This window comes from Pangasianodon hypophthalmus, chromosome 9 (assembly GCF_027358585.1).
Source record: "Pangasianodon hypophthalmus isolate fPanHyp1 chromosome 9, fPanHyp1.pri, whole genome shotgun sequence".
NCBI classification, from domain to species: domain Eukaryota; kingdom Metazoa; phylum Chordata; class Actinopteri; order Siluriformes; family Pangasiidae; genus Pangasianodon; species Pangasianodon hypophthalmus.
In genome coordinates, this window is record NC_069718.1 from 2,526,729 (window position 1) to 2,648,624 (window position 121,896).

Below are 121,896 nucleotides of genomic sequence, written 5' to 3' on the forward strand. Positions count from 1 at the left end.
GTATGGAGTTAAAAGCTTTTTATAGTTTCTTTCTTTTTGTTTATGTGAAGGGAAAGTAGTTCTGTTTTTTTAGACTTGAGGGTTGTGGAGGGTTTGGTTTATTGTATGGCTTTGCTTACCACCAAAGACATGGCTTTCAGTTAATTTACTGATGTAGTGGAAGTAATATCTTTCTGTCTTATCTCTTTGTGGTTTGGGTTTGTCTTCTCTCCTTGTAATTCCACTAGGGAGAAAAATAGAGCAGAACTCTGGAATCTTTTGGAATAGGTGTATTTATACTAAAATCATGGACACTTTAATCTCACACATGTTAACTCCATTCAGCTAATGATGTGACTTCTGATGGAAACTGCTCTGGTTTACAGTAACAGGGTGAATATTTATGCAATCATAACCTTGATGTCCCCCACTTAATCCTTTAAGGCACAGGTTCCCAATCCTTATCCTGGAGTATCCCCTGTCCTGCATGTTTTAGAGCTTTCCCCTCTCCCAACACACCTGATTCAACTAATCAGCTAATTGACAGCCCTTCCTGAGTGGGTGTGTTAGAGCGTGTGAAACACTAAAACGTGCAGGACAGGGGCTTCTCCAGGACCAGCGCTGGGAACTTTTGCTTTAAGGCACAATCTACTGTCAATCAATTTCACTGTATTAATAATGTCAGTAAAATATCTTGATGGCAGTCCATTGAAAATGATTAAAATAAGCTGCTAGTAACAGCTGACTTTCAAACAGAAACAAAACATGCAAAAATACACCTAATGGTTTACATTCACTGAAATCTTTTTTTTTTTTTTTTTTTACAATAAGAAAATGTCTAAAATGACATACTAGGTTTGTTTGATGATATGCTCTGTAAGAGATATTGGTTCTGTTTTGCTCATGGACTGAATTAAAATATCACTTGTACAAAATGAAATAACACAATAACAGCTGAAATGAAGATGGTTAAGACTTTACAGAAACTATACAATTTAGTTAGTTGATTTAGTTTGTGTCATTGTTTGATTCTGTTTTAGTTTGATGCAAACTTAAGTTCAAACTAAATTCTTTTTTAATTAAATACATATTCTTTGGTAAGAAGATCATTACTAAGAGACAGAGAAACAGATAGCAACAAGACATTTGAGGACATTCCGGCTAGCCAGCCTGAACATCCAGATGAAACAGTTTTGCTGGGATTCATTTTAAGTAAACATGTTTATATGATACACCTTAATCCAGCTCTGAGGTCCAGGGACTTCATGATTTGTCTCAAGTTGCTTGAAAAGGGTGTGTGTGTGTGTCTACTAAAATAAAATAAAATAAATAAATAAATAAATAAATAAATAAAAATCCTTGTCAGTGGGCTTCCATGGACTTCTACAGTATATAGCGTGTGGCTGAACTAAGACCCTTGTGTGTTCAGAAATTTCCTGAATTCTCCTCCATGTAGTGCTACAGAGCAGTAAACTCTTTATATCTGAGTTGATTTAATGTTAAAGTGATAATGGAGAAGATCAGGAGGATATCCTATGTGTTGGTTACTACACTTCTGAAAGTGGTTTCAATTTCTTACACATATAAACACACGCGTACACACACACACACACACACACATGCAGCACAATCTTAAAAATCTACTGTCAACTATTTCACGGAGGGAAGTGTGTGTGTTGTAAGTGTACATGGGTATGAGAGATTAAACAGCACAAGACAGGCAAAGAAAAAAGATAGAACAAAATTTGAGCAAAGACAGAAGAATGTATAAATACACAAGAAAATGGATAAATTCAAAGCAGGTCTTCAATGAAAAATGGCGGCATGGAGTTGAAAGCCTGGAGCTAAACTAGCATTAGTTTGTGACATACTGTTACAAATGACATTATATTTCACATGAAAAAAGTTTCCCCTAGGTTATCACTTTCAGACCAGCTCAGTTGTTTCACTAAAAAAATAAAGTGCTTAGTTAAAATATAACTTTATAATAATAAAGATACTTTTTATCTGATATATTTCATTGCTAGCTTGTGATCTTCATGTACTTTTTATAATGAGGCATGCATTTACATTTAAAAAAACAATTTTAAACTAAGGCATGCATTTACATTTATTTGTTTTCCAAAGGCTTTAGGCAGCTTGCCAATCAATCTCGCCATCAGGAGCACAGGAATGAGGGGATTTTTATAACTCACTTCCATCAGCCTGTGGAACACAGGTGTGTTAAAACAAAAAAAAAAAAAAAGAAACTGGTTGAACAGGTCTGAAACAAACACAATGTTAGTATCAAGCATCTAAAAATACACACCTGCAAGGGCGCAACATTCTGATTCTTCAAAATTAAGAGTGTTTTTATTTTAGCAGTGATACAATATAAGCAGTAATATTTATCTTAGATTGTATGTACTCTTCATCTCAATGACGAATATGTGTAAAGAAGAAGACAGGATGTTTAACGCAGCAGAGCTCCTGAAGCATGTTAGTGTTTAAAGCAGAATTGGTTTCCTGTAAAGGGTGTGATGTGTGTTACATGGTCCTGTACACACCGCTGCCTTCATTTGTTCTTTCACCACTAACCTGATCACAAATGACTAAAAGATGGGTTGGAAAATCCAAAAATATAGTGCATATATACATATATATATATGATGTGTTTCTTTTGGTTACATTCCATGTCGTTTTTAAAAGAAAAATTTACTTGCCTACCCAACAGAACTTTGTGCTCCTTTTTTTCTTTTCAGGATATACTTCAACAATTGAAAAGTTTAATTCCAAATTGCAGTGTATCCATTTTGCACCACAATTCCCCTGATGCTCAGTTCAGCGTCACTCTCAAACAATAAAAACACATTTGCTATACATCCAGTAACTCTTCAGTCTAAAATAAAAACACTTAAAACTAAGGTTTTAAAATTAATGCTCCAACCATTTTTGAGTTTTTTTTTTAATTTAGTTGGAGTTGATCTGATGGTGAGTTAGAAAAAGCTCTCAGACACGGAGAGTGAATTATAAATAAATTATTAGAGCCATGATTGAGTGGTGATTTAATGAACAGGCCCATTACGCATTTATAATCAGAGCAATAATTATGTATGGTTTAGTCAGGTGACTAATTAACTTTTGCAATGAGGAAAATTTTAAATAATAAAAAACTGTTGAAGGGCAGAAATTCCTAAATTCAAAATAAAAAAGCAAAATGATTAGTTCAGTGGTTCAACAGTTAATAAAACATGACATCTCGCATTACTTTTCCCAACCTAATGGAATCCCATTAGGTTCCCAACCCTGCCATCTAGAGCTGGGCTCTACAGGGTATAAACACTTCAACACACACACACAGTATTCAATGTGTAAATTAGAACTACAGCTTTACATAACCAAATTTGAGGGAAAATACTATCTAAATATATCAAACAAAAAACCTTTTATGCAATGTTAATCCATGCGGGTACACAGCATCAGGTTACAATGAGGAAGAGATTTTAATCACAGGCTGGCTGTGTGTGTTTTCTGCTTGCTGGTGGGTTTTTATTTGGAGAGATATTGCACTGAAGTAAAGACTGAAGTAAACACATGTAAGATCTTTTCAATAAAGTGATAAATAAAACCACATGAAAATAAATGAATTGTGAAATCACATGTGAAAATAGAAACATATGCACTACATGTGAAATTGTTAAGCGTAAAGTGAAGTGTCTAAAAATCAGGAGTATTATCTCACATCTAATTATTCTTGTGATGTTTCTATAGATAGAATGTGAAAGTGGCGTCTCAGACACCAGATGGAAGGCAGAGACGCCTGAACTCAAAATCGTCCTGTTAAAGCTTATGGAAACTTCAGATTAGATTCTACACAAATATGAATTTTTTTCTTTTTTAAAGGTAAGACCTGATTTGAGAATACATTTATGTTTCCAGCAGGTAAAGGAGAAATGGGGTTAAAAGGTAGCTAGGTTTTATTTTAGAGTGAGTGACAGTCTGGGAATAGCTTCACAAAAAATAAAAGGTTGAAATCGTTTTTTTTTCTTTATGTGTAGCCATACATTTCTTTCTATTAAACCAAGAGCACTTTGTTCAAGTTTGTTGAATATCGATTTAACTGCAGCGTGTCACGTAATGGAGGTGAAGACGGATGCAGTTGCAAGTAAACTGTACTTAACTTCACTTTCTGGCTGTGAATGAAAGTCTCTTTTAAAGAGTCTGTGTGTGTGTGTTCTGGGGAATGTAGCCCATGGCAGCCATGTTTGTAGCCACGTTGCCTGCTGGGAAATGGAGTCCTGACAGAGTGGAACCTGCTTTATGCATTTGATGGATGAAAGTTCCATGTATAATTTCAGGTTGCATTTGAGCCTGATATCGTCCTTAAATTTTTTACAGAGCCTTGGAAAGATGATGAAGAAAAATTTTTTTAATTAATGTACATAAATAAATGTTATCTATTTATATAAATGGAGCTTCAGTCTCCATTTATATAATGAAATAAACTATATACTGTAGCTAAATTAGCAACATAATTATAGTATACTTTTAGCTTTTAAACTTTAGCCAGCATAATGTTACTTGGTGCTGAAGTCACCAACCATCAATGATATTGTTATAATAAAACAAATATAAGATTTGTTGTCAGCTGTAAGGTCACTTTTATTAAAGACTGCTTTTGTTTGTTTTAGGATAATGGACATCACAGCTTCCTTCCTTTACATCTGTGTCTTCATCACCTCTGTGGGTAAGTATCAGTTTCTGTAAAAGAAATGAGACATCAAGACTCCTACAGTACATGAGAGTGTTGCTGAAAAGCTGCTTAAACTTCAAATATAATTTATATATTTTAAACCCCCTCTCCTCGGCCACCCCCAGACTCCCCCCATACAGGCCCTAAGACCTACAATGTATCAGCCAGAGTGGGAGACACAGCTATCCTGCCATGTGAACTGAGTGATGTGTCCAGCGAAACACATGTTAAATGGGATGTGGGGACTAAGACTGTGTTTGAGGGGGGCATTGAGGAGTCAGATCCAGGCAAAGGATATGAGGGCCGTGTGGATGTTCCTAAGGAGAAGCTGCGTGAGGGAAACTGTTCCTTGGTGTTGAAGGATGTGAGAGAATCTGATACTCATTTCTACAAATGTAATCTGATGGTAACCGATGAAACGGGATCAAAGCAATGGAAACCCATCAGCAAAGTTCATCTCTCAGTCGAGGGTAAGTGAAATATAGCCACATCACCCTGGCACATATCAGAAAACAAAATGGAAATAAAGTTTGGAAAAGGTCTAAGCTCGGTGTGTAGTAAAAGTGTGTAGTGGGCAGTGTTAAGATAGCTCAGTGGTTAAGACGTTGGCCTACTGATTGGAAGGTCATGAGTTCAAGCTGCCACTGTTGGGCCCTTGAGCAAGGCCCTTAACCCTCAACTGCTCAGTTGTCGCTCTAGATAAGAGCATCTGCCAAATGCTGTAAATGTAGTGGGGAATGTGTGTTTTTCATCCAGAATGCACTCAAGTACAGTGGAATAAAAACTATTTCTCATGTAATTTATATTTATTAGTGAACTAGCTGTAAAAGGTAATAAGCTAACTGCCATAGCTAGCAGGTTATTTCACAGAAGAAAGAAGAAATGTATGTTAGATGTATAGAAGGAATCGCTGGCCGCATAAAAGCAGTTCTGTTAACTTTCCATAGCAGTTTTCGAGTCTGAGCTGGCCAGAAAACAGTTTCAACAGTAATGTAACAACAGGCTAACTTTCCTGGCTAATGTGTGTAGCTGCTTTGGTGACTGATAATGGGGTACAGTTCACATCCACGGCTTTCAATGACTTTCTCATAAATTCATAAAGTCAGTACCCAGATTCAGTCCTCATCTAAGAGTCACATGAGCTGATAAAGTACTGATATGGGTTTTAACCCTATAACTCTTATAAATTTGATATCTATTAGGGATGTTCTGATCCAATCTGAAGGACTGTCAAGTGTTGGTATTGAAGCTGATCCAGGCACATTCTGATTGATCAGGATCAGCTATTTTATGTCCTATCCATGAGCAATCCTTTATTGATGTTATTTTACATCACTGTGTCATTTGGTGTCATTTATGCAACTGTCATATAAGTCCACAACTTCCACAACTTGCAGCAGTGGAGCACGTTATCAGAAGCGCTCCAAAAGTAAAACATCTGCAGTGTGGAACTATTTTAATGTAGAAACGGAAAACAGCACAACAGCCACATGCGCTGTATGAAATGCCAATACAAGCAACAGAGGTGCTTTAAACACAACCAATATGATACAACATTTGAAGGAATACGGCAAGTTCCCGCAGATCACTCAAGAAAAATCCTTCACTAAAGCAACAAACACTGGAGGATGTTTTCAAAGAGACGTTTCCTCTAAACAACACCAAGGCAAGAGAAATTACAGAGAGTTTAGCTGAATTTATTGCTCTATATGACCAGCCAGTCTCTGTTGTAGTGAATGGAGGTTTTCATCGCGTTCTGGAGCTTTTGGAGCTGCAGTACGTCGTCCCGTCTCAACATTACATTTCACTGCCATACCGGAGCTTTACAATAATGTTCATGACCACCTACGAGATTGTGTTGCAGATGTGACTGCAGTCAGTTTTACTACTGACATTTGGACTTTAGATGTTCACTCAATGTCAATGCATAGCCTTACTGCACACTGGATAGACTCCAGTTTTAATTTAAAATGTGCAGTGTTGAATACGAGTCAGTTTTGAGGTTCTCATACAGCTGAGTATGTAACTCAGGCAACCGAGGAGATGTTGAATAATGTGAGAAATAGACGTGCAGTGGGGTCACGTTATTTTGAGGCACAACACAAGATATATAAAAAAATAAATAAGAACAATTAAAGTATAGCTGTGAAGATAGGTGGTTTTCTTAATGCAGAGTTATTTGAGCTCAAGTATATCTGGCCTTAGTGTGTATTATTCATGAAAATATAAAAGTATCAGATCAGGACATCCCTAATATCTATCAATTTATCTGTGCAACAGAGATTGGTAAAGATTGTTGTTTACTCGTTAGCATGTGTTTGGTGTCCTCTAGTGGCTCTTCAGTGAAATCCAAATATGTCACGTGTGTTTATTGGTCATTTAAAATGACTGAAGTGACTGAGACGTGTTCATTTTCCAGTGAAAGATTGCTCAATCTGAGAAATCCATGACAGGAGTAAAATCAGTCTTTTTTTTTTTTAAATGAATAATGTGTATTTGTTAATAAATTGATTCTATGTAACCTCACTAAATGCAGTATTTATACATTTCTATTTAAATATGAAGAGTAAACACAATATTCATTATTTTATAATTAAAACAGTAGTATTAGATCTTATAAGTATAATTTATTATTGTGTGTTTTAGATGCCACAAAGGTTCACTGTCCTGGACATGCTGATTTTAGACAGAAATGCATTTTTGTGGTCGATTTTAGTATAAATTAAAATAAATTTATGGATAAATTGTTGCTCTAGCGTAGTAGTAATTTCAGTACTCTGTGCTGTGGGGAAAAATTACCTTGGGAAAATTGTTTAAAAAACTGACATCAAATATGACACAACAAAAATTTCAACTTTGCAAATGGTTTTTGTTACACACTGGGACCAATTATATTTTTAATTTTTAAAACTTGGAATTTTTCTGAACTTTTTGTGTGTCAGGATTTATAGAGTTCAGATGGGCAGAAAAAAACTGGAAATGAAGAGAATTAGATAAAACAGATTGAAAATGCAGGATAGCACTGGGAGAAACACAGAACTGTATTATTTGTAAGACTTTTGATTCAATTCTTTTTCTTTTTCCTTCAAAGAAAAAACTGAAAAGAGGAAAGATGAAACAACAGGTGAGTAAAGATCAAACCCAATTTAAATAAATAGTGAGGATCACAATTTATCTTTGACATTTTATCAGATAAAACGTTTATCACATTTCCACCAAGACACCATTTAAGATTTTATTTAATAATGTTTAGAATAAATCTTTTCTGTCTGTCTCCAGGTGAAGCTGGAATAAATTGGTCTCACCTGCTGATCCTCATCATTTCCCTCTTTATGTGTTTTCTCTTCTCTCGTTGAGGAAACATCAGCGTGATGAAGTACAGAGACTTCTGTGAGCCCAAGAGATCCAGCTTACAGAATAGATCTAATTAGCTTTAAATAGCTTTAGATTTAAATAACTCATAACAGGTGGTCACTTGTCCTGTCTGCTTTGTCTATTCTTAAATATATTTGTTATAATTTTTAGTGGAGGTGTGTAAAGTTTTTTGTTTGAGTTGGAGGCATTTATTTGGTCTCCACTGTTTCTCTACCTCTGAGCAGGTGGCAGCTTCCTTACACTGACCCAAATACACATCTTTAATTTACAATCTACAATTTAATGTATCATCCAAAATATACTGCAAAGGAGCCTCTCAGCTGGTTCCACTGGAAGAAAATAATGATGTTGGAATGGTCAAGTCAATCATCAGACTTTATAGAAAACTCAATAGAAAATTTGTGCAATGAACTGAAGATCAGGAATGATGCCCCGCTGGCGGGAACCTCCAGAATCTTCAAGATTTAAAGACTGTCTGTGTAGAAGAATGGACCAAATCCCCACCTGAACACTGTGAGAGATTAGAAGTGTCCTGAAGCTGTCATTGCCAACAAAGGCTTCTCCATCAAATATTAAATAAATTACAGTTACTGTGTTCAATACTTTTTTCCTGCGTCATTCCACTTTATTGCACATAACATGAATTGAAATATTACAATTTCTTTAGCTGTGTAGTTTTATTAAGTTAATCCCAGTGTCTGGTCTATATTCATGTGACTAGCTGCATTGGAAATATGTTTAATAAATAAATTGTTGATGTGTTGAACACTTATTTCGCCACTGTAAGGAGATTATATTTATGCATACAGATTACATCTATTCTCACAGAGTGTGATTGTGTGTTAGACGATAATGACAAAACCTTGTCGACATGGTGGTGATAGATTAAAAAACACACTTGCTTGTTACTGCTTGTAACAAAATGTCTGGAGATCTATTTTAGTCAACGTTGCATGTCTGAAAGTGAAAGTAAGTTATCTTCTGTAAACCCTGCCATTTCCTGCTCCCTGAGTAAAGGTTCACAGTGTGTTATCCATTATGGCACACACCGGGCGTCGCTGGGAAAAATTCCTCCCTGGCTGAGGTAAGACCGACATTCATTAATGAAATGGAATGTTTTTTTTCTTAATAATATTAATCTATTGAATATGTGGCATAGGTGATTACCACAGAAAATAATTTTGACATGTTTTCTGGTAAAAGAAAAGAACAAGAAACTTGTTTACTCCCAATTCACTGATAAAGGAAACCTGTTAGAGCAGTTTATCTGGACTGAATAAAAATCTGTGCACTTTTCTCTCAATACTTCAACATTCTTAGTTTCACAAAAGGGTTTCTAGATTATAACCTTTTACTAAGAGTGTGTGTTGTTGTTCTCTTTCGGCTGCTCTCATTAGGGGTTGTCACAGTGGATCGTTGGTCCGTGTATTTGATTTGGCACAGTTTTTCCACCGGATGCCCTTCCTGACACAACCCTCCCCAGTTTTATCCGGGCTTGGCACTGTCACTGAGAGCTCTGTGGCCTAACCACTAGTCCTCCACGGACCTCTTTTACTAAGAGTCTATAATTACTATAAAAAGAGATGGGAATACTTTTTCATAGGGAAGAATGCCTGGTCAGATTCTGCATAATAGTGCATAAATACCAGAGATCATTAGGAAACTATTCTCCAGTTGCAGCCGGAAAGATCTGGAATCCAGCACAGTTTGGTGGTCCTTCCCAAAGACATCTGTTTCAACTCATTAGTTAAATACTAGGTTTAGTTGGTGTGTTATAGCAGGGATATCATAAAAATGTTCTCCAAAATCTGTAAAATCCAAATATGTAAGACATGCCCATGCTGAACTGAGAAGATGTAGAAGATAAAGTGTGTACACAAAAAGTCTACAGAAATAATATAAAGGATTTTTTTTTGTAGCTCATCGTATTGTTTAGATTTTGCCCCAACAATCTGTGCTGGCTAATTTGTTTGTTAGATAATGTAAATGGGACACCTGTTCTGTAACATAAACAGGGACATGCCCTTTTTTTTTTTTTAACAGATCTTAGATTTTATAGGCTGTTTTTTTTTTTTTTTTTTTTCGCAAAACAGATACAAAGGGGCCAGAATTTTAATCCAGACAGAAATGAATTGACCACTTCAATTCAATTCAATTATATGACATTGTCACAAAGCAGCTTTACAGAAGTAAATGGATTCAAAATATATTGTAAATATGTGAATTTATCCCTAATGAGGAAGCCAGAGGTGACGGTGGTGAGGCAAAACTGCCTGAGACAATATGAGGAAGAAACCTGGAGAGGAACCAGGCTCAAACAGGAACCCATCCTTATCTGAGTGCAACGGATAGTGCGATTATAAATAAATTTCTTCTATTATTGTGTACTACATGGACAAATAGTGCAGTTGTGCAACCAGTAAATTCATCACAGTTTTCGCAAGAAGTCCGGTTGGTTAAAATCTATCCCCTGTCCACTGATGGAGTCCTTAGTATGAAGGTTTACTTTTTTAAAGAATCATTTAATCCTTAAATTAATCAATAATACAATAACTAATGGTTTTATATGAATGTATAAATAATATTATAACAATAATAATGTAACAAACCTAGGGGCTCCTCAGTGGTGCAACAGAAACACATTCATCCTATCGTGTCCTATCCTGATGAGTCCAAGGAAGCAAGATTGGCCGAGCCCTCCGGGTGGAAGGGCCGTACTCTCTTTTCCTATCAATCACAGTGACACTAGCCAATCATGGGCATCTGTCAGCTCATGTGTGAGGAAGATGGTGGATACCGTACCGCTTTCCTCAGAGTGCGTTATGCCTCCCAGTGACACAGCATGAGCAGCAGTTCAAAAAGAAACGTGTGGCTGGCTTTACAGAGGAAGAACTTATTTGCCTTCATCATCCTGAGTTAGATGCTGTCATATGATAGGTGAGAGATGATGGGTGGGTGGGAAATGGCCAAGACTAAATTAGGAAGAAAAAAATTAATTAATTAAATAAATTAAACATAATTAAACAAAACTGTGACTGGAGAAAGTGTGCAATAATGACTCATAAATACTCTCTCGCATGCTAACTCACATTACATATTACAGTCAGGTACCGTATGTAAAGAATATGATCAACACTATGATCACAGCGCTGCTTAGAGTTGATTATTTATACCAGCACTAAGTGGTTTATTCCTTACATCAAATGTCTAAAAAGACAAACTTGCCAGTGAGGCGGAATTAAGTCCTTCAGCAGAAAAAAACTCTAATCACTGAAAAAAACCTTTAGATTAGATTAGATATTTATATTTTATAATAATTATTATTATTATATATTTATATTTTACTAGGTCAAAGCCCTTTGGTGTCATGTCAGCACTGGTTTTGGCCACAAAACCTGTCTTGTGTTTCAATAATTAGTAACTCTGTTTAAGGTCTCTGAGTTTCATTGTCAAGTTTTGTCACGTTTCACCCCAGTTCTGTTTAGTCTCCTGTATGAACAGTAGTAGACCACATTGTTCTTGCCCTTATTCTTGTTTTTTTGTGAATGATTCTTGTTTCTTTTTTGCTTGTGTTTTCTTTTTTTAAAAAAAAAACCTGCACTTGCATCTGCCTCCCTGAATCTGACATTTGGATTGAAATTTAAAATTAATTTATTTGTTTATATAGTTGTGTTATCGCATGTGTATATCAACTGGTATTTATCCTAAATTTCGAATAAAACTAATGAAAGATGTTTTTTTCCATACAGTTTTAGTCACAAGTACCAGTGATGCTGTTGGTTTGAATGATCATAATCACATAAAAGTAATAACAACCCTGTGTGAAATCAGTCAGCTGTACTGTCACTTTTGCTAAAGCATGCCTTTGTTTGTTTTAGAAAACCTGCAGACATTACCTCAGTGACATCAGTAACGTCATGGACATCACCACTTCCTTCCTCTACATTTCCACCTTACTGACCTGTGTGGGTGAGTTTCAATTCCTGTAAAATAAATAAGACATAAATATGACCCCTAATATTACAGCATTGCAGAAAAGGTGCTAAAATTTATATTTTAAATGCCCCCAGACTCCGCGCTTGTCCACTCTCGGATCACTGTATCTGCTCGAGTGGGAGACACAGCTGTCCTGGCTTGTAAACTGAGTAATCCGTCCAGACAAACGACAAATGTTAAGTGGCGCAACAAAAATGACACTGTGTTTGAGCAGAGCGTTGAGGGTACGTATCAGGGCAAGGGATATGAGGGCCGTGTGGACGTTCCTGAAAATAAGCTGCTCAAAGGAGACTGTTCCTTGGTGTTGAAGGATGTCAGAATCACTGATGCTGGATTCTACAAAAGCTACATGGTGATAGAAAAGTCAAAAAAATGGCAACCTGTTAGCAGTGTTGAACTCTCGGTGGATGGTAAGTGAAATATTTTCAGTCATACAGCCTCAGACTCATGTCAGAAAACTAAGTTGGAAATAATTAATATTTTAAGCTCATTGTGTAGTTAAGGTGTGTAGTGGGGCAATGTGTGTTTTTATCCAGAATGTTTACTTGCCTTTAGCATCAAACATCATGCATCGAATAGAATGTATTTTCTTAATATTTGTATTTTGTTTAAACTCTATATTAAGTCACATCAACCTGGTAACTATTTGGTGAACTAGCTGCTTAGCTTTTGTAGCAGAAAAAAGATATAAGGAAATAAGGTAATAATCCATTAGACCTAACACAAAGCAATGACCTTGTGCACTCAGTTCTTATGGCCTGATGAGTTCCATGCCAAGTGGCTGGAGGATTCACCAGCTGACATTTGCAGCATGATGCACACCTGCTAACATCGCCACAAATGCTCAGCCAATAGCAATAAGAGGCCCATGAGATGGTTCAATGTCTTATCCTGTCCTAAATGCCTATCCAAGGCATTATGATGAACTTCTTGAGAAAGCATTTACCTGCAGCTCTTTGGCACCAGCAATGGGGTGCTTTTTTCCTTACCCCTGATAAGCAAAAAATATGCATAGGACAGTGCAGTGTTTGGCTGGATTGAGGAAGAAGAGGGTCGGATTGGAGCCCGGACTCAGGGAAGAGGTTTAGCAGGGAACATTCCTTGTTTCTAAGCAGCAGGAATGGGAGGGGGCTGTGAGGGAGGTAGAAAGAAAGAGGGAGAGAGAGAGAGAGAGAGAGAGAGGAAGAGCCTCTTGCCCACACATACAGCACCATGTGGTCCACTGCCAGCTGGATCACCTGCGTGTCGTTGGCAGGTGGCATTGGACCCATTTCAATGTTCCCTCCTGCAATCGTGAGATGATCTGCTCCAGCAATGCTGCAACAGGCTCAGGAGGACGTCCTATAGGGCTTTGGACTGCGCTGCCACCAGGGCCTCAATGCACCGGGCTTGCTCCTCGCTCCGGTCAAGGATGGCCTGCTGCTGGACCTGGTGTAAGATGGCTTGGGACTTGATGATCTCATTTAGGGGTGAGGACTTCATGATAGAGTATTCATCGCAGATTCCCATGGCGTCTGGCACCACTGTGACACCCTCATCGGCCGGAGGAGAATGAGGGTTAAATTTTTTGTCTCGGCTTTTCAGCATGGCAATCAGCTTGATTCCCTGAAATAATAAATGTAAACAAAAACATCAAAAATTCACACGTGCACACCCCCCACCCACCCATACACCATGATCAGAAGGACTTTTTCAGGGGAAATTGCTGAACCACAGATTCTCACTGCTTGGCTTCCTTTTCTCTGCAAGACAAAAAAGGAGCACCATTAATCAGACATAGGTGTACGCTCATTCATGAAATTAATGTTATCCACTCCTTCTCCAAGACCCCGTCCTCCATTCACAAGTGGCACTCAACCATGGCACCACACAAACATAAACGTGTTGTGTGTAAACAAAATCACGTGAAAATAAATATCGTGCAAATAAATCATATGCAGAGTATTGGAGCACAGATTTTAAACATGATTTATTTATGTTCTTTTTTCTCTAAAGGAAAAACTGGAGAGAGTTCAGATAAAAAATTGGCTTCCTCAGGTGAGTGTATATCAAACCTTATTTAAGTATTTCCTTTGCTTTGCTGTACAGCTCCTTTATGGGAAAATTGCACACGTGATTACGTGAGTGATGACACATGACAAAACACATGAAAAGTAATGAATCATGTGTAAAATAATCACATGAATATAAATGAATTGTAATCACATCAAATGTCAAAAGAAATGAAGCGTGTGCAGAACAAAGGTTTTTTCTCTTTTTTCTTTAAAGACGAAACTGGAGAGAGTTCAGATAAAACGTCAGGGTCCTCAGGTGAGTGTATATCAAACCTTATTTAAGTATTTGCTTTGTTGCACGCCTCACTTACGGCAAAAAATCACACACAGTTATGTGATTATGTGAGTGATGACATAGGTTACACACTGAAATTGCACACAGGAATAATGTGTGATAAATAAAACCACACCTCATGGAATATATGAAGCAAAAAAAAATCACACATTATTTCTGAAAAGAGAAACAAAAACATAATGATGATTAATATGAAAAAGCTACATGTAAATTTCACATGCAAATCGTGTGATTATTTACATGTGAAGTGCATGTGTATTTTCTGTAATTTATAACAGACATGGTTCAATAACCCTATGAATTTCTGAACTTTTGTAACCAAAAAAATCTATATAATGACTATGTTTTGAAAGCTACAAATAGATCTATGATTTCATGTCACTGAGAGTGTAATATTTAGAACAATGAATTTCTGTCTCTGCAGATTATGGCATAAGGAACCATTACATCATTATTTTTCCCGTCTTCTTGTCACTCTGTCTCTACTGTACACGTGTGAGGTCTTGGATTAGAAACCTTAGATGTTGTCTGACTATTAATATTTAGTAGTCAACTAGGAATTCAAAAAGTAGTAGTAGTAATCATCTTTTCCACAGTTAAAGCAAAAACTGTTCCAGGATGTCACAATTTTTAGGCTGTTTTTATTTTGCAGTAAACAATGTGCCAAACCACACTTTAGTTAACGGCCACACGCCATTTACACCTTCAGTGTTTTTAGGCTGCACTGTAAACAACAAATGTAAATAAATCAATACAATAAATGTGAAAAATAATAAATCTGTGTATAATGTTACACTGTTTAGTGTACCAATTCTTAAAATGCACTCGTGTGGATAAACTGGCAGCTTAGATGAAATCTGAAACTGAGCGTGCAAGTAGTGAAGCTCATGTCTGTCCTTCCTTGGATGGAGGATGCAATGTCTGGGATGTTTTTCCACCATGTTCAACTCCTGAAAATGACTCTGGATTGGCCTTTTTGAGCCAGCACATGCTGCTGATCTAACTCTAAACTAGCTGAATGAGATTGGATAGTGATGTGCAGCCTGCACTACTTTTACACAATGTGCTCGCTAAGATCTGTGGTATTGAGGGCTGAGGTAAAGAGAAGTAAATAAATACCTGTATCATATGTATTGAGACATTTTGTGTGTTTGGACATGAGTGAAAATACAATCATAGCATATATGTGATTTATGGTGATGATGGATCCCAAGATGGCGAACCAGAAGAAAAGTACAACTCCCAGTGTGCGGTGGGAGTGACATCATCAGTGATCAGGACAGAGAAAAAAAACCTTTTTAATAAGAATCATTTATTTACATAGAATCACTCAAAGTAATAAAAAAAGAGAAATCTCTAAAAACTTAGATGTATGTTTTATGTATTAAATTTTTTTGAAGACCACAGGAAATGTTTTTTTTTTTGTTGTTGTTATTTGTTTGTTTCTTTCTTTCTTTCTTTGTACTCTGTGATTTTTTGCGTAATTGCTATGCTGCCTGGTTCTGGGACTTTTTGTTAATTTTTTACGCTGTTTTGCAATTAATAAAACACAAAATAGATGCAAGAAGATTCTTTGAGATACTGAATTCATCAAGAAATTCAATAAAAGCCTACTTCAGAATATCTAATACAGCACCTGAGTAAATTTTATCACTTAATTTTATCGCTATTCTTCAAATTAGTGGGAACCTTAGTTTCACCTTTTTTTCCGGGGCCAGCGACCTCCGATGCAAGTCGATATTGAGAGTGAAATTACAAACTATAGCACAGATGGTTTGTTTGATATACAGCTGGACAATATCTTCTTTTCACCTTTATATTAGTTTAACTATGAAACCTTTGCTTTTAATAGCCTAATTCTCTTTTACTCTTAGCTTTATGTGCTTTAAAATGACATAAAGGAAATTATAAAAATGAAATTATAAAGAATAAGCACACAAACTCCACAATAACACATAAATTAATACAGTTGATATGAATGGAGCTCAACAGGGACCTCGTCAATCTGCTGGCATAAATCCTTCCTTGAAAAATCAAGGACTTGTGTGCTCACAATGTCTATAAAACAGCCTAGTTCTTTTTACCCTTAAGTACTTTAAAATGGCATTAAAATACAAACAGAATAAACAGGAACACCACAATAACACATAAATCAATAAAGTAATCAGTAAAGTTCCTCATTTCGAACAGGACCCAACCTCTTCAGTGATATGCCAGATTAAACCTGCTCTTTAAAGAGACCCTTTATCCCCAGCAGGCTGTTATCTCCTGGGAGATGGTGATTTTCATCACAACACAACGACAGTCTGTAAATAATAGGAAAACATACTCAGCCTAAATCAGTGATCTCCAAACAGGCTCTCAAGGGCATGTGTAAGGCAAATATTTCCTTCAGCACTAACAGTCCCTAGGATCTAGAACAGTTTTCCATTTAACATTAGCCGTGATGGCATTATCCCTCTTTTTAAAGCCCACCTTAAAACTTTTTTTATAAAAGTGGCTTCCCAAATTTCTAAGGGTTTCATCCATATTAATAACAATAACAATTTTTTTTTCCTCTTTCAGCTGCTCCCGTTCAGGGTTGCCACAGGAGATCACCTGTCTGCATATTTTGATTCTGGTACAAGTTTTATGACAGATGCCCTTTCTGACGCAACCCTCCCCATTTTCCAGGCTTGGGACCGGCAGTGAGAGAGAGGAAAGACTCAGTATGGTTTCCGCACTGAATCAGCTGATGAGCCCGGAAAATGATCACGAGAATTGAGACCGAAAATTTATTCCGAAATTTAATTCCACAGATTGAGGCGGAAACTAAACTGTGGATTTATTCCCAAAGATTGAGGCGGAAACTAAACGGCGGATTTATTCCCGAAGATTGAGAGTGAAATTGTGTGCTCTAACATGAACATGAGTGAAGGTGAGAGGAGGAGCGAAGGAGAACTCTGGCTCAACGGGAACTCAGGTAGGCTTGGCTTTCATTCTTGTCTCCAGTGTTTGCAGTCGTTTAGTGGAGGGACTGAGGGAGATAGAGAGAGAAAGAGAGAGAGAATTTTAATGGCAGGAGATGGAAAATAAAATTGGACATAACAGCATTATGAGTTTTCAGGAGAGAATCACAGAAACACAGACTAAGATGACTGAAAGGTGTTTAGTTTGTTTTTTATGTTTATGGCTGTAAATAAAGCAATATGAAGCGCTTTAAGTTTTTTGCTTAAAAAGTGACGGAAATGCTTTTAGCTGAAATACTTTACTGGATCCAAAAGTTATTTTTAAAAAATTGTTGTTGTTTTTTTCATTCATGTTTAGACTGTTAGATTTTTACTGCTTCTACAACGTTGAGGTTAAATTTTTTTGATGAGTAGAGCAGCAGCATCAGTACACGAGTGAACATGAACATGATCTCGATTGTAATTTGGATTAATCATAATCTCATAAGCACATCAACCATGTGTGAAAGTCTGTCAGCTGTAATATTTGTCACGTTTGCCTTCATTTCTTTTAGACAATCTGCAGACACAACTCCAGAGAGAATGGATTTCACAAAGTCTGTTTGTATCTGCATCTTGTGCTTCATCATGTATGTGGGTGAGTGAGCGGCTTCAATAAAACGCATCAGACTTAAGCTTTATTACATAAGTATGTTGAGTGAAAAGGAGTCAGACTGATCCACATGTCGATATTTTGCTCCACAGACTCCCCCTCTGTAGACTCTCAGATCACTGTACCTGCTCGAGAGGGAAACACAGCGGTCCTGCCATGTAAATTACACGTCACTACTGCCCAAGCACTACATGTCTCATGGAGTATTGGTGATGAGGTTGTGTTTGAGCGATGCGGTGAGGAGACATTTCAGCGATCAGGATATGAAGATCGTGTGGACGTTCCTGAGGAGGAACTGCTTAAAGGAAACTGTTCCCTGGTGTTGAAGAACATCAGAAACACTGATCAGGGAATCTACACCTGTTCACTGATGACAGGACACAGGAAGAGATCTGCCATGACCAACAAGGACTTCATCCAGAGTGTTACACTCCTCCTAGATCAATAAATTAATATTGGAGCTTTAACGTTTTATCATATTTTGTACCTGCAACGCCATTAAACTCTGATTGTTCAAAACTAAACAACATTTTATTTATTCATTTTATTTCATATTTAATTTCAAGTGCACATTCGCTTCATCTCAATGATGATCATCAAGTGTAAATAACTGAAGATAGATAGATAGATACATAGATATTGGGGAAATGATGAGTTAAGCAGAAATAATTTTAACAACTGTTACAACCCCAATTAGTCTAGGGCTATGTGGGGAATAACACTTATTTCATTACTAAAAAATCTCAGATGTGTGTGTGTAGTCAGGGACCATCAACAAGTAATGCAAATCTACCAGCTGATTTATTTATCTATCTATATAATCTATAATCTATATATAAAAATGTAGCTACTTAAGTGGAAGTGTGTGTGGTGCCAAGTGATAGTGATAGTATTTACAAATTATTTACAGTAACAAGACACAAAAGGGGAAAAGGGACGCGAGCGGCACCAAAGGAAAGAAATCAACAAAAAACAAGTCGATCTAGTTCCAAGCCCTCTAACCTAACTATAACAAAAGATAGCAAAATAAATCTTCAACGTCCAGGACGCTCTAACTAACCTACTCTATCTATCCCAACCAAAGCGTACAGAGGGTGGTGCTCGCTCCTAACCTAATGTGTCTAATACAGAGAACGGAATTCCTACGTGCTGTACAATGTATGTCACGTGACTTACTTACCCGTCCACTTTTCCCCAACACTAACAAAGTCACACACCAGCTAACGAACACTAAGTTTAACTACACCTAAACAAGTGACTAGAACAAAGCGGGGGAAACACGGACCAAATCACATACAAGAACAAAAAAACACAGTAAGGCAGCGGAACTGGAATGAACAAAATAGAGGTACAACTGGGTTTTGTGTTAACAGCCAGAACAACAACTTCCGCATGAATGAAGGGTTGCGGGTTTTAAATAGGCGGGGTCAGAGGTTTATTGGTGGTCGAGGCAAATGACATCAGCGGGGATCATCGAGACGGACAGGAACGTTATCCAATCAGGCAGTGCTGCAGAGAGCGAGAGAGAAAGATGATTATTATTATTATTATTATTATTATTATTATTATTATTATTTACAATTGTAATTTCATGATTTTACTACTCATACACATTTTCCTTTTATTTAAATACCACATTTATTAAAAGGTTAAGAAACTCTTCATCTACATGAACACTACAGAAACATGATTTCCAAAAGTTCACCTGAACTCTAAATGAAGTTAAATGTGAAAAAACTTACACAGCTTTAAGTTTCAGCTGATATGTTTTACTTCAGACTTTTTCAGTCTTGACAGACTCAGTAGAAAATTCCAGAAAATGAATCCTGACAGTGAGAGAGACTCTCTGAATAAAGCTCAGTGAACTGAACCAAAGTGAAGGGAATCGACTCACTGAACGCACTGAATAAGCCGAGGAGCCTGGAAAATGATCACGAGGACTGAGACCGAAAATTTATTCCGAAAATTTATTCCGCAGATTGAGGCGGAAACGAAACTGCGGATTTATTACCGAAGATTGAGACCGAAATTTTGTGCTATAACATCAACATGAGAGGAGGAGCGAAGGAGAACTCTGGCTCAGCGGGAACTCAGGTAGGCTTGGCTTTCATTTTTGTCTCCAGTGTTTGCAGTCGTTTAGTGGAGGGAGGGAGGGAGGGAGGGAGAGAAATGTGACTGAAATGCTTTTAGCTGAAATACTTTACTGGATCCTACAGTTATTTAAAAAAAAAAAAAAAAATTTCCATTCATATTTAGACTGTTAGATTTGTACTGCTTCAACAACGTTGAGGTTAAATGAGGTTAAAAGAGCAGCAGCATCAGTACACGAGTGAACATGAACATGATCTCGATTGTAATTTGGATTAATCATAATCTCATAAGCACATCAACCATGTGTGAAAGTCTGTCAGCTGTAATATTTGTCACGTTTGCCTTCATTTCTTTTAGACAATCTGCAGACACAACTCCAGAGAGAATGGATTTCACAAAGTCTGTTTGTATCTGCATCTTGTGCTTCATCATGTATGTGGGTGAGTGAGCGGCTTCAATAAAACGCATCAGACTTAAGCTTTATTACATAAGTATGTTGAGTGAAAAGGAGTCAGATTGATCCACATGTCGATATTTTGCTCCACAGACTCCCCCTCTGTAGACTCTCAGATCACTGTACCTGCTCGAGAGGGAAACACAGCGGTCCTGCCATGTAAATTACACGTCACTACTGCCCAAGCACTACACGTCTCATGGAGTATTGGTGATGAGGTTGTGTTTGAGCGATGCGGTGAGGAGACATTTCAGCGATCAGAATATGAAGATCGTGTGGACGTTCCTGAGGAGGAACTGCTTAAAGGAAACTGTTCCCTGGTGTTGAAGAACATCAGAAACACTGATCAGGGAATCTACACCTGTTCACTGATGACAGGACACAGGAAGAGATCTGCCATGACCAACAAGGACTTCATCCAGAGTGTTACACTCCTCCTAGATCAATAAATTAATATTGGAGCTTTAACGTTTTATCATATTTTGTACCTGCAACGCCATTAAACTCTGATTGTTCAAAACTAAACAGCATTTTATTTATTCATTTTATTTACATATTTAATTTCAAGTGCACATTCGCTTCATCTCAATGATGATCATGAAGTGTAAATAACTGAAGATAGATAGATAGATAGATGCATAGATATTGGGGAAATGATGAGTTAAGCAGAAATAATTTTAACAACTGTCACAACCACAATTAGTCTAGGGCTATGTCGGGAATAACACTTATTTCATTACTAAAAAAATCTCAGATGTGTGTGTGTGTAGTCAGGGACCATCAACAAGTAATGCAAAACCACCAGGTGATTTATTTATCTATCTATATAATCTACAATCTATATATAAAAATGTAGCTATGTAAGTGGAAGTGTGTGTGGTGCCAAGTGATAGTGATAGTATTTACAAATTATTTACAGTAACAAGACACAAAAGGGGAAAAGGGACGCGAGCGGCACCAAAGGAAAGAAATGAACAAAACAAAACAAGTCGATCTAGTTCCAAGCCCTCTAACCTAACTATAACAAAAGATAGCAAAATAAATCTTCAACGTCCAGGACGCTCTAACTAACCTACTCTATCTATCCAAACCAAAGCGTACAGAGGGTGGTGCTCGCTCCTAACCTAATGTGTCTAATACAGAGAACGGAATTCCTACGTGCTGTACAATGTATGTCACGTGACTTACTTACCTGTCCACTTTTCCCCAACACTAACAAAGTCACACACCAGCGTAACGAACACTAAGTTTAACTACACCAAAACAACTGACTAGAACAAAGCGGGGGAAACACGGACCAAATCACATACAAGAACAAAAAATACAGTAAGGCAGCGGGACTGGAATGAACAAAACAGAGGTACAACTGGGTTTGGTGTTAACAGCCAGAACAACAACTTCCGCATGAATGAAGGGTTGCGGGTTTTAAATAGGCGGGGACAGAGGTTTATTGGTGGTCGAGGCAAATGACATCAGCGGGGATCATCGAGACGGACAGGAACGTTATCCAATCAGCGGATTTAGTCCCGAAGATTGAGAGTGAAATTGTGTGCTCTAACATGAACATGAGTGAAGGTGAGAGGAGGAGCGAAGGAGGACTCTGGCTCAGCGGGAACTCGGGTAGGCTTGGCTTTCATTCTTGTCTCCACTGTTTGCAGTCGTTTAGTGGAGGCACTGAGGGAAAGAGAGAGAGAGAGAGAGAAAGAGAGAGAGACTTTTAATGGCAGGAGATGGAAAATAAAATTGGACATAACAGCATTATGAGTTTTCAGGAGAGAATCACAGAAACACAGACTAACATGACAGAAAGGTGTTTAGTTTGTTTTTATGTTTATAACTGTAAATAAAGCAATATGAAGCGCTTTAAGTTTTTGCTTAAAAAGTGACTGAAATGCTTTTAGCTGAAATATTTTTTTTTTCATTCATATTTACACTGTTAGATTTTTATTGCGTCAACAACGTTGAGGTTAAATTTTTTTCATGAGTAGAGCAGCAGCATCAGTACACGAGTGAACATGAACACGATCTCGATTGTAATTTGGATTAATCATAATCTCATAAGCACATCAACCAAGTGTGAAAGTCTATCAGCTGTAATATTTGTCACGTTTGCCTTCATTTCTTTTAGACAATCTGCAGACACAACTCCAGAGAGAATGGATTTCACAAAGTCTGTTTGTATCTGCATCTGGTGCTTCATCATGTATGTGGGTGAGTGAGCGGCTTCAATAAAACGCATCAGACTTAAGCTTTATTACATAAGTATGTTGAGTGAAAAGGAGTCAGACTGATCCACATGTCGATATTTTGCTCCACAGACTCCCCCTCTGTAGACTCTCAGATCACTGTACCTGCTCGAGAGGGAAACACAGCGGTCCTGCCATGTAAATTACACGTCACTACTGCCCAAGCACTACACGTCTCATGGAGTATTGGTGATGAGGTTGTGTTTGAGCGATGCGGTGAGGAGACATTTCAGCGATCAGAATATGAAGATCGTGTGGACGTTCCTGAGGAGGAACTGCTTAAAGGAAACTGTTCCCTGGTGTTCAAGAACATCAGAAACACTGATCAGGGAATCTACACCTGTTCACTGATGACAGGACACAGGAAGAGATCTGCCATGACCAACAAGGACTTCATCCAGAGTGTTACACTCCTCCTAGATCAATAAATTAATATTGGAGCTTTAACGTTTTATCATATTTTGTACCTGCAACGCCATTAAACTCTGATTGTTCAAAACTAAACAGCATTTTATTTATTCATTTTATTTCATATTTAATTTCAAGTGTACATTCGCTTCATCTCAATGATGATCATGAAGTGTAAATAACTGAAGATAGATAGATAGACAGATAGATAGATATTGGGGAAATGATGAGTTAAGCAGAAATAATTTTAACAACTGTTACAACCACAATTAGTCTAGGGCTATGTCGGGAATAACACTTATTTCATTACTAAAAAAATCTCAGATGTGTGTGTGTAGTCAGGGACCATCAACAAGTAATGCAAAACCACCAGGTGATTTATTTATCTATCTATATAATCTACAATCTATATATAAAAATGTAGCTATATAAGTGGAAGTGTGTGTGGTGCCAAGTGATAGTGATAGTATTTACAAATTATTTACAGTAACAAGACACAAAAGGGGAAAAGGGACGCGAGCGGCACCAAAGGAAAGAAATGAACAAAACAAAACAAGTCGATCTAGTTCCAAGCCCTCTAACCTAACTATAACAAAAGATAGCAAAATAAGTCTTCAACGTCCAGGACGCTCTAACTAACCTACTCTATCTATCCAAACCAAAGCGTACAGAGGGTGGTGCTCGCTCCTAACCTAATGTGTCTAATACAGAGAACGGAATTCCTACGTGCTGTACAGTGTATGTCACGTGACTTACTTACCTGTCCACTTTTCCCCAACACTAACAAAGTCACACACCAGCGTAACGAACACTAAGTTTAACTACACCAAAACAACTGACTAGAACAAAGCGGGGGAAACACGGACCAAATCACATACAAGAACAAAAAACACAGTAAGGCAGCGGAACTGGAATGAACAAAACAGAGATACAACTGGGTTTTGTGTTAACAGCCAGAACAACAACTTCCGCATGAATGAAGGGTTGCGGGTTTTAAATAGGCGGGGTCAGAGGTTTATTGGTGGTCGAGGCAAATGACATCAGCGGGGATCATCGAGACGGACAGGAACGTTATCCAATCAGGCAGTGCTGTAGAGAGAGAGAGAAAGAGAGAGAGAGAGAGAGAGAGAGAAAAGGGGAGAGAACAAAACAGAAAAACACGCGAACATACCCCAGAACGTAACACAGCGGTAACTGATGAAGGAGAGAGAGAGATGAAAGAGAACCGGTGCTAGAACCCAGCAGCACGTTTAACGCAGCAGAGCTGCTGAAGCATGTTAGTGTTTAAAGCAGATTTGGTTTCCTCTAAAGGGTGTGATGTGTGTTACAAGGTCCTCTAAATCACATTCTCATCACCTGCTTCAGGATCTGAACACACTGCTGCCTTCATTTGTTTTTTTCACCACTAACCTGCTCAGATGTTCCTCATTACACTCACACACTATAATAAACAGCAGTATCATCAAATATTCTGCTATTAAAAGGAGCCAAAGAACAGACACAAAATTCAGCATCTTCATGTACCATCATAGTTTTATTACCATTACAGCTTTTACTTTATTTACACTGGGTTAAATAGTACATTTCACACATTTTACACCATATGAACATCCCAGTTTTATTACATTTCAGCAAAAGTCAAGTTAATATTATTATTAATAATGAGAAAATGAGTGTATTCAGACTTGAGTTAAGTACACAGTGAGGATTTAATATCATCTATAAATAAAACACAAACTCCATCATAAGTCGAGCGCAATCAGATCTCCTTTATTATTATTATTATTATTATTATTATTATTATTATTATTATTATTACTATTTACAATCGTAATTTCATGATTTTACTACTCACACACATTTTCCTTTTATTTACATACCACATTTATTAAAAGGTTAAGAAACTTTTCATCTACATGAACACTACTGAAACATCATTTCCAAAAGTTCACCTGAACTCTTAATGAAGTTAAATGTGAAAAAACTTACACAGCTTTAAGTTTCAGCTGATATGTTTTACTTCTGACTTTTTCAGTCTTGACAGACTCAATAGAACATTCCAGAAAATGAATCGTGACAGTGAGAGAGACTCTCTGAATAAAGCTCAGTGAACTGAACCAAAGTGAAGGGAATCGACTCACTGAACGCACTGAATCAGCTGAGGAGCCTTGAAAATGATCACGAGGATTGAGACCGAAAATTTATTCCGAAAATTTATTCCGCAGATTGAGTCGGAAACTAAACGGCGGATTTATTCCCGAAGATTGAGACCGAAATTTTGTGCTATAACATGAACATGAGTGAAGGTGAGAGGAGGAGCGAAGGAGGAGCGAAGGAGAACTCTGGCTCAGCGGGAACTCAGGTAGGCTTGGCTTTCATTTTTGTCTCCAGTGTTTGCAGTCGTTTAGTGGAGGGAGGGAGGGAGGGAGGGAGACAGAGAAATGTGACTGAAATGCTTTTAGCTGAAATACTTTACTGGATCCAACAGTTATTTTAAAAAATTGTTGGTTTTTTTTATTCATATTTAGACTGTTAGATTTTTACTGCTTCAGCAACGTTGAGGTTAAATTTTTTTCATGAGTAGAGCAGCAGCATCAGTACACGAGTGAACATGAACACGATCTCGATTGTAATTTGGATTAATCATAATCTCATAAGCACATCAACCAAGTGTGAAAGTCTATCAGCTGTAATATTTGTCACGTTTGCCTTCATTTCTTTTAGACAATCTGCAGACACAACTCCAGAGAGAATGGATTTCACAAAGTCTGTTTGTATCTGCATCTGGTGCTTCATCATGTATGTGGGTGAGTGAGCGGCTTCAATAAAACGCATCAGACTTAAGCTTTATTACATAAGTATGTTGAGTGAAAAGGAGTCAGACTGATCCACATGTCGATATTTTGCTCCACAGACTCCCCCTCTGTAGACTCTCAGATCACTGTACCTGCTCGAGAGGGAAACACAGCGGTCCTGCCATGTAAATTACACGTCACTACTGCCCAAGCACTACACGTCTCATGGAGTATTGGTGATGAGGTTGTGTTTGAGCGATGCGGTGAGGAGACATTTCAGCGATCAGAATATGAAGATCGTGTGGACGTTCCTGAGGAGGAACTGCTTAAAGGAAACTGTTCCCTGGTGTTCAAGAACATCAGAAACACTGATCAGGGAATCTACACCTGTTCACTGATGACAGGACACAGGAAGAGATCTGCCATGACCAACAAGGACTTCATCCAGAGTGTTACACTCCTCCTAGATCAATAAATTAATATTGGAGCTTTAACGTTTTATCATATTTTGTACCTGCAACGCCATTAAACTCTGATTGTTCAAAACTAAACAGCATTTTATTTATTCATTTTATTTCATATTTAATTTCAAGTGTACATTCGCTTCATCTCAATGATGATCATGAAGTGGAAATAACTGAAGATAGATAGATAGATACATAGATATTGGGGAAATGATGAGTTAAGCAGAAATGATTTTAACAACTGTTACAACCCCAATTAGTCTAGGGCTATGTGGGGAATAACACTTATTTCATTACTAAAAAATCTCAGATGTGTGTGTGTGTAGTCAGGGACCATCAACAAGTAATGCAAATCTACCAGCTGATTTATTTATCTATCTATATAATCTATAATCTATATATAAAAATGTAGCTACTTAAGTGGAAGTGTGTGTGGTGCCAAGTGATAGTGATAGTATTTACAAATTATTTACAGTAACAAGACACAAAAGGGGAAAAGGGACGCGAGCGGCACCAAAGGAAAGAAATGAACAAAACAAAACAAGTCGATCTAGTTCCAAGCTCTCTAACCTAACTATAACAAAAGATAGCAAAATAAATCTTCAACGTCCAGGACGCTCTAACTAACCTACTCTATCTATCCAAACCAAAGCGTACAGAGGGTGGTGCTCGCTCCTAACCTAATGTGTCTAATACAGAGAACGGAATTGCTACGTGCTGTACAATGTATGTCACGTGACTTACTTACCCGTCCACTTTTCCCCAACACTAACAAAGTCACACACCAGCGTAAAGAACACTAAGTTTAACTACACTAAAACAAGTGACTAGAACAAAGCGGGGGAAACACGGACCAAATGACATACAAGAACAAAAAACACAGTAAGGCAGCGGAACTGGAATGAACAAAATAGAGGTACAACTGGGTTTTGTGTTAACAGCCAGAACAACAACTTCCGCATGAATGAAGGGTTGCGGGTTTTAAATAGGCGGGGTCAGAGGTTTATTGGTGGTCGAGGCAAATGACATCAGCGGGGATCATCGAGACGGACAGGAACGTTATCCAATCAGGCAGTGCTACAGAGAGAGAGAGAGAGAGAGAGAGAGAGAGAGAGAGAGAGAGAGAGAGAGAGAGAGAGAGAGAGAAAAGGGGAGAGAACAAAACACAGAAACACGCGAACATACCCCAGAACGTAACACAGCGGTAACTGATGAAGGAGAGAGAGAGATGAAAGAGAACCGGTGCTAGAACCCAGCAGCACGTTTAACGCAGCAGAGCTGCTGAAGCATGTTAGTGTTTAAAGCAGATTTGGTTTCCTCTAAAGGATGTGATGTGTGTTACAAGGTCCTCTAAATCACATTCTCATCACCTGCTTCAGGATCTGAACACACTGCTGCCTTTATTTGTTTTTTTCACCACTAAACTGCTCAGATGTTCCTCATTACACTCACACACTATAATAAACAGCAGTATCATCAAATATTCTGCTATTAAAAGGAGCCAAAGAACAGACACAAAATTCAGCATCTTCATGTACCATCATAGTTTTATTTCCATTACAGCTTTTACTTTATTTACACTGGGTTAAATAGTACATTTCACACATTTTACACCATATGAACATCCCAGTTTTATTACATTTCAGCAAAAGTCAAGTTAATATTATTATTAATAATGAGAAAATGAGTGTATTCAGACTTGAGTTAAGTACACAGTGAGGATTTAATATCATCTATAAATAAAACACAAACTCCATCATAAGTCGAGCGCAATCAGATCTCCTTTATTATTATTATTATTATTATTATTATTATTATTATTATTTACAATTGTAATTTCATGATTTTACTACTCATACACATTTTCCTTTTATTTAAATACCACATTTATTAAAAGGTTAAGAAACTCTTAATCTACATGAACACTACAGAAACATGATTTCCAAAAGTTCACCTAAACTGTAAATGAAGTTAAATGTGAAAAAACTTACACAGCTTTAAGTTTCAGCTGATTTGTTTTACTTTTTCAGTCTTGACAGACTCAGTAGAAAATTCCAGAAAATGAATCCTGACAGTGAGAGAGACTCTCTGAATAAAGCTCAGTGAACTGAACCAAAGTGAAGGGAATCGACTCACTGAACGCACTGAATAAGCCGAGGAGCCTGGAAAATGATCACGAGGACTGAGACCGAAAATTTATTCCGAAAATTTATTCCGCAGATTGAGGCGGAAACGAAACGGCGGATTTATTCCCGAAGATTGAGACCGAAATTTTGTGCTATAACATCAACATGAGAGGAGGAGCGAAGGAGAACTCTGGCTCAGCGGGAACTCAGGTAGGCTTGGCTTTCATTTTTGTCTCCAGTGTTTGCAGTCGTTTAGTGGAGGGAGGGAGGGAGGGAGGGAGAGAAATGTGACTGAAATGCTTTTAGCTGAAATACTTTACTGGATCCTACAGTTATTTAAAAAAAAAAAAAAAATTCCATTCATATTTAGACTGTTAGATTTGTACTGCTTCAACAACGTTGAGGTTAAATGAGGTTAAAAGAGCAGCAGCATCAGTACACGAGTGAACATGAACATGATCTCGATTGTAATTTGGATTAATCATAATCTCATAAGCACATCAACCAACTGTGAAAGTCTATCAGCTGTAATATTTGTCACGTTTGCCTTCATTTCTTTTAGAAAATCTGCAGACACAACTCCAGAGAGAATGGATTTCACAAAGTCTGTTTGTATCTGCATCTTGTGCTTCATCATGTATGTGGGTGAGTGAGCGGCTTCAATAAAACGCATCAGACTTAAGCTTTATTACATAAGTATGTTGAGTGAAAAGGAGTCAGACTGATCCACATGTCGATATTTTGCTCCACAGACTCCCCCTCTGTAGACTCTCAGATCACTGTACCTGCTCGAGAGGGAAACACAGCGGTCCTGCCATGTAAATTACACGTCACTACTGCCCAAGCACTACACGTCTCATGGAGTATTGGTGATGAGGTTGTGTTTGAGCGATGCGGTGAGGAGACATTTCAGCGATCAGGATATGAGGATCGTGTGGACGTTCCTGAGGAGGAACTGCTTAAAGGAAACTGTTCCCTGGTGTTGAAGAACATCAGAAACACTGATCAGGGAATCTACACCTGTTCACTGATGACAGGACACAGGAAGAGATCTGCCGTGACCAACAAGGACTTCATCCAGAGTGTTACACTCCTCCTAGCTCAATAAATTAATATTGGAGCTTTAACGTTTTATCATATTTTGTACCTGCAACGCCATTAAACTCTGATTGTTCAAAACTAAACAGCATTTTATTTATTCATTTTATTTAATATTTAATTTCAAGTGTACATTCGCTTCATGTCAATGATGATCATCAAGTGTAAATAACTGAAGATAGATAGATAGATAGATAGATAGATAGATAGATAGATATTGGGGAAATAACCTAATGTGTCTAATACAGAGAACGGAATTCCTACGTGCTGTACAATATATGTCACGTGACTTACTTACCTGCCCACTTTTCCCCAACACTAACAAAGTCACACACCAGCGTAAAGAACACTAAGTTTAACTACACCTAAAAAGTGACTAGAACAAAGCGGGGGAAACACGGACCAAATCACATACAAGAACAAAAAAACACAGTAAGGCAGCGGAACTGGAATGAACAAAATAGAGGTACAACTGGGTTTTATGTTAACAGCCAGAACAACAACTTCCGCATGAATGAAGGGTTGCGGGTTTTAAATAGGCGGGGTCAGAGGTTTATTGGTGGTTGAGGCAAATGACATCAGCGGGGATCATCGAGACGGACAGGAACGTTATCCAATCAGGCAGTGCTGCAGAGAGAGCGAGAAAGATGATGATTATTATTATTATTATTATTATTATTATTATTATTATTATTATTTACAATTGTAATTTCATGATTTTACTACTCATACACATTTTCCTTTTATTTAAATACCACATTTATTAAAAGGTTAAGAAACTCTTCATCTACATGAACACTACAGAAACATGATTTCCAAAAGTTCACCTGAACTCTAAATGAAGTTAAATGTGAAAAAACTTACACAGCTTTAAGTTTCAGCTGATATGTTTTACTTCTGACTTTTTCAGTCTTCACAGACTCAGTAGAAAATTCCAGAAAATGAATCCTGACAGTGAGAGAGACTCTCTGAATAAAGCTCAGTGAACTGAACCAAAGTGAAGGGAATCGACTCACTGAACGCACTGAATAAGCCGAGGAGCCTGGAAAATGATCACGAGGACTGAGACCGAAAATTTATTCCGCAGATTGAGGCGGAAAGGAAACTGCGGATTTATTCCCGAAGATTGAGACCGAAATTTTGTGCTATAACATCAACATGAGAGGAGGAGCGAAGGAGAACTCTGGCTCAGCGGGAACTCAGGTAGGCTTGGCTTTCATTTTTGTCTCCAGTGTTTGCAGTCGTTTAGTGGAGGGAGGGAGGGAGGGAGGGAGAGAAATGTGACTGAAATGCTTTTAGCTGAAATACTTTACTGGATCCTACAGTTATTTAAAAAAAAAAAAAAAATTCCATTCATATTTACACTGTTAGATTTGTACTGCTTCTACAACGTTGAGGTTAAATGAGGTTAAAAGAGCAGCAGCATCAGTACACGAGTGAACATGAACATGATTTCGATTGTAATTTGGATTAATCATAATCTCATAAGCACATCAACCAAGTGTGAAAGTCTTTCAGCTGTAATATTTGTCACGTTTGCCTTCATTTCTTTTAGAAAATCTGCAGACACAACTCCAGAGAGAATGGATTTCACAAAGTCTGTTTGTATCTGCATCTTGTGCTTCATCATGTATGTGGGTGAGTGAGCGGCTTCAATAAAACGCATCAGACTTAAGCTTTATTACATAAGTATGTTGAGTGAAAAGGAGTGAGACTGATCCACATGTCAATATTTTGCTCCACAGACTCCCCCTCTGTAGACTCTCAGATCACTGTACCTGCTCGAGAGGGAAACACAGCGGTCCTGCCATGTAAATTACACGTCACTACTGCCCAAGCACTACACGTCTCATGGAGTATTGGTGATGAGGTTGTGTTTGAGCGATGCGGTGAGGAGACATTTCAGCGATCAGGATATGAGGATCGTGTGGACGTTCCTGAGGAGGAACTGCTTAAAGGAAACTGTTCCCTGGTGTTGAAGAACATCAGAAACACTGATCAGGGAATCTACACCTGTTCACTGATGACAGGACACAGGAAGAGATCTGCCATGACCAACAAGGACTTCATCCAGAGTGTTACACTCCAGCTCTATGGTGTGTTAGTACAGAAGAATTTTCTTGATCAGAGTATGATGTAATCCATCAGGTCAAAATAATCAAATCAAAGTGAAATTATCCATCAAGCCCTAAGAATGACTTTGAAGTGCATTTTAAGATGGAGAGAGTGTCACTTTATGTTAAACCAGTGTTTCAGCATATTACTAATCGATTATATCACGCCACAGTTTAAACGAAGTTACAGAGACAAGGAAATAATTGTGGTGAGAGGTCAGGGACGTGATTAAAAGAAAAAATGAGAAAACTCCACCTAATGAGATCATTGTTTTAGAATTGTATTCAAGCATGAGCCACACCAATGTAAATCAGATGATCTAGACATCTCAACTTTGTTGACTGCTTCAATAAAGTCTAATTTTTTGCATCCAAAACCCTTTGACTTTGGAAGGTTATTTTTCTTTATTCTCAACTGAGAAAGTTTTCCACAACATTAGTCTCAGTAGAGCAGATGAGCTCATTTAATGGCATCATTATCTATCTATCTATCTATCTATCTATCTATCTATCTATCTATCTATCAGAAAGTATAGGAAGTAAAGAACAACGGGGAAAGTACTGAGCTCATGGCATAGAAAAAAGCTGTTGATAAGGGTCCAGTACTTCCCAAACCTACAGTAGATACTCTATGTTCACAAAAGCAACAAGTCTCTTGTGCTGCCTGTAGTTCGTCCCTTGTGGGTGTGTTGTGACTGCTACTGTAGTCACTTGTGCGTGTGTAGTGACTGCTACTGCAGTCAGTCGCTTGTGGGTGTGTAGTGACTGCTACTGTAGTCGCTTGTGGGTGTGTAGTGACTGCTACTGTAGTCGCTTGTGGGTGTGTAGTGACTGCTACTGTAGTTGCTTTTGGGTGTGTAGTGACTGCTACTGCAGTCAGTCGCTTGTGGGTGTGTAGTGACTGCTACTGTAGTCGCTTGTGGGTGTGTAGTGACTGCTACTGTAGTCGCTTGTGGGTGTGTAGTGACTGCTACTGCAGTCGCTTGTGGGTGTGTAGTGACTGCTACTGTAGTCGCTTGTGGGTGTGTAGTGACTGCTACTGTAGTCGCTTGTGGGTGTGTTGTGACTGCTACTGTAATCGCTTGTGGGTGTGTAGTGACTGCTACTGTAGTCGCTTGTGGGTGTATTGTGACTGCTACTGTTGTCCCTTGTGGGTGTGTAGTGACTGTTACTGTAGTCAATTGTGGGTGTGCAGTGACTGCTACTGTAGTCGCTTGTGGGTGTGTAATGACTGCTACTGTAGTTGCTTGTGGGTGTGCAGTGACTGCTACTGTAGTTGCTTGTGGGTGTGTAGTGACTGCTACTGTAGTTGCTTGTGGGTGTGTAGTGACTGCTACTGCAGTCCCTTGTGGGTGTGTAGTGACTGCTACTGTAGTCGCTTGTGGGTGTGTAGTGACTGCTACTGTAGTCGCTTGTGGGTGTGTTGTGACTGCTACTGTAGTCAATTGTGGGTGTGCAGTAACTGCTACTGTAGTTGCTTGTGGGTGTGCAGTGACTGCTACTGTAGTTGCTTGTGGGTGTGTAGTGACTGCTACTGTAGTCCCTTGTGGGTGTGTAGTGACTGCTACTGTAGTCCCTTGTGGGTGTGTAATGACTGCTACTGTAGTCGCTTGTGGGTGTGCAGTGACTGCTACTGTAGTCGCTTGTGGGTGTGTAGTGACTGCTACTGCAGTCGCTTGTGCGTGTGTAGTGACTGCTACTGCAGTTGCTTGTGGGTGTGTAGTGACTGCTACTGTAGTCACTTGTGGGTGTGTAGTGACTGCTACTGCAGTCAGTCGCTTGTGGGTGTGTAGTGACTGCTACTGTAGTCGCTTGTGGGTGTGTAGTGACTGCTACTGTAGTCGCTTGTGGGTGTGTAGTGACTGCTACTGTAGTCGCTTGTGGGTGTGTAGTGACTGCTACTGTAGTCGCTTGTGGGTGTGTAATGACTGCTACTGTAGTTGCTTGTGGGTGTGCAGTGACTGCTACTGTAGTCGCTTGTGGGTGTGTAGTGACTGCTACTGTAGTCGCTTGTGGGTGTGCAGTGACTGCTACTGTAGTCGCTTGTGGGTGTGTAGTGACTGCTACTGCAGTCGCTTGTGGGTGTGTAGTGACTGCTACTGTAGTCGCTTGTGGGTGTGTTGTGACTGCTACTGTAGTCGCTTGTGGGTGTGTAGTGACTGCTACTGTAGTCGCTTGTGGGTGTGTTGTGACTGCTACTGTTGTCCCTTGTGGGTGTGTAGTGACTGCTACTGCAGTCGCTTGTACGTGTGTAGTGACTGCTACTGCAGTCGCTTGTGGGTGTGTAGTGACTGCTACTGTAGTCAATTGTGGGTGTGCAGTAACTGCTACTGTAGTCGCTTGTGGGTGTGTAATGACTGCTACTGTAGTCGCTTGTGGGTGTGCAGTGACTGCTACTGTAGTTGCTTGTGGGTGTGTAGTGACTGCTACTGTAGTTGCTTGTGGGTGTGTAGTGACTGCTACTGCAGTCCCTTGTGGGTGTGTAGTGACTGCTACTGTAGTCGCTTGTGGGTGTGTAGTGACTGCTACTGTAGTCGCTTGTGGGTGTGTAGTGACTGCTACTGTAGTCAATTGTGGGTGTGCAGTAACTGCTACTGTAGTTGCTTGTGGGTGTGTAGTGAGTGCTACTGCAGTTGCTTGGGGGTGTGTAGTTACTGCTACTGTTGTCCCTTGTGGGTGTGTAGTGACTGCTACTGTAGTCCCTTGTGGGTGTGCAATTACTGCTACTGTAGTCGCTTGTGGGTGTGCAGTGACTGCTACTGCAGTCGCTTGTGGGTGTGTAGTGACTGCTACTGCAGTCGCTTGTGCGTGTGTAGTGACTGCTACTGTAGTCACTTGTGCGTGTGTAGTGACTGCTACTGCAGTCAGTCGCTTGTGGGTGTGTTGTGACTGCTACTGTAGTCAATTGTGGGTGTGCAGTAACTGCTACTGTAGTTGCTTGTGGGTGTGCAGTGACTGCTACTGTAGTTGCTTGTGGGTGTGTAGTGACTGCTACTGTAGTCCCTTGTGGGTGTGTAGTGACTGCTACTGTAGTCCCTTGTGGGTGTGTAATGACTGCTACTGTAGTCGCTTGTGGGTGTGCAGTGACTGCTACTGTAGTCGCTTGTGGGTGTGTAGTGACTGCTACTGCAGTCGCTTGTGCGTGTGTAGTGACTGCTACTGCAGTTGCTTGTGGGTGTGTAGTGACTGCTACTGTAGTCACTTGTGGGTGTGTAGTGACTGCTACTGCAGTCAGTCGCTTGTGGGTGTGTAGTGACTGCTACTGTAGTCGCTTGTGGGTGTGTAGTGACTGCTACTGTAGTCGCTTGTGGGTGTGTAGTGACTGCTACTGTAGTCGCTTGTGGGTGTGTAGTGACTGCTACTGTAGTCGCTTGTGGGTGTGTAATGACTGCTACTGTAGTCGCTTGTGGGTGTGCAGTGACTGCTACTGTAGTCGCTTGTGGGTGTGTAGTGACTGCTACTGTAGTCGCTTGTGGGTGTGCAGTGACTGCTACTGTAGTCGCTTGTGGGTGTGTAGTGACTGCTACTGCAGTCGCTTGTGGGTGTGTAGTGACTGCTACTGTAGTCGCTTGTGGGTGTGTTGTGACTGCTACTGTAGTCGCTTGTGGGTGTGTAGTGACTGCTACTGTAGTCGCTTGTGGGTGTGTTGTGACTGCTACTGTTGTCCCTTGTGGGTGTGTAGTGACTGCTACTGCAGTCGCTTGTACGTGTGTAGTGACTGCTACTGCAGTCGCTTGTGGGTGTGTAGTGACTGCTACTGTAGTCAATTGTGGGTGTGCAGTAACTGCTACTGTAGTCGCTTGTGGGTGTGTAATGACTGCTACTGTAGTCGCTTGTGGGTGTGCAGTGACTGCTACTGTAGTTGCTTGTGGGTGTGTAGTGACTGCTACTGTAGTTGCTTGTGGGTGTGTAGTGACTGCTACTGCAGTCCCTTGTGGGTGTGTAGTGACTGCTACTGTAGTCGCTTGTGGGTGTGTAGTGACTGCTACTGTAGTCGCTTGTGGGTGTGTAGTGACTGCTACTGTAGTCAATTGTGGGTGTGCAGTAACTGCTACTGTAGTTGCTTGTGGGTGTGTAGTGAGTGCTACTGCAGTTGCTTGGGGGTGTGTAGTTACTGCTACTGTTGTCCCTTGTGGGTGTGTAGTGACTGCTACTGTAGTCCCTTGTGGGTGTGCAATTACTGCTACTGTAGTCGCTTGTGGGTGTGCAGTGACTGCTACTGCAGTCGCTTGTGGGTGTGTAGTGACTGCTACTGCAGTCGCTTGTGCGTGTGTAGTGACTGCTACTGTAGTCACTTGTGCGTGTGTAGTGACTGCTACTGCAGTCAGTCGCTTGTGGGTGTGTAGTGACTGCTACTGTAGTCGCTTGTGGGTGTGCTGTGACTGCTACTGTAGTTGCTTGTGGGTGTGTAGTGACTGCTACTGCAGTCGCTTGTGGGTGTGTAGTGACTGCTACTGTAGTCACTTGTGCGTGTGTAGTGACTGCTACTGCAGTCAGTCGCTTGTGGGTGTGTAGTGACTGCTACTGTAGTCGCTTGTGGGTGTGCTGTGACTGCTACTGCAGTCGCTTGTGGGTGTGTAGTGACTGCTACTGTAGTCACTTGTGGGTGTGTTGTGACTGCTACTGTAGTCGCTTGTGGGTGTGTAGTGACTGCTACTGTAGTCGCTTGTGGGTGTGTTGTGACTGCTACTGTTGTCCCTTGTGGGTGTGTAGTGACTGCTACTGCAGTCGCTTGTGGGTGTGCAGTAACTGCTACTGTAGTCGCTTGTGGGTGTGTAGTGACTGCTACTGTAGTCAATTGTGGGTGTGCAGTAACTGCTACTGTAGTCGCTTGTGGGTGTGTAATGACTGCTACTGTAGTCGCTTGTGGGTGTGCAGTGACTGCTACTGTAGTCGCTTGTGGGTGTGTAGTGACTGCTACTGTAGTCCCTTGTGGGTGTGTAGTGACTGCTACTGTAGTCCCTTGTGGGTGTGTAATGACTGCTACTGTAGTCGCTTGTGGGTGTGCAGTGACTGCTACTGCAGTCGCTTGTGGGTGTGTAGTGACTGCTACTGTAGTCGCTTGTGGGTGTGTAGTGACTGCTACTGCAGTCCCTTGTGGGTGTGTAGTGACTGCTACTGTAGTCGCTTGTGGGTGTGCAGTGACTGCTACTGTAGTCGCTTGTGGGTGTGCAGTGACTGCTACTGTAGTCGCTTGTGGGTGTGTAGTGACTGCTACTGTAGTCGCTTGTGGGTGTGTAGTGACTGCTACTGTAGTCCCTTGTGGGTGTGTAATGACTGCTACTGTAGTCGCTTGTGGGTGTGCAGCGACTGCTACTGCAGTCGCTTGTGGGTGTGTAGTGACTGCTACTGCAGTCGCTTGTGCGTGTGTAGTGACTGCTACTGCAGTTGCTTGTGGGTGTGTAGTGACTGCTACTGTAGTCACTTGTGCGTGTGTAGTGACTGCTACTGCAGTCAGTCGCTTGTGGGTGTGTAGTGACTGCTACTGTAGTCGCTTGTGGGTGTGTAGTGACTGGTACTGCAGTCGCTTGTGGGTGTGTAGTGATTTCTACTGCAGTCGCTTTTACGTGTGTAGTGACTGCTACTGCAGTCGCTTGTGGGTGTGTAGTCACTGCTACTGCAGTCGCTTGTGGGTGTGTAGTGACTGCTACTGTAGTCGCTTGTGGGTGTGTAGTGACTGCTACTGTAGTCGCTTGTAGGTGTGTAGTGACTGCTACTGCAGTCGCTTGTGGGTGTGTAGTGACTGCTACTGTAGTCGCTTGTAGTTGTGTATTGACTGCCACTGCAGTTGCTTGTGGGTGTGTAGTGACTGCTACTGTTGTCGCTTGTGGGTGTATCCTTTTTTTTAAAATTCTGATGTGAAAAGATAAGTATCTGCCACCAAGGACCCAAAACGTATAAACTACAGCCCACAATTTATACACCACTTTTGTTGAACTAATTTTAGGTAGGAACTATTGCTGTGAGTAGGGAACTGAAGAATTGTTGGATCATACACACCACAGGATTGGTTTGAGGAATCATTCAAGCCGATTATTTGGATTTGACACTTTAACTCATCATATCTAATTTGCTCAGAATAGAGAAAGTTTCAGTTTCACTTGTCACTGAATTCACGATTCCATATTGCAATAATATTCCAATAATTCAATATTATTATTATTATTATTATTACTATTATTATTATTATTATCATCCTAAAAGTCAGGGGTGCTGCAGCCCCCTCAGCATCCCTCCTTCTGCATCCTTGCATGTTTGGATTTATCCTTTGCAGGAAGCACAGCGTAATAGAATAAATAAATCCATGTCATGATAGCTGTGATGCATAGAGACAAAAACATTATTAATCTATTAATATTTGTAAATATTCAAGTCGAATCGTGATCATCTAATGAACTTCACTTGTGCTGATAAAGCAATAAACGACCACGAGGAAGTGGAAACCGAAGTCGACAAGAGTGTGTTAACAACAGGATTGGAATATGGAGGAGATTTATGATGGTGCTAAAACAGAAGGTTTAAATATGATTTTTTTTTTCCTTTTTCATCTAAAGATAAACCTGAAGAGAGATTATATAAAAAGTGGCCTTCTTTAGGTGAGTGAAATTTCCTTTGCTTTGCTGTACTCTCATTTATGAAAAAATGATACACATTTCACATGTGATTGTGTAAGTAATATGTGATTGACCCATTAAAAACACATGAATACATGTGAAAAAGAAAATTATATGTGAAAATAAATTAATAACATGTAAGCGATCACATGAGAACATAAATTATATGAAAAAAATCACACATGAAAACTAACTAATTATGTGATCATATGGCAAAAAATCATGGTTTCTAAGATTTCATATCACTGAAAGTGTAATATTTAGAACGATAAATTTCTGTCTCTCTACAGATAAAGCCTTAATGACTAGTCCTTACCCACTGATCATGGTCATGTCTCTCCTCTCATGGTTACTTCTCTATCTCTTCTGCAAGAAAACATCAGTGCATGCTCTCTGTGTAGAAGCCCAAGAGCTTCTCACGTGGTCACTAACGAAAGGTCTTAAGAAGGAGAATTAAGACATTTAAATAGTTTTAATAATAACTTTTAATAAGTTTTAAGGATAACTTTGCAAAATAATGAATCTGTGTATGATATTATAAAAAATGCACTCCTTGTTAAAATGCACTCATTGATTCTGAAACTGAGAGCGCAGTGTGGAAACTCGTGTCTGTGCTTCCACCCTTCCTTGGAGGGAGGATATCTACAGAAACATCTGGGATGATTTAATGGCATGTTCAACTCAAGCCTCTGAAAAAAAAAAAAAAAACTATTTGAGTTGATGTGCTGCTGGTCTGACTTTAAACTAGCTGACTGGGATTGGATAGAGACGTGCAACCCGTGGCTCTTTTACACAGTGCTGTTACGAAGGAATTCACTGCAACAGTGCACCGAATTTATTTTAAAGGACAACACAAATAACTGTTTGGCAACTTCCTTCAAGAGAGAGACTACCCAGGTTCTTTGATGGGGTCTTCTAAAAGGTTTCCCAAGCGGACATTAACAGAGGTGTGACACAAAGATGACAACAGATGACATCTGCTGTTTTTTAAACATTTTTAAACAAGTTACTACATCACACAGGTTGTTTTTTACAATGTGAAAAGTTACAACTAAAAAAGTTTGATCCAAAGATGGCGAACCAGATGAAAAAACTACAACCCCCAGTGTGCATCAGTGACTGCGCCCTTTGCAGGAGGGAAGAATGAGACAAAGGATGTTTCTTTAGAATACTGAATTAATTCAAAACGTGTAAAAAAAAAAATTACAAACTTTGTTTTATAGCTTAACCAACTAATCAAAGTGGGAAAGATAAGGAGATTTTTGTGATTACACCTATCCACATGGATTAAATCTAGTCCTACGATCCCATAGTGCTCTCTAATGCAGTGTCTTGTTTTCAGCAGGGTCTTGACATTCTAACACGGTGTGATTTCGTATTAGCTTAAAAATACACAGTTGCTAAACCTACTTATTCAAAAACAACACAGTGGTGTTCTTCAGCCTACCTGGTGATAATGTGAAAGTGAAAGTAAATGTTATCTTACATAAAACCTGCCATTCCAGGCTACCTTGTGGAAGAGTTCACATCACATCCTCCATTTTGATCATTGCTGGATAATCTTCCTTCTCCAACGTAAGACCAATAACATTTAATAGAAAGGAATATTTAAATTTCTGAAGAATATTATTCTACTGAATCTGTAGCATATGTTTGATTACCACAGAAAATCATTTTGACATGTTTTCATGTAAATTAATAGAACCGCAAACTTGTTTACTCCCAATTCCCTGATAATGGAAATCTAAGCGAAGTTGATCTAAACTTAAATCTAAATCTGTGCACTTTTCTTTTGATAGTTCAATATTCTTAGTTTCATGAAAGGGTTTCTAAATTGTAACTTTTTGCATTTTGAGTGTATAATTAATTTCAGAGATGGGGCTTTTCCAGTCATAGAGATCTGGAGTCCAGCACAGTTTGGTGGTTGTCCTGCCCAAAGACTTCTGTTTCAACTCGTTAATTACATTCATGCCAGGTTTAGTCAGTGTGTTAAAGCAGAGAAATCACAAAACTGTGCTCCAAAAGTTGTAAATATGCAAGATATGCCCACATCAAACTGAAAGACATGTTGTTGAGAAGGTTCAAGTGTGTACGCACAAAAAAAAGTTTGTATAATGGATTTTTTAGCTCATAGCACTGTTTAGTGGTAACTAATTTTTTTTTTTCTCCAATCATCTGTGCTGAGTCCTAGCTGATTTGGTTGAGACAAAATGTAAATGGGACGAGAGTTCTGTAACATAGACAGGAACATGCTCAACATCAAGCCTGTTTTTTTGTAAAACATACAGAAAGGTCAGAATTTTAATCGAAAGAGAAATAAACTTCTTAGCATAATTAGTTAGCGAGACAGCTGAAGATTGCCATTGACCTGTCCATTTTGTGTCATCTTCAGCTGAAAACACATCTAAACTTATTTTTTTAAACATCTGACCATGTTCCTCTTCTAAAGAATCATTTTGTCCTCAATGTGAACAATCATATTTATATTGGTTTTCTTTGAAGGTATGAGTAATGTAAAAAAAAACAAAACTGTGACTGGAGGAAGTGTACAGTAATGACTGACTAATTATGTAAAGAATATGATCAATGCTTTCATTTATACCACAGCACTGCTGAATTCTGGATTGTGATTGGTTAGAAGGTGTTGATTAATTTTCTATAACAGCAGCTCTGCAAGTAGTGCAGCAGCAAATCACAGGTTTATATTAATGCACTCGTTGTAATATGTTATCGTTTCTATAGCAAAAGCTCATTCACAGGGATGTGTATGTCAAACGCTCCACAGAAAAGGATTTAAAATGTGTGTAATCATTGATATGATAAAGATTTTTGTAAGGAGAAATTTTCAGGACAGAGGAGTTTGCACTTTTCTGGTTTCTCTGTAATGTGACAAGCTGGATTTTTGTCTTATTAACTTCAAGAGAGAGAGAAAAAAAGACACTCTGGTGAGGGAACAACTGTTTTTAGCTGCTATAACATAAGTGAGAACAAGAACTAGCTTGTTTCCTGGATGTTCTGCAACATTAAATGTAACTATAAATGGATAAAAAGTACAATAATTTAATAAATAAAAAATTAATTTATGTCAAATTTCTGTGGTGTAAGAGGAATAAAACACTTGGGGATGTGTTCTCATAGGAAAATAACATTGGGGTTGTAAGAGCTGAGCCCTTCAGCAAAACCATTAATCCCTCATTTGTTTGGTGAATGAGCTGTTGCTTGTACTTCTGAATGTGTAACTTTAATAACTCTATGTGAACTCTATCAGCTGTAATGTCACTTTGACTAAAGCCTGTTTTTGTTTTAGAAAATGGACATCACCACTTTCTTCCTTTATATGTCTTTCTTCATCACCTGGGTGGGTGAGTTGCCTTTTTCTGTAAAATAGACAAGATATTCAGACACAAGATTCCTAACAAGAAAAAAAATTCATATATATTCGCATTTCCCTGCAGACTCTCAGATCTCAGTAACTGCTCGAGTAGGTTCCAAAGCCGTCCTGCCCTGTGAATCGAATAATGTGTCCAGCCAGACATGTGGTGTTAAGTGGCGCACCAAAACTAAGGTTGTGTTTGAGCGATTGGATAAGGATATTTATGAAGATGTGGAATATAAGGGTCGTGTGGATGTTCCTGAGGATGAACTGCTTCAAGGAAACTGTGCCTTAGTGTTGAAGCACATCAGACTCACTGATGCAAACGTCTACTACAGCCTCCTTTTGAAGAGAAAGAAAAAGAGAACTCTTGGTGTTTTAATCAACAGTGTTGAACTCATAGTCGACGGTAAGTGAATTAGCCACTAACTGTAGCAGATATCAGAAAAGTGTTAATAAAATATATATGGAAAGGTCTTGAGCTCATTGAATAGAAAACGCTGTTGATAAGGGTCCAGTGTTTCCAAGTGACTCTACGTTCACACTAGCAGGTGACAAATCTCTTGCTAGAGCTAGAATAACAGAATGATAAAATAAATTCATGCATTTTTCTTTTTCCTTTAAAGACAAACTAGAAGAGAGGTCAGATAAAAAATCCACTTCCTCAGGTGAGTGTCCTGCCTAATTTTAATATTTCCTTAGCTTTGCTGTACAGTGAACATAGACATGTGAGTCAGTAACATTACAAATCTCCATTTATCTTTCAACAAAACTATATATGACATTTCTAAAGCTACTGAAAGATCTACAATTTCATGTCACTGAGAGTGTAATATTTAGAATGATTAATTTATGTCTCTCTCCAGGCAACACCTTACTGAAAGGTCCTTACACATTAATTGTGTTCTTGTCACTCCTTTCCTGGTTACTCTTTGACCTTTTCTAAGAGAAAACGTCAGCGCCAGCTCTGACTTCCTCATATGGTACCTCATGATGAACTGGTCTTGAAGGAGGCTTCTGACTGTAATGAACAGGACTTGGGAGATGTGTGAGGATCCCTTCACAAGAGGTCAACAATCCAATATCATAAATCCACAGGACAGTCTGAGATCATACACAAATCAAACCGAACAGAAATCACAAGCGCAAGACAAAGAAATCCACAACATAGCAAGGGTCAAAGCACAGCACACAAATACTAGAAAACAGTTCAGAACTTACACAATAAGGTGAACTTACACATTCTAAGGCTTTGATACTGTGTGTGTGTGTGTGTGTGTATTTTATATAGTCTATGAACAGGAAATGAAGTGGGATAAATGAAGTGTCCTAGAACTTTGCGGAAGGGCAGTCAAATGTCCCTGACTGATGTGACAATGACATTTTAAAAAAGTTTTAAATAAAGGCAAGACCTAAGATGTGAAGATAAATGTGCAAAATTCTAAACCTGTGCATCATGTTACACTATTTAAAGCTATACTAAGTCTTAAAATGCTGAAACTGAGACTCCTTATAGCGTAATGATGATAAAATAATAAAATTGCTGATTCTGAAATTAAGAGTGTGCAGCATGGACATTTTATCTACATTTTATTTATTTATTAAGGACAAATCCAAAAATAACTAAGGGAGAAATTTCTCCAGAAGCGAGTGGGATTATAAATATAGGGAGACACAAACATTATTCAGCTGATGTCACATGTTACTTGAGTTCACAACTGTAACTTCAGGACATAACATGAAATGCCCTTTTACTCATATCAAAAATGAAAAATGTGTGAATTGTATGTAATTTTTTTTTTCAGAAGGGTTTACACTGCTCATTGCTGAGAACAGATATGAATAAGCATGGAGTTTACATTGTTAACCATGATCAAATATTTTAAGTAAAATATTTTCCTCATCCTACTGGTACAGCTCTATAATCAGGTGCAGGCCATGTCAGCCTGGTAAATGTCTGATTCCTGTGTATATCACTCTGTCCAAATCTGATGAGTTTCTATCAGCGGGTTCTCTCATGTGTGTAAAAGTGGCATAGTGCAGATTCATTCCCTACAGAGAAAGAAAAAAATTATACAATTGATTAACTGCATGTAATAATATTATCATTTCAAGTGGACTTATTACAAAGTGACAGTATAAACAGAGCTTGGTGCTTGATTGAATTGAACATTTTCTGTAGTGTTCTTGCGACCCCTACTGGTGTGGAGAGCTGTTGCTTGTTTGATCCTGTTTTCTCTTGTTTCATGAATCTGATAAACGATTAGACTATGTTTAATTTAGAAATGTGTTAGACAGTGCAAGAGTTTTACATATTAGCCAAACATTTGTGACAGAAATGATGTTTGTAACTTACATTTGTTCGGAGTTTGTGTTGAACAAGCTCGCTCATGCCCCTTTTTATTTTTATACTAGCAGACTATGAACATTGTCATGTTGCTCTCTAATGAAGCAGAAATCTTAGATTGTGTGAATCTAAGAAGCCAATTTATTATTATTAACATCATTATCTAATTGAATATTAGGTTAAACATTCACAATCATACACATGAGATTATGAATTTAAAAAAAAAATAAGAGAGTACAATTTAATCTTCTCTGTTTATCCTGTATGTAAATCTACACTAGTTAAGATCTATAGGTTTTAAACTCCTTATGGAGTTTATATATGAATATATAATTAAATATATATAAATTATGGTTTAAAAAAACAAAAAGATTGCCAAGAAATGTCAGTACTTAAATCTGCAGGCAGAACTGTCTGGGTGTGTCACATCAGGTAATGATTGACTGGTGAGTGATTGATTGAATGATTGATTGGTCTCCATGGCAACATAAATACCTGGTAAAGTTCTTAAAAAAAATAAGTAGAACTGACAAAGCACAGATAGAAGTAGAAGTTAATTGTAAAAGTGAGTTATCAGAGGCTTTAAGCTAAAGTGTGTGGGCTGTAAATCTGGCATCTATTTACTTTTATGTATTTCTGTGCTTAACCAATAACAACTGTTAATAAATCTGATTTTCTGTTTTGCTACAGAGCAGTTAAGGAGCTGAGAAGTTCCCTGTAGTGGCACTACTGAGTAAGAGTGGAGAAACATCTCCCAGGATTATAACCCTGACAGTTTACTACTGGATCCTCATTAAGATATTTCACATACAGAACAGCTAGTATTGTTAAATATGTTTCTAGTACCTTCTCATCTGAATAAGTGGTGTTGGTGTCACTGCAGCATGTGTGTGATGATAGTAACTTTCCTGAAAGAGAAACACCAAACACAATTCACTCTGACAGTCGAAACATCAAAAACAGCTGTTTCAATTCAATTCAATTCAATTTTATTTATTGCAAATTTATCCCTAATGAGCGAGCCAGAGGCAAAGGTGGTGAAAAAAACTCCCTGAGACAATATGAGGAAGAAACCTTGAGAGGAACCAGACTCAAAAGGGAACCCATCCTCATCTGGGTGCAATGGATAGTGTGATTATAAATAAATCCCTTCTATTATTGTGTACTACATGGACAAATAGTGCAAATGTGCAACCAGTAAATTCATCACAGTTTTCGCTGTTTGTGTTGCGTTCTAGGAAAACCCATCAGATGTTACTGATGTAGATGTGGCTGAATTCTGGCAAACAGCCAACAATGATGAAAAATCAGGTTTTGCTCAAAATTGGGGTTTTCTGCCTATAACACACTTTGGCTGCCTAAAGCTGTTTTAATTGCTAACTTGCTAGATAGGTGTATCAGTGTCACCCTTGATAAATAAATCCCAGCTGTTAAATTGTCTGCAATACACACACCATCACTGACACTGCAAAGATACAGTGGACAACGCGGTAATGTTTAAATGCTAATAAAAATATGAGAAATTGATCCAACAGAACAGAAGTGAGTAGATGAATGATTATATAAAGTGAAGAGATGACAGTGTGGCTCGTGTTCAAATGCTGTGGGTACAGCTGAAGAGACTGCTGTGAGATACTGTAATGTGTGTGTTAGAGGAAGGACACAATGTGTATGCTTAAAGTGTTGTTTATTTGGGTATGTGCAATAGTTGTCACCATTATTCTATGTATGGGTCAGAACAGGAAGAAAAAAACAAGGATAAGCCATATCGAAAAAACAGTCAGGGTCTAAACCAGGAAGTATGCCAGTAGCAACAGGAAACAGAACTCTGAAACTAGCAAACACGGTTCAGAATTTATATGATACAAACGCACAAGAAGACCATGAAGATACAGGAGGGTATAAAATTAAAACACAAACTAATCAAGGACGGAACAGGGAGCACACGAGTACAATCGGGATATACACCAGTCACAAGACAGGCCGACACATGACACAAATCAATACAAAGGCACATGACCATGTAAACCAGTGGTGGGCAAACTAAGGCCCCCGGGCCACATACGGCCTGTTAGGCTGTTTAATCTGGCCCTAAGGACTGCATTCATTTCGCCTTTTTCCTGCAATACCCGGCGTTTCAGTTGATTCCACTAGATGGCGCACTCCAAACACTACGACCTTTGCTAAAGCCGAGTCTATCGTCTCTACATACAGATATTCATTCTTCATGTTTACCATTGCATTGAGCCCTAATTTAACAATGAATGGACCAAAGAAAAGAAAAGTCGACAGGGAGTGCTGAGTTTTTAATAAGGAGTGGACAGCTAAATATTTTTTCACAGAAGTCTGATCAAAGGCCGTATGTCTTATTTGCCAGGAAACCATTGTGGTTTTCAAAGAATACAATATCAGCCACCACTTTTCCACCAAGCGTGCTAACTATGCTAGCAACCAGTCAATGCAAGAAAGGGCGGCCTGAGGTTAGCCTGAGGTTAGCAGCCTGAGGTTAGCAGCCTCAGCAAAATATTTTTTTTCTGACAAACTATTATGCATTAGTCAAGCACCAAGGCAAGTTATTTGCCGGCATTAAATTTCTTGTGTCCAGATAGCAAAAACAAATTTCACGACTCGACGTATAGAAGTAATTGACGAAGACTTGGCCAGCGAGTTAAGTAAAAAAGCTGAGTCATTTAAGTTCTGTTCGTTAGCACTGGACGAAAGTAACGACATAAAAGACACCACTCTTAATTTTTAACAGAGGGATTAATGACAACTGTGAGATCATGGAGGAGTTTTTGGCAATGGAGTCCATGAAGGGGCCAAAACGAGGAGTGGACTTGTATAACAGGGTGTCTGGTGTCATCGAGAGGCTGAAGCTAACATGGTGTAAACTTGCGAATGTCACCACAGATGGATCGCCAAACTTAACAGGAAAAAACGTCAGGCTGCTGAAAAGAATCCAGGATAAGATGAAAGAGGAAAACCCAGAGTTTGACGTAATTTTCCTACATTGCATAATCCACCAGGAAGCCCTGTGTAAGTCTGTATTGCAGCTTGATCATGTAGTGAAGATAGTCGTAAAACCATCGTCAGTTCATTAAATTCCGTGAAGAAACTGATGCTGATCACCAGGACTTACTTTACCACTGTAATGTTGTGGTTAAGTTTGGGGAAAGTACGTCAGCGAGTGTGGGAGCTCAAAGGGGAGATAAGCTCATTTTTGAGTTAATGGGGAAAGCCGATGGTTTTCCTGAGCTGAGTGACACAGGTTGGCTTTGTGATTTTGTGTTCGCTGTGGACATATTGGCACACATGAATGAAAGATCAATTTGTGCATGAAATGTATACACATGTGAAAGCCTTCAAAGCCACATTGACTTTATTCTCAAGACAAATTTCAAACAAATCATTCGTTTCCCCACACTAGCGACGCTGAAAGAGGCCCCTCAACCTGCGAAGAAATACAGCAAATCACTGGACGACCTGCACAGAGAATTCTGCCGTCGATTCTCTGATTTAAAAAAAAATTGAGAAGTGACTTCAGCTGTTGTCATGACCCCTGTCACTGGACTGAGAAACAGCGCCGCAGGAGTTGCAGTTGGAACTGACAGATCTTCAGTGTGACTCCGTCTTAAAGGAGAAGTTCAACTCCCTTAAACTGGACGAGTTTTATGCTTCATTAAACGAAACCAAGTTTCCAAACATCCAGCGGATGGCACAGAAGATGCTGGTGTTGTTTGGCTCTACCTACGTGTATGAGCAGACATTCAGCGTAATGAACATCAGCAAAACACACCACAGATCCCAGTTAACAGACGAACACCTGAGATCTGTCCTGAGAATTGCCACAGCTACACTGACACCAAACTTCGATGCGCTGGCAAAAAAGGGTGACCAACAACACTGTTCCCACTGAAACTGAATAAAAGTTTTCTTTACTTTTTAGGTAATGGCTTTCACATGTAATTTATATTAGTTCATCCCCCCCATCTGCCACTGGCCTGGCCCGTCTGTCAAATTTTAAAACCCAGTGTGGCCCTTGAGTCAAAAAGTTTGCCCACCCCTGATGTAAACACATGGAAGGAGAATCAACACAAAACATGAACAGAGCACACAGAGATGGGGAATTTTTCACAGGTACATGAGAAACAGGAAGCATTCCAGCTCAGAAAAGTCTGTAGTTTTCAAAAAGTGTCCAATTTTCCCCATGTGAAGGGCTTTCCCAGATCGCCACAAAATGAAACTGAAATTCATCTGAATATCCTGTTTACATAAAACGATTATGAAGTGCTATATATTTAATACGAAAGGTCACCTGTGTGCTTCTAACACACCGTGCTAATCTACACCTCTATACATTCTTCACTGTCACCTCTACAGTTTTCAGCAAAAAAAACACTCAGTTTTTGGACTTGTATTAATAAAAAAAAAATGACCAAATGATAGAATGAAAAGTATAGAAATATTGTTAATATCAAAACTGAAATACTGATGAAATGTTGGAATTTTTGGTAGTGGACATTTGGACCTGACTTTAATTTTGTTTAAGAAAATCAGAAAATCTAATTATTTCTAATCCATAGTGTAAGTCACTGCTTTGCTATATTCACTGTGAACTTTACAGTGTTGGATATGTATCTTCAGTACGTGTCTGTTATCTACTCCTACACTCAAGTGTAAGTGTTTCTAGGTGAAGGAGCTACACAGGAAGTTCGATAAATAGGGGAAAGGGAAATCTATGTATTGATTCTGACTTGCATTAACGTAGACCTATAAAGTAGTTCTCACCTTGCACTCGGGAACTGAACACACAGATGCAGAAGACGTTCATTAGGAATGAGATGGAACACACACATGTTAGGATTATATTTGTAACCTGGTAGCGGTCCAAATATACAGATGAGGCAACAGCTTCCTGATTTCTGTTGTCTGAAAGAGAGAAGCACAAACGACGGTGCTCATTTTTGTGAATTTGCAAGCATGCTGATTGAAAATGATTTCAGTTTTTTTTTTATTGTTGTTGCTAGCCACAATAAATGTGTTTCCTAAATTTTAAATACAATGCCTTGTGTCTGATGCATGGAATACTTTCAATCTTGGGGTCAGCTGACTTTTGTCTGGGCTTTCAAGAGATTTTTACTAACTGTTTATTCAATGTAGTAAATGAAATAGTAGTAAATGTGATTCATGGCCTATTTTAAATTAATAATTAGCTAAAATAACTGTCTTCAAACTGTATTTAAAAGGTCAGATTTACACTAGATTACAGCAGTGACGTGTACAACATTCAGTCACAGTGGCCTAGAAACCCTACAAAATGCAATATTCATGCTATATTCCACTATGTATATCCATAATCTGAACAGCACAAGCTGTGTTTCAGGCTGTACCCTACTGTAGGAAGTGCTGTAGTAATGCATGCAGTAATCCAGTAATGCATATTTATAATATTTACAGAATTGTGCATGTTATATTTCCGAAAGCACTGCCGGAAAGCCCAGAACTGAACAGAAATATTACATGAAATGCACGACATGACTCTGTGAACCATTAGCTAGCAGCTATTTACAGTCTGCAGGGTTCAGTGCACTTATTGGATGCAGGTTGCAGCAGGTTGTTAAAAGCAGAGAAGAGATGTGCAATTTTGATTTCATCTCCTGACTTTGATAAGCTGCAGTGTGGTGCACAAGCCTAGTTCTCTCGAAGTGTCTGCAGTTGTGATGTCTTACAGTACGGAGTAAAACTATTCAGCCTTTAAAATAACTTCACTGGCCACAACATGTTGAGAACGCCTGCTTTATGTTAAGTGAAACTGCATGAACATGCAGCAACAGGTCCATCTGAGGCTAAATCATGTGTATCCATCAGATAAGCCCTGTTTAACCTGTACTGTATACATTATTTCTTTGTTAAGAAAACATGAAAGTTATGTTGTTGTTAAGAGCCTCTGTGTGTGTGTGTGTGTGTGTGTGTGTGTGTGTGTGTGTGTGTGTGTGTGTGTAAGAGGGCAGCCAGCAGAGGGAGCAGCAGAGCACAGTGAGAGCAGCTGTTCCAGAGAACTCAGTCACCCAGAACTGGGTGATTACCGGATTGCCTGCACCTGCCAGGCAGGATACTTAAGGCCAGCCTATCAGCTTACTCCTTGTCACACCTTTGTAGAGGGGTGACCGGTACAGTATGTCAGGGCTTTGCTCGAGAGTAAACTAAAAAGGAAACAAAACATAAGAAGCAGAAAGAGAAGAAATTGGAAAAAAAGAAGAAGAAGTAAGAAGCAAGGCTAAGTAAGAATTAATGACAAGATACAAGACAGAATTGGAAAGCAGAGAAACCTAAAGATAAAAATATTTATGATGTTGGATATCTCACTCACACACACACACAATATATATATACAGTGTGTACGTATGTATGTATGTGTGTGTATATATATATATGTGTATATATATATATATATATATATATATATCTTTTGATATTTTATTTGTCCCAGTTAAATAAAGAGGTTTGCTGTGAGTATGCCATTTTGGCATCTCCTGTTAGTCTGTTCATTCATTGGCAAACAGCGGTTTATACTCTGTGATTAACTGTCCCATTACAGCGTGCACTTTCAGTTTGAGTTTCAGCTCTAAACCTCCCTCTAGCACATTCTCTAATTTAACTAAACTGACACAAATACAACTATGCCGAATAATAAAATAAAGTATTGGCACCCACCTGTAAAGTTCAGTCTGATGGGTTTCCCAAACTGAATGTGTGTTGAGGTGTTTTGACCTCCACAGTAATAAAATCCCAGATCTGTCTCTCTAACTCCGATAATCACTAAACCACCATCTTCAGTTACATCAAAGTGACTGTCATCGACAGGGCTGCTGGGGGAAAAGTGTGTATCCAGTTTCCCTTTTTTAGCAATTATGAGAAGTTTCACCTCCTCAGATTTAAGTCGATACCACAATATGTTAAAATAATTAGGGATGTTACAGCGCAGGGTAACTTTTTCACCAGGATGAACAGATATGACATCTGCTAAAGTGATCTGAAGAAGACTCAAAGTGAAGACACCTGAAAGAACAACACCATGTTAAGATTCTGAATGTGACACTGTGGCTGAAAACAATGTGCTAGTTTAAGGTGTCATGACTCACAGTAAAGTATCAGCTGAATGCTATTATTATAGAGCTAGAATCCACATATGTTTCAAATGAATTAAGTTTTCCATAAAAATCCAATCTGATGTGATTGATTCATGGAGTGGATGGCATTACCAATCAAAGAGTTTGCATTCTGTAGCACATGATATTTAGCTAGCAGGAGTAAGCTAGTTAAGTGTTCCTGGTTACATCACAGTTTTGCCAAAATGCACACTATGGGTCTGTGACTAAAATTGGGTCAAGTAAGGAACGTTCCTTACATTTAGAGTCAGGTTATGCAGTTGCTTATGTGTTGTTCACACCTATGTAAAATTTGGCAAACACGTGAGTAGAAGCTAGTAGTTGTGTCTGAGGTCTGAATACTGATGTGTGTATTTTGAGTATTAAATCCTCACTGTGTCTAATTAACTTTAATACTACCCTAAGTGTATTATGATAAATAACTACGGTGTTCCTTTTTCGTAATGCTACTTATTATTTGGCATGATCATTATTCCTTAAGGTTAGCTATTTTTCCTGCATAGAGTTACACACAATAATGAGCATGACTCAAGTTGTATGAAAAGATAAGAATGTTAAGGTTAGGGTTGGGGGCGGGGTTAACTTAGCATACCTTTTCTTACAGTATAATTTGTACAAAATTTTATAAAAATACAACCACATTTTGCTTGTTTGTTTGAATTAGCACCTCAGATTAGTATTTCAGATTCACAAAGCACCCCAAAAGCATCTGATATCCATAGTGCTGGATTTGGATTCTCCATTCAGATGATTAGTTTTCTATAACAGCAGGTCTGACAGTAGTGCAGCCGCAAATCACAGGTTTAGGCCCCGAACCCCCAACTGCTCCCCGGGCGCCACAGCAACAAAAGGCTGCCCACTGCTCCGGGTGTGTGTTCACTACTGTGTGTGTGCACTTGGATGGGTTAAATGCAAATCACAAATTCCGAATATGGGTCACCACACTTGGCCACATGTCACTTCACTTCACTTCACTTTACTTTATATTACTGTGTTCGTTCTAAAGCTGTAACTTTAAGTTTTCCGACATCTTCAGGACAGAGGAGTTTCTGTGTGCCAGCTTTTTTATTAATTAACGTTGTTACTGTTGGTAAATCGCTATGGTATAAGAGGAGAAAAACACTTGGAACATGCTAATATAGGAAAATAATCAACTTCAGAGGGGTAACAATAATAAAGCTTCATCACACCACACCAAAATAATTGATGATTATTTTCCAATAACAGCACCACACACAGCTGTACAGTAATAAAATGCATTTTTGTCAACACTTAACACAGAACATATTTGTGTACTTACCAATCATCAGCTGTATAAACAGGAGCCTGGCCATTTCTTCTCTGACTGACAGAGAAAGGTTACTGTTTCTACAGGGTCGTGTTTCAGCTTTAAATAACCACAAACCCACACATCCTGCCATTTCATATAAATGGTTTCGCTGTCACAGCTTTTTTTTTAAAACACTCACTCAGCATGTAGGGTGCTGATAATTCCTGTAATCAGTCATCTTTTCACTCAGTGTTTCTTCATCCTTGTTTATTGTGTATATTGACCACATTTATTCACCAGTCTTGTCTTTTCATGTCTAAAGTAGCCACGATTTTATACAGCCAGTAAATAAATGAGCTGTGTGTTATAGACTGAAGCACTGACAATGTAGAAAAATCACATGGAGCTCAGTGATTGAAGCTTCTGTGCTACTGACTGGAAGGATGCGAGATCAGATCCCAGGGATTTTGGATAAAAGCTGCAGAATTTGGCTTTCAATTTGTCTTTCTTTATTAGAATTGATTTAAAATGTATTTATCAATTTTCTTACAATTTGTTTTATTATACACTGCTCAAAAAAATACTAAGGGAACACTTAATCATTACGGTATAACAAAGTCAGTGAAACTTAGAGATATTAATCTGTCCAGTTAGGAATCAGAAGTGATTGTGAATCAGTTTCACCTGCATTGGTGCGAATGAAACAACAGCAAGACAACCCCCAAAAGGGGAATGGTTTTGCAGGTGATGGCCACAGACAATTGCTCTTTTCTTATCCTTCCTGACTGATTTGTCTCTAGTTTTGTGTTTTGTTAGGGCCCTTGTCACTACTTGTAGCATGAGCCAGTACCTGCAACCTAATCGGGTTGCACAGGTAGTCCAGTTCCTCCAGAATGGCACATCCATAGTTTCAAGAGCATGGAGGAGATACCGGGAGACGGGCCATTACACGAGGAGAGCTGGACAGGGCCGTAGAAGGGCAACAACCCAGCAGCAGGACCGGTATCTCCTCATTTGTGCGAGGAGGAACAGGAGGAGCACTGCCAGAGCCCTACAGAATGACCTCCAGCAGGCTACTGGTGTGCATGTTTCTGACCAAACTGTCAGAAACAGACTCCATGAGGGTGGCATGAGGGCCCGATGTCCTCTAGTGGGACATGCGCTCACAGCCCAGCACCGTGCAGCTCGACTGGCATTTGCCAGAGAACACCAGAATTTGCAGGTCTGCCACTGGCGCCCCTTTCTCTTCACAGATGAGAGCAGATTCACACTGAGCATATGTGACAGACATCAGAGTCTGGAGATGCCATGGGGAACGTTATTTTGCCTGCAACATCATCCAGCGTGACCGGTTTGGTCTGGGGAGGAATATCTTTGGAGGGTTGCACAGACCTCCACGTGCTAGCCAATGGTACCTTTACTGCTGTTAGGTACCAGGATGAAATCCTCAGAGCCAGTGTCAGACCTTTCTCTGGTGCAGTGGGCCCTGGGTTCCCCTTGGTGCATGACAATGCCCGGCCTGATGTGGCCAGACTGTGTAGGCATTGATGCCATTGACTGGCCCTCATGTTCCCAAGACCTGATTCCAATTGAGAACCTCTGGGACTTTATGTATCGGAGCATTAGAAGCCACCAAGTAGCACCACAGACTGTCCAGGAGCTCACTGATGCCCTGATCCAGGTCTGAGAGGAGATCCCCCAGGACACCATCCGCCATCTCATCAGGCGCATGCCCAGACATTGTTGGGAGTGCATACAGACACTTGAGGCCATATACACTACTGACTTACATTATGAGTCGCCATGATGAAATTCATGCAGGTTGGATGAGCCTGTAATTTCAATTTTTTACTTTGATTTTCAGTGTGATTTTGAATCCAGCCCTCAGTGTGCTGATGACTTTAGCTTCCATTGACCATTGTAACATCATTTTGTTCTCAACAAATTACACAATGTATATAAGTAAAGATTTTCAACTTGAATATTTCATTGATTTAAATCACACTTTGGATCTCAGTGTTCCCCTAATTTTTTTTTGAGCAATATATTTAGAAAGTATATCCAACATTTTAACTTTGAAAGTTAAGAAATTTGTTCAATCCATTGCAAATCTTCTTCCTAAGTCTGTCAAACACTAGCAGTCTGGATCATGGTCTGTATGTACAATATTTTAGACAATAACTATTATTCTTTAACCAACTTTCAGTATTGTGATGTGTAGTTCTTTGCAAAAGTCTTAGGCATTCTAATTATTATAACACAAATTTTGCATTTTTATGTTTATTTTATGACTTCTGCACTATTGGTTCAGTTAAAAAAAAAAAAAAAAGATTTTTTCTTTCAGATTTCAGATTAAAAAACAAATTATGATGTCTGTCAGGGATTAGCTGCAAAAACAGAAGCAGTCAGAGGCTCATGAAGAACTGCCGGTTTCCTTACAAAACTGCACAGTGTGTACCGGAGACTACTGATGCATTTTTACACCAAACATTTTTACTTTGCTTATTACTGTTTATGTTAATGTACAAACATTTAATTTCATGATTTTGGAAGGCATCTTTGCTTTACAGTGTTTTTTCAATTCAATTTTATTTGTGTAGTGCTTTTAACAATGGATATTGTCACAAAGCAGCTTTACAGAAATATATAAATTCCAGATATAAATTTTAAATTTATCCCTAATGAGCGAGCCAGAGGCGACGGTGGTGAGGAAAAACTCCCTGAGACGATATGAGGAAGAAACCTTGAGAGGATCCAGACTCAAAAGGGAACCCATCCTCATCTGAGTGACACCAGATAGTGCGATTATAAATAAATCCCTTCTATAACTGTGTACTACATGGACAAATAGTGCAATTGTGTAACCAGGAACTTATGAGCAACTTAAGTATGAGCATCAGAGTCATTTCTGAATTGATTATAGTTTTAACTTAAAATCTATTGTATTTAACTGAACTTATTAACTGTTCGGTGATGAAGACTTGAGTGCAAATTGTTCTTAGCAACTGCAGTCTGAAGGCCAAGCAAGAACATTCTCTTTAACCATTTCTTTACGTGTGCCTAAGACTTTTGCACAGTGCTGCATGTTATTTTTTTAATGTGAAAATTGAATTTGATATGCCAAATAAAGCCTACAGTGAAGGTGTTTTAGTTGTGATTACTGCTGTTGAGTAGTATCTCAGACCAAACAACACAGAAGAATAAAGGTTTCTGTGTAAAACCGGTACTATTGATTACAAATTCCTGAATGTGTGAAAGTTAATGCTATTCTTTATCATCTTCATGGGTGAAAGCACATCTATGAAGAGAAGCAGGTCAGCTTGTCAACCTTAGACGTCATGTTTCCATGACGGGGGCTGTTTCTTTCATGGACACAAGGGGCTTTCCAAGCTGAAGGGGGTGTGCTTGAAAGACTTCCTGTTATGCATGTGGTCGTGGTGGTAGTGGTGGTGGTGGTGGTGATTTATTCATTTTAATAGGAATTTTTGAGAATTTCATTAAACACTATAAATTAATTTTATCTACAGTGAACAGTATGTGTGCTTATGGTCAGGCTCTTTTTAGGATGAAGATAATAAACTGATTCAAATTATGTTAATTCTTAAATGTGTGTTTATGCTCCTAGCTTCACTGATATTGAGCTGATGCCTACACATAAGCAAACTAAGTGTGTATTTTTAACAATGTTATCTCGGGGGAGGGAAAGGTTGTAAATTAAATTCCAAAATTTGATCACCTCATTGTGGCACCATTGTTGAAGCGATCAAAAATTCCTTCAAAATTTAGCATCTTGGATATCTCTACAGCATGCTGATCAAATGTGCTTTTAATCTGATAAATTCCCTAGGAGGTGTATTTAAAAGTTTGATACCTGTCAAATCACCAGAATGACAACTTCCTGTTGGGTGGAGTTATTGAATGTGATTGCTTTAGGTTTGCTTTATAAACCTCACTTCCTCCTGCCAGTTGGTGGCGCTATGACAATGAATCACAATTGGCATGTGACTATTCTCCATCATTGGAAATAAATTTGAACTTTAGGCCACATTGCATGATGTGCATTATGCCAGACTTCCTTTTTGTGTGCCTTGACCTCTTAATTGATTACCTTTCCATGGCAAGATAGTTAAAAATATCAAATTTCCTTGTGATTTATGATTGGGGACATCTTGATTATCATTTGGTTGAATCTGATGAATCCTCTAGGAGGAGTATTTAAAAGCTTGGTACCTGTCAAAATGCACAAAATCCAAAATGGCTGATTTCCTGTTGGGCAGAGTTAATGAATGTGATTGTGATTGTGAAATTTGTTCTCACATTTGTTGAACATAGTTGAAGACATATACCCACCAAATGTGGTGCATGTTGGTGAAATCGGAAGCTCATATTTAAGAAAAATGTCAAAGTAGGGAGCCATCAAGCCCTAGGCCTACACCTGGGTCCAATCTTTTGCCAAACCCTGATGGCTAGCACTTCTGATATGGTGAAAAATAATGAATAGGCCAAAAACAAGAATGTCCTTCACAACACTGGTGCTTGGACCCTAATAACAATGTGCCCATTTTTCCCTTGGAAGGTTCGGCTGTAGCTTACCACAAAATATTCATGACCAGACATTTAATGTTCCAATTAACTAATTACAGCCCACAATTTGTTTAACCCTCTCTCCTAATGAAGTAACTCTTTTTAAGTATTGGTATTAATTGTGGCTAATTACAGACTGAAGTAATTTCACACATTCACAGATCTATTAATAGGCTATATGATATGAATGAAATATAGAATGAGCTATAGAATGTGTTGTCTAATGCACAATAGTGTTTGCTATATTGTTAGAAGACCAAGTCAACCAAAAAAACATGGTGAGAAGGTGTTTAGAAACCACCAAGATTTCCTTGCCAGTGATGATTACTGTCTAATGAGCCTATTGAGATTTCCAGAAGCCATTCTCTTGGAACTACATGCTGAGGTTTAGAGAGTACGATGTGCAATTCCTGTCCACTTACAGGTCTAACCAAAGCTTGGATTCCTGGCAAACGGATGCTTCCAGAGAAAATTACACACATGTGTAGCGGGACAGACAGTGCTGTGTTTTTTTCCTGCATTTTAATATGCTGGAATGCTTGAGTTGCCCAATCACAGCGTTTTGTGAGAGTATAAAAGGGGACTTGAAGGGGACTTTTGTGAGCGTATAAAAGGCACCGTTGCGTATCGGAGACGCGCCCATTCCGGTTTTTCCCCCTTCTCCAAGTACCAGTTGTTTGGCTAACTAGTTAGCATTGAGATGTGTGCTTTAGGTCATTAGTTTTGTCGGATTTTAGTTCTCTGGATGAGCATCGTGTTGGTTGGTGGTTGCCTTCCTCCATCTCTCTTTCGCTCAGTCCTGTGGTTAAGTGCCCTTGGATGTTTTCTTGCGTTCGCGTAAATGCGTGATTGGATTTATGACAACATGAAGGTATGTGAAATGACTGCTGTGTACTCTTGTGTAGTCTTTTTATGCAGTGAATGATAGATCCTTTTTTAAAAAAAAAAAAAAAGAATAGATGGATTTGGTGTTTAATGAAGCCCGCGGGGTAACATTGGCACTGCTGCTGTATCTGGAGTTTTCTGTCATTAAACTCGCTTCTCGACGCGTGGCTTCTCGCACATGTCCCTCAGCGCGTGCTTGCTTTCTGGTTGCTGCACGTGTCTCTTCTGTATTTTTAGTTTGTGTTTTTTTTTCTTTATAATTGTTGTTTGTTTGCTCCAGAGCTTGTTGTTTTGCTTTGTGCAAAATTGCACTTTGGTTGTGTTTGCTCGGTGTGTGTGGTGTTCTGTTTAAACTTGTTTTCAGTGTGTATAGCCTATGTACATTTGTTTGTTTATATTTGCTGTTTACTTTGTTTGCTGCATTCATCTGTTGTGTCTCTTTGTTTTCAGTTAGTGTTTGGTATTTATTCTGTTGTATCTGCTTTACGTATATGGAGGTGGTGTGAGTATCTACCTCCATTTTGGTGTTTCTAAACTACATATTTAAGGTTTTATTATTTATTTTATTTTTTTTTTGGGTTGTATGCTTTTCTTCCTTTGGTGTGTGTATTTGGAGATTATTTGTTTGTTTTTTTTGTTGCAGGAGCTGAGGCTTCCAGGCAGGCCGCTACTCGACCCTAGTGTGCGGTGGTGGGATTCCAGCATGGGGTGCAGTCAGGGGCGGAGCCAGGGGGTGGCCAGGGGTGGCCACGGCCACCATGGACATAATCACGGCCACCCTGCTCATAATTGCATTTTTAAAAGACGAAAATAACTTCTCAAATACTGATCTAGGAGAACCTCGATCATGTCTACAATAATGTTTGGACCGTGAAACTCTCGCGACACTCACCAGCACTGATAGGCATCACGAGAGCTTCCAAGAAATAGCACGGTTTTCCACCTTTCTTTAAAAAGTGGGAGATGAGGAGTAAGTTACAGCGCAGCCTCGGTTCCTGGATCAACTTCGAGTGTCTGAGCGCAGCACATCCTATCAGGTGAGTTATAAAATCAGAAAAATGATTTTGATTTGTTTAAAGATTGTGAAAGTGTCAATTCAGCACAGTTTTATCAATGTCCTGTGTAAACAGAAGTTAGGGGGCAGTTAGCTTTACATTAGCTGACTTGGATGCCTAGAACACCAAATGAAAAGCATTCTGGAGAGGAAAGTGCAAGCTGGCATACAGAAGCCCGCTTGTATTGTAGATTTGATTGTGCTTATTGAACCATATAAAGAGGTGTTCCATGAGCTCTTTAGGTTGGCAACAGCAGTTCTGGACATACCTGTGAGTACAGCTGCATGTGAACGCACCTTCTCTACTCTCAAGCTGGTAAAAAGTTACCTGCGATCAACCATGAATGATGATGGACTGAGCCATCTGGGTGTCTTAAGCGTCGAGTCCAGACGAGCCAAGTCTCTAAACCTTGATGAATTTGTGAATTTCTTTGCTTTAAACCACAATAACCACAGAATCCAACTAATGTAAATTGTTTGTACTAGTAGTACTAGTGTCACGGATGTTGGAAATAGCTTGTAAGTTTGCTGAAGTTTTATTGTTTGCACTTTTAATAAAATGCATTTCAGTAGCCTGCATAATTGACATTTTCTGGTCATTAAATAGTTTTTTCAGCAATGGGAGATGAAATTCACTTTGAACCCAGAATTCATGAGTTTTATTTGATCAAATAGTTTTGGAAAACATGAGGGTGAATTATGACTATAAATTTTGTGCGAATTTAAATTAATTTGAATTAAAATTAAAGTTTTGTAGCAACTGCATGTTATACCTCATTGTGATTTAGGCACCTATAATACGTTTAAAGATTTTTAAGGTTGGATGAGTGCCATGTTTGTTTGCGTAAATACATTTTCTGTGCCTCCCCAGAGGGGTGGCCAGGCAGGGGCCAGCAGTTACTATGAAAAATCCCTGGCTCCGCCACTGGGTGCAGTGTGTTCACGCTTGATCTTATTTGTGTGTGCGTGTTTTGTGACCTGTGCACTGGGTGGTAAGAGTGATTATAGGAGCTTGGTGCTCATTAGCTAGCTTACTTGCTATTGGTAAGCCTCGGTCTCCTTTCATGTGTTCGTGTCTCATATTTATCAGTTGGGTCCTACAGTCTTTTAATGACTTTTAAATAGTGCTAGATTGTTTATTATAAAGTCTTGTATTTAGTATTTACGTCTCTGCCCTTCCTTTTTTTTTTTTTTTTTTTTTTTTTTTTTTTTTTTTTTGAAACCACATACCTGTGATCTTTTGCTGGTAAGTAATCTATGATTACCATGATTTCTCTGTTTAACAGGGTGGCATAGTCAGCTACATCTTAATTTGTTCTTTTTGAACTTACCACTCGCCACACATGCACATACTGCTGTTGTCTAGATTCCAGTCAGTAGTGTGCATGCAAGGTTTTATAAATCTGATCTATTTTTGTGCATATTTTCACTCTAAGCAAAGTTTTAGAAATGATGCCCCAGATTTGAAAGAAAAATGCATGCTAATGAGCATAGACTACCTGTGCTAATACCTGTAGCTCCACCCCACTATGTCAGTATAGTACTAGTACACACATTTTATATATGAACATTAAATTAATGAGTCCTTCAAAATAGCACTTGGATCTGGATTAGTCACTTATTAACTGGCAGCCAGTAACAGACTTCACAGATCAGAGCTAGTCTTGGAGGCTGTTAATAATGAAGTGGTTAAGAATGTAAAGTTTTTAATTAGGAAATGTGATGAGATAAAAATGCAACATGGTGGTACAACAGGAAGTGGTGCCTCACAGCTTCTGAGCTTGGGCTACTGCCTGTGGTCTGAGTTGGACTTTAACCTGCTTCATTCAATTCAATTCAATTTTATTTGTATAGCACTTTTAACAATGGACATTGTCACAAAGCAGCTTTACAGTTAGATTTATCTTTAAAGCTTTACTTTACAAATAAATGGATTTAAAAAATATATTGTAAATATGTGAATTTATCCCTAATGAGCAAGCCAGAGGTGACACTGGCAAGGAAAAACTCCCTGAGACAATATGAGGAAGAAACCTTGAGAGGAACCAGGCTCAAAAGGGAACCATCCTCATCTGGGTGCAATAAGGATGTAAATAAATCCCTTCTATTATTGTGTACTACATGGACAAATAGTGCAATTGTGCAACCAGTAAATTCATCGTAGTTTTTGCAGGAAGTCCGGGTGGTTAAAATCTATCCACTGTCCACTGATGGAGTCCTGAGTACGAAGCTGCTCGTGGCAACTGCAGCCCCAAAGCCACTACAGCAATCACAGTCCCAAGCCATTACAGTACAGTACAGCTCCCCATATGTGATCCCCAAGCAGCACCATCTCCACAGCCCCCAAGAGGCACCATCCCCAGCAATCCAAACAGTTCTTCAAGCCGTCCATATGGGGCCCCAGCAGCAGCGAGCGAACTCAACCGATGAGAACTCCAACCAGAAGTAGGGCATCAGGATGGGTCAAGCAGCAAGGAGGAGCAGAAGGGGTCAGGATCACTGGCATCTCAGAAGTAGCATGTGTAGCTCGACAGAGAGTGAGGGGGAGAGAGAGAGAAGGAGAGATTGTTGGGTAAGCTTTTGTCCTCTAATGGTTAAGGACAATGTACTTTGCATGCAGAGTGCAAGCAGGGACTCCGGCAAGACTAGCTATGACAGCATAACTAAAAGGGAGAGCCAGAAGCTAACACAGACATGAGGGCGCCCTGGGACATAAGGCAGCCAGCCACTCCACCGTCGACAAACCTGAGTGAACGTGTGAGAGTGGGGGGGCGACAGGATCCAAACATCCGAGTTCACCACAACACACTATGCCTGTGAACCCTCCAGACCTGCCCCTGTACCTAAGAAACTTTTCACAAAAGGCTTGACTAAACAAATGTTTTCAGCCTAGACTTAAACACTGAGACTGTGTCTGAGCCCCGAACACTAAGTGGAAGGCTGTTCCATAACTGTCTTCATCTTGTCTCACCAGTTCTGATGTACTGCCACGTTCTGGTGACTAATTACCCCCACAAACCTGCAGAGGAAAAAGCAACTTCTTTCTCCGACCATTCAAACACCAACCCCTAAGCCCTCGCATCTCCCACCCTCCCCACACACCATTCTCCGAGAAATCAAAACTGAAACTAAAGCTGAATGAAAATAGGTTGTTAAAGAACCCCTCTCTCACTCTCACTCACACCCACACACAGGCAGACAGGCATTTTCTCTCTTCTCCAAGGTAGGAGTTGAAGCTATCAGAATTATCTAATCTAATTAAAGCTTTTTAAAATAAATGAATAGAAATGTGAGAGCTGGTAAGAGTTTAGCTTGCCATTAGATGTGATGACTTTCATGTTTCTCTCAGAAATGAGAGAATATTTTACAAAACTGATGCTGTAATTCCATTTCTGAGTTTGATCCTGAGCTACAGTGCTGTTTTTCAAATCTGTGTATAATGTACAAAATAACTGTTTTACTCTACTTACTGTACTACTTAAATCATTCATTCATTCCTTCCAGTCTGCACTTTATCCTGGCAGGGTGGTGGTGGATTTGGTGTGTAGTACAGCAGTGTTTCTTTAACTCCCTCAATAATGTTGCTATGAAATAAAGCATAGCAGACTGAATTATCTTAGAATGTGAACGAAAGGCTCTACCTACAGATGTCACTGCAGCATCCTTTTAAAAAATTCAAGATATTCAAGAAAGATGTAACTTTATCTGGATCTGAGCTGAGTGTTTTGTGTAATTGCTGTAAACTCAACATTATATTTTTAATTTTTTTTTTGTAACTAAACACATTTATTCTTTTATGTAAAGTTTGGAATTGGGAATATTATTTTTTCTTCATGCATAATGGAACTGAAAGTAACTTTACTCTAGGCTATAAATAAAGTGCAGTAATAAGAGAGGGGAAAGAGAAAGAGAAAGAATGAAAGAAATGAGGGCAGAATCTAAAAGTGAAAGTGTCACTGACCGGAAAGTACAGTGGTTTTTACTAAACAAAGTTTAAAAATAATCTTACCTTGTTTATAATGTTATCTTGTTTGTCATCCAATATACGATCTGGCGTGCATGATCGTAATGTAAACTGGGTAATCTTAGATGTGCAATGCAGACAACCATGTGAAATTTGATCAGCTGTAATGATGACACTCTAATCATGGCTTTCTTTTGCTTATTTTAGAAAATCTGTACCTCATAGTCAATCATCATGAGCTCCCTGAGTTATATTTGCATCATATGGTTCTCCAGTGTGGGTATGTGTCCACATTCAGTAAAATAAGAGTGACTTATGCCTCCAAACATGAAATAATTGATTAAAGGTGCTTAAATTGTTATCCCCCCCCCCAGGGTTCCTCCGAGCAGACTCTCAGATCATATCAGCTCGAGTGGGTTCCACAGCTGTCCTGCCGTGTGAGTGGAGAAATGTCTCCATCCAAACACCGAATGTTCAGTGGAACACAGCTTCTGAGATTGTGTTTGAGAGAAAGGGTGTGCAGTGGTATGAGGGTGAGGGATATAAGAACCGTGTGGACGTTCCTCAAGACAAGCTGCTTAAAGGAAACTGTTCCCTGGTGTTGAAGAACGTCACACTCACTGATGCAGGCATCTACGAGAGCTTCCTGTCTGTGAAGCGCACGAAGAGAGCCAGCTCTACAAGATGGATTTTAGTGCAGAGTGTCGAGCTCTCAGTCAATGGTACGTAGATATCAGAAAACCACAGTGCTGCTGAATTCTGGATTCTGATTGGTCAGAAGGTGTTGATTAGTTTTCTATAACAGCAGCTCTGACAGTAGTGCAGCTGCACATCACAGGTTTATATTAATGCGCTTGTTCTAATACATTGTCGTTTCTATAGTAACAGCTCATTTACAGGGACTTGTACAGCAGAATCTTCACATAAACAGATTAATCGTTGTAATCGTTGATATGGTGAAGTTTTTGTAAGGAGATGTTTATGTAACATTTGTGGAAGGAGTCTCCAGTGTCAGCGCTTTGTAACAGTCAGAGGTAAAGCTGTAACCTTAAGTTTTCCGACATCTTCAGGACAGAGGAGTTTACACTTTGCAGTTTCTCAATAACATAAGCTGCTTTTTTTTTTTTTTTTTTTTTTTTTTTTTTTTAAATACACGATTGATTTTTCCAGAGAAATTAATAGTTAGTTAATTTATCGTTCATAGTGTCTTCCTTCTCTTCTGGGAGGAAATATCAGAGGAACATTTTTTGCATTATGATCATGTTTGTGCTCTTGTAATTCCTGATGAAGAGTTTATTAAAAACTTGATAAGTTCCAGAACGTAAAAGAACTAAAGCATGATTTAAAAGCATGTCATGACATCACATGTGCAGTTTCAGGGCATAACATGAAATGAAATGCACCATCATGTTTTTCACAAAATTTATCACATTAAATGTGTGGGTTTTTTTTCTTTTTCTTTTTCTTTTTCCCTTCCCCCGTAAGAACATATGTTCTCGCTCCTTCACCTCACAAATATCTAATGAACTTCACTCAGGCTGATAAAGTTTATAAACAGAAAACACTGAGAACAATACAGCAACTCAGGGCAGGACCTGGAGGAGAACTTCAGAGTGTCTCAAAAGTCTCCATACACAGGGGAAATTAACACTTTTCAGCAAAATGTCTTCCAATATGTTTCATACTTGGTTTATTGTGTGTGTGTGTGTGTGTGTGTGTGTGAATTTTGGATTGATTTCTATACGTCCTTCTTTTGTCAAAGACATTCTCATGGCTGGATTGGGAAGCTGTCGCAAGGTTGCGATTGGCTTTAACAGGAAACATGGGGAGCACATCACACACCACACTTTTGCTGAACTTAACAAATTCAAAAAGACTGGAACTGTTGCGGACCAATCAAGAAGTGGACGTCCAAGAACATCCACTGATGAAGACACAACCGACGTGGTGCTGGAAAAACACAGTCCCCTGTGTACAGAGACTTTTGGGACACACTGTAGATAAAGGAAGATCGGTTGTATAATGGTGTTAAATAGAAAATTGATTTTCTTTCTTTATTTTCACCCAAAGAAACCCCTGAAGAGAATCTACAGGAAATTTCAACTGCCAGAGGTGAGTAACTATTAATTAATTGATATTTATGTACTTCACTTAGAAACTGCAATAATGTTCACTTCACTCTGAAATGGCAATTTTGGTCAAACATGTTTTGGATTTTTGAATAAATTACTATTAATCTGTAACATGTCTACTCTTAAACAGTAGAACAAAAAATATCACACACTAACAGTGAAATGTGTTTCAGTTTTTGTTTGTTTGCTTTTTTATCGACCACCACATTATCTGACACTTAGCATCTTTGAAGAAGGCTTTATGCTCCGCCCCCTTCTTAATCACATTATGATGCACACATCCATTTCCTTTATAAGCCACAATAAGTAGAGCATCATTAGGAAGAGTACACATGTAGATCTGTGATCATATTAAGATGATGAAATGTTTTAATATTCTTCTTTTTCCTTTTCTACCTAAAACACCTGCAGAGAATTTTTACCATAAGCTAATCGCCACAGGTGAGTGTTAGGAGATTCTACAACTCCCAGCATCAGGTGTTTGTGGTAAATTTATTTATTTTATTTATTCATTCATTCATTCTCTCATTCTCTGTCTAGATGCTGCAGGAGTGAACTGTCCTCGACCACAGATCATCCACTTTTCCCTGCTTTCATGTTTACTCTTCCTTGGTTTCGGTGTGGAAACATCAGTATGGTAGTTCTGAGTTGTGATCATGTTTGTGATCCTGTAAAGCCAGGGAGAGGTTGGTGATGAGAATTTCGAGAACAGAAATATTTAGGCATGACCAATGAATGTGTATGAAAGCAATGTATGTGTTTTACAGTCACATTATTACATACAGCTAGATATTAAATACATTGTTAATGTAAGAATAGAATATGAAAATAAGTTGTACAGAATACAACTTGAACACTACTGACACAAAAATCTTACAGGTTTAAGAACGACTGAATTTCAGTGATTAAGGTGAATTAATTCTGAGGAAAAGCTGAACTTCTTGAACAGATCATCACCTCTGGCTTGTTCATTAGAGATCTACTTCCTCCTCTATTTGTAAAGCTGCTTGTGAGGATGTTTATTGTTAAAATTAAAATCACTACACTGGTAAATAACAGACTTATTTTGCACAGCTCAGTAGCTACATGGAGCTTCTTGGGCCAAGTAGCGTGTAATGTGAACAGGTATATTGTTGCTTGAAGAGTCAGTGTTTTGGAATTTTGCAATGTGACTGTCGAATAAATCTGAAATAAACATAATTTCTGTCCATGGGTTGCATCACAATCTAAATACTCTTCGTTGTTATTGTTAATAATAATAACAATATTTTTTTTTTTTTTGTATTGTGGAAGAAGTACACAATCTAACAAAGCATTGTCTATAAGAACATTTGAACCTTCACACTTGGTACTACAGAATAACCGATTTATTGAAAATACATTTTTATAATAAATTATTTTTTTATTTATTTACAGCAAAAAAAAAGTTAGCAGTCACAAATATACACCAAAATTACAAATATATAACAACAACTTTTATCATGTTTAGGAAAGGGATCAATTCCTTCATTTAAAAAAAGAAAAAAAAAAGTGCACTCTATAGTGAACACTGTCACCGATAAATATAGTGTATAACAAATGATTCATCCCCTTTATAATTTTCCCTTAGGAAAAATAGCACTTGGAATGATTTCAGAATGATAAAACGTACTTAAGAGAGCACTTAAGGAATTTTTATCTTAAGAATAATGCACTATTGAGATGATTAATTAAATATAACATGAAATGTGAAACATGCTGTGCTGTATTTTAAAGAATGAATGCTGTTTCAATATGAATGCTTTTCATACTAAACGTTAGAATGAATGAATGCTTTGCTTTCATCACAGTATTTCCATCTTTGCTTTAATGTGTGTTACATGTAACAGTGAGAGGAGGGACAGGGCCATCATCAGCAGGTGAGGAGAGTTCATTCCTGCGTCATCTGGAAAGAGACAGATTCATGGCTGTGAATAGACAGGCTTCTCATTTCTCAAGGTTGCAAGCGATTAGTAGTTTAGTTGTGAGAGAAATGAAGTTGTGCAGGATTTCTAAAACCTCACAACACGCAGAGCAGCCTGAGGTTTAATGTGCATTTACCTGTCGCAGGTGGTAGTCTTGGTGACTTATCAGGCACTAAGATGGAGAAAGAAAAAATAAAAACAGAATTAAACCATTGTAATCTAGAACAGTGCACAGGACAGGATAACTAATTCATCTAGTCAGTCAGATAACTGTGAGGAAGTCATCAAGCTAATATGACTCTGTCATTTAAAATAAACAGACTAGATACGTCATAAAGGTCAACTTCATTTAGATTGGATTTTTTTATTTTATTAGCTGTACAGCTGTATTGGGTGAAAAACACTAAATTGTGTTGAGCAGAGATTCTCACCCTGAACTGAGAAACACTGATGTTGCCATTAAACTGGTCTTTAAGCTTAGTACCTTGCCAAAGATTCCTTATTTCTAATTTCTGATGCCAGTCGTGATGCAATGAGTAGTCATAATCATAAACGTACTCGATTACGTCAATTATAGAAAAAGCACAGATGTGTTATAATGAGATCTCTCTTCCTGTGTAAAATGTAATACAGGAGTGAAGCTGTTAACACTGAACCACACGGCACACACCTGCTTACAGGCCACACAATTACAGCATCAACTTCATTCTTTAATTTCATTTTCTATTTTTAAACAAATAAGACACTTAAACCATCAAATTGCTGCACACAGTCTACTACTACATCGTAAAAAGATCAATAATTTAATGTTAAAAATTTAATAAGGCTGGTTAAGTCTCACTTTAGCCTGCTGTTTAATTTTGACTTGTTAAGATTAGTGATGAACTTCTAAGTGATTTTAGTACAGTTTAGATGAAGAGGCAGAGAGAAAGATCAGTGTAAATCTACACATTTAAAGTTTAACCTACTATTATTTAAAATAAATTCCTTATTTTTAATGTAAATTGGTTATTGTTACTGTAACTGGGAATAATATGTTCCTCACATTTTTGTGCTTCAGAATCGATAATTGAAAAATCAAAAATGCCAAATTATATTTTATTCACATTTCTAAGCCACATTTGAGCTGATTATTTGTCAATTAGTTCAAATGAATAATCAAATATTACAACATTAAGGCCGCAAAAACATATTTTAGTCACGGACTTACCGTGGACTGAAAGTTCAACTCTCTGAATCAAACTCCAGCTCGCTCTCTTTACACGTCTCACTAACAGGTAGCTTCTGTAGATTCCTGTAACACTGACGTTCTTCAACACCAGGGAACAGTTTCCTTTCCACAGCTCATCCTCAGGAACGTCCACACGGCCCCCGTATCCCTCACCCTCATACGCCTCCTCACCCAATCTCTCAAACACAATCTCCTTATCAGTGCTCCACAGAACATGTGGTGCTAGGACAGATGTGAAATTCACTGTACACGGCAGGACAGCTGTGAAACCCCCTGGGGCAGATATGACCTGAGAACCTGCAGAACAGAGGAACAAAAGATTAAAAACAAGATTGAGTGAGTATTTTTTAAGAAATCCCATTTCTTACCAACATAATTAGAAAACCAGGAGATACAACCACAAATGAGCAAGAATCTGCAGATTAGTCTCTGGAGTTGTGTGCACATTTTCTAAAACAAAACAAAGACAGTCTTTAATGAACGTGACGTAACGACTGACCGTTTCATACAGAGCTGTCAACATCTCGCAGGTAAATTTGTGATTAATCAAAATCACTCATCACTAAGCCACGTGACCTCTAGTGGCCATTTCACCCACAGATTATTATCAACAAAGTAACTGAACTAAAACTGATTTTTATATAAATATACATGATAGAAAGATGGTTATAAGTTAATGGAGGCACTTTTAGTGTTCAAATAATTATTTTCAGTAAGAAAACCGAATCCTAGCCTCTATAATAAGGAGAAATTGTGCATCATGCACCTATCACCAACACAGTAGTGCTTTAAAGGTGCATGAAGTAAGCTTAGTTAATTCTTTCCAAGATTAGGTCTCTAAGGGTTAAGTAGGTGGGTTTGACATTTTAATGATTTGTTTTACTTCTTGAGCCCATCCCTCATTCACATCAAGCTCCACCCCCAGGACCTACAGCGGCCTGTAGAGGCAATTTCAGCTGGACATACCAAGTTAGCATCATCATTAGAAAGGATCAGGATTATCCTTAGCATGACATCACTTTAAAGTAATGAAGTAGGCTGTATATTTATTAAGGGCATTATCCTACTTCTTTATTTAGATACAGGTGATAAAGGTACTAACTACAGAATAATCATGGTAGAATAACAGAATAGTAGGGAAATGCATAATAATGAACAGCAGAGTAGTAAGAATATTAATCCATGACTGTATCTCTGAGTGGAAAACATGGTGCCACTCACTCCCATTGTGAGGCTGTGAAGATCATTGTGAGATCATTTTAATCAAAGTAATGGAAGTATAGCTAGCTAATGTAAGGTGTCAAATGAAAATATAAACAGCAGACTTGCAACTTATAGTCCCCCGCCTCCAACCGGTAAAAACCACAGAAAACATCCCCTCAACTTTAAATTCATGAGACGTGACTGTCCAAATCTGTCAGTGGTTAAGATGTTGGACTCCTGGTCATGAGTTCAAATCCCAGCACGGCCAAGCTGAGCGAGGTGCTTAACCCAAACTTTGTTATAGATGTTTATTTTCCGACTTCTACATTATTGATTCAGTACAAAAACATTTTAGATTCCAAACATTAGTTTTCCAGCACAAAATGAAATGTTACAGAAAAATGTTTGTATGTCAGTAAAGAAAGCAGCAGATTCCATAAGAGACACTTTTCAGATAAAAACATAATGAAGGCTGCTGGGTTTCGCTGCAGAAATAAGAAGCGAGTCGACAGTCAAAGTCTCCAGAAGAACTGTGGCTGCTTCTGCAAGATGCTCAGTAACACTTCCAGCTCATTTCCTTATAAAACTGCACACACTGCACCTCAGATACTGCTTTATTTATTTAAAGTGAAGGATCATCACATTAAATATTGACTTTGTTTCATTTATTACTGTTTACTGCTCTTTATAGGATTTTTTTAATGTACAAACATTTAATTTCATTATTTTTGAAGGCGTCTTTGCTCTACAGCATTTCTTTGCATGTGCCTAAGACTTTTGCACAGAACTGTATGTGTGTGTGTGTGTGTGTGTATATTTATACATATATTATGTATTTATATAATGTGTATGTATATAGAATATAAAACGGGATTGCTTTTACCTTATTAAGTAATTAATAAAGCATTATTCAGTGTTACCACTTGACCTTATTATTAAAAACAAAACAAACTAAAACCTTATTGTTAAAATGCACACATTTGTTAGCTGGAACCTGTAACACCACTGCCTGTTCCCCTAGGAGCTGCACTTCACCATTTTGGACACCAGATGCCGCTAGTGCGCACTGTGTTGATGATAGGCTCCAGTAATGAACCTTTTTTTTTTTTTGGCAAAAGCTTCAATTTGCCATCACTAATGATCTAGTTACATATATATTATCTTTCTATATATAATTATCTGGTCATTTAGAGCACAGCTCTGTGTTCTCTGTGCTCAGGTGATTTCTGCTCACACCTGCAGGTAAAAGTGTGTTTGTATTTTCCCTCGCTGCATTCCTGACCAATGAATGAAGGAGTCCGGCGCATGCGCTGTCCTCGGCCAGTGTTCCCTTCATCAAGAAAAATAAACCTAAAGAATCCGTTTCGCTCTGATTCGGAGTCAGGAAGCGGTGTAACAGGTGTGAAAGCGACCTTAATGACGCCTTTAACAGCTTATAGCGCGCCAGCGGCCTGCAAGATTAACTTCAGACAGTTTTAACAAACGTTTTAAGATATTTTAGATTGTAGCTGATTTTCTGTCCAATTAAACACACACGCTTCAAGGTTCACAAAGTAGAATTTGCGAGATCAATGCGTGATTAGAGTTAATTCAGTTTATATTATAGAGTATAATACAGTTGTACTCACTTCCTCGGCCGAGGCTCTGCAGCATGTCCACTGCCACTTCTCAGTCTGGGTCAGAATGCTATTATTAATACACAAACCTGAATTTCTGTATTAATAATAGCACAGGTGTGATCTCAGGCCTGTGAAGACACAGTAATCCTGTATAATAATAATCCTGTATAATAATAATACTGTGGCGCGCGTCATGTGAGACTACACTGCAACCATGCTTCACTGTTGCATCAGGCACATATCCATGGGGGTTTGATAGTTCAGTGCTCCTGCCCCTTCTCCTGCAGGAAGGAGTGCTTTCTCAGCCATCAGACTGTGCACTCTAATCCATCTTTTTATCCATGCACCATTGTACATTTACACAATCTGCACTGGACACAATATTGTGTCTACCTCATATGTGGATAACTACTGATCTGTGGATAACTACTGATCTGTGGATAACTACTGACCTGTGGATAACTACCTGACCTGTGGATAAATACTGTATACACAACTATAACACTGTATACACAACTGCAACACAATATACTGCACTTCCTGCACCTTCGCACGTATTATCTGTTATGCATACATTTATATATTTTTAACTTGTATTTTCCAATAATAATTTTACTGAATTTTATCTTTATTCTATTCTTACTTTATTCTTATGTGTATTTGTGCTTTATTTTATGCAGTATGTTGCTGGAATACTCTAATTTCCGCTTGGGATCAGTAAAGTGTTATCTGAAGACATGGAAGTAATGATGCATACACAACTTATCTAACAATATACTATTACTGAACATAAAAATTAAATGACTAAGGTCCTACACTACCTCATTTAACCTTTCATTTAGAAGTAGAAATATTTTCTTCTGTCCTGTGTAAATGTGGAGTGAACTTTTTTAAAAATGCCCGATGTCTATATTTTAGCTATAATGTAATATCTATACCAGTTGGAGTTGAATCTATGGATGTTACATGACAAACTGGCTCATTTTTGTTATACAAAAACAAAGCAGTAAAAAATCCTACGTAACACCAGGGTCCATTCAAAAACCTACACATAAAATAACTACATACACAAATGAAGATAATTAAACAAAAATAAAAGTTGTATTTCTTGATGTCCATCAAAACAAATGGAAAGGGGTTTGCAGGTATGAGTTATAAAATTGGCAATTTGTGTAAATATTTTTGTAAACTTAACATGCAACTGATTAACTGGATAACGTCTGTGACTAATTTTAAAAGATATTTTCCTAATTTTATTAGTAAGCAAGTATTTACAGTCCCCTCCAAAAGTATTGGAACGGCAAGGTTAGTTCTGTTGGTTTGGGTTTGAGATCAAAAGATGAATATGAGATGATCAGAATTTCAGCTTTCATTTCCTGATATTTACATCTACCTGTGTTTAAACAACTTAGAACATGGCACCTTTGGTGGCAGACCACCCAGTTTTTAGGTGAGCAAATGCATAGGAACAGATAAGTCTTGAAGTAAATGAAAGTAAATAAGACTGAATATTTGGTTGCATATTTCTTGCTTGCAATAACTGCATCAAGCCGGCAACCAAACTGTTGCATTCATCTGTTGTGTTGCTTTTCCAGGCTTGTAGCAGCAGCTTCTTTCAGTTTCTTTTTGTTTTGGATGGTTCTCCCTTCAGTCTCCTCTTCAGGAGGTGAAATGCTGCTCAGTTGAGTAAAGGTCTGGTGATTGACTTGGCCAGTCTAAAACCTTCCACTCTTCCCCCCCTGATGAAGTGCTTTGTTGTGTTGGCAGTGTGTTTTGGGTCATTGTCATGCTGCATGATGAAATTATTCACTATTAGATTGGATGCATTTCTCTGTAAATTAGCAGACAGAATGTTTCTGTAGACTTCTGAATTCATTCCGCTGCTACCATCATGAGTTCCATCATCAGTAAAGATTAGTGAGTCTGTTCCAGAAGCAGCCATGCAAGCCCAAGCCATGACACTACCTCCACCGTGCTTGACTCATGAGATTGTATGTTTTGGATCATGAGCAGATCCTTTCTTTCTCCACACTTTGGGCTTTCCATCACTGTGGTAGAGGTTAATCTTGGTTTCAGAAATTTTGGGGCTCACCCCTGTTGCAGATTCCAGTCTGGCCTTCTGATTCTTACTGCTGATGAGAGGTTTGCATCTTGTGGTATGGCTTTTATATTTCTGCACTTGAAGTATTTTTTGTGATACCTCCCCTGTGGAGGTTGTTGATGTCACTGACTGCTGTTTTTGGGTTTTTCTTCACAGTTCTCACAATGTTTGTCTTCAGCTGTTGCTGTTTTCCTTGACCAACCCATTCTTTGGCTTTGACCAATGCTTGTGCTATGACTCTACTGATAGCTTTCCCCTGTTTAATCAGCTTCAGAATGACTTGCTTTTTCTCCCATAGACAGCTTTCTGTTCTTCATGCTGGTTTATCCTTTTAAACAACAAATGCTGTCTTTACACACAAAACCCAGAGCTCAAACCAAGAGTAGACATTCAGAGCTATTAATTGTTTAAACAGTCAATCTAACAGGACTCACCTGGGCAACAAGAAACACCTGTCAGTCACATGTCCCAGTATATTTGATCACTAGTTTAACACATCTAGATATAAATTCTGATCTATCGTCTCATATTCGTCTTTTGTTCTCAAACCCAAATGTCTTCATGTATAGCACAAAAAAAAAAAAGAAAAAAAAAAAAAGAATTGGCCTTGCCGTTCCAATACTTTCGGAGGAGACTGTATATGGTAAGGTCTATATCTTTTTCCATTAAATAGTATTTGCAAACTGAAATTCCAGAAATGAACAGCATTAGCAGTGGAAAGATACGGGGATAAATAATATCCGTGTCTAATTGACAGTTTCAAGAAAACCTGGGAGAAGAACCACCTTTTAATGTAATTGAACAATTTCCATTTTTGTACATGATCCTAACAGAATTGCAGAAAAACTCACAGAAACCAAATTTTTCTAAGGAGCAAAAAATAAAATTGTTCTACCATGTCAACTGCTTTATTGAACACAAAAAAGTGACGCTAAAAATAACGCTATTATCAGGGCACACATGGATAATCAAGTAAATCAAGGAGCAGTCTAATATTGTTTGTGCTATGCCTATTCCTCATAAAACCTGATTGAACTTCATCAATAAAATGATCTAAATACTACAGCAAATACTAAGGCAAAAGACTTTGTAATCATTATTTAATAAGCAGATTGGATGCCAGTTATCAATTATAAAGAGATCTTTCTGAGGTTAGGTAATTAAACTGATTAACCCTTGTGCCAGGGTAGGAGGAAGAGTCTCTTTTTGCATACTTTCTAAGAGAACTTCCAAAAGAAAAGGTGCTAAATGGTTTAGAAAAGACTTTATAAAATGAATCTGTAAGGCCATCAGCTCCCAGTGATTTGTTGTTCTTGAGATGTTCGATAGCATCAACGATTTCTTCCTGAGAGATGAGTTTCACTTAGGGTTACATTATTTAAAGCATTCAAAAAACTAGCAGCTGATTCTTCACAATACTTCAAATTATATAAATTACTGCAACATGTAGCACAATTGTTGGATATGTTTTAAAATAAACAGTAATTACTCCATTAATGTTTAACTGTTGAATTGTATTGGTTTCTGCCCCTGTGGTCTCATTGGAAGCTCTGCAGATAAAGTGTGATGAACAGTTGAGCTGATAAAACACAGACACATTATGAGCATGTCAGCATCCTACCTCCTGTAGTTGGTCTCTGTGCCTCTAGAGGCCCCCTGTGTTCCCCTCTGCCTTAGTTCTTCCTCATGTGTCCTTGTTAGCATTATCCAGATCACCTGTGCCTTGTTTCCCTAGGGTATTTTAGTGGTGTTTTTTCCTTTGTTCCTCACTTGGTTTTTTTTTGGCTGGGAGTTTCCTGCTTTGTTTCACCAAGTCCTTCCTAGCTACCTCAAATAAGGTGTACTTAGTTATTTGTTTGCTAATGTTCTCTAGTTTTGTTTTCTCCCCTCATGGAGTTTTTATTTTCCCATGTGTTTTTTTTTTCATTATCTCTACTGTTAGTAATACCTCTGTCCGAGAAGAACTTTTGTTGGATTCTTTTTTTTGCAAAGACCTTTTCTTTTAATAAAGCTACATTGCCTGGAGTACTGCCTTGAGTGTTTCGTTTGGGGCCCACATTACTGCCTCTGTGGCTACGTGGTAGATCTCTCAACCACCACACCAGAGACCTGAGTTCGAGCTCGGCTTGTGACAGAGCATTGCTGTAGCATTTTAAATGTAAACCAGTTGGAATATACTGGGAAAACCACTTTCCAGGAGTGTCAGTGTAATCTGTTTCCCCTGTTTCTTAATTATAAAAGCATATAGATGGAGTTCTGCAGAGAAAAGAGAGATAGATAGAGCAATAAAACCCCTGACAACAATATATTCTATACTTCATAGCATGCATTTCATTACAAACTGTTTAACTGTCAAGGTGGAAACAGACTTCACCTTTATGAACAGAAACTATTACACTATAACTAATTAACACATGGGGGTTGAGCATACACAGGAACAGCAGGGAGTTCCTCTAATTCTTGTAAAACGAAAGTGAAAGTCTCTGAGGCTTCATCACCCACCCACACAACTACTCATACATATATATATGCTCTCATACTCTCTCTCTCTCTTCTTCTTCTTCCAAGGTAAGACTCAGTGGTATTTAAACTGTAACACTGAATATCAGGATTATCTGTTCGGTTTAGAAAGGATTAAAATGTGAGAAGTGATGAGAGTTAAAGCTGCTGTGAGATGTGATGATGGCTTTCATCAGGACTTGTGCTTTTGTGAGAATGAGGTTTTCTTTAAATATCTCCTGTGATGCTGAGATTTTCTCATTTCTGAGCTACAGTGATGTGGTTCAGTACATGTGTGTGTGTAGGAAATGGGCTAAAAGGCTAAAAATGTCTCCATGTGATTTAAAGTCTTATTCTAAGGTCTTCTGTACAATGAATCAACTCAAAATGTGATTAAATTAAAATAAAATTTAAAATAATTTCAAAACTGATCAAGTCAAATCTTCAGTCTCTTAACAGCTGAGTGTTTTGTTTACTATGCATTTAAACCATTTTTAATTAAACTCACAAATTCTTTTAGCAAGAGTGTGCATTTAGAATGGGGGATTCTCTTGTGGTTTCTTTATTAACATAACAGACTGAAAATAAAATCACCTTAGACTGCAGATAAAGTACAGTAATTCCCACTGGTGTTGCAGGGGATTATTATTCATATCTTTATTTAGTTTAGAATCTACCTGGCAGCCTGTGTGTGTGTGTGTGTGTGTGTGTTTACAGACTACAGCAGTAAAATGTGGTTCTCTTGTAGAAGGTTGTGTCATGACTGTTAGAAATTTTAACTACAAAAATGCAGTAATATGAGAAAACTCAGAAATACAGAAATATATTTTATACTGCAGAATTTCTCAGAAAGTCCAGGGATTTACTTGTGAATAGAAAACAAAACTAATAATAACCTAATGCAAAAAGGGATATAGCAGAGGTAGCAGAGCTGAAAATGTTTGGGAGTGACAAGGTTGGACAGGATTAGGAAGGAGTACATCAGAGGGACAGCTCATGTTGGACGTTTGGGGGACAAAGTTAGGGAGGCCAGATTAAGATGGTTTGGACATGTTCAGAGGAGGGAGAGTGAGTGTATTGGTAGGAGAATGTTGGACATGGAGCTGCCAGGCAGGAGGCAAAGAGGAGATATATGGAGGTGATAAATGAGGATATGAAGCTAGTGGGTGCAAGTGTTGAGGATGCAGAAGATAGGGAGAGGTGGAGAGTGATGATTCGCTGTGGCGACCCCTGAAGGGAAAAACCGAAAGAAGAAGAAGAAGAAGAAGAAGGGATATTGTGTTAACAGAGAAGTTTTATTCATTCTAAATAACTGAGTTCTGCAATCAGGGGTATTACTGTAAAAGAGATGTAAAAGAGTATCTTCCAGTATTAGCAAACTGTTGATGCAGTTTTGTTTTCATTTTGACTGACCAGACTGTAATTTCTCCTCAGTGATGACAATTATGTGAAATATGGTCAGCTGTGTTGTCACAGGTTTTATTAGGTATTATTTCAGTGACAGGAGTGACTCTATGTGCTAGAACTGTACCAGGTGGAATATAATTATATTAGTTAGATTACATTAATAAAACGAAATCACTGAAAACAGTTGTGTGTGAACAATCCAACAGCAGTACCCGTAAAAACACCTCTCTTCTTTTTCTCTGCTGTTTTTCCTGACAGTGGAGATGAGTCTTCCCTTAAACTTAAGCGGGTTTCCCCGTAAACTTCACTTCTTACTCACACAATCATCATTTGAATAATCTAAACACTTTCAGACACTTCACGTTCTTTTTAACATGTAGTTCATGTGTTTATATGTTCACAATTTTTCATAGTTCATTTATTTTCACGTGATTTTTTTTATACATGATCCAGTTATTTTTACGTATGATTTTTCCATTCACGTCGTTTTCACGTCTTAAATGAATCACACGTGAAGCGCATGATTTTTTTTTACACACTTTACATGTGGTCTTTATACAGTTTGTTCATTTTTAAATGATAATTCTTAACATGTGGTTTTATTTCTCACACATGCAATTTGAAGAAATGACAACTTCAGATGTTTAGATGCTCTTTCAAACCTTTTTTCACACGATCACATACCACTCACACAATCATCTTTTAATTATGTGAAATTTTGTCAGCTGTGTTGTGTCATTATCAAAGAATGCTTTTTTTCATTTTAGAAAATCTGCACACAAAACTCCAGGAACTCCTAACCATCATGATCACTCTCTGCTATATTTGCATCATATGGTTCTCCAGTGTAGGTATGTGTCCACTTTCAATAAAGTAAAAGAGACATAAGCCTTCAAACATGAAGGAATTGAACAGAATTGGGGTTAAAAATCACTTTATTGTATTTAAATGTTTCCTCCCAGGGTTCCTCCGAGCAGACTCTCAGATCATATCAGCTCGAGTGGGTTCCACAGCTGTCCTGCCGTGTGAGTGGAGAAATGTCTCCATCCAAACACCGAATGTTCAGTGGAACACAGCTTCTGAGATTGTGTTTGAGAGAAAGGGTGTGCAGTGGTATGAGGGTGAGGGATATAAGAACCGTGTGGACGTTCCTAAAGACAAGCTGCTTAAAGGAAACTGTTCCCTGGTGTTGAAGAACGTCACACTCACTGATGCAGGCATCTACGAGAGCTTCCTGTCTGTGAAGCGCACGAAGAGAGCCAGCTCTACAAGATGGATTTTAGTGCAGAGTGTCGAGCTCTCAGTCGATGGTACGTAGATATCAGAAAACCACAGTGCTGCTGAATTCTGGATTCTGATTGGTCAGAAGGTGTTGATTAGTTTTCTATAACAGCAGCTCTGACAGTAGTGCAGCTGCACATCACAGGTTTATATTAATGCACTTGTTCTAATCGTTTCTATAGTAACGGCTCATTCACAGGGACGTGTACAGCAGAAGCATCACATGATGATAAAGGGATTATAAAACTGTTGATGTGATGAAGTTTTCTGTAAGGAGAGAGTTTATTTTACATTTATGGAAGGAGTCTCCAGTGTCAGCGCTTTGTAACAGTCAGATGTAAAGCTAGAGACAGATGAGTTTACGCTTTTCAGTTCCTCGGTAAGATGACAAACTGCATTTTTTTTTGTTGTTGTTGTCTTATTAACTTCGAGAGAGAGAAGAGAGAGGCAGGTGAGGGAACGACTGATTATAGCTGCTATAACTTGTTTCAGCTGATAGAAACAGAGAACACTGAGAACAGTACTGGAACTCAGCACAGGACCGGGACAGGAACACTTCTGGTCTAGAGTTAAGGAACAGATAAATGAAGATGAGGAAGGTGGATAAGGTGCTAAATTTTGGAATATTTACTTTTGTTTTTTTGGGTTTTTTTCACCAGAAGAAACACCTGAAGAGACTCTATGGCATATTTCAGCTGCCAGAGGTGAGTTTTTAATATTTATGTATTTCATTTAGAAAAATTATAATCAATGATTTTGTAAAAGTACAACAAAGTTCTGGTTCTGAAATCAGCAATAATGTTTGTTTCATTCCTCACACACACACACACACACACACTCCTAGTTTAATGCATTTAATTTAATGCATTAAGAATGAAGCATCATTAGGAGAATTTAACATGGTAGATCTATGATAGTGTTTAATATTCGTTTTCTTTTCTTCCTAAGAAACACCTGAAGAAAATTTGTACGAAAGGTTAACTGGTGAGTGTTGAGTTTCTAAAACTCCCAGCAGCCCTCAGCTATTTGTTTATTCCAGTGGAAAAGTGCTTTTTTTCTGAGCAATAATTGATTTTCTTTATGTTTTCTCCTTAATCTTTCTCTCTAGCTGATGCAGGAGTGAACTGTCCTCGAGCACAGATCATCCTCCTTTCTCTTCTTACATGTTTCTGCGTCCTTCGCTTCTGAGTGGAAACGAGACAGGAGCAGGTCCGAGTTTGAGCATTTAGAGTTTAGTAAAGAAATTGCTGACAAAATGTGAAGGACTAAAAATCTAACTATGTAAAAGAAGTGTGACATTATCATACCATTACCTTAACATCTAGATGTTAAAATACTTGGCTTAAGTAACAATATTAATAAGTAATGTTACACGATGCACCATGCTGTTACGGAAAAAACATCCACAATGCCGGACATGTCACTATAACAGCACGGCCCCAAGTGTTTTGCTCCTCTTGGTGGCAGTCGTGGCCTAATGGTTAGCGTCTTGGACTTGTAACCTGAAGGTCATGGGTTCGAGTCTGAGGTCCGGCAGGGATGGTAGGTGGGGGAGTGAATGACCAGCGCTCTCTTCCACCCTCAATACCATGACTGAGGTGAGACCCTTGAGCAAGGCACCGAACCCCCAACTGCTCCCCGGGTGCCGGGGCAAGAAAGGCTGCCCACTGCTCTGGGTGTGTGTTCACTACTGTGTGTGTGTGTGCACTTGGATGGGTTAAATGCACAGCACGAGTATGGGTCACCCTTCTTGGCCACACATCACTTCACTTCACTTATACCACAGCAATTAATTACATTACAATTTTTAATTTATCAAAGAATGATAGTTACATATTTTACACATAGTTACACATTTTATAGTTATATATAACATATAACATATGACATATAACATATGATATAACATATAACATTGCATAATGTCCATGAAACAAGTTTTGTTTCAGCTTGTCTCGTTACTAAGAAAGCACACAGCTACTGCAGCTTTACCTCTGACTGTTACAAGCGCTGGCACTGAAGACTCCTTCCATAAAAGTAAATGTCAAGTGTGAAGGAGCTGTTACTATAGAAACGATAATATATTAGAACAAACACATTAATATAAACTTGTGATTTGCAGCTGCAGCCTTCTGATTCACGAATTCAACAAGAGCTGTGGTATAAAATTATTGATTATATTACTAATGATTATTACTATGGAATATGTATTTCAAATTGTTTTTTTTTTAATACAACTTTGTATTTATTTAATGTGTAACTATTTTTATTTTCTATTTAAAGTTAGGTAAAGAACTGTTGTGCTTGTTCTATAATTAAAGTTAAAACTGCATCCAGTGAATGTGAATGAATGCTGATGTGTTTTGTTGCCTTTTTTATTTAGACAAAGAATAAATTAAAAAAAAAAAAAAAGAGTAAAACTCTTATAAAAAAGAAAAAAAAAAACATCAAGACTTCCATAAGCTACAGTAAATGGAATTTATCAACTAGCATTAATAGTTAAAAGTGTTATATAATTATCTAGCTTTTAACTAAAGTGAGTGTGATGTGAAACTGCTGTGTGGAGCGCTCTGCTCGGTGTCTTTAGTGACTACAGTATCAGCGCTATGAATGTCTTCAGCTTCACCTGCTCTAAAGGTGCTCATGTGACTTGGAGCTGTTCAGGTTGTTCCTAAACTCTGTTTGCAGTTAAACTGTCAGTAAAATGAATAAATTACATTTTAACACTTATTCTCTTCCTCTCATTCATTTTTTTTATATGTACTTATATTTCTTCCTTTTAGGTCTTCTATTAGCATTTCACAAGAAGTTTGCACATTTCCCACTCCATGAGACTCTGCAATATTATAAATACGATTTCTAAACCAATTCCTGTGAATTCAAAGGAGTCACAGTGATTTCTTTGGAGAAAAACATGAGCAGGGACAGAACATCATGACCCAAGGAACAGACACGTGTACATCATGAGTGAACAAAGACTAACTAAATCACACTAACTTGAATTGATCTTAAAATAAATAAATCATTTATCCGTTAACAAATACTGGTAGAAAAAAATAATCACATAATATTGATGAGAACATTTGCAACTTCATTCTCTTAGTACAGCAGAATAACTGGAGATTCATTAAAAATAAAAAAATATTTATTTTTATTTCATAAAAATATTAAGACCCGTTTTTAAATTAATTATTAATTAATCATTATACATTTTTATTTCATAAAAAAATATTAAGACCATTTTTTAAATAATTTTTTTTTTTTAATTAATTTTCAGTAATATATAAGGGACCGCTCTTGATGTAAACAATTTGCACTGAACAGTGAGTGTGTCGGTCCCTGTCCAAGCTTTCCTCTTCAGTAATGCTGATTGTGATTTAGATTGTTTTGTAAATTGTTGCATTTACACAAGAAATTTAGTATTCATGAAAATCCTATAGTTTCAGAAAAACATTTTATCCTCCTCGTGCTCCTGAGATTTGTGAATAAGAAGACTAATGTAAACCTCAACTTGAGCAAATTAAAATAATATCATTTGCATGGATTACTGGCTGGCAGAAATTTTTTTTTCAGTCTGGCTTACACAAACATTTACACATAATTCAGTAAAAGATTGATAAATGACACCGATTGTCAGCAACTAGTAACAAAGTGTATGTAAAAGTCTGATCTGGTAAATAAAATCTGAAATAAATCCGTCTCTTAGCTATTATTTTGAAATGACCTCTTATGGAAATAAATTAAATTAGGAGTGTGTAAACCTCTGGCCTCAAGTGTACAACCATTAATTAGTATTATAAACCATTACATATTGAAAACAGAGTGTTTTGTAGTGAACTTGGTCACTGATAAATAGGCTACATGGCAATGAGCATCAATTCCCTCATCTTCAGTCAGCACTTTCCCCAGGTCAGTGTTGCTCTGGATCTGGAGCCAATCCCGGGAAGACTGGGTGCAAGTCAGCAGAATTCACCCGGATGGGACGCCAGTCCAACGTGCTCGTTTCTTCAGCAGTTACAGTAAGTCACCCATATGTTTCACTTTACCCCCGAGTTTCCCATTCATGTGCTTCTGTAAAGCTTTTTCCTCACAATGTTTCCTTGCTAAAGAGTAAACACGAGAGCAGTGACACGGCCATCACCAGCGGGTGAAGACAGTCCACTCTGGCGTTATCTGGAGGGAAACAATTCAGAAACTCAGTCACTATACATGAAAAGTTTAGTTCTGTAGGATTTGAGTTTTTAGGTTTAATGTTGGCTCACCTGTGGCAGTTGGCTTTTTTGGTGTTTCTTTTGGCACTAGGATGGGGAAATAAAAAAAAAAAACAGAATTAAAACATTGTAATATACAAACGTGTACAGGCCAGGATAACAAATAATTAATCTAGTTAGGTGAGAGGACGTTAGCAAGCTGATATGACTCTAGTTTAAAAGAAAGAGACTATACATGTTGTGAATTCTATTGTTTAAAACACAAGATCAAATTCATTTTGTTTGAGAAATGACTAAAATTATATGTACACTGATGGTGTCATTACATTCCTTATGGAGAAAACACACATATGTTTCACATGTGATTCTACACACAACGTGTGCTCACGTGAAAAACTGTCATTTCATGTTGTCGCACATGTAAGCTCATAATACTTCATAAATAATATGATGAATAAAACCACATGTGAGGAAAAAATATGTGAGAATATATAAATCTTGAAAAAAAAATGACATGCGAAGAATAAAAACTCGTCCTTGTGTAAAAATGTATGAAACATAACGTCTAACTAACATCAGCTGATGATACCCATGTGAAGTTTGTGTGACTTTTCTCTAAGGGATCTCTCACATACTGTATGTTTTATACAAGCTTAATTCCAAAGACACCTTATTTTAATCTTCTGACATGTGTCACGTTCAGACACTTACCATCGACTGAGAGTTCAACACTCTGAATCAAACTCCACTCTGGAGAAGCAGATCTCTTTGCTCGTCTCAGTAACAGGTAGCATTTATAGATTCCTTCATCGGACTTTCTGACCCTCTTCAACACCAGGGAACAGTTTCCTTTGTGCAGCTCGTCCTCAGGAACGTCCACACGACCCTCATATCCTGATCCCTCATACAACTCAGCACCCCTTCGCTCAACCACTACCTCAGAATCAGTGCACCACCGAATATGAGGTGTTTGGACAGAAGTGTTATTGAATTTACATGGCAGGATGGCTGAGAGACCTTCTCGGGCAGGTATGGGTCGCGAACCTGCAGAGATTAAAACAACATTTTCACAATATGCACAGTATGCAATGCGCTTTCTTATTTGTTGTAAGGTTTATTTCTTGTCTAACTTTTGCATCGGTTACTTACCAACACACTTTACAGAGCACAAGATGCAAACACAAAGACAAGTGGTTTTCCAGAATAGTCTCTGGTGTTCTGTGTGCAGCAAAGAATAAAACAAAGATTTTAATAAAAGTGGCATAATACAGGTGACAATTTCACATGATGACAAGTTCTACAAACATGTATTTATGATTCATCAAAACTACTAATCTCACACACACACATACACATATTATATATATATATATATATATATATATATATATATATATATATATATATATATATATATAATTGACACAGGACTTATGCTGTTTCTTTTTTTTTGTGTTTCTATTCAGCTCAATTCAATTTTATTTGTATAGCGCATTGTCACAAAGCAGCTTTACAGAAATATATAAACTAAGGACATGAATTTTAAATTTATGAATTTATCCCTAATGAGCAAGCCAGAGGTGATGGTGGTGAGGAAAAACTCCCTGAGACGATACGAGGAAGAAATCTTGAGAGGAACCAGGCTCAAAAGGGACCCATCCTCATCTGGGTGACACCGGTTAGTGCGATTATAAATCATTCCCTTCTATAACTTTGTACTACATGGACAAATAGTTTTGTTTGTGTAACCAGGAGATTCATTATAGTTTTCACATGAAGTCTGATTTGTTGAGGTTATCAACTGTTCACTGATGGAGACTCGAGTGCAAAACTGTTCATGGCGATTGCAGTCTTAAAGCTATCATAGCATAACTGTTCATATGAATTGTGGTCCAAAGCCATCTTCACAGTTTTTAAGTGGTTTTTCTTTTTCTTTTAAGTAGAACCCCATTTAGAAATTAAGATCCCCTAATAACCCAAAGTTAGAACCCTTGAAGTACCATTTTTTCATCAGTATAGAGAGCAGGAGTTGTTATCGAAACGATAAACCTAGGGATGTTAACTGGTGGTCCGTGATCCGAGTTCAGATCCAGCAAAGTATTAGGTATAAGTAGTAGAGTCCATAGTTCAGGGACTCGAGTTTTCTAAATATGAATCAGTTCAGCTTCTGTAGCAGATCCTCGGTTTCAGTTTATCCAATCACGTGCATCAGACCAGAGACAGGCTACAGGGTTGAAGAAATAGATCAGAAATAGGTGAGTTTTCACAGACTTAATGGAGTTTGTTTTTTTTTTCCCTCCTGTCTGATTATCAAACCTAATACATGGCTTGTTTATAAAATAAAACAGTCAGCAATGAAAGCAGAACGTTTAAAGGCAAATGGAGAGATGAATAAGAATGCACTTATTCTCTCACGATCAAATTCAAATCCGATGTCAAAAGTAGTAACATGAAGTGCCATGATCAAACAAAACTGCTTCTAATTATTGTATATCTTAAGAGCAACAATAATTCAATATGAAATGTTCTGCAGCCAGAGACCCATTTTTCAACGGCACATAACTACACAAATCCTTCAAATGTACAGAACATATGTTTAATCAAAACTCAAGTTAACATCATGTTCACACACTTAAACCTTGCTTTCATCTCACTGAGCTTTAAACATGTTAAATGTAATTGACGAGACAGTTGGGATTGTAACTATAATAACTAATTCATAACTATAACACCTCTAATATATATATATTAATTAACGGTAGTTGATGGTGAGCTCAGCTGTCATTGCAGATCCTGTCTTTACATCACGGACCTCTGGGTGTCCCTGGACGTCACTTTGAGAAATGTGTCCATATGATTTGACACTTTTTTGTCTGCATAATTGTGATCACTAGCAGCCCATGACCCCATTCCCCCAACCTTGTCCTTTATTATTATTAGGGCCCAAGCACTGAAAGTGCACAAAGTGTTTTCCTAAGGACTATTTTTTTTATTATTATTTTTCAAGGTTTCAGGGGCATTTGGGGCCATTAACAAGCTCAAAAACTCATGAAATTCAGCACACACGTCAGAGTTGTCGGCCATTAGGCTCGGGCGAAGGGTAGCACATGGGTGTGGTGGGGGGCTCTGCAGCGCCCCCTTTTACACGGGACATGAACTTGCTGCATAGATCATACCTACTAGTACGTATATGTATGAAACTCAGTACAAAGTACCTGAACAACTTTCACACTGACCATCATTAGCTCCGCCCAACAGGAAGTCGGCCATTTTGGATTTTGTGAAATATGCAGTGAACTTTTAAATACTCCTCCTAGGGAATTCACGTGATTGTCACCAAACTTGGTCAACATGCGAAGGGATTTTTGAGATCTCGAGCGGTTTCGCCATGGCGAGGCAATAAATTTATGGCGAAAAACGGGAAACAGGAAGTGTCTCATATCTTCTGCATGCATTTGATTCAGATCAAACATCTCAGCACATGAATGTGACTATTGTGAGTCACAGTCATAGCGCCACCAACTGGCAGCAGGAAGTGTGTCACTTAAAACAGGCTTTTAAATAGTCTTCTTATATTTACCCAGATTGTTTCAAACTTCAAATGTCAAGACACGGCTGATGTAAAACGCAAAAGGATTCTTGATATCTTAAATAGTGTGGCCATGGTAACACATAAAACTTCAATACTCTTTTCGGGTGTTTTTGAGGCTCTTAGCATGCTTAAATTTCATGAAATTCAGCAGACACATCAGAGTTGTCGACCGTTAGGCATAGGCAAAAGCTAAGACATGGGCGTGGAGGGGGCTCTGTAGCGCCCTTCTGACTAAAGTGGTGGGGTCAGTTTTACCTACAGTCACCAAACTCGGTACATGTGTTGTTCTCATCAAACCGGACAGCTTTCAAAATGACACTCATTAGCTCTGCCCAACAGGACGTAGGTTCTTTTGGATTTAATGTGGACATCTACTATATAGCTATAATTACACTTAATCTTTGCAAAGCTGTTACACTGTAATTCAAAACAAATCAAATCACAAACTAGGAGAAAGGCACATAAACAGAGCTATGTTGCACCCCCTTAAATGCATGTATCCACTACACATTACTTCACTACCATTAAATAATGGCTAATAAGGATAATAACATATATCTCATCTTCATGCATTATCTCACCAAATATGAGCTGTATGTTTGGACATGGAATCCGTTGTAAAGCCCTAGACCTGGGATTAACCTAACACATCAGCGCTAAACAAGTTACTCTACAGCACTCGCTTCACTACGCATTGTTTTCATACACACACTGGGTGGCGATGGCACCGCAGTGCTTGGGCCCATCATCGCTGCTTGCAGCTATATTTATTATATTATCATTGCCCTACTTTTTTTTTTTTTTTTAGTATTCTTCACCCTTGCCAGTAGCAAAACTCCAAATTAAAACAGATCATTTGCAATCTCTTTAAAAGTAGATGCAGCAATTAGTAGTGAACACTACGTCATGTATGGCTCAACATGTTTAACAGTCTCATAAAACTGTCTTACTGTAGCCATAAACTAATTATTAGTGGTTATAATACCCCTGCAATAAAACATCACAATTTCAGAGGAGTTATACCCTTTCCAGCAGTAACCACAAGGGTACTAAAATACTAAACACTGTCCTATCTCCCTGCTCGCCTCGCATACAGGCTGCTGAGTCCAGCTGAAGTGCACAGGTATATTCCGGCCACCAGATGGTGCTCTTCCCACAATTCGGTTTGATTTGCAACTGCAGAAGAGACAGCAAAGAAGAGTCGCGCGGGAAGGTTTTTTCTGTGCATTTTTCTTTATTTTACATTGTTTGTTTTATTTCAAGAACTACACAACACCAGGGACTCATAATCTTCTCATAATGCTGACCCCGTGCACAGAATCCCAAAATAATTTTGGCTAGACTTATTATTCACTGAATGCTTCAAGGTCACGCTGTTTACACGTGGGTGGAAACCCGGAAATGTGCGAACAGACTTGATTCTTGATTCAGCATTACGTTTTTATTATTACAGTTTATACAGTTCTGTTAGCTTTTATTAGGTTTATACTCACCCCCAAAGTAGGTTTTACACATCCTGTTTCCAGAGATCAGATTCACAGTTAACAATTCAAATTCACCAGTGATGTGCCTCTTAATGATCATAAAGAAATTGCATTTAGAAGACTCAATTAGTTACACACACACACACAAAAAAAACAACAACATTATAGCCTATTTCATAATTTAATGTTGTATCTTCACCTAACCATGCCTGCGCGAGTCTCTTTCTTCTTCTTCTTCCCCATATGAGGTTTTAAACAAGCCTCCGGTACATTACCGCCACAGCCTGGTTAAAAATAATAATAATAATAATAATAATAATAATAATAATAATCTCCTGTTTACCCCTATTTTGTTTTTAAAGATACCTTAATGTTGCACTATATTTTTTCCTTTGTCCTGCTGATTCTTTAAGCAGACTTTGTAGATTAAACGATTCTTCTCCCATATTCCTTACTACTTTAATTATCTCTGTCCTTTCTTTTGCATACTTTGTGCATTTTTAGTACATGCTCTATCGTCTCTGCTTGGCCACAGCTATTACACTGTCCTGTTTCATGTTTTTCTGTTATGAATAATGAATGATTTAGCCCAGAATGCCCTTTCATTATTAACAAATTCTTTAAATTTCCATTTAATCTCTTGCTTGGAATATATACTGCAGCATCTTTGGATCCATCAGTGTATATATGTACCCTTGATGATATCGTGGCAAAAACTTCTTCAATTCAAAATAAGAAAAAAGACTTCCAAAGACAAGGGGTTCTGGATGTCAAAAATCAATAGACTTTATTGAATCAAACAACAAAGCCGAGACGCTGCAGATCATCTGATTTACATAATGCTCATGCTTTTATACAGCTCTGAAACAATGATCTCATCAGATGGAGTTTTCTCTTTTTTCTATTTCTATTTCACTGTCCCTTTACCTTAGTTATAACCATGGCGAGAGGTCAGTCAGTTTATTTTTTAAAAACAACACTAGTCTTCAGACACTAGCCTTCATCTTAAAAAACATCTTAAAAACACCACCTGCAAGGTTACACCAGTTTACCCCAGTTTGTTTTCAGAGGAATATCCTTAGTAAGATCATATGCATAGAGATTGTCCTGTATGTTGTAGTATAATTAATTGAACACTATGAGGCGCTATTTCACCAAGATCGTGTGATTAACAGACAAGTAAAAGAAGCCAGGTGGAATTCAACCACATGCGGTCTCCTGTCAGTAGATTACATGGTGTCAGAAGCTTCTAATATGATAAACAATGGATCAGATGAAGCTCAGGAGCTCTGAGCTTGGAAGGAAACCTAGCCGAAACCTGGAGAGGCAGGATTCAGCGATTTGAACTGGATCTCATAGCAAGTGGAATCTCAGAGAAGTCGGAAAAAATGAAGTGTGTCACTTTTCTGCACGTCGCAGGAGACGATGCAATCAAGGTATTGATGATGATGATGATGACGACTTCGACACATTAAAAGAACTGTTTGCCAAGTACTGCGAACCACGAAAAACCTGACATCCCTGAGACATTTATTGTTTATTAGAGCACAAGGCCAATCAGAGTCTACTGATGCTTATGTGACATATTTAAAGAATAAAGCGAAGGATTGTGAATTTGGAGAACTTACAGAGTCACTGATAAGGGACCGCATTGTTTGTGGTGTTACAAATGAGCAGATCAGAGGAAGGCTGTCACAGGAACCCGGTTTAACCCTGCAGAGAGCAGTGGATATCTGCCGTGCCAGTGAGGTGAGGCAAATCCAATTCAAGTCACTGCAAGAGGAAACACAAATCCCTGTGCACAACATTCACAAGCAAAAAAATGTGAAAAAGGAAAAAGATTGTGATCAGCCAATGAAAGATAAGTTCCAGACTGAATGCACAAGATGTGGATATAAGCACAGATATGCAAAGCCTGTCACAAAAAGAATCACTATGCAAAGAAGGGCAGGAGTCGTGCACAAACAGAGAAACAGCGCCGAATACATGGAATTGATCAAGATGATGAAATGTTCCTTGGGACCACTGAGTTAAAGGAGACTGAACTGTATCAAATCAATGAGAAAGATGAAATGGAAAAGAAAGAACTAAAAACTGGAGTGGAACAGTGGACTGAAACCCTCAAGGTTAACAACCAGAACCTGATTGTAAAGTTAGACACAGGTGCAGACTGCAGTGTCATATCAGTGCGAGATCTGGCTGCACTAAAGATCGACAGAAAAGACATGAGAAAATCTCGCTGCAAACTAGTCACGTATTCAGGCCACAAGATGTCGGCCTTGGGTCAGCAACGGCTTGAATGCCAGTACAAAGACAAGCTGTACACGCTTGAATTTCAGGTCATAGAGCAAAATGCTTGTGCACTTCTGGGAAGAGAATCGTGCGACACACTGGGGGTAATAAAAAGGATTCATGAAATAAAAGGAGACACCTCAAAAGATATCCTGAGTGAATTTGAAGATTTGTTTACCGGACTGGGTTGTCTTCCAGGAGTCCACCACATTCAGACAAAGACTGAGGTCATGCCAGTGATTCACGCTCCCAGGAAAGTTCCTGTGGCCCTGAAAAAAGAAATGAAACGTATGGAAGTGATGGGTGTCATCAAAAAACAGACTGAGCCCACAGAATGGATAAATAGTATGGTGACAATAGTGAAACCCAACAAGATTAGGATCTGCATAGACCCTCAAGATTTAAACAGAGCAATACGAAGGGAACACTATCCTCTCAAAACACATGAGGAAGTTGTTGCAGAAATGCCAAAAGCCAAGATATTCTCTGTGGTGGATGCAAATCAGGGATTTTGGCAGATCCGACCGGATGATGATAGTTCTAAACTATGTACCTTTAACACTCCTTTCGGGAGGTACAGTTTTACAAGGCTTCCGTTTGGGATACCATCAGCTCCAGAGGTGTTCCCAAGGTGTTTGTCTCAGCATCTGGAAGGAATGGAAGGAGTCGTTAATGTAATAAACGACATTCTTGTGTGGGGAGAAGACAGAGACTCACATGACCGCAGACTGAGAAAACTGTTAGAGAAACTGAGAAGCATAAACCTGAAATTGAACAAAGAGAAATTTAAGATCGGCCTTAGTGAAATTAGCTACATAGGTCATGTGCTGAGCAAAAATGGACTGAAACCTGACAAAGAAAAAGTGAGAGCTGTTCTGGAGATGCCGGAGCCGCAGGACAAGTCAGCTCTACAGAGGTTCTTAGGCATGGTGCAGTCCTTGGCAAAGTTCATCCCTAATCTTTCAGAAGTGACTGCACCTCTCAGAAAGCTGCTGGAAGGAGAAACACACTGGCATTGGGAGAGTGAACAACAAGAGAGCTTCAATCGCTTAAAAGTGCTAGTGAGTACAGCACCAGTGTTAAAATTTTATGATGTGAGCCACCCTGTTACCTTGTCAGTGGATGCCAGCTCAGAGGGTCTAGGAGCGGTGATTCTTCAGGAGGGACAACCGGTAGCGTACGGCTCCAGAGCACTAACTGACTGTGAACGAAATTATGCACAAATTGAAAAAGAGCTGTTAGCAATAGTGCATAGTTGTGAAAATTTTCACCAATACCTGTATGGACGCTGCGTGGAGGTTGAGTCCGACCACAAGCCGCTGAAGATCATTTTCAAGAAACCACTCCATAAAGCCCTGTCCAGTCTTCAGAAAATGCTGATGAGACTGCAAAAGTACAGCCTAACAGTGAAATATGTTCCAGGAAAACAGCTGCACATTGCGGATGTACTGAGCAGAGCTTACCTTCATAAGCCTTGCACTCAGGACAGAAGAGAAGAAGATGAGATGGACATGAGTTTTATAGAGCACCAGCTACCTGTCTCAAAGGAGGAAAAAGAACAGTTTCAGTCAGCAACTGCAGATGATGAAGAACTGAGACTGGTCAGAGAAGGAGTTCAGTCAGGATGGCCAAACTCAAGGAGCCAAGTTCCAAAATCCATACATCATTACTGACGTTTAGAGAGGAACTAAGTTACGCCGATGGATTGTTGTTCAAAAATGGAAAACTAGTCGTGCCAAACAAAATATGAGATGAAATGCTTGAAAGAATCCATGAAGCACACATGGGTATCGTAAAGTGCAAGGAAAGGGCCAGAGACGTCTTGTTCTGGCCAGGGATGGCAAAGCAAATTGAAGATGTTGTCAGCAAATGTGACATGTGCAGTAAGCACAGAAACTGCAATTCCAGAGGACCTTTGGTGTCGCATCCGGTCCCAGAAAGAGCATGGTCAAAGGTCGGGATGGATTTGTTTCACTTCAGAGATGCTGATTATCTCCTCTGTGTTGACTACTTTTCCAAGTACCCTGAAATTTCTAAGTTAAATGACACAACAAGTAAGCAAATCATTGCAGTTCTCAAATCAGTGTTTGCCAGACACAGAGTGCCAGATGAACTCTTTTCTGATAATGGCCCACAGCTTGTAAGTGCTGAAATGCGAACATTTGCAGCCAGCTGGGAGTTCACACATACTACCTCGAGTCCTGGATTTCCACAGTCAAACGGTCAAGCGGAGAGAGCAGTACAAACAATAAAAAGTCTGCTGAAAAAAGCACATGAAAGTAACAGAGATCCATACATTGCTCTCCTGGAGTACAGAAACACGCCGCTGGATGGAATAGGCTTTTCCCCTGCACAGTTACTCATGGGAAGAAGACTAAAATCAAAGATTCCAGTGTCAAAGAAACTGCTGATGCCCAAGGTTTTCAGACAAGTGCGTAATCGACTGAGAAACAGGCAGGTCAGACAAAAGCTGTACTTCGATCGTGGGATAAGAAAGCTACCTGAAATGAAGAAAGGTGAAAGAGTGAGAATTAGAGAGGATAACAAATGGCAACCTGCAGTGGTTCTCGACAAACTGGAACAACCAAGGTCTTACATTGTTCAAACACCTGACAGTCGCATCTTCAGAAGGAACAGAAAAGACTTGCTGAAAACAAAAGAGTCAGTGTATCCTTCAAATCAAACTGAAGATGTGGAAGACTTACCAGTTGTTTCACCAGAGTCGGAGCTGAATTCAAGGCAGGAGGCCAATGTAGACGATGGAGTCAGATGCAGTCAGTTGTTCAGCTTCTGTGAATGACAAGAATTCACCAGCGAGAAGCAGTCAGTTTGAATGAGTAATGAAAGACTGTCAAGATTTGGTAGACCTATCAGAGTGCCTAGTAGGTACCGGGATTAATTCAGTGAATGTAAAGTACTGTCGTCAGAGTACATAGGTTTCTGTTATGTTGTTATGCACAAGTTACGTTGCAATCAATTTCTAGTAATGTTTGTTTAAAAAAAAAAAAAAAAAAAAAAAAAAAAAAAAAAAAAAAAAAAAGGGAGATGTCCTGTATGTTGTGCATAGGTTGTAGTATAATTAAGTGAACACTGTGAGGCGCTATTGCACCAAGCTCGTGTGATTAACAGACAAGTAAAAGAAGCCAGTTCAAGTTCAACCACATGCAGTCTCCTGTCAGTATATTACAGAGATGATACAGTATAGTGTATAAAAGATCACAATACTGTTGCATAGATAGTGATTGACATAATACCGCTTTCAAATACTGATTGACAAACATATTGATAAAGACAACAGAAAAATCCTTCCATAATGAATATACCTGATCTAAATACTGCTCAACAATAACCTACTTAGGGACATCTTTTTCATTCTTGATTTTGTTTTGCAATTGTAGGTCAATTATAGGCAAAAGATACGTCCACGGGGGATCATTAGATAAGACCACAGTGGAGCTGAGTGCACATTCTGCAATACCAACTATCTGTGCTTCTCTATTAGCAGTCCATCCAAAGCTCTTAATGTTATTATTTCCATATTCCCATCTGGATGATTCTCTTTGTGACCTTTCACATTAACCCAATAATTCATTCTCAATTTGTACCTACGGAGGTATAAAGGAGCTTCCCTGACTTCTACCTGCAACACTGGAATTGAAGATGTTCTAAAAGCACCACAGCATATTCTTAAGGCTTGAGTCTGTACTTCTTCTAGCTTTTTAATTATAGCTGCAGGTGGAAATCCATAAATTATACTTCCATAGTTCAAACTTGATCTGATTAATGTACAGTATATTCTTTTCAGTGACAATCTACAAGCTCCTGATAAACAACGTAGAATATTTATACGTTTTATACTTCTCAATCAGCTTTCTGGCGTATATTCCAAATGTCAGTCTAGGTTCTATCCATACACCAAGATATTTTACTTTTGAAACTTGTTCCAATACCTGTTTATATAATTTCAATTTAACCTCTGGTACATTTTTTCTTTTTGTGAAACATATGACTTGGGTTTTAGCCACTGATAATGTGAAACTCCATTTATTTGCCTATTTCTCTACTTCATCAATTGCTTTCTGTAAACTCTGTGACACATACGTTATATTACGTCCTCTTTTCCATATTGCCCCATTGTCTGCATAAAGTGACCTTCCTGTGTCTCTGTTAATATTATCAAAAAAAAAATCATTATCATGATATTAAATAGTACTGGACTACATACACTCCCTTGAGGAGTTCCAGTGTCTATCTTGTAAATCTTAGAATACTCTCCTCCTACTCTCACTTGTACTGTTCTTTCAAGAAGAAAATCCTTAATCCACTTACACAGCTTTCCTCCAATTCCCATATTTTTAAGTTTTATTAGAAGCCCCTCTTTCCATTGCATTAACCACTAGTTTATGCTTTCTCAGTGTCGAAAAGAAGTCCTGATGGCCTTCTCCACTGCCCTCACCACTCTGGACAGCACCTTCTGGTTCTTGGCTGTGGTGCCTCCGAACCAGGTGGTGATGCTCCCGGTGAGAAGACTCTCCACTTCCCCAGTGAAGAAAGCCTTCATCACCCTGTGAGAGACCTGGAACCTGGCCAGATGCTGTAGATGGTAGAGACGCTGGTGCGCCCTTGAATGAAATAAATTCAATTTCTCCGATAATCAAACTATTCTGATTTATTCTTTCTTGATCCGAGACTTTCCCAATCTGCTCCTGTGTTTTTGTCTCTCCTTGCATCTGCTCCCTTTGTTTTACTTTTTGCACTGCCTCAGCATACGTCAAGCTCTCTGACACTCTAAAGTTTTGAACTTTCACAGCATTCTTCTGAGCAACGCATCCTCCAAATCCAACACTATGCTCACTACCACAATTAGAGCATTTTGCCTTCATTCCTTCGTCAGATTTACCATATTCATGGTTGCCTCTACATCTTGCACACTGTTGTGTACCTCTACACACCGTACTGACATGTCCATATTTCTGACACTTAAAACATCTAAGTGGTGGAGGTACATATGGTCTTACTGTATAATTTACCTAGCCTATTTTTACTCTATCTGGCATTTTTCTTCATCAAAATGTATAATTACCGATGGACTATCCATCCTTTCTTTGTTTCTTACACACTGTAGTCACTTTACTCTAATTTACCTTACCCCCTTCAATAAAGTTTTTGATTTTATCAGCAGGTAAATCTGTAGGTATTCCAGTAATTACTCCTCTTACCCAAGATTTCCTATTCAGCAGAGTGCATGAAACCATATGTCCAATCATTGATTTTAGACACTTATCAAATTTCCATCTCTCAAAGTCCTTACACTATCTATTTCTCCTAATGATTTTTTCAAAGCTTTAGTCAGCTTGATAGGGTTTATCATCATGCCAGGATCAGTACATTTCAGCATGACCTTAAATTCCTCTTTATTTTTCCTACCCGGATGATGTGCCTTATCACTGTCTGTACCTGATCTTTACGTCACTTTCTGCCATCAGTGCTCCAGTCACATGAAAACATTTGCACTTGTTCGGTAAAAGGTGTCATTATTCTTGGGCTGAGTTCTTTTGCGTTTTCAACCATAACGCGCATGCGCACAAACACTTCCGTTACACTGTTGCTCACTGCATGACCGAGCATGGGCTCTTCTTCTTCTTCTTCTTCTAAGGTAAGACTTGATGGTATTTATATTGTAACACTGAATATCAGTATTAACTCTTTAGTAGGATTAAAATGTGAGAAGTGATTAGAGTTAAAGTGAGGTGTGAGATGTGAGATGTGTTGATGGCTTTCATCAGGACTCGTGGTTTTATGAGAATGAGGACCTGTTGTGAAGGGGCTTTGATCTATTTTTAGAAAATAGAAAAAAAAATAGTTTCCGGTATGACTGTTTTGTACTTTATCATACATCCCTGATTCTGGGGGGAAAATATATATATGTTCAGAACCAACGGAAACGCACATCTCTCCATGGAGGTACTGAAACCCCTGAAACTGAGAGAATGCCACGTTATTCAGTCGCTCTTTAACATTAACTCCATGCATCAGCACTAGTAATCTCACATGATGTGGATCATTCTGATATCTGCAGTCGCTCTTCTGCCTTCATGCTTCTATGAGCTGCACCATACACGATGGCGTTACTGCTGCGGTTAAAGCATCTGCAGCTTCCTGTCTGTGAAGCGCACGAAGAGACTATTCACTATTCACACATTGTTGATATCAAAATGCACTGTCTCTATGTTAATTAAGCCGTTTTGGGAAGGAGCTTTGTTCTCTCACCTACTCTGGAGTGGAAGCTGGGCAGAGCACATTTCTTACAGTGATGTTCCGCGCTCGTGCACAGAGTTTGCGCCTGTTGCGTCTGATTGCTGCTGCAGTTTCACTGTCTGTAACTGCAGCCCATGACTGCTTTCCATATCACAATCCAAACCTTTAACTGTTATACACTGTAGTTACAGATGCATGACATCACTGGATGTGTCTATGCGCAGAGAATGCATGATGTGATGATGATGATGATGATGATGATATGATTATATATTTAAAAACATGCTGTGGATAAACAAACTAGGATGGTGTCATTCACATGCACATTCACAGGGTAAGTGAGTTAGTGTCAGTAGAACATGCAGTAACTGTTACACACATCAGAAAACAAACCTAGAAATAAGGAGTGATTGGAAAAGTGCAAATCTTACTGTATAATGAAAATAAGGACCAATTTTCATTAACACAATGAAAAACACAAGAATTTCCCTCATGGGATCAATAAAGTATATCTATCTATCTATCTATCTTATTGGCAACATTCCAGTTTTCCAGTCCTAGTGGATTTCTGCACTACACAGCAGATTACAAAGCTCTTCATGGGAGTGTTAGATGGAGCCAGAAAAACACAAAACACCTGATCATTTTTGTGCTTCTCTTTTTACACACATTTGTAAACACCATCTAACAACTTTAAATTGGAAGCATTTGCATTACACAAGTGCACTAGATTTTAATTCAGAACATTTTTACCCCTGGAAGCAGGAACACTGCAGCTGAAATGATTTTCTGGGTCATTTGTAAAGTTTACTTAGCATTGAAATAGTATTTAAAAGTATTAATTAATCAACATATTCAGTTGCCATTTTTCTTAAATATTATATCATTGTACACTGATCAGCCATAACATTATGACCACTGACAGGTGAAGTGAATAATATTTATTATCTCGTTACAATAGCACCTGTCAAGGGTTGAGATATATTAGGCAGCAAGTGACCAGTCGGTTCTCGAAGTTGATGTGTTGGAAACAGGAAAAATGGGCAAGCGTAATAATTAGAGAGACTTTGACAACGGCCAAATTGTGATGGCTAGACGACTGGGTCAAAGTATCTTTAAAACAGCAGGCCTTGTGGGGTGTTCCCGGTATGTAGTGGTTAGTACCTACAAAAAGTGGTCCAAGGAAGGACAACCGGTGAACTAGCGACAGGGTCATGGGCTCCCAAGGCTCACTGATGCGCGTGGGGAGTGAAGGCCCATCTGGTCTGATCCTACAGAAGAGCTACTGTAGCACAAATTGCTGAAAAGTTAAAGCTGGCTGTGATAGAAAGGTGTCAGAACACACAGTGCAGTGCAGCTTGCTGTGTATGGGGCTGTGTAGCCACAGACCTGTCAGAGTGCCCATGCTGACCCTGTCCACTGCCAAAAGTGCCTACAATGGACAGGTGAGCATCAGAACTGGACCATGGAGCAATGGAAGAAGGTGGAGGCAGTGTGATGCTCTGGGCAATGTTCTGCTGGGAAACTTTGCGTCCTGGTATTCATGTGGATGTTATTTTGACACGTACCACCTACCTAAACATTGTTGCAGACCAGGTACACCCCTTCATGGCAACGGTATTCCCTAATGGAAGTGACCTCTTTCAGCAGGATAATGCTCCCTGCCACACTGTAAAAATTGTTGAGGAATGGTTCGAGGAACATGACAAAGAGTTCAAGGTGTTGACTTGGCCTCCAAATTCCCCAGATCTCAATCCAATCGAACATCTGTAGGGTGTGCTGGCCATCAAGTCCGATCCATGGAGGCCCCACCTCGCAACTTACAGGACTTAAAGGATCTGCTGTTAACGTCTTAGTGCCAGTTACCACAGCACACCTTCAGGGATCTAGTGGAGTCCATGCCTCGACGGGTCAGAGCTGTTTTGGCAGCAAAAGAGGGACAAACACAATATTAGGCACGTGGTCATAATGTTATGGCTGATCAGTGTATATGCATATGAACATTCATAATGATACAGCATCAATTATTTGGATGGGTTACATAAAGAAATGTGATAACAGTGCTAACTTTAACAGCATCACATGAAAAAGTCAATAAGCAGAGATTTAAAGAAGTTTGGTATTTCTTGATGTTTCCTTGTGAGATTTGAGGCTTTTTAAAAAAGGTACTATTTTTCAGAAGTGTCCCACTTCAGCATTATTCACCCTGTTTCATTCAGCTTTAAATGCTCCAGTTCTTTTTTTTAAACATTTACAGTGGTTAATATAATAAACAAGAAGAATAAAGAGGGTTACAGTAAAAGAAATTCTGAAATGAACTAAAGCATATTCTATTAATTTAGAAGTGGTACACCATAAAAGAGTCTTACAAGCAATTGGATTATTGAATTATTAAGAGTCTGATTTCAAGGAATCACTAAAAAAAATTCTAGCTAATACAGAAGTTTGGGGATAAATTCCTTTTTACAAAATTTGAAAAGTCAATCCAAAACACTTTGCAATAAACACAGTTCCAAACTAAGTGGTGACCTGTTTCTGGAAAGCGATGACAAAAGGAACAATTGGGTGAAATAGTGTTATTAAACTTTGCTAGTTTATAATTTACAGGGTAACAGTTATCAATAATCTTAAAAGAGACTTAAGAGAAGAAAGTTTTTGTGAAGAAGCCAGAATTCTTTCCATTGTCATGAATTAAATGCATCCTCCATGTCTTACCATGTCACTGAAGTAAAACATTGCAGTTACTTAGAGAAGCTGCTGTGGTAATGATGTGATTCATTCTGAAACAGTGACAGAAGCAGCACAAATCGAGGGGTAGGAAAGCGTGATACTGCGCATGCGCGGTAATGAAAGGGCGGAAGAGATCAGACCTGACTGAAGATGATTAAATGGTAATTATAAAGACTGATATGCGAGCTATATAGGGTCAATGTTTCCTCTTTAATTACAGCACTTACTGAAATAAACTGAGATAAATGACTTCTAGGGATTTAAAATGTATATCCTGAATGTATTTATTTCTGTAAAGCTGCTCTGTGACAATGTCCATTGTTAAAAGCGGTATACAAATAATAATAATAATAATAATAATAATTCTAATTATATAATAATAATATTATATAATAATATATTATATTATATAATATATATAATAATAATAATAATAATTATTATTATTATTATTATTATTATTATTATTAATAATAATAATAAAGACGCGATGAATGCAGCTGTGTAGGACCAGGACCGGCTCAGTGGAGAGGCGTGTGTGAGCGTCACAGTGTGACGCTGTTTAGCGCCTCGACGGCGTGCATCAGGTTGCCACACTGTTGCCAGATTGTGTGTAAATCTGTAACTTTCAATCCGCCTCGCTAGACTTTCTCTTTGAAGTTCTCTTCAGTTCTGTGTATTATAGTCATGTCGTGTTTGACGTCTTTGTTCCGTTTGTAAAGACGATAAAGTTCTCTCTAACGGTGTGCGTTTTGGGCTGCTGTTTGTGGCTAAAACAATTGTAAATAACCTGGCAACCAATCGGGGCGGATTCCAGACAGATACCAGTGGCAGTGTGTTACAGCGGAGGGTGAGAGGATGTGCAGAGATATCTGTCTTGCTGTTCTAAAGGTAATTCGTGTTTTGTTTTCTTTTTTTAACGAAAGTGTAAGACTTTTCGGTTTGTTGTGTGGTTTTATTCCTGTGTTTACATTTACTAGAAGCGAAGACACCTTTTCGTATATTGTTTGAACTGAGATGAGAAGTTAAGCTAAGCTAAGCTAACATCTCTCACAGACTGACGTTCATTTATTTATATTTACAGTTTACGGGTTTTTTTTCGGTTATTCTGTCAAATATCCTATAACAAGCTTTGTTCCAAAGTTTCCATAAAATTCGATCATTTTCGAGAGTTAAAAGTTTTCCAGCCAACTAGCTCTGGGCAACTGCGGTGTGTTTTGTCCAAAACGCCTCTCCGTGTGTGGAGGAGACCCGCTGGTGGGAATCTCTTTAATCCCCAGCGATTCATAAAGCTCGCTCAGTGTTCATGACATGAAGGACGTGCCCTGATCAGTCAGGATCTTATTCAGGATCTCGACTCGGGAGATAAACACGGAAGAGAGTTTTCTCAAAAGTATGTGTGGAGATGTTGCGGAGATGTTGCGGCGCTACCTATAGGCGGAGCAATTGCCTAGCTCAGTGGTTCCCAACCTGGGGTCTGTGCCCCCTGAGGGGGGCGCCAGAGGTCACAGGAGGGTCACGGGAGGGTCGCGGGAGCTGAAATGATTTGAGGTCAAATAAAGATGCATAACATGTTCCACTAATAGTTTTATATAAAAATATATTTTTGTACATTTTTAAAAAATCATGTTCTTGCAATAAGGCAGTCAAAAAACAATCATCTCTTATATAAAATATTATTAACGTTTCTCTTTTACCCTAGCCAGTTGCGTTCACGTTGCAAGCTGGTGTATTCATGTCAAAAATGTCATTAAAACTTGAGATTATTTATTAACTATTTATTTATTTTAACTATATACTGTATACGTGTACATGTGTGAGTAGCATTAAAATATATATATATATACATATACATACGAGGGTTGGGGGGGCTCAGATTGTCATATATATATATGGGGGGGCCCAAGGGAAAAAAGTTGGGAACCACTGGCCTAGGGCCAGGGACTTGGAGGTGGGGCCTCCATTACCGTAACAAACCTATACACTCATTCACCAATCAAGATGGGAAGCGTAAGACCAGGCTTTTTGTCCATAGGATATAAAATAACTGTCACTCAGCTGAAGTGGAACCACCAGTTAATGCATGAAGAGACTGTGTACAGTGATGAACAAAATCCAGCTCTTCTGCACACTGCCTGATGGCACCGAAACAAATGCTAGCACAAAGCGATGCCCTCATGGAATCTGACCTAATGGCCCGAGGTCCATACCAGTTCTTTGGAAGGGATCATGATTAATGGTCATTGGCGCTTTTGGGGATTTCATGAGGTTTTGTTACTCAGTTTGTTGATTAGAGGCTGCTGAGCAGTCGTAGCTTTTTTTTTGTATAAAAAGAAATGTGCATAAAATCCAACAAAATCACTGTGAAATGTCTGAATTCTTAGGAATTTCTTTATTCATATTTATAATATTCCAGAGTGAAAACTTTCTGTGAAGTTTGAAGAAGATTTATTAAAAATAATAAATGCTAATAAGCAACCTGAATATGTAGCTGTCACTGCCTTCTTCAGTGAAACTGAGCTAGCTAGTGGACCTGATTTTGGAAAAGCCTTTTGATGATCTTACTGATTGTTACATGTCCCTTTTTATGTCTAGGGATTTTGAGGCAGTAACATGAGGAAGAGAGGTGACACTTGATGGGAAAGGAGGGACACAGGCAAAAACCTTTTAGAAAAAAAAAACTTATTTTACTGTGCACTGTCACAGGTAGATATTACAGTATGTACCCAGGGGTTCAATACAAAGGTAGTAGGGGAAAAGAAAACTATATACAAGTAAAGATGTGTAAGGACTATACAAAAACTATTAAAAAAAAAATAGCCAGGAATATATATACACAATACCCAACCAGGTGACACAGGTGGACTCACAGACGGTCCCAAATAAAAGAACAAAAAAGAAACTAACTCCTAACCTGTCTAGCCAAAGCTAACTGGAACAAAAGTACAGCGGGTGGCACACGTCTCTAACCTGATGCCTCTAGACAGAGTAGTGTTCCTATCATGATAATGTAAAGACACGGGCAGAACTAACCGTCCACACAGAGGGGAAAACAGAACCGACTAGAGAATAATACTTAATACTTTCTCTAGGAGCAAAGCAAGACTACACCATGAACAACAACTCCCAAAATCCTCCCCTCCTCCACTTTTATAGCAAGAGCTCCACTTCCTTTGGCGGAAACCACAACTTAGTTCTAGTCACTAGTCACTGACTGAGGCACCAGCTATAAGTGAATCAGGGAAAGGAGAGAAAACAAAGAGGAAGGAAAAAAAAAGGTAACAGTACGTGGCAAAAGCAACAGATGAAACTAATAACAGAACACACACACAATGAGAGAGAGAGAATTTTTTTTTTCTAATCTTCAGCGGTCCAGTTTGGGTGAGGTTGTGCTCATGAGAGCCTCAGATTCCTGTTCTTGGCTGACAGGAGAGGAACCCAGTGTGGTCTTCTGCTGTTGTAGCATTCTGAGACTGTGATTATTTGAGTCACTATAGACTTCCTGTCAGCTCAGACCAGTCTGTCATTCTCCTCTGATCTCTCTCCTCACCAAGGTGTTTCAGCCTGCAGACCCTCCACACACAGGATGTTTTTTTGGTTTTTTATTGCCACTCACTGGATGGTTTTTTTTTTTCCTTAATTGCACCGTTCTGTGAGTTCTAGAGATTGTTGTGTGTGAAAATCCCAGGAGATCAGCAATTATAGTCAATCTGTCACCAACCATCATGCCATGATCAAAATCACTGAGATCACACTTTTTCCCCGTTCTGATGGTTGATGTGAGCGTTACCTGAAGCCGATGGCCCGTACCTGCATGATTTTCTGCACTTAGATACACTTTAATAACAGACACCTGGGAAAAACACTGGCCACCACTGACTGACTAACTCCAGCTCAGCAAACATTTTAGTGTTAATGTTAGGGAACATCATCAAAGTGCAGGAAAAAAAGAAAACTGAAGTGTTTGACATTACCAACCAGCTGATTTCAGTTCATTTAAATGTTATTTGTACAGTGTTTTTAACAATAGACATTGTCACAAAACATCTTTACAGAAATCTGATTGTAGATTTAGATCCTACCCAGATAGCAAAGGGACGTTATTTAACATTGAATCACCGTCAGTCAGATAACATAGACGTGTTAAATCAGTGTTGATTTCTGATGATCTGATTCACTGCCACAATACACACACTGCTCACTGTTGAATCAACTGCATTTAGTCCATTATCAAAACACTGAATTATAATCTAATAAATCTGCTAAACTGAACCACTAAACTGAATTCTAGGTGACTCTTAATGTGGACACTTCCATGCGTTCTGTTGCAGTACTGTGTTAAAATTGCTTTGCTTTGTTTGTTTGTTTGCTTCATTGCTTACTTGTCATGGTCAAGGTCTTTTCTTTTTCTCTCTAACACACACACACACACACACACACACGCACATCTGGTAAATAATTTGCTCAGCTTTGTATTCTTGTCTTGTTATGGTTATTAATTCTAACTTCTAAATTCTTATAGTTTTTCCATTGCACATGGCTCTCTTAGTTTCTAATCTGTGATTGTGTCGTTCAGCTTCTGTGATTTAGTTTTTGTCCATAAGGCCTGACGTTGCCTCTCTGTTATAGTAGCTAGTTTTGCGTTTTATCAGCCTTGCTTGTTTCTGGTTGGAGCAGTTGTAGATTGTCATGGTGTAGGCATTAAGTCCCAACAATGGTTCAAACCCCGGGGCTCCACTACCCAGTTCACTCCTGCATGTAGAGCAATGCATGTAGTGCTTGTGGTCCTGTTTTGTGTGTTTTTAAGTGTACAGGTTCCCCAGAAGGGGTTTGTTCTAATCTGTTAGATGGGATTCACCAGCATGCAGTGCGTCTCTGCTTTAAAGATAGCTTCCTCTCATTTGTTTAAATTGCTTGACACACAACACACACACCACTCAATCTTCACTCCAGACAACATCCCGACATTACTGACTACTGATATGAGCCGTCTAATGCTATAGTTTTGCGTTCTGTATTAAACGTAGTCTTTGGCAATAGCAAACTCCACCTGCTGCCTCCCTCTTGTTGTGGTCCAGGCGGAGAGCGTAACAGTGAGCTATAGATTTTTCTGACAGAAATCCTTTTGCTATAATGTGTTGATGCTAAATGTGTTCCTATTGTGGGAATACAAAGAGCTATTCTTTCTCAACATGTATAGTTTCTGCCACTCTTGTTCCTTTATTTATAAGTCAAATGAACCAAGATACTGTAACTATCACCTTTTTGTAACTGTTGCTCCTTTCATATCCTTTGAACTGGGTACCATTGTTTGTGTTCCTCAATACCTGAATGTACCCCCACAGGTGTGGATTTTTCTTTGTTTCTATGATAATGAACTGTCTGAGTAGGATAGTTATGTTGATTGAATTAAGACCAGTGAAACGGGGCGGGTGCCCAGAACTGTCTACTTCATTTGCATGCTTAGGATCGCCACCCTAGTGCTTTGCCTTCATCTCTAGGCACTGCCCCTAAATGTATATAATCTACAGTGTATCACTGCCTTAGTCAGACTTGATGACTGCAGCGACCGACCAGCTTGTTCTCAGTAAAGAATCCTGCTGAAGAGAACCCAAGTCTCCTGGTCTTCACTCAAAAAGTTTTGAACACTATTAAACGGTTCTCCTCAGGGCTGGATATTCTGACGTATTTGATGCTGCTGAAACTGGTGGTGATTTACAGTGACATGACTTCGGCCATCTTGCCTTGAATGCAAACCTTTGTGTTTAATATGTTTGTTAAAATATAATATTATATTATATAATTAGATAATATTTGTTTGTTGTAGAAAATGTGCACACAATGAGGGCACAATGGACATCATGACCTCTTTTTCTTAATTTCTTACACTGGGGGAAAACGTGCATCTCGGCACCTGCTGTTTTTACTGTATGCATATTCTACTGAATATTCCTAAAGATGGCAATTCTCCAATTAGAAACGCTCATTTTAAACAGGTGGAGTAGTTCATATGTATCTGGAGCATATTTTAATTTGTAAATATTGTATTAAAAAAACCTTCAAGATATATACACTGTACCAATCATTGCCAATATACATCCAGTGAACTGTATTTCTACATAAATTCAGCAAAAGTCAACAAGAACTGTGAACAGAAAACTTAAATAGCTGTGTGCTGTTTATTTTATACAGAATTTTTTCTAATCTGCAGAAGGGTACCAATAATTCTGGAGTTCATAAAGGGAAAAAAAGAAAAAGAGGAAGCAAGGTAAATGACATTTCTCTGGAAAATTTGCAGCAGTTTCTCAGACTGTATTTACAGTCTATACAGTATATACAGTTTGAGAGTAAAAGTGAAAATGTTTGGAAGGTGTTATGAGCCAGCATGATGGAGCTGTGGTTTAAACAGTTGTAGAGAAACGTGAACAACACAGACTTTATTTATTATCATTATTTATCATCATATACAGAACGCCATCACAGCGCTAGCTTGTTGTTTTGGGGGGTGATGTATCCTACAGGCCTACAGTATTAAGTAGGAGAGATATTTTTCTGTTTATTTTCATTTTTATTATATCATTATTGTTATGTTTTACCTTAAAACAGTTGTATGTTGTAGAGAAAATAAATACACTTATTATTACTATTAACTGTATTTGATTATTCAGACTATAAGATTAAATAAATTAGCTGTAAATGTTGAACCTAATTAGAACCTCAAACAGGTTTTATAGCATACAGGTACAGTGGTGTACATATAGAGCCCTTATACATTTCCTTCAATTAAATTTTATCTGTGTTTGATGGTCAAGGATATTTGATGTGTGATTGCTATAGGAAAGACTCGTTGGAGAAGATGATACTGATTAGCATGCTGCAGCTGTCACGCCAATGTAGATTTTTTTCTTCCAATAATATTTTTATAAGTATATTGATGTATTAGCTGCAGTGGAAATGGTGGTGATTTACAATCATATGACTTTAGCTTTATTATTGGAATCTGAAATTAAATATTATATAGTATAAATAAAAAAATTACTGAGAAACTATTAATAAATACCAAGAAGCACTCTATTACCTGTTGATATTCAAACATTTTTCCTTGTTTTAGGAAATTTCCACACACTCCTCCAGACAGTATCAGGGCATCATGACCTCCGTTTTTTCCATTTGCATCGTATTGGGCACCATGTGTGTGAGTAAGTAACTTTTTGTTATAAAACAGATGAAACATTAAGGCTATTAACATAAGATCACTGGCTAAAAGGTGCTGAAAGTAATCTAGATTTTAATTTTCCCATCTCAGGCCTCCTCTCTGCAGAAGCTGAGATCACTGTATCTGGCCAAGTGGGGTCTACACCTGTCCTGCCGTGTGAACTGCAGAGTGTAGGCACTGAAACACCGTATATTTGGTGGATCACTGAATCTAAGACTGTGTTTGAGCGATTGGGTGAGGAGAGCTATCAGGGTGAGGGATATGAGGGCCGTGTGGACGTCCCTGAGGAAGAGCTGCGTAAGGGGAACTGTTCCTTGGTGTTGCGCAATCTGACACTTACTGATGCAGGTGTCTACACGAGCTACCAGATAGTGAGACGCACCAAGAGATCTGCCTCTGTCATTCCAAAAACAGACGAGATCAGCCGTGTTAATCTCTCAGTCCAGGGTAAGTGAGTTAGTCTCTGTAGAACACACACTGACCGTTACACACATCAGAAAACAAACCTAGAAATAAGGAATGATTGGAAAAGTGCAAATCTTACTGTATAATGAAAAAATAAGGAAAAATTTAGTGGCAACATCCCAGTTTTCCAATCCTAGTGGATTTCTGCACTGCACAGCAGATTACAAAGCTCTTCATGGGAGTGTTAGATGGAGCCAGAAAAACACAGAACACCTGATCATTTTTGTGCTTCTCTTTTTACACACATTTGTAAACACCATCTAACAACTTTAAATTGGAAGCATGTGCATTACACAAGTGCACTAGATTTTAATTCAGAACATTTTTACCCCTGGAAGCAGGAACACTGCAGCTGAAATGAATTTCTGGGTCATTTGTAAAGTTTACTTAGCATTGAAATAGTATTTAAAAGTATTAATTAATCAACATATTCAGTTGACATTATTCTTAAATATTATATCATTATATATTATATGGTTAAAAGATAAAAGTTATAGTATTACTAATGTGAAACATTGCAAAGATCAGACAGAATCTTGTTCATTTTTGTGGAGAGATGAAGTTAATAAAGGGTGTGTTTAAAAAAAGTAATGGAGTAAAATAAAGTAATGGAGTAAATTATTAGTGAGTCTGACTTGCAGATAACCCACAGTGTAAATCACTTTACCATCAAGTGCACATACAGAAGATTTATGATTTATGATTGTGCCAGGATGATACAATAATGTTTTTTTTTCTTTTAGTTTCCCCTCTTAAAGAAACAAACAGAAATATTTCACCCGCTCCCACAGGTGAGTCAATATCAACCTTGTGTATTCCTTAGCTGCAAAACGGTTTTATTTTCTTGCATCATCAATAATTCAGTCTATTTCAGAATGTTAGAGGTGTGAGTAGGACTGTTTTTTTAAACCCTGCTTCCACTTGCTCCCTAAAGCCTAGTGCATTCATCTGCTCTTATCCAGATCTAAATCATCCTTCTATTTTTATCTATTTGTGTCGGAGGGCTGGGGCATGATTCCTGGTGATGCGCTGTATAAAAATTGAGGTTGAGGAATAGTTGAAATAAAAAGAGGAAAAAATAGTCTCCCCCTTAAATTTTAATACTTAAGTTTTTAGTTGATAAAGCATTATTTTTAATGCATTTGTCCATTTCATAGTGTCATATTAAAAGAAAACACAAGCTTTGCAGGTGTAGGGGCACCCGGCCTGTAGATAGTGTCTGGCATACAGGAAGAGAAGCCTATGTCTCTGTAAAAGATAACAGTTCTAGTATTACTAATGTGAAACATTGCAAAGATCAGAAGATCAGACAGAATCTTGTTCATTTTCGTGGAGAGGGGACGTTAAAGGGTGTGTTTAAATCAGTATTAGAGTGAAAAGTAAGACTGAGAAGGAAAACACTGTGCTACATTATTAGTGAGCCTGGCCTAGACATGTTCTTGGTCTACAGTTACAGAGATCAGTCTGTAATTTTCTCAGATGAGCATGGAGAAAAACACCGATCCAGATGGAAAGATATTCACAGAGAAGCTTCTGTAAAGTTGGAACACACCCTCCGGTCCCTCTTCTTAAAGATAGGGACCACCACCCCAGTCTGCCAATCCAGAGGCATTGTCCCCGACCTCTACATAATGATGAAAAGGCATGTCAGCCAGGACATCCCAACAACATCAGGAGCCTTCAGGAACTGAGGCGAAGCACCCTCCACAGGTCCCACAAGGGACATGGTCATATGCCTTCCAAGTCCACAAAACACATGTAGACTGGTTGGGCAAACTTCCCTGAGCCCTTAATGATCCTTTTAAGGGTGCTTCGGGAGTACGAGGTGCCGGACCTGTTATCACGGCCATTAGGGGCGAGAGTGTGGTCCGTATTAACAACATCAGGTCAGATTTGTCCCCTGTGCACGTTGAGCTCCACCAGGGCTGCCCTTTGTCACTGATTCTGTTGATGATCTTCATGGAAAGAATCTCTAGGCGGGGCAGAGGGTGTCTGGTTTGGTGACTTCAGGATCTCTTTGTTATGTGCGGATGATGTGGTCCTGTTGGCTTCATCGAGCAGTGACCTCCAGCATCCTCTGGGGCGGTTTGTAGCTGAGTGCGATGTGGCCGCGATGAGGGTCAGCACCTCCAAATCTGAGGCCATGGTTCTCAGCCAGAAAAGGGTGGGTTGTTCCCTGCAGGTCAGAAATGAGATACTGGCCCAAGCAGAGGAGTTTAAGTATCTCAGGATCTTGTTCATGAGTGAGGGAAGAGTGGAGCGGGAGAATGAGAGACAGATCAGTGCAGCATCAGCAGTCATATGGACATTGTCCTGGTCTGTCGTGGTGAAGAGACAGTTGAACCGAAAGGCAAAGCTTCAGTGTACCAATCAATCTACATCCCAACCCTCACCTATGGTCACGAGCTCTGGGTAGATACAAGCGGCGGAAAAGAGCTTCCTCCGCAGGGTGGCTGGGCTCAGCCTTAGAGATAGGGTGAGAAGCTTGGACATTCAGGGGAGCTGAAAGTAGAGTCACTGCTCCTCTGCATTGAGCCAGTTGAGGTGGTTCAGGCATCTGGCTAGGATGCCTCCTGGGTGCCTCCCTGTGGAGGTGTTTCGGGCATTTCCAGAAGACCGTGGGGCAGACCAAGGACTAGATGGAGAGATTATATCTCTCGTCTGGCCTGGGAGCGCCTGGGTATCCCTGTGGAGGAGCTGGAGGAGGTGGCTAGGGAGAGGGAGGTCTGAGCATCTCTGCTTAGACTGCTTCCCCTGTGACCCGGACCCAGATAAGCAGAAGAAGATGGATGGATGGTTGAAAGGAAGGAAGGATAAATATGTATCTTAGGTTTCCATGTTCAGTTGATTAAAACATTCAACATTATAAAAGTACAATAACTAAAGCTCAAGACACACTGTTTGTGTGATCCAGTCAGGCTCTTAGCAGCGTATAAGGAACCAAAAGCTGTGCATTAGAGTGGAACTAAGTTAAACATGGCTAAGCTGTTACTGGTGCAGGGAGCAAGTCTGAAACATGGGGCTTTTCTTATTCTGCTGTTTGCTTAGCCGCGCTGTCAGGGTCACACAGCTCTCTGTAGCTTTAGGTGTGTTTCTGAACACAACTTCTGTGTTTTACTACAGAATAAAAGAGGACATATACATACAGTGATTATGTTAAATTACAGATTTATAAACAGTTTGCATAAATTAAATGCAGTCAGTCATCGATGTTGTCCGTTAAGTCCTTTAACTTTCTCTGCTCTAGAGGAGCTGTATCACGGCTGACCCCAACATCTCAGTAACCTCAACTATGGTAGAACATTTCACTGTACTGTATTTGTATAACAGGCTGTTGTAATATGACAACTGACAACTATTACAGGTGCACATTTTATTTTTATTATTATTGCTAAAGTACAAGCTTGGAGAAGGACTACAGGGCCATTTGTAACATGACCTCTATGCATACTATGTAAAATAAAGCATTGCATTCAAAGCTTGCAAAGCAGTTGGACTCTTATTTACATGTACACATTTATGAATACAGTTTCTGCACACATACAGCTTGCTGACAAAAGAAAAAAGAACCGTCATAAAAGTCTGGGCCAGCATGATCTACCAGTATATCTTCAGTGCTCCTTAGTATTGAATCTACAAGTCTCTGGAACTATACTGGAGCAGTGTGTGTGTGTTCTAGTTAACTAAATAAAACACATCTGTATCTCTCCAGGTGATGCAGGAATGAAGATTCCTCACCCACTGATCATGGTCTTGACCCTCATCTCACGTTTACTCCTCCAGCTCGTCTATGAAGAAACATGAGTGTGACCTACAGCTTTGCACAGGACTCTGTGTTTCAATCCCACACCTACCGAAAAAAAAGCTGCTTTTAAATTACACACGGCAATTCTGTGGTGCTGACCAATCAGGACTCAGGAGGCATAACTAAGGGTTTCTGTGTTCTAGCAGATATTATAGCAGTATTTGTTAGGAAGGTTAATGTCTCCTGTCAGAAGGTTACAGCCAGTAGCTGACTGGACTAAAAATATTATTTATTAAGCATTAAAGCACAATTTGCACTGCTGTTATGGTAAAATAGTGAGTGATGTGAAGCGAGTTGCCAATGATTACAATGTTTGCAAGTTTACAATTTTTTAAAAAATCTCTCCTTATGGCAAACTTCACCATATCAATGATTACACGTTTTTTAATCCGTTAATGTGGAGCATCTGCCATACAAGGCCCTGTGAATGAGCTGTTACTATAGAAACGATATGTATTACAGTGAGGAAGTATCAAAGTACAAGTATAAAATTAGTGTAACAGTATGAAATAGTGATTTTTATTTTTCCCCATATGCTGCCTGTGTCTCCCTAAACAATATTTCCTATGTATGTCTTTAATTTCTCCTTGTTCTTGTTTCTATACAAGTAGTGACAATCCTGACAGACACCTCTCATGTTTACTTGGGGACCAGGTGAAAGAGGGTGTCCTGTGTGAGTCTTGTCTGCAAGTGAAGTGAAGTGTACTGTAGTGTGCACACACCTTCAACACCAAACAACTGATCACAACGATTCAAGTCATGTAGGGTGGAATGGTCAGCGATTCAGACATACTGAAGGTCCTGTCGTGTGCACTCAGCATTAGTGTGACTGGACTTTGTTTCAGAATTGTACTTGAGCAGGATTTTGTTCCGGACAAACCAGTTTGTTCTTCTCATAGTGTGCCGTATCAAACGATTTCCACTTATCTGCACTTTACTCTGGGTTAAGCTGGTTTTACAATGTGCAGTTATAGCAGCCCTTTATAATTATTATAATTGTCACATTATATATAGAGATGAGCCCAAAAACATTTTATCAGAATAACAGTCTGTGCGATAAGACTGTGTGTGTTCTTCATGACAGGTTATATGATGAAGATCCTAGCGCTACGATTTAAAAATTACTATGTTCTGATATACTGGGATGCGCTGTGATGCAGCACAGGTTAGAAGCTCTTTAACTGGAAAGCAAGAAATAGTTTCATGTTGTCTTATTAATAAATAAACTGTGTAATCCTAAGAAGTCCTCTTATTGGCGGATGTTAGGTGTGTCGTAGCAGGGCTCACACTGAGACTTTAATCAAAACTTTGTTGTCAGCTGTCTTTGGTCCTAGTGATGCTAAATCTGCACCAGTGAGCATGTCACATTATGCATTGTAAGAGCACGGCTCTCTACTCCTGACCAAAGTTTCTCCTTTACAGTGTGCGATGTGACAGCAAAACTGGGCTGAAAATGGTACAGCGTAAAGCTGGATTTACACTAAATGGAGCTGATCTACACTGAACAATGTCACATGTTATGAAACTTCAGTGTTCACCTTTATAAAACAGAAATGCAATAAACTTTTATCATAAACACTGATCTCCAGTCATTTTGTTATAGCAACACGTCATAATGTCTTATGAAGCTTTCTAATTTTGATAAACACATGCTTTTAGTCCTGATCCATAATCACTTATTGTTATAATAAATATCAAAATAAATCTATATTCCAAAATTGGTTTAATATTTCATTAGTTCCTCAACTGTTTGATTCAAAAGGCCACATATAGGGTGAATATTGGTAAAGTGGAACACTCCTGCATTTTGATGTGTATATAGTTCACTTATCTAAATTCCTTACTGAGTTCATTCTTAGAAAGTAAATAAATTCACTGAGGATCCTTTAATCGAGTAATCAAGCTCTGTGTCTGTGATGTCCTATAGGATTGTGAGAATCAATGGTAAGTGAAATGACCTAGCCATGTGACCCTTTTAAAGATGGTTCTCAGAGGAATTACTTTTTTTTTTTTAAATAAATGTCAAATGCTTAAAATAATGATTTTATTTTGATGATGAATTAGTACACTGTAAGACATTTCAAGTTGGTTAAACTTAGAAACAAAAGCTCATCTGCTGCCTTAAAAACGCGAGTAAACTCAACTTGAAGATAACCTTCATTTCACCTCAAAGTCAAGACAATGGATTACTTTAAGTTTTATTTTTTAAACTTATAAACTTGAGTTTGTCATGACAATTGGAGTTAAAGAGAAGAAATAAGTTCATGTAACTTAATGGTGCTATAGTTTTACAGTGACACACTACTAATGGATATATTCTTCTTGGCATCATAAAGCATAAGAGATGAGATGTATTTCAGAATCAAATGGTAAAAGAAAGAAAGACAGAGAGGAACATGAACAAAACACAGAAGAAAAGGGCAGTGAGCAGGAGAACTTCAGGGAAGTGGAGTGAGTGATGAGAGGAGTGGAGCTGTAGAAGGCAGGAAGAGAGAGGAAGATCACCACATTTTAGACACAGCGAGGGCATCAGATCATCCTACATATCTGTGCTGCATAAAAAGCTTTTTGTGATATTTTTATGCATATTATAAGCAAAATAAATGATAAATGAGTTCATGAAATTCCAAGCATTCTTTAGCGTAAAGAAATGTGATAAAAGTGCTAACTTTAACAGCATCAAAAGAAAAAGTCAATAAGCAGAGATTTAAAGAAGTTTGGTATTTCTTGATGTTTCCTTGTGAGATTTGAGGTTTTTTTTTAAAAAAAAGGTACTATTTTTCAGAAGTGTCCCACTTTAGCAGTATTCACCCCGTTTCATTCAGCTTTAAATGTTCCAGTTCTTTTTTTTTAAACATTTACAGTGGTAAATATAATAAACAAGAAGAATAAAGAGGGTTACAGTAAATGAAATTCTGAAATGAACTAAAGCATATTCTATTAATTTAGAAGTGGTACACCATAAAAGAGTCTTACAAGCAATTGGATTATTACGAGTCTGATTTGAAGGAATCACTAAAAAAATTCTAGCTAATACAGAAGTTTGGGGATAAATTCCTTTTTACAAAATTTGAAAAGTCAATCCAAAACACTTTGCAATAAACACAATTCCAAACTAAGTGGTGACCTGTTTCTGGAAAGCGATGACAAAAGGAACAATTGGGTGAAATACTGTTATTAAACTTTGCTAGTTTATAATTTACAGGGTAACAGTTATGAATAATCTTAAAAGAGACTTAAGAGAAGAAAGTTTGTGGTAATGATGTGATTCATTCTGAAACAGTGACAGAAGCAGCACAAATCGAGCGGTGGGAACGTGTGATACTGAAAGAGTGAAAGAGATCAGAAAGAGACTGCAGAAGAAGGATGTGGGTACAGAAACACACAGAGACACAGCGCCAGTTTGTTACAGCGGAGAGTAAGAAGGTGTACAGATTTCTTTCTTTCTGTTCTAAAGGTAATTCGTGTTTAGTTTTCTTTTTTTAACGGAAGTGTAAGACTTTTCGGTTTGTTGTGTGGTTTTATTCCTGTGTTTACATTTACTAGAAGCGAACAAACCTTTTTTGTTTGAAATGAGATGAGAAGTTAAGCTAAGCTAACATCTCTCACAGGCTGATGTTCATTTATTTATATTTACAGTTTATGGGGTTTTTTTTTTTGGTTATTCTATCAAATATCCTATATCCTATATATTTGTTCCAAAGTTTCCAGAAAATTTGATCATTTTCGAGAGTTAAAAGTTTTCCAGCCAACTAGCTCTGGGCAACTGCGGAAGTGTTGCGGAAGTGTTGTGATGATGTGGAGATGTTGTGGAGATGTTGTGGTGATGTTGTGGAGATGTTGTGGTGATGATGTGGTGATGTTGTGGAGATGTTGTGGTGATGTTGTGGAGATGTTGCAGAGATGTTGTGGTGATGTTGTGGAGATGTTGTGAAGATGTTGTGGAGATGTTGTGGTGATATTGTGGAGATGTTGCGGAAATGCACTGCTTCCGGGTATGGCGTTGTGTAGTCCACTAGCACTAACCATGACCATGATTAATGGTCATTGGCGCTTTTGGGGATTTCATGAGGTTTTGTTACACAGTTTGTTGATTAGAGGCTGCTGAGCAGTCGTAGCTTTTTTTTGTATAAAATGAAATGTGCATAAAATCCAACAAAATCACTGTGAAATGTCTGAATTCTTAGGAATTTCTTTAGGATTCATATTTATAATATTCCAGAGTGAAAACTTTCCATGAAGTTTGAAGAAGATTTATTTACAAAAAAAAAAAATGCTAATAAACAGCCTAAATGTAAGAATTGTAGGTCCATTAAAATATTATTGAAAATGATGTCCTAAGGATGAGAGGATGAGAATAAGTGTTAATTGACCCTGTAGCAGCAGAGAGAGTTTATGAACAACCTGAAGAGCTCCAAGTCTCATCAACAGCTTCACACTCATCACACTCTCTCTTTATTAATGTGTCTGTTAGACTGAATGGAGCTCAGGATTTAAACCTGATGGCACTCAACCTGTAACTCCTGGATCACAGCACTTCAATAGGATCAATAATACACTTACAATGAATACACTAATGCTGTGTGTTTACCCTAGGAAGTGTAACGCTGTATATACACACACCGATCACTTTATTAGGAACACCTGCACAGTCCTGCAGTTAATCAGCTGATCATGTAGCAGCAGAGCAATGCATAAAATCATGCAGATACAGGTCAAGAGCTTCAGCTCACATCAGGAAGGAAGGAAGAAAAAAAAGAATCAGTATGTGCCTTGCTGGCACAGAACACTTATAAGGAGAGACTGAGAATTAAACAGAAGGCCAAACCAACAGATGAAACTAATAAAACACAGAGAGAGAGAGAGAGAGAGAGATAGAGAATATTTTTTTTCTAATCTTCAGCGGTCTAGTTTGGGTGAGGTTGTGCTCATGATAGCCTCAGATTCCTGTTCCTGGCTGACAGGAGAGGAACCCAGTGTGGTCGTCTGCTTTTGTAGCTCATCCACATCAAAGATTGATGTGTTGTGCGTTCTGAGATGCTTTTCTGCTCATCACGGGTGTAAAGAGTGATTATTTGAGTTACTATAGACTTCCTGTCAGCTCAGACCAGTCTGGTCATTCTCCTCTCATCTCTCTCCTTTCAGCCTGCAGACGCTCCGCACACAGGATGTTTTTTGCTTTTTTTATTGCCAGTGTGAATTCTAGAGATTGTTGTGTGTGAAAATTCCAGGAGATCAGCAGTTATAGAAATACTCAAACTAGTCCATCTGTCACCACCCACCATGCCACGATCAAAATCACTGAGATCACACTTTTTCCCCGTTCTGATGGTTGATGTGAACGTTACCTGAAGCTGATGGCCCGTACCTGCATGATTTTCTGCACTTAGATACACTTTAATAACAGACACCTGGGAAAAACACTGGCCACCACTGACTGACTAACTCCAACTCAGGAAACATTTTAGTGTTAATGTTAGGGAACATCATTAAAATGCAGCAAAAAAAAAACTGAAGTGTTTGACATTACCAACCAGCTGATTTCAGTTCATTTAAATGTTATTTGTACAGCGTTTTTAACAACAGACATTGTCACAAAACATCTTTACAGAAATCTGATTGTAGATTTAGATCCTACCCAGATAGCAAAGGGACGTTATTTAACATTGAATCACCGTCAGTCAAATAACATAGACGTGTTAAATCAGTGTTGATTTCTGATGATTTGATTCACTGCCACAATACACACACTGCTCACTGTTGAATCAACTGCATTTTGTCCATTATCGAAACACTGAATTGTAATCTAATAAATCTGCTAAACTACCTAAACATTGTTGCAGACCAGGTACACCCCTTCATGGCAACTGTATTCCCTAATGGCAGTGGCCTCTTTCAGCAGGATAATGCTCCTTGCCACACTGCAAAAATTGTTCAGGAATGGTTAGAGGAACATGACAAAGAGTTCAAGGTGTTGACTTGGCCTCCAAATTCCCCAGATCTCAATCCGATTGAGCATCTGTGGGACGTGCTGGACAAATAAGTCCAATCCACGGAGGCCCCACCTTGCAACTTATAGGACTTAAAAGATCTGCTGCTAACGTCTTTGTGCCAGATACCCCAGCACACCTTCACAGGTTCACAGGTCTTGTGGAGTCCATGCCTCAATGGGTCTGAGCTGTTTTGGCAGCACAAGGTTTTAATCTGATGGCTGATGGGGGTGTATGTATGTGTGTGTGCATATATATATATATATATATATATATATATATATATATATATATATATATATATATATATTTATACATATATATATATATATATATATATATATATATATATATATATATACACACTATATTAGTCACCCATTTGGTCACCCATCCAAATGATCAGAATCAGGTGTCCTAATCACTTAATCACTTGGCCTGGCCACAGGTGTATAAAATCAAGCACTTAGGCATGCAGACTGTTTTTACAAACATTTGTGAAAGAATGGGCCGCTCTCAGGAGCTCAGTGAATTCCAGCGTGGAACTGTCATAGGATGCCACCTGTGCAACAAATCCAGTCGTGAAATTTCCTCGCTCCTAAATATTCCACAGTCAACTGTCAGCTTTATCGTAACAAAATGGAAGAGTTTGGGAACAACAGCAACTCAGCCACGAAGAGGTAGGCCACGTAAACTGACGGAGAGGGGTCAGCGGATGCTGAAGCGCATAGTGCAAAGAGGTCGTCGACTTTCTTCACAGTCAATTGCTACAGAGCTCCAAACTTCATGTGACCTTCAGATTAGCCCAAGTACAGTACGCAGAGAGCTTCATGGAATGGGTTTCCATGGCCGAGCAGCTGCATCCAAGCCACACATCACCAAGTGCAATGCAAAGCGTCGCATGCAGTGGTTTAAAACACGCAGCCACTGGACTCTAGAGCAGTGGAGACGCGTTCTCTGGAGTGATGAATCACGCTTTTCCATCTGGCAATCTGATGGACGAGTCTGGGTTTGGAGGTTGCCAGGAGAACGGTACATTTCGGACTGCATTGTGCCGAGTGTGAAATTTGGTGGAGGAGGAATTATGGTGTGGGGTTGTTTTTCAGGAGTTGGGCTTGGCCCCTTAGTTCCAGTGAAAGGAACTTTGAATGCTTCAGGATACCAAAACATTTTGGACAATTCCACGCTCCCAACCTTGTGGGAACAGTTTGGAGCGGGCCCCTTCCTCTTCCAACATGACTGTGCACCAGTGCACAAAGCAAGGTCCATAAAGACATGGATGACAGAGTCTGGTGTGGATGAGCTTGACTGGCCTGCACAGAGTCCTGACCTGAACCCGATAGAACACCTTTGGGATGAATTAGAGCGGAGACTGAGAGCCAGGCCTTCTCGACCAACATCAGTGTGTGACCTCACCAATGCGCTTTTGGAAGAATGGTCAAAAATTCCTAAAAACACACTCCTCAACCTTGTGGACAGCCTTCCCAGAAGAGTTGAAGCTGTAATAGCTGCAAAAGGTGGACCGACATCATATTGAACCCTATGGGTTAGGAATGGGATGTCACTTAAGTTCATATGTGAGTCAAGGCAGGTGACCGAATACTTTTGGTAATATAGTGTATATATATATATATATATATATATATATATATATATATATATATATGTCAGGTCCGGAAGTATTTGGACAATGACGGAGTTTTTGTGATTTTGCCTTTATACACCACCACAATGGATTTGAAATAAAACAATCAAGATGTGATTGAAGTGTAGACTTTAGGCTTTATTTTGACTGACAAGAAGTTAAATGACCAGGTGCAGTCCATTCCCTCGTTACTTCAAGACAAATGAAGGAGATAAAAGGTCTGGAGTTGATATCAGGTATTGAGTTGGCATTTGACAGCTGTTCGACTGGAGCTACCAATATGAAGCCCAAGGAGATCTCAATGCAAGTGAAGGAGGCCATCATTAGGCTGAAAAAACAACATAAATCTATAAGAGAGATAGCAAAAACCTTAGGTGTGGCCAAATCAACAGTTGGGTACATTTTTAAAAAGAAAGAAAGCACTGGTGAGCTCAACAACATCGAAAGGCCTGGAAGACCACGGAAGACAACTAAAGTGGATGATCGCAGAATCCTTTCCTTGGTGAAGAAAAACCCCTTCACAACATCAACAGAAGTCAAGAATACTCTGGAGAAGGTAGGCGTATCATTGTCAAAATCTACAATCAAGAGACGCCTTCATGAATGTAAATACAGAGGGTTTACAACAAGGTGCAAACCACTGGTAACATTCAAGAACAGGAAAGCCAGATTAGACTTTGCCAGAAAACATCAAAATAAAGCCTCGCATGTTCTGGAATAAGATTCTTTGGACTGATGAAACCAAGATGAACTTGTACCAGAATGATGGGAAGAGAAAAGAATGGCGAAAGAAAGGAACAGCTTATGATCCAAGTATACCACATCTTGTGTCAAACATGGTGGAGGCAGTGTCATGGCATGGGCATGTATGGCTGCCAATGGAACGGGCTCACTGGTGTTTATTGATGATGTGACTGCTGACAGAAGTAGCAAGATGAATTCTGAGGTGTATCAGGCTATACTCTCTGCTCACATTCAGCCAAATGCTACAAAACTGATAGGATGCTGCTTCACAGTGCAGGTGGATAATGACCCTAAACATACTGCGAAAGCAACTCAAGACTTGAAGGCAAAGAAATGGAATATTCTTCAGTGGCCATGTCAGTCGCCTGATCTCAACCCAGTAGAGCATGCTTTTCACTTACTCAAGACAAGACTGAAGGCACAAAGACCCACAAACAAGCAGCAACTGAAGGTGGCTGCAGTGAAGGCCTGGCAAAGCTTCTCCAGGGAGGAAACTCAGAATTTGAGTTTTGAGACAATGGGCTCCAGACTTCAGGCAGTCGTTGACTGCACAGGATTTTCATCCAAGTATTAAAATAATGGTCATATTTACAATATTGTCACTTTGTCCAAATACCTTTGAACCCCTGAAAATGGAGGTACTTTGTTGAAAATGGCTGTAATTCCTAAATGGTAAATGCCATATTTTTGTGGAACCTCTTAAAATAAAGCTGAAAGTCTACACTATATATATATATATATATCTCACACACACACACACACACACACACAATATTTTACAATTGGGCAGCATGTAAACGTTTTGTAGTAGTAACAGACAGTCCACTGCTTCAATCCACTGTTATATTCTCTGGATTCTTTCATTATATTATGTTAATATTTTTTCTTTAGTCTACATAACTGATTCTGTCGGTAATCATTACAGCCTTATCACTGATCATGACTGACACCAGAAGTTTAAAGGCCTGTTTAATGGCATCATCAGTGTTTCTCAGTTCAGGTTGAGAATCGCTACTCAACATACTTTAGACTTTTTACCCAATACAGCTGTGCAGCTAATAAAATATCAAATTAAATTTGACCTTTGTGATGTGTATGGTCTGTTTATTTTAACTATAGAGTCATATTAGCTTGCTAACTTAGTCACGGCTAATGGACTCAGTATCCACAGACTCTGTACGTGTTTGTAATTGTGTTTTTATGTTTTCTTCCTGCATTCCACTGCACAAAGAATCACCCACACAGCCAGCTGCCACAGGTAAGCAAATATTAAACATCAGAAAAACAGTTTTTTGTTGTGCTATGGTTTAGAAATCCTGCACAACTCTATTTATCTCTCAAGTAAACTTTTAGCAGATAGTGACTTTACTGAGCTTCTGAAACTTGAGTGTGCTTAATGAAAAACCTGTTTATTTATAACCATGAATCTGTGTCTCCTTCCAGATGATGGAGGAATGAACTCTTCTCCCACTCTGATGATGGTCGTATCCCTCCTCTTATTAGCCAGTCATTTCAGCACAATAACATGACAGGCATACTTTATGTTGATTTTTTTCCTTCATTCTTCTTATGAGGCAAAATAGTCGGTCAGATTTTGTGAACAGTTCAGCTTGAGGTACAAGAGTGTACTGTTACCAGTTGCTGGTGTTTCTTTTACACTGGGTAACGATTTGGCAGGGAGTAAAGTACTTTCCCTTCCTGAAGTGACCCGTTCACTACAAGTGAAGGTGTCCTTACCCAGCAGTATCCCTAGTGTTCCCTACTTGTCTGCTCACCCGTGTTCTTCATGTGAACAGCTTGAACTTGAACTAGGTGTGCGGTTACGCCTGATGGGAAGCTCTGGTACGTTATGTTAGGTGATGACTGTTGACTTCATCTGTCACTGCTCATTACTATATACTAAACTTCTTGCATGTTTGTACATTTCTACCTTTTTATTTCATATTTTTCATGATTGTATTTTTGTCTGTACTTTATTCCTTTGTATGTTGCGGCCAGTCCTTCGGTGCTTGGCCCCCTAATAACAATAATACATTCTCTTAAAAGATGTTTTAGTAAATGTATTTTTATTTGGATTAATGCTTTATAGTGTCTCTTTAAACTCACCATTTTTAAATGTAAAGGATTATAAAAACATTTAGCCTGTACACTCAAACACTGAACTGTTGTGTGTTTAATGTGAAACTCTGCTTTGTCTGTATGTAGTAAGTTTTATTAATAAGATGTACACTGAATTTGCTCTTTTAATATCACTGTCTTGCACATTAAGCCAGGGTAAGTTTTAGTTTAAGTCGCTTTGGTTGTGTAGGAGCTCGCGGACGCTCTAGCCGCTAAGTGTCTAAAAGCCGCACTCATAAAATCTCCCTAGCGCTAGATGAACCGTGCTGTAAAAAAGCAGCTGTTTATCTGCAGTCTTCAGCTCATCACAGTCAGCTGAGTTGCCTGTCGCTAACATAATGATGAACATAGAGCTATTAACGAGTTGTCTACTGACGGGTCTGAGTCCAGACTGTCTATCCGGAAGACCGGAACATGCACCCGCGCACTCTGACCAATCAGAGGACAGTTTACTCACATCTGATTTGCATAAACATATTCTGGTTCGCTTTGAAATGTTGCTTTGTGAAAGAGAACCGAGCCAAAGAGAAAATGCAACAAAGCGCAGATCTGCAGCTCTGAAAAATCCCTTACGTTATAATTACTTACAATATAATCACTTACAGAATAAGTACATATAAGCTCTATATGTTTAACAACAAAAAAGTTTCAGTTGAAGTAACTCTAAATTGTTGAAAAACTTCCCAGTGGATTTCCTTATAAAACTGTACAACAGGCAAAGGGGCAAAACTATGGAGCCTGATAGCTAATAAAAGTATTTGAATTTCATAGATTTTAGTTATATACATTTCAAATATTAATCAAATATTTAAATTAAATTAAATATTTTTCTGTGGTGTATTT

General features: G+C 38.7%; 12 protein-coding genes and 1 long non-coding RNA gene across 34 annotated transcripts in view; 11 read left to right on the forward strand and 2 right to left on the reverse strand.

The window, feature by feature from the left end:
* LOC113545612 (uncharacterized) overlaps positions 1-6,581 on the forward strand; it is a 12,962-nt gene extending 6,381 nt beyond the window's left edge. The window contains exons 7-9 of the mRNA XM_034307654.2: positions 4,650-4,705; positions 4,837-5,181; positions 6,445-6,581. Of these exons, the coding sequence (XP_034163545.2) occupies positions 4,650-4,705; positions 4,837-5,181; positions 6,445-6,581 (538 nt within the window). The remainder of the gene's footprint in view (positions 1-4,649; positions 4,706-4,836; positions 5,182-6,444) is intronic.
* A 10,440-nt stretch (positions 6,582-17,021) lies between these two features.
* On the forward strand, positions 17,022-18,479 carry LOC117598173 (programmed cell death 1 ligand 1-like). 2 transcript variants are annotated; one of them, XM_053237225.1, is made up of 3 exons: positions 17,022-17,393; positions 17,934-18,016; positions 18,124-18,479. In XM_053237225.1, exons 2-3 carry the CDS (start codon positions 17,962-17,964, stop codon positions 18,477-18,479), a joined length of 411 nt encoding a protein of 136 aa, XP_053093200.1. In that variant the 5' UTR covers positions 17,022-17,393; positions 17,934-17,961. The 2 variants fall into 2 exon arrangements, with proteins under 2 accessions (XP_053093200.1, XP_053093199.1); XM_053237224.1 differs by lacking the exon at positions 17,022-17,393 and adding an exon at positions 17,437-17,575.
* A 761-nt stretch (positions 18,480-19,240) lies between these two features.
* LOC128318951 (CD276 antigen homolog) lies at positions 19,241-21,157 on the forward strand. 2 transcript variants are annotated; one of them, XR_008302373.1, is made up of 4 exons: positions 19,241-19,379; positions 20,010-20,125; positions 20,480-20,562; positions 20,670-21,103. XR_008302373.1 is itself a non-coding variant. In XM_053237228.1 (3 exons), exons 2-3 carry the CDS (start codon positions 20,508-20,510, stop codon positions 21,023-21,025), a joined length of 411 nt encoding a protein of 136 aa, XP_053093203.1. In that variant the 5' UTR covers positions 20,015-20,125; positions 20,480-20,507; the 3' UTR covers positions 21,026-21,157. The 2 variants fall into 2 exon arrangements, 1 of the variants encoding a protein (XP_053093203.1); XM_053237228.1 differs by lacking the exon at positions 19,241-19,379 and having other exon boundaries at positions 20,015-20,125; positions 20,670-21,157.
* A 928-nt stretch (positions 21,158-22,085) lies between these two features.
* Positions 22,086-23,594, forward strand: LOC117598174 (CD276 antigen homolog). Of its 3 annotated transcripts, none has more exons than XR_008302372.1 (3): positions 22,086-22,196; positions 22,705-22,787; positions 22,895-23,035. XR_008302372.1 is itself a non-coding variant. In XM_053237226.1 (3 exons), exons 1-3 carry the CDS (start codon positions 22,307-22,309, stop codon positions 23,248-23,250), a joined length of 519 nt encoding a protein of 172 aa, XP_053093201.1. In that variant the 5' UTR covers positions 22,251-22,306; the 3' UTR covers positions 23,251-23,594. The 3 variants fall into 3 exon arrangements, 2 of the variants coding, with proteins under 2 accessions (XP_053093201.1, XP_053093202.1); XM_053237226.1 differs by lacking the exon at positions 22,086-22,196 and adding an exon at positions 22,251-22,386 and having other exon boundaries at positions 22,895-23,594; XM_053237227.1 differs by lacking the exon at positions 22,086-22,196 and adding an exon at positions 22,406-22,609 and having other exon boundaries at positions 22,895-23,594.
* Positions 23,595-25,358: 1,764 nt separating this feature from the next.
* Positions 25,359-26,814, forward strand: LOC117598175 (CD276 antigen homolog). 2 transcript variants are annotated; one of them, XM_034307691.2, is made up of 3 exons: positions 25,359-25,592; positions 25,955-26,037; positions 26,145-26,814. In XM_034307691.2, exons 2-3 carry the CDS (start codon positions 25,983-25,985, stop codon positions 26,498-26,500), a joined length of 411 nt encoding a protein of 136 aa, XP_034163582.2. In that variant the 5' UTR covers positions 25,359-25,592; positions 25,955-25,982; the 3' UTR covers positions 26,501-26,814. The 2 variants fall into 2 exon arrangements, with proteins under 2 accessions (XP_034163582.2, XP_034163583.2); XM_034307692.2 differs by lacking the exon at positions 25,359-25,592 and adding an exon at positions 25,651-25,859.
* Positions 26,815-28,525: 1,711 nt separating this feature from the next.
* On the forward strand, positions 28,526-29,845 carry LOC117598178 (programmed cell death 1 ligand 1-like). 2 transcript variants are annotated; one of them, XM_053236632.1, is made up of 3 exons: positions 28,526-28,825; positions 29,178-29,260; positions 29,368-29,845. In XM_053236632.1, the coding sequence occupies exons 2-3, from the start codon at positions 29,206-29,208 to the stop codon at positions 29,721-29,723; spliced, it is 411 nt and encodes a 136-aa protein (XP_053092607.1). In that variant the 5' UTR covers positions 28,526-28,825; positions 29,178-29,205; the 3' UTR covers positions 29,724-29,845. The 2 variants fall into 2 exon arrangements, with proteins under 2 accessions (XP_053092607.1, XP_053092608.1); XM_053236633.1 differs by lacking the exon at positions 28,526-28,825 and adding an exon at positions 28,900-29,082.
* A 956-nt stretch (positions 29,846-30,801) lies between these two features.
* On the forward strand, positions 30,802-32,185 carry LOC117598085 (programmed cell death 1 ligand 1-like). Its single transcript, XM_034307544.2, has 3 exons — positions 30,802-30,916; positions 31,269-31,351; positions 31,459-32,185. The coding sequence occupies exons 2-3, from the start codon at positions 31,297-31,299 to the stop codon at positions 31,851-31,853; spliced, it is 450 nt and encodes a 149-aa protein (XP_034163435.2). The 5' UTR covers positions 30,802-30,916; positions 31,269-31,296; the 3' UTR covers positions 31,854-32,185.
* Positions 32,186-41,905: 9,720 nt separating this feature from the next.
* On the forward strand, positions 41,906-42,811 carry LOC128318769 (uncharacterized). The gene is made up of 3 exons (XR_008302219.1): positions 41,906-42,223; positions 42,441-42,482; positions 42,681-42,811. It is a non-coding gene; the product is annotated as an uncharacterized LOC128318769 (long non-coding RNA).
* LOC113545608 (uncharacterized) lies at positions 42,165-52,733 on the reverse strand. 2 transcript variants are annotated; one of them, XR_004578683.2, is made up of 6 exons: positions 52,631-52,733; positions 50,876-51,220; positions 50,248-50,364; positions 48,950-49,090; positions 45,008-45,069; positions 42,168-43,866 (listed from the first exon to the last, which is right to left on the reverse strand). XR_004578683.2 is itself a non-coding variant. In XM_026945025.3 (5 exons), the coding sequence occupies exons 1-5, from the start codon at positions 52,662-52,664 to the stop codon at positions 43,756-43,758; spliced, it is 693 nt and encodes a 230-aa protein (XP_026800826.3). In that variant the 5' UTR covers positions 52,665-52,733; the 3' UTR covers positions 42,165-43,755. The 2 variants fall into 2 exon arrangements, 1 of the variants encoding a protein (XP_026800826.3); XM_026945025.3 differs by lacking the exon at positions 50,248-50,364 and having other exon boundaries at positions 42,165-43,866.
* Positions 52,734-57,711: 4,978 nt separating this feature from the next.
* LOC128318950 (uncharacterized) lies at positions 57,712-66,419 on the forward strand. Of its 5 annotated transcripts, XM_053237219.1 has the most exons (8): positions 57,776-58,055; positions 58,713-59,106; positions 60,375-62,346; positions 63,295-63,367; positions 63,462-63,809; positions 65,158-65,199; positions 65,631-65,660; positions 65,760-66,419. In XM_053237219.1, the coding sequence occupies exons 4-8, from the start codon at positions 63,322-63,324 to the stop codon at positions 65,858-65,860; spliced, it is 567 nt and encodes a 188-aa protein (XP_053093194.1). In that variant the 5' UTR covers positions 57,776-58,055; positions 58,713-59,106; positions 60,375-62,346; positions 63,295-63,321; the 3' UTR covers positions 65,861-66,419. The 5 variants fall into 5 exon arrangements, with proteins under 5 accessions (XP_053093193.1, XP_053093191.1, XP_053093192.1 ...); XM_053237216.1 differs by lacking the exons at positions 65,158-65,199; positions 65,631-65,660; positions 65,760-66,419 and adding an exon at positions 64,850-65,151 and having other exon boundaries at positions 57,715-58,055; positions 60,375-61,212; positions 61,297-62,346; XM_053237217.1 differs by lacking the exons at positions 65,158-65,199; positions 65,631-65,660; positions 65,760-66,419 and adding an exon at positions 64,850-65,151 and having other exon boundaries at positions 57,715-58,055; positions 61,105-61,212; positions 61,297-62,346.
* Positions 66,420-75,811: 9,392 nt separating this feature from the next.
* LOC117595676 (uncharacterized) lies at positions 75,812-81,185 on the forward strand. Its single transcript, XM_034307527.2, has 6 exons — positions 75,812-75,884; positions 77,990-78,073; positions 78,185-78,532; positions 79,163-79,207; positions 79,452-79,487; positions 79,612-81,185. Exons 1-6 carry the CDS (start codon positions 75,845-75,847, stop codon positions 79,689-79,691), a joined length of 633 nt encoding a protein of 210 aa, XP_034163418.2. The 5' UTR covers positions 75,812-75,844; the 3' UTR covers positions 79,692-81,185.
* A 452-nt stretch (positions 81,186-81,637) lies between these two features.
* Positions 81,638-88,041, reverse strand: LOC113545584 (butyrophilin subfamily 1 member A1). 5 transcript variants are annotated; one of them, XR_008302376.1, is made up of 7 exons: positions 87,995-88,041; positions 87,800-87,878; positions 84,715-84,938; positions 83,864-83,932; positions 83,426-83,758; positions 82,766-82,801; positions 81,638-82,676 (listed from the first exon to the last, which is right to left on the reverse strand). XR_008302376.1 is itself a non-coding variant. In XM_053237235.1 (6 exons), exons 1-6 carry the CDS (start codon positions 88,031-88,033, stop codon positions 82,591-82,593), a joined length of 642 nt encoding a protein of 213 aa, XP_053093210.1. In that variant the 5' UTR covers positions 88,034-88,035; the 3' UTR covers positions 81,638-82,590. The 5 variants fall into 5 exon arrangements, 2 of the variants coding, with proteins under 2 accessions (XP_053093210.1, XP_053093211.1); XR_008302377.1 differs by having other exon boundaries at positions 87,990-88,019; XR_008302375.1 differs by having other exon boundaries at positions 87,800-88,025.
* Positions 88,042-95,613: 7,572 nt separating this feature from the next.
* Positions 95,614-112,132, forward strand: LOC128317069 (CD276 antigen homolog). 7 transcript variants are annotated; one of them, XM_053237193.1, is made up of 6 exons: positions 95,654-95,738; positions 105,282-105,338; positions 106,182-106,269; positions 106,377-106,733; positions 107,495-107,542; positions 110,464-112,132. In XM_053237193.1, exons 1-6 carry the CDS (start codon positions 95,709-95,711, stop codon positions 110,553-110,555), a joined length of 672 nt encoding a protein of 223 aa, XP_053093168.1. In that variant the 5' UTR covers positions 95,654-95,708; the 3' UTR covers positions 110,556-112,132. The 7 variants fall into 7 exon arrangements, with proteins under 7 accessions (XP_053093171.1, XP_053093168.1, XP_053093167.1 ...); XM_053237192.1 differs by lacking the exon at positions 95,654-95,738 and adding an exon at positions 99,676-99,961; XM_053237197.1 differs by lacking the exons at positions 95,654-95,738; positions 110,464-112,132 and adding exons at positions 99,677-99,961; positions 109,999-110,422.
* The last annotated feature ends 9,764 nt before the right edge of the window (positions 112,133-121,896 follow it).

What these genes read in the sequence shown, in the direction of transcription:
- LOC117598178 (XM_053236632.1), top strand. Translation starts at nt 29,206, where the DNA reads ATGGATTTCACAAAGTCTGTTTGTATCTGCATCTTGTGCTTCATCATG. An exon ending in GTGCTTCATCATGTATGTGG is followed by an intron (nt 29,261 to 29,367) that starts GTGAGTGAGCGG and finishes TTTGCTCCACAG; the next exon opens with ACTCCCCCTCTGTAGACTCT.
- LOC117598174 (XM_053237226.1), top strand. Translation starts at nt 22,307, where the DNA reads ATGGAAAATAAAATTGGACATAACAGCATTATGAGTTTTCAGGAGAGA. An exon ending in CAGACTAACATGACAGAAAG is followed by an intron (nt 22,387 to 22,704) that starts GTGTTTAGTTTG and finishes CATTTCTTTTAG; the next exon opens with ACAATCTGCAGACACAACTC. An exon ending in GTGCTTCATCATGTATGTGG is followed by an intron (nt 22,788 to 22,894) that starts GTGAGTGAGCGG and finishes TTTGCTCCACAG; the next exon opens with ACTCCCCCTCTGTAGACTCT.
- LOC128318950 (XM_053237218.1), top strand. Translation starts at nt 63,322, where the DNA reads ATGAGCTCCCTGAGTTATATTTGCATCATATGGTTCTCCAGTGTGG. An exon ending in CATATGGTTCTCCAGTGTGG is followed by an intron (nt 63,368 to 63,461) that starts GTATGTGTCCAC and finishes CCCCCCCCCCAG; the next exon opens with GGTTCCTCCGAGCAGACTCT. An exon ending in TGTCGAGCTCTCAGTCAATG is followed by an intron (nt 63,810 to 64,849) that starts GTACGTAGATAT and finishes CTTTTGTCAAAG; the next exon opens with ACATTCTCATGGCTGGATTG.
- LOC117598085 (XM_034307544.2), top strand. Translation starts at nt 31,297, where the DNA reads ATGGATTTCACAAAGTCTGTTTGTATCTGCATCTTGTGCTTCATCATG. An exon ending in GTGCTTCATCATGTATGTGG is followed by an intron (nt 31,352 to 31,458) that starts GTGAGTGAGCGG and finishes TTTGCTCCACAG; the next exon opens with ACTCCCCCTCTGTAGACTCT.
- LOC117598175 (XM_034307691.2), top strand. Translation starts at nt 25,983, where the DNA reads ATGGATTTCACAAAGTCTGTTTGTATCTGCATCTGGTGCTTCATCATG. An exon ending in GTGCTTCATCATGTATGTGG is followed by an intron (nt 26,038 to 26,144) that starts GTGAGTGAGCGG and finishes TTTGCTCCACAG; the next exon opens with ACTCCCCCTCTGTAGACTCT.
- LOC113545584 (XM_053237235.1), bottom strand. Translation starts at nt 88,033, where the DNA reads ATGGGGAAGAAGAAGAAGAAAGAGACTCGCGCAGGCATG. An exon ending in TGTTGAACTCTCAGTCGATG is followed by an intron (nt 82,802 to 83,425) that starts GTAAGTGTCTGA and finishes TCCCCATCCTAG; the next exon opens with TGCCAAAAGAAACACCAAAA. An exon ending in AAAAAAGCCAACTGCCACAG is followed by an intron (nt 82,677 to 82,765) that starts GTGAGCCAACAT and finishes GTTTCCCTCCAG; the next exon opens with ATAACGCCAGAGTGGACTGT.
- LOC128318951 (XM_053237228.1), top strand. Translation starts at nt 20,508, where the DNA reads ATGGATTTCACAAAGTCTGTTTGTATCTGCATCTTGTGCTTCATCATG. An exon ending in GTGCTTCATCATGTATGTGG is followed by an intron (nt 20,563 to 20,669) that starts GTGAGTGAGCGG and finishes TTTGCTCCACAG; the next exon opens with ACTCCCCCTCTGTAGACTCT.
- LOC117595676 (XM_034307527.2), top strand. Translation starts at nt 75,845, where the DNA reads ATGCTCTCATACTCTCTCTCTCTCTTCTTCTTCTTCCAAG. An exon ending in TGTCGAGCTCTCAGTCGATG is followed by an intron (nt 78,533 to 79,162) that starts GTACGTAGATAT and finishes TTTTTTCACCAG; the next exon opens with AAGAAACACCTGAAGAGACT. An exon ending in GCATATTTCAGCTGCCAGAG is followed by an intron (nt 79,208 to 79,451) that starts GTGAGTTTTTAA and finishes TTTCTTCCTAAG; the next exon opens with AAACACCTGAAGAAAATTTG.
- LOC117598173 (XM_053237224.1), top strand. Translation starts at nt 17,496, where the DNA reads ATGGAAAATAAAATTGGACATAACAGCATTATGAGTTTTCAGGAGAGA. An exon ending in CAGACTAAGATGACTGAAAG is followed by an intron (nt 17,576 to 17,933) that starts GTGTTTAGTTTG and finishes CATTTCTTTTAG; the next exon opens with ACAATCTGCAGACACAACTC. An exon ending in GTGCTTCATCATGTATGTGG is followed by an intron (nt 18,017 to 18,123) that starts GTGAGTGAGCGG and finishes TTTGCTCCACAG; the next exon opens with ACTCCCCCTCTGTAGACTCT.
- LOC113545608 (XM_026945025.3), bottom strand. Translation starts at nt 52,664, where the DNA reads ATGGCCAGGCTCCTGTTTATACAGCTGATGATTG. An exon ending in GTTCAGTTCCCGAGTGCAAG is followed by an intron (nt 45,070 to 48,949) that starts GTGAGAACTACT and finishes TTTCTCTTTCAG; the next exon opens with GAAAGTTACTATCATCACAC. An exon ending in CCACTTATTCAGATGAGAAG is followed by an intron (nt 43,867 to 45,007) that starts GTACTAGAAACA and finishes CTTTCTCTGTAG; the next exon opens with GGAATGAATCTGCACTATGC.
- LOC128317069 (XM_053237192.1), top strand. Translation starts at nt 99,929, where the DNA reads ATGTGCAGAGATATCTGTCTTGCTGTTCTAAAG. An exon ending in TCTGTCTTGCTGTTCTAAAG is followed by an intron (nt 99,962 to 105,281) that starts GTAATTCGTGTT and finishes TCTAATCTGCAG; the next exon opens with AAGGGTACCAATAATTCTGG. An exon ending in ATTGGGCACCATGTGTGTGA is followed by an intron (nt 106,270 to 106,376) that starts GTAAGTAACTTT and finishes TTCCCATCTCAG; the next exon opens with GCCTCCTCTCTGCAGAAGCT.